Source organism: Macaca nemestrina, chromosome 3 (genome assembly GCF_043159975.1).
Source record: "Macaca nemestrina isolate mMacNem1 chromosome 3, mMacNem.hap1, whole genome shotgun sequence".
Classification (NCBI taxonomy): Eukaryota; Metazoa; Chordata; class Mammalia; order Primates; family Cercopithecidae; genus Macaca; species Macaca nemestrina.
In genome coordinates, this window is record NC_092127.1 from 82,040,531 (window position 1) to 82,184,709 (window position 144,179).

Sequence of the window (144,179 nt, forward strand, 5' to 3'; positions counted from 1 at the left end):
AATCTTGACAATCACAGACTCGGTTGATTTCTAATTTAGCCATAAGTCACACAAAAAGAGAAGGTAAAAAAAAATGAGTGTCATTAACACAGATCCAGAAATAAAATGGTAATAAAAATATTTAAATAATGTTTTCAAAATAAACATGTAACAGTTCTCTTTTGAGTTTAGGAACTCTGAGAAACTGCTATATGTGTTTTGTACAGAAATGTTACTGTTTTCCCAAGTGTTTCAATATGCAACTACATCTATAAATCTATCTATCTGTTATGAGCTGAATTTTGCCCCATGCCCTGCTGCCAAGTTCATATGTTGAAGCCCTAAGTCCTACTACCTCAAAATGTAACCACATTTGGAGATGAGTTATTTAAAAAGGCAATTAAATTAAAACAAAATTAAAGTAGATCCTAATCCAATATGACTGGTTTCTTTATAAGAAGAGGAAATTTGAACACAGACCTAGAGATGACCACAGGAGGACACAGTGAGAAAGTGGTGACATATAAGACAAGGAGAGTCACCTCAGAGGAGCCCAAACCTACCAACACCTCGATCTTAGACTTGTAGCCTCCTAAATGGTAAGGAAATGCATTTCTGTTGTTTCAGCCACCAAATCTGTAGTATTTTGTTATGGAAGCCCTAGAAAGCTAATATGCCATCTGTAGCAGAGGGCCTTTTTAAGTTCTCTGCTTTATAATTATTAAGGCCCAAGAGTTTTACTATATTAGGCGAAGCTGCAATACATGTAGTCATGTACTTATATTTTTGGTGTCCTTTGCAACCCTTTGCCAAGTGATTTATTTTAGCTGCTTCAGAGGAATCTGTGTTGGGGTATGCTACAAGGGTGAAATGGCACCTCCAGTTTCTTCTGATGGATTCCCCTTTTCTTGTGTGTCCTCCACATTATTGCCATAACTGGGCATCCATTACTGCAAGTGGAGACACACTGTCCTGCAAGCTACTCTTTACTCAGTATTATTTTAATACTGGACTGTACATTCATTATCTTAAAGGGATGAATTATAGCATATAAATAAGAGACACTATATGTAAAGTGTTCAACAAACCTGGCACATGTAAGGCATTCAATAAATCTGGTTATTATTATTACTTTTATTATTGCTGTATATTCCAAGCCAGTTACCTGTAACATTCCTTAAGCTGACTGAAGCATAGTATCTTGACTTTCTTATATCCCAAACCATTTCTGATCCTGGGCATTATAATTTATACCTAGAATGTCAAAAAGTAGGATCTATTACAAACTAATCTTCCAAAGATAAACTAAACACATTTTTCATTTTCTGTTACCAAGCCCAGTGGTGTTTCAAAGACAGATTTTTGAGTTGCCTCTTGAGAATCTATTTCCTTATTATTTGCAAATAGTTGTTCCATTATTTTTAGTCTGCACCATAGTTTATTTTATGTGTGGTATGAGTATAGTTAAATTTTTGCCATATTCTTTAATCATAGGTTGAGATAATTGATCAGGAATAAACATATGGTACAATGAATGGATTAGCTACCCTGCCTTTTCATTTTTAATGTTCCCTACTTCAAATGACCAAATCATTTCTGACTAAATAAATTGCCATATATTTAATAGTTTCCCCATTTGAGTAATGTTCATTTTGGAAATTGTCTGTAATACTAACAGGGTAGAAATAAATCTATCATGTATTTGGCAGGTTGACGGCTCACAGAGTATTTTGCCCAGTTCACTGTGGCTGCTAAATTGGATCAGCTAACAGTTGATTAAAACCAACCAAACAACAAACACAATCGTTTCCCAAATAAAAACAATAACAAAAACAGGCACTTAAAAGTTAACTTTGATCCAAGAGCTGGATCTCTCTCCTCTGAAATCTTGTAAAAAAATAGCACAGTTCTCAACTTACTTTGAGACCTCAGCAGAACCCTAGTGAGCCGAAAGGAACAGAATCTGAAAATCCCTGGTCCAGATTATGTAAATGTTGTTTGTTTTGTTGCTCATCAGGATGAGATTCTTTGGAATTGAACCTCACTCAAGAATTAAACATATGATTCGTTCACTGCCAAGTGTTACTTGGTACTTTAGTACTGTTTCAAAAGATGAATCTTGAAAAAACCTGCCAGAACTCAGCAGTGAGAACATACCAAAAAGGATATGCAGTGTATAGAACTAACAAAAATTTTGTATCATAAAGGAAAATGTTTCTTATTAAACATTTGATGATTTTTTCTAATTCCACCTCCATCTATGGTCACATACATGCACAAGGCTCAGTAGAAGTCTTTATCTGCCTGAGTTTCAGATTATGTTATTTGCATTTTTTTATTGTTTGGGTTCAGGCTCAAGGGGAAATATCTGTTCAGTAATCCTCTTTCATTTAAGTGGCAGCTAAAGTATGGATAAGATGACTAACTTGTTAAGGTTCAAAAAAGAAGCTGTTGGCTGAGCAATTGTTTCAGATTGATTTATTGTGAAATCTTCAGACCCATTTCACTTGCGCATGTTTGTGTCAAGCATAGCTAGTGATTCAAATGTAGGTGATGAGATCTTTTTTATTAGCTGGTCCTGCTGTCCATGAGACCTTGTCAAGATTGCATCAACAACTGAAATTAATGCAGGAATCAAATAGGAGATGCAGTTTTTTCGTATCTGGTATGAAAATTATTCCCATCAAGAAACACAAAAAGTTTTCACAATATCAATGCAAGCTTACGTTTGTTACCAGGTATGTAAAATTAATTTGCAGCAACACATGAGACTGTTGTTCTTAGGCAGAGGAGAAACATAAAACTCTCAAAGTATGAGTATTACTAGGCTACAGAGCCAGGTAGCTTGGTTTACTATGGAGAGGGAAAACCCACATAATCTTATTTTTCAGATCCTTAACATCTATCAAGGTCCAACCACACATTAAAGATTTTCATGTCTATTCTGTGTGTGCAAGATAATTTGAGGTCCTGTGGAACCTACCAAAGAGAATCTTACTTCCCAGGTTTGCTATTCTGTTCTTACTGACCTAACATTACCATCACGAGGGTCATTTCTTTGGGTTCAACAACAAATGTAGGAGTATTGTCTCTCTGAACACCATTAAAATGTGCATATAAATTCTGAAGGAAAAAAAAGAACTCTGGGGGACATATTTGATCATTTGTATTCCCAAAGTCACATGAATTCAAGCCAGCTTGGCTTGAATTCGAGTTGCAGATATCTTGTGACAGATTGAACTCGGAGGCTGGCATAATTCAGCAGCAGATGAGAATAGAGAAAGACAGCAGCAACTTCTGAGAGGGGCTAGAAGCAGATTTTAGTAAATCAAGGTGTCTACAGAGCTCCAAGCCCCTTTAGATGGAAGGCCCCCACTCATTCACCACTGTGTCCGCAGGGCCCCATACCTGCTTCATGTATGGGGAATGCATGAACAACTGATAAAAAGGCTATTGTAGGAAGTATTCTCTAATGCAGGGAGAGAGCTAATGGGATGAAAATTAGTAAGCTACAGTAAACAAGACTAAGGTGACAAGTTATATACTTAACTTACCTTTGGGACTAAGTATTCAGAAGGAATCCGGGATCCAGAAACAACTGCTGAGAAAGTAGTGGCTTTTCTGTGCAACCAAAATGGCCCCACAGCTAGAGGAGCAAAGATAAGAGGGAATGTATGGCCAAAGGAAAAAATGTCCATTAAGGCACTTTCTTCTGGACAGGAGGGTTGTACGTCCTGCTTTTGTACAGTCTTCTTTTTAAATATCTACTCTCTAGTTATGTTATTGCAAATGGCATAAAAATCTACTTTCCCAAGTAAGATATGAAGCTTTTGTCTTTATACTTAGGAAAACACACAAGGGAAAAACATGTGGTGCTATGACAGTAATCCAAAGGATTATGTTTATTTACAGTTAGTTGATTTTGTGTATGCATATCTACTTGTCAACATATGGGTCATGTATGTTTGTTTCTGTCTGTCAAAAAAATTTACAGAAAGCATTTGTGTCATGAATTAATTAGTTTTTGACTCATTTTTAGCCTAAGGCATAATTGTGTATATTTTAGCTTTTGATTCTATATGTCTGATTTTGTTCTATATGGAAGAATGTTTGTGTAAGTAGATTTTATGCCGACTTTCAATTTAACTGTATTTGTAAAAAATTGCTGTTGGAACTTGTGGGGTGTTGAATGAGCCTCTGAGATAATGTCTTTAGGTTGGTACTCAGAACTGAGAGTAAATGTGTTGTACTTGATATTTCTTTTCTGTTTAGCAGTACATATGAGTAAAGTTAGGCCTGTGTATGTGGGATATTTTTTTTTAGAAGTAAAGAAAGAAGGAAGTGACAGAAACAGGCAAAGCATCTTCACAATTTTCTCATGGTTCATTTGTGTTTGTTCTTCAACGTATGGTCAAAGTCTACACCCTTCCAAGTGAATGTAGAGTGATCTGTTGCCTACATGTTTAGCTTTTATCTTTTCCTTTTGCTCTAAGCTACTTTTCAGAAATATTTAAACCAGTAGATTCCTAAGTTAATTTTCTCAATTTCTGTCATGCTTTCTGATTGGCAAACCCCAAATGAAGGCAAAAGATATACTCTTCTGTAAAATCTAAGCTCGAAATCCTAAGTACTTTATTTATAGAGTAAGGACCCCTCTCCTTGCTTTTTATTAGTGCCTAAAATGCCTCACTTAACTTTATAAACTTACAAATTTATTACTGGGCATATATAGATGTTAAATGTTCTTACTACAATAATATTACATGCGTGTGTATATATATAAATACATATATACATTGTACATGTATATAATGTCACACACACATAAAGTTTATATCTATATAGCATGAGATCTACCTTCTCAATAAGTTTTTAAAAGTACAATGCATTATTGTTGGCTATAGGTACAATACCATATGGCAAATCTCAAGAGTTTGTTCATCTTGGTTAACTGAAATTTTGTGATCATTGATATAGTAACTCCCCATTCTCCTCTCCTTCCAATCCCTGGTATCCACCATTCCAACCTTTGATTCTATGCATTTAACTATTTTAGGTACCTCCTATAAGTGGATTTGTCTTTCTGTGATTGATCATATGATGTCCTTCAAGGGTCATCCATATTGTTATTCCCGGCATATTTTTAAAGCGGGGGCGGGGGGGGAACACACACACACACTAAAATGTGAAAAAATCTCTATCTTAAAGAAAGGAAATTCAAAAGATAAGAACACATGCCAGAGGGTGCAAATTTTAATCCCCATTTGCTTGTGTATTAAAAAAATTCTGAAAATGAAGAATTTCAGGGCAGACAGATTCATAGGTCAAGACTGAGAAATTTGCAAAACTGGAGCTGTCTGGGAGAAAATAGCTCTAAATCCATACTTTAGAACTCTGCGTTGTTTGGGGGAAAATAAGAGTCACTAACATTCTCACTTAGCGACAAGTTTAATTCCTACTCATGGACATGCGCCAGGATCAGGTGTGAAAGCTGTGAAATCTAGGTCCAAAAATTCTGAAGAGGATGCTGCTAGTATCCTCCCCTCGCGGCTAGCAGCCTTCTAACTTCAAGTTGTGGCTCAATGCTTGGATTTCTCTGCTCCTGGATGTTAGTGTCTGCGAAGGAGAAATGCAACAACTTTCGAACAATCCCTTGCTGTGCTTGGGAAGTCTCGCACTTGGCCACCAGACATCACCGAACTCCGCGCTTGTCTCCTGCAGCACTTCCGTGGCTCGCTGAACGGCTGCCACTGGCGCCCCCAAGCGCCAGCGCGTCCCAGTAGTTCCCGGAGCCGCCTTCGACCTTCAACCGAAGGGAATTGGACCTGGAGAGCCACGGGGGCTGACAGGAATGACTTCTCTTGTAATTTCCAGGGGTTAGAAGGCAGGAAGCCAAGGGAGACAGGATCTCAAAGGCTCCCTGCCCCCATTCGTTCCTATCTGGGATTTTCTTTTCGCAAAAAGAGCAGTTAGCTGTCATGGTAAAGATGCTCAATCGAGCTGTGAGGTCCAAACTCTTGGAGCGTACCCAGAGCACCCCCTTCTTCCCAGTCCCTCAGGGACATAGACATATGCTACGTGTGCGACGGGGCCCGGGTTCAGAAGGAGACTAAAAAGACCCAAATCGAACAGGCTCATCTTTTCCTGTCTTTGGTTTGCCCCTTTCCTTCCAGATCCTCTATCCGGATCATTGGCCACCCCCTGGCGCACCTATACGACTCCAGCTTCACACACTCCCTGGGAGGCACAGGCTAAAACCAAACGTGAGCGCACAAAGAATACAATTCTAATGAGCAGATGTGCAGATGCTCACTTTTCTAAAGCTTCCATAGGGTTTTTCCAGCTCTCCCCGCATTGTCAGGGGCTGAAGAAGGGTGGGAAGATCTAAGGAAGGGTGGCGGCGATCACGTGGTGGCAGCTTGCCCCTCTCCGTTTCCACCTTTGCCCTCCGCCTGTTTCCAAAGACCCCTCCAACCGCTGGAGTTGTTGGCAGGAATTAGGAGCCCCTATGTTCCATTCACCCCATGGAAAAGCTATATCCCCCTTTTCCAGCAGTTGTGGGGTGTAGACAGAGCGGGAGGATGAGGAGGAAAAGCTGGAGTGGAAGCCGCAGAAGGAGAAGCAGCACGCGGAGAGGAGGGGGGGCGGAAACGGTAGGGGGTGAGAGAAAAGTTTTCACTCTTCGTCACTCTTGAATTGGGGGCGGAGGTAAAAAAAGAAAGAAAGAAAGAAAAAAACTCACTGTGGGAAGCTATAAAAAGCAAAGAGGGAGGGGGAGAGAGCAGAGAGAGAGAGCGGGAGCCCGCGGCGAGCGTAGCGCAAGTCCGCTCGCCTGGCGTCGCTGCGCTGGCAGCGGTTTTCTGTCTCTTGTGAGTCAAGGGACTACGCTTCGGGGCAACTGTGAGTGCGCGTGTGGGGGACCTCGGTTCTCTTCAGATCTCGAGGATTCGATCCGGGGACATCTCCTGATCCCCTACTAAAGCGCCTGCTAACTTTGAAAAGGAGCATTGTGTCCTGCAAAGTTTGACACATAAAGGATAGGAAAAGAGAGGAGAGAAAAGCAACTGAGTCCAAAGGAGAAGGAACTGGTGCGGGCCTCCTGATCAATTAAGAGGAGAATTAAACCGCCGAGATCCCGGCGGGACCAAGGAGGTGCGGGGCAAGAAGCAACCGAAGCGGTGCGATCCACAGGGCTGGGTTTTCTTGCACCTTGGGTCACGCCTCCTTGGCGACAAAGCGCCTAGCCTTTGATTGCTTCCAGTTATTGCAGAACTTCCTGCCCTGGTGGAGAAGCTGGTCTCGCTTGGGTTCCGCTAATTTCTGTCCTGAGGCGTGAGACTGAGTTCACAGGGTCCTGGGTCCCCGAACCAGGAAGGGTTGAGGGAACACAATCTGCAAGCCCCAGCGCCCCGAGTGAGGGGCCCCGTGTTGGGGTCCTGCCTCCCCTTGCATTCCCACTCCTTCGGGCTTTGAGTCTTCCTGGGGAACCCTTCGCCGGGAGATGGCCGCGTTGATGCGGTGCAAGGATTCGTCCCGCTGCCTGCTCCTACTGGCCGCGGTGCTGATGGTGGAGAGCTCACAGATCGGCAGTTCGCGGGCCAAACTCAACTCCATCAAGTCCTCTCTGGGCGGGGAGACGCCTGCTCAGGCCGCCAATCGATCTGCGGGCATATACCAAGGACTGGCATTCGGCGGCAGTAAGAAGGGCAAAAACCTGGGGCAGGTAGGAAAACCCTCAAACACACTCTTCAGACAGGAGAGGCTGGGGCCAGCTCTCTTGGGCTAGCAGTTTGCCATTGCATCCCCAAAAATTCGGAGCATGGCCCCAGGTATAGAGAACAGACTGCTGGGGAGGGATTCCCCGAACAGGGTCTGCGTGGGTGGGGGGTGTCTGGGTGGCTGCTGGTCCTGCACTGCACGGAGTGAACGGGTTAGGATTCGGTCTCACCTTTGCATTGGGGCGTGGGCACGTATCAAGATCTAGTTAGTGCTTTCCTGTGGAGAAAGTGGTCAGGATGGTCCTTCCATTTAACACTGTGATCAACTGATGAAGATGTTGATAGCATTTAACCTATAGCACCTGTTAACGTGCCAGGCACAGTTCTAAGCGTTTTACATATTCACTCATTTAATCTTCACAACTTTGTGAGCTAAATGCCGTTGCTTTCCTATTCTGCTAATGAAGTAATTGAGGCACGGATTGATTAACGATTTGCCCAAGGCACACACACAGCTAGTATAAGTGGCAGAGCGGGATTTCAGTCTAGACATTGAGATATTGGGCGTTTAACCATTATATTTTACACTCCGGAGGGGGAATTAGTCCTTTTCAGGTTCTCCTTCCCTCCCAATCACTTTCTCTCTTCAAAGAAGTAAGGTCACAGACAAAACAACCCCAGTAGACACGCATTTCTCACTCACGCATAATTGTACATAAATGACCCGGAAGGAAGCAAAAATGATGAGATGGCAATGACAGCGTCGTAGGCGCTAGCGATAGAGCAGAACATTGAAGGCGTTTTTGAGAGAGGCAACTTTCCGCAGGCGCCTCTGTCTCTGTCACACAGACAGATAGATTGAAAGCCACTTGCAAATAGTTATACAAGTCTGTCACACAGACAGATAGATTGAAAGCCACTTGCAAATAGTTATACAAATAGACACGCACAGAGACTAGCGAGCACACTCGGTACCAGCTGTGGCTGGCGCGCAGTGGCCAGGAGAGGGGGCTCTGTGGGCACTGGGAATCACGACAGCTCCCCCTTCCGCTCCTTTTGTGGGAAGCCAAAACTGAGAAAGCCAGTTTGCCAATGGCACACGCACCTCGCACAGCATAAGTGTCAACCCCTGGCGGCGGCCCACGCCGCAAAGATCTGAGTTTCCTTGGAGCCGACTGATGCTGCGGTTCTGCGCGCTATCGGTGTGCTCCGCCGCCCCTGTCCACAGCGCAGCCAGCAGGGTGAAGGTTGACAGAGAGGGCCAAGCCAGTCTGGGATGGACAGAGAGACAAAACTCAGGCCCGGGCTTGGCCCCCTACTGCCCTCTCACGGGGACAATTTTGCAGTTTTGCTAGTTTTGCAGTTCCAGAACTCTTCCCAGAGCTTTTAAATGTCTACCTTTTCACCTATCCTTTCAAGGAATTACAAAATCAGCAATCAGATTTCTTTTTTAAGGTCTCAGGAAAAATAAGAAAGTACATATACGTATACACAAACATAACCGTTGCACATGCTCACACACGTGCACATGCCTACACGCTTATGTGACCACTTTCATTCGTTTTTCCTCTCCTGGGAGACACCCTAGGATTGTCAATAGCAATGGACCTAACCGTTTCTTAGAAGTGTGTCGTAAGATGAAACAGGGATTAGAAAGAATGGGTGCTCCCAATCCAAATTATGACTTCTCTAATGCTACTGACTTCAAATTTCATGTTCCCAGTTGAAGAAAGCTTAATGTGTAGTTCTCCCAAGGACGCAGGGAAGGACTCAATAGTATTGAGGTTCCTTTCCATTCTAATCTATGTATTTTCTGGGAATTTTTGTAAAGTGCTTTTTGTTTCTGTCCCACAATTGGGCCCACACACCTGATGTTCCTCTGTCAGAAGATCAGTTACACTCGTCTTTTCATTAGCCATAGCGTTACACAGGGGAGACTGAGGGATGCATCCCACAACCTAGCTTCTTCTTTATGTTTTGATACTGTATCTGTATATAAATCGGTATAAAATATGTTTTTATGTGGTTCCCTCTCCAAATAGCTACTTAATTATGCTTCTTAAAGAGTTTGGAAGTCTACTTACATCGCCTTACATTGAGAATTTATTTATTTATTTATTTATTTATTTATTTATTTATTTATTTCACAAATGGGTTGAATTTCTGATATGCCTTTCATAACATACCAGTTCTATGGAATATCTTTTATTATATTTACTGAACTGGAATCCTAGATTGTTAAAATTTGACATTAAGCTTGTGAAAAAAGTGTTACCATATTCAAGATAAAGGTAAAACAAAATAAAATATTGGGTTGAATAGCAGGAGGATAGCTGGCAAATGGGAAAATTTTATTTTGTATATTCCTGTTTAGTGAATGATCTAAAGTATGTACTGTTATGAAGAAACAAATAGTAAAACATTTTCTCTTTGAAGTAAAAAGAATAATTCTTTGGATACTTACGAGTCTCTTTATCTTTTTTATTCTATAGTTATGTGGTTACCAACATTCTTAGTATTATTATTTTCATAAATGAAATGGAAATTAGAAAAGCTGTTACAGGGAAGATGTCATTTCCTTTTGTAGAGAAAAACTCTAGAATAGAAATGTAGCTGAGCTAAAGTTTTAGGCATCACAATAGTAAAATATGATTGAAAATATTGGAATTAAAGTGTCAACTAATCTAATTAGCTAACCATATAGTATCATCCTAAAACCTAATAAGTTTGATTTCCCCCAACTCCCTTTATACTTGACAAATGATGTTGTAATATATTTCCTTCAGGGATACAGGAGGAAGAAGCTCTAGGATGCAGCTTCAAGTAGGCAGATTGGAAACTTAGTCCTCGGTGTTCTTTCTCTTAAATGGAAATTGAAAATAGCCTATTTTAATTTTTCAGGATAGAGAATTAAATTTGGCCACTGCAGAAGAAATTCTGGAATAAATTTAGAAAATTAATTAATGCACAAAAGTGAAAAAGAGACTTATATGAGCTCTAAAGTTTTATTGAAAGTTGCCTGATTTCATGTAAAGATAAATATTCTTATTTACAGGAATTCTACTTGTTCCAAAGGCAAGATGGATTATTTGTAATATCACTTCTGGAAAATGTGCCTTTGAATTTTAGAAAAGATTTAGAGAGAGAAAATCCACTGTCCTCCAGAGGTGTTACATTTCTCAGTTTAGGTTTGCTTTCAAAGACACCGTATCAGTTGTAAAGGAAACTGACATAGGAAATTGAGAGTGACAGTATTCAGAAGATTGATACAGAATTGGCAAAAAATGAACTGCTGAATTATTTGCATCAATGTTTTAATTTGCCTTTTCAATTGCAGCTATTACTAATAAGTACTGCATGTATGTACTATATTTGTATACAGGCTAAATTAAGTTTCAGGACTGTTACTAATATATTTACATAATATACAAATATTTATGCATTTTAATATATATGCCAATTTCTAAGGAGACTGTTTCAGATGTTCTAAATTAAAAGGAATTTCAAACAAAATCTTCAACATCATGTGAATAAATATATTTTGATGAAGTATGCCATTTCTCGATACTATCTCTGAAGTTTGAGGTGTTGACTTGTATGGGCCACCTTCAAAACAAATTTTAAAAACCCAAACTACTAAAAAAATCAAGCTTTGCAATTCACATATTTTTCTGTGTGAATGAAAAACCTTTGGATTTGTGTTTGCAATTGCTTCTTTTATTCTTCTTTTTTTGTCTGTTTGAGATGGGCAGATGAATTTAATTTGAATGCAATGCAGTAGCATTTTGCAATTCTTTTAAAAGTGACTAGAATAGTGATAATTATAGTTATATTTTAAATGTAGATGAGCTTTCTGGTATGTGTTTCTAAAAAGAAGCTATGGTTTAACATAAATTCAGATTCTATGCTTTTCTGACTTGGACACTTCAAGGACAGTGGTTTGGATGAAGTTATGTGTGAGAAAAGAATTGAAATTCATTGAAAGAGAAGCTTGAACGAGTTGACTGAAGAGCACTAATATTTGTAGATTGCATTTTCTTTAATGAAAGTATGCTGTATCTGTATGTACAAACATTCATGAAAGTGCTCACTGAAATAAACTACACACTCTATTTTCGGTAAGCGATCTCTTCGCTTTCTGAAATTATCCATGACTTTTTTTCTAACCTCAGCCCAACTTTCTCCTGCTTAAGAGTAAATAATCTGATAGCCTCTCTGGACATTGACTAACACTAAACATAATCAGGAAAGCAAATCATTTTTATGATTAAATTTTTTTAAATAAAGGAATTTGAAATAATCCATATTAACGTTCCTTTCTTCTCACCACGAATTATAGAAAATTGATAGTTGATACAAGTGGAAAGTTAGCTCGTGAATAGCAAGAAAAGTATTTTAATGATAATCTAATATGAACATCCATCATTTTATTTTTGTGTTAGACTAGAGAGCACAAGAGGACAAAGTTGCTCAAACTTACTCCAGCTGTGACTCTGACCCTGTCATAATCTTCTTGAATATTCTTATCCAATACAAATGTTTGCACCCTCTTCTCCTTTCCAAGATATTTTGAAACTTATAATTTTAAGATTAGGTAAGGCAATGTCATAGAACTCTAGCTAGTATATTCTGATCTACGAAAATATTGACTCTTCTTCATTTCCTTACAAAATTGCTTTAAATGTACGTTAAAATAGTCGGTTACATTTTAGAAGAAATTTATAATAGTTAACATATTTGCCATTTTAGACTAGTCACTAATGACTGTTTATTCTTTAGTATTGAGTTAACAGCAAAATCAATTACAATCTTATTTCTGCCTGTGACTTTCTGATGGCCTGCTGGAGTTGCTTTACTTCCTTACGCCTCTAGTCACTTGTGCTCATTTATAACAAGGAGATAAACCTGTTTTTAGCAATTTATCTGATTGTTCAAATGGTTTATGTGATATTTGTGTCTGCCTGAGCCTGTTACTGAGTACTTTTTTAACAATCCAGAAGCATAAATCAAAAGGAAGTAAGGCTAATCATAATTGATAGACATTTTGCATTATGTAGCATCGCTTTAAGAATGCACAGAAAGATTTAATACAGAATGCATAAGAAAAATTTAGTATTACTATTTGAGGTAAGCAAAAGTCAATTTTCTCTTCCTTCTCTATCCACTCTTGACAGGAACTAGAGCAGAATATCATATTTTTCTCTAATTGTTATGTTAGGACAAACATAAAGCATTCTTTTAAAGAAGTCAATCAATGTAACATTTGGTAGGTTCTTTTCTTTGTAATGGCAAATTGAATCAAAGAAAACTTTAAGGCAGAAAGATTTCAATATCCTGTTTAATTTTTTTAACAGAAGTAATTAGTTTATGTATCACTAACAACAAAATTGCTACTCTAACATGTATTCCACAACCCCTGAATCTGTACAACAGATTATATTTTGGGAATCTCAATAATAGTTTAGATTTCTCTATGTGCTTTAAGTAATAAATTCAGAAATAAAATTAGCAAAAATACAAAAGTAGTAAATTTTTAAAAAATGTTACTTATCTTTTTCCACAGAGTCAAAAGGGACAAATGGACATCAGATATCCTTTTAAATACTTTGCAGTATCTAATTTAAAACAAAACAATCTAAAGCAAAAAAGAACAAATCTACAATTTTAACAAATCAATGAGTGAATAAGTACATTAAATGACAAAACAAATAAAAATACCACAATTAGGGAAAATGACTTATCAAAGTGGTAGATCTGACCAAACCTCTCCCAGGAGATATTAGATCTTCATGTTATACTTTATCATCTGGAATAAGATTGTTCTTTCTTCAGGGAAATAGAAGAAGTGAGTGATCTTCAGGTATATTATTTCCTTAAACTAGCTTGCAAGAACTTATGGCACACAATAAATTATAATAAAGGGTACCATTAATTGATTATTCACTCTGTGCCAGGCATGAAACTAAATCCTCAATTGCATTAACTCTTTTGATCCTCTAGCCAACCCTTTGAAGGAAATCGTAGTATCATTCTTATTTTTATAAATGACGAAACATTTAATAAATAATAAAGACATTCCTGAGACACAGAGAGGTTATACAACGTGTACAAATCACACCTCTGTAAATGGAGAAAGCTAAAGTTCAAACCTAAGCAATCTAATATTAGAACCCATATATTAAACCACCTACTTATGCTGCTACAATATGCTGTTTATTCTGAATTTAGGAGAGAACATGAACACTTACTCTTCCCTCTCTATACTTGAGTGACATGGGTATAACTCCAATTTAATTAAAAGTCACAACAAAATCCAAATTCCCTGTTGCTCCCAGCTGCTACTCTGAGAAGTCTAAAGTGTGTTAGTACTTCGTGGATGCTAAGGCAGGCACCATAGCAATACATTATTTTCATCTCTGCCTCTACTTCCCTCCCTGCCTTCCCACATAAACCTACCTTTCTTCTACTCTTTCCCATTAAAGTATAAAATGATAGTGTCACCCCAAGTAGAAAGTAGATTCTGTTGCATAAAGCTTATTCTCTCTTCTTTCTTCACACCCAGCAACAAACTCCCCTGTCCTCATCTTCCTGAATCTGAATGTCACTATGTGATAGAGAAGCACAGGCTTTGCCAATGGCTTCTCTGCAATGGCTTTGTTTGTTTGGCTGACATGTCCTACATCCTGATCAGAAGGGGGAAATTCTCTAAATTTAGAGTCTTGTATTGCTTTTGCTTTTTCCTTACCTTTGACCCCTTCTAGCTGCAGTTCTGATAATCAGATGATCTGTGTCAGCATCACAGCACTACAATTTCAAACAGGTTTTAAATTCCACTCATCACTGATTAGTTTAATGTGTTTGGAAAAGCCAGTTAATCTCTCTAGTCTTTCCTTTTTTCGGTATACCCACAAAATAGGGATAACAATAACAACAACAACCATAAGAGTAATAATGCTTAACTTACTGGGCAATGGTGAGGATCACATGAGATGATATATATAAAGAACACGTTGAAGAATAAGAAAGTGCACTTAGTTATTGTGCTGATGTCATTATTACCACTGCCATTACAGAAATAAGTAAAGTCAAATGCTCGTGCACCAAATAAGAAGTGGCCTCTTAATCTTCCCCACCAAGTTGGGCAGAGGTACAAGAAAGAAAAAAATGAACTCAATTACTCTGAGGCTAAGAATTATAAAGCAAAACAAGACAAAATAAACATACACATACACATGATGTGACATTTCTACTATTTAATGTTTACATTAAGAGAGATGATTAGTCAATATTGTCTTGTAGAACATAAGCACACTGGCAAATAATTAAGTAATTAGTGGAATTGTGGAAAGAGCATGGAAACAAGGGTATCCCAGATGTTAAAAATACAATCATAGTAGGTGGAGGTCATAAACAAGACAATATTAGTTGTTCAACCACAAGAACCAAAATAATTGAACATCATGTTAGTCTGCTTCTAACAGTATTCATTTGATATTTTCCAAAGTGAGATAACCCCTGCACTGGCAAGATTCTTGACACTTTCTACATAGTGTATTGGCCAAGACAGCTTGCTAGGATTTTGGAAGGCTGACAGCCTTTGTTGAGTGTCAGCTGTCTCTTCCAAGAGGACTCGGAAACTGGGAATTCATTGTTTCCATATCATTTTTTTTTTATTTTGAGATTTTTTTGTGTGATTTAGGTAAATTGAAATATTTTAGTAATGTTAAATCAAGAGTGAAATACATTTCATGGAAGCATGTGATAAATTTCATTTAACATATTGGAAACAAACTGCCAGTAAATGTTTCTATCTGATAATGGACTAAAAAATCTTCATCCAAATGAGAGGCAGAGGGAATAATTATCATTTAAAATCACCTGAAATTACAACCACATTCAAATAATGGTTTTCACATTCTATTTCCTCTCAACCCTTTGAAATTTGGAGCAACAGGTATTGTGTTAGTCTTCTGAAATCCAGAGTCTTTTATCCCCACTAACCATGCTCCGTACTCTCGGCAGTCTATGGTCTAGTCCTTATGCCAAATTTATTTTTTGCATGTTTACTATTATGCTATTTCTGTTTTCTTCTCTGGTTCATTCTTCTTTATTTTCTTCACTTATTTCTCTATAATCATCTACCTAGAAATGTGAGCATTTCCTCCAGCTCGCTCAACAGTTCTCTTTTCTTTCTGTTCCACTTTCTCTTCTTTACTGACATTATTTTCCTTTTTGGAATCACCTGCCACATATGCAGCTGTCTACTTTTAGCTTTATAAAATTTTAGGCCCCATTTCTTGCTCAACTGTTTTGGAAATCCTGCCAGAAATAACAGTAACCACAACATAAAAACCCTTGATAACAAAAATTACGCCTTTTTTTGTTAACCTCATATTGTCTGCAGTCGGGCAACAAAGTCTTCATGATTTCTGACATGATTAAATGACAAAACAAAGTTATCAAAAAAGCCTGTACATTAATTAAAGCTATAATACTCAAGTCTGATTGCTGAAAATTCGTTCTGTGCTCTGGTCTATTTCATCACTCACGGGTGACGAAAGAATGCTATGTAGGTTCTTACCAAAAAAAGTGCTTTTTGTTTCTTTAACCCTACTTGAGTATTTGGAGTTTAAGTTATTGAGTATTTGGAGTTTAAGTAGACTTCCATTTTTTTTCTCTGTGATGGACTTGTTAAAGAAACTCATGTCTGATTAAAATGTGCAAGTAACTATGACTTAAGCTCATAAAATGTTAATATAATATGCACAAATATTTTAAACAGCATATATTTATCTTCATATATTGAACTATGTACTAGAGTTTTTTTGCTATTTACTTTTCATAAATAATATTTTATTAATTTTCAGTGTGAACAACCTTCTTAACATTTACTTTCAACCTGATAAGAATCTTTTTAAATGTTTGAATATTTTAATAACCACATAAGAGGATTCTCCGAATGTGCTTAAGTATTATCATTAAAGATAGAGAGTTTTATAGAAAGGACCAAAAGAAACTTTTATTATCTAAAAGTTTCAAGAACTTATACAACAGACTAAAGCAGGACACAGAACTGGGTAACACATTGGGAACTGCTTAATTTGACTTGCTTGTTTACACACGAGGAAATCTGATTAAGAGATGTTTCATGATCTGCCCAATGTACTATAATCAATGCCTGTGACAAAGAAATTCTCACTGGACTTGCATCCTCTGACTTCTAATATAAACATTTCAAATAATCAGAAGAAATACTTTCTGTTAAATATTGAATAAGAAATCTCTGTGAAAGAATTACATTCAGTTGCCTTGAGTTGATTAACTACCTAGTGGGAGATAAATTATACGCAGACTCTTTTTCAGCTCTAAATTTGTGTAGGTCAAAATGTATTATCAAAGTTTACAGTGTCACGATGACAGCTGTGTCAATCAGTTTTAAACAAAGGTCATGAAAGGAAGTGGCATTGACTGTATTGTTGCTCACTTTTTCAGTCCTGATACTTTAAAGACATGGTTAGCAAGAAGCCTGGCTGGAAAGTCTGCACAGCAATGGCAGGAGCACACAACAGAAGGGACAAAAGTGGTGGTGGGGCTGCTAAGAATGCAGGGTGCTTGTCCTTTGTCAAAGTGCCAACTAGGATAGAGGCCAATGGCTTTTAAACTTTTCTGACTGAGAAAGAAATATATTTTACACTGTGATTCTGTATCCTCCCTTCTCCACTCACACTCCTAAAAAAGTTTCAAAAATAAACTCTCTTATAGTAGGTAATGCAGTATGACTTTTCAATTTTAGTCCTTCTCTTCTGCTGTGTGCTATTCTATTATTCTATCTTAAAACAATTTTTTTAACATAAATCATTATTCATTGAATTGATTTGAATACCACCGACCCATTAGATTACTGCGCTTCCTGGGCAGAGAACTTGGGGCATTGTGCTTGGAGATCAGCAGTGTTTTAGGAAGACACTGCCTCTGAATCAGCTCCAGTGAGGGATGCTGGAAGCAGCCTGAGCTTCATGTAGAGAAGTATCCACCTTCCCAGTCCTCTCCCAGTTTCCCTTCTTCAACTTCATGCGGACCTCTGACTTAGAGGGATGGGCCTCTTTGCCTGGGCATATGCTTAATCTCTTCCTCTCTCTCCACTTCAGGGGTAAGTGAGCCATAACTATGAAACATTTGATACTCTGATGTTTCAAACATGATTAATCTGTGTCTGTTACCCATGTTCCCTCTGGGTATATGCCTTGTGCACTATCACACTTTAATTTCGAAGAACATACTGTTGAAAGTGGTTATGATTTCTGCATGGGACAGCAGGTGAGCCTGAAAGCATGCTGGATATCAATTTAGAAGAAAACCTCATTAGCCTATTTTTAAAAAATATGCAGGACCTCAAAGAAGTTACCTAACACCTTTAAGCCTTAGTTTTTTTTATTAGTAAAATGGTTATCATAATAGTAAGTCCTTTCTCCATCTCTTTGCAAAGCATAAAACACTACTTATTTGCCTCAACATCATTAGAGGTTATGTTACAAAAAAGAAATTTAAAACCATTCCACCCTGAATTTATGAAGGATAAATCTGAATTAAGCAGTTAGATTCGACCAGAGAATAATTTATAATTTTGGAATCATGAATTTAGTTTCTGTTTTGATTGATTACTTTCTAAAAATATGGGTGGACAGATTGAAAGTAGAAGTTTTATTGTTTGCTCTTTTCCTTTTGTCTATTTGTTTTGATTTTCTTGGATTTGTTTTAACAACTAGTATCAGTAGTCAAACTTTGATACTTCTAGTAAGAACTTAGTTTTTTGTTCTTGCAGGCAGGCTGCAAACAGCTTTCTTGCTTGCTGTTAGAATATCCTGTCTATTCAAGAAGAGACGTATGCATTTATTTTTTTCTGTCATGCCTGGGATGTGCTACTATTTACATATTTTCAAAATACCTTGAAAGGCTTGATAAGAGTCTCAATAATAGATATCAGTATATTTTTAAGGTTCTGAAACTAAGTTTTAGGGTCGTATTTTGGACACATTATAGGTTACAGGCTTCAGAATAGACAAAGTTCAGAGAAATAAGCAATTGTAAAGCCAGGTTGTATTGGTGCAAAATCACATAGATTAGGACAAAGGAAATATATTTTGTCAAAAACTTTTTAAAGAAGAAAGTGAGTGTTTTTCAAAGCTGTTGAAAATACATTATTATATTGTTACACAAGCGTCAAACAATGTAATAGGTCCATTTATTCATATCATATGTGCAGGAATCTCAGAGTGGTAACATAATAAATATACATATAATAATATAAGGGTAAAATTTGTGTTCAGAGAACTAGTGTGATTGTTTTTAAATTATTGTTAATAGGTTTCATTGGTTTTTTAGAGTAGTTTTAGTTTCGAAAAATAGTTTGACCAAAAGTGTAGTAAGTTTCCATCAAGTCCCTTACCTCCTCCTTTCCCTAGCTTCCACTATGATTTGTAGTTTGCATTAGTGTGGTAAATTTGTTACAACTGATGAGTCAATGTCGATACACTATTATTAATAGAACCCATACTCTTTGCATTGCGCATTCTATAGGTTTTGACAAATGTATAATGACATTTATTCATCACTACAGTATCATAAAGAATAGTTTCACTGTCCTAAAAATCCTCTGTGTTCCACCTATTTACCCATTCCTCCTCTCTAATGCCTGATATTCATTGATCTTTGTACTGTATCTAGTTTTGTCTCATTCAGGATGTCATGCAGTTGTAATAATATCATATGTAGCCATTTCTGATTGGCTTCTTTCACTTCATAGTATATATTTAAGATTCTTCCATGTCTTTTCACCGTGATGATTTTGTTTTTATAAGCTAAAATTGTTTTCCAAAATAAATGAATATTCTTAATTTTATCGAGCTCTGAGTATAATCTTTGACTTCCAGTTTACTCAATATGTGAGCAAAAGTAATGAATTATATAAACATGATTATTACTCTTTAATAACATGAAGAAAAGTTGAAGATTATACTCTATGGAAAAATTGCAAAGAGGGAGACTATTGTGGCAAAAATAAGGCCAAGGATTATAAGCTATCAATTATATGATTAGATTCTCAGGAAAAGTTCTATATATCCACCTTCCCAGGAGTTACATCTACTTGGACATCTGACAGGCAACTCAAATTGAACATGTTCCAAAACTAAAAGCAATATTTATTTCTCTTAAACTTGCTTCCCCTCTTGTATTCCATATAAAGGTAATTAGCATCACTACCCAACCATTTGACCAAGTTAGAAACAATCTAGGCTTCCTGCTTTCTATCCCTCCTCCGAAGCAATTATACTGTAATTTATAGGATTCTACTTCTTCCCTAATAGTAATCCTTTTTTACTGATTTATTGCTATCCCAATTTTTCATTGCCTTGATTCAGACCATTGTTTTTTTCTCAATAGATTACTACAATATTATAAATGTTTCCTACTCTCTGAAACACTATCTACACTACTTCTAAAGTGAGCTTTCTAATGTAAAAATCTGATCAGTCTATTCTCCATCTATGTCCATTTCTAGAACATGAACATGTCCATCTATGTCCATTTCTAGAACATGAACTCCTCAACATGGCACACAATATCATCAATTATCTTATTTCTCTCTACTGTGTTCCTCAAGCTACACAGCTCGTGAGTAGCAGAGCTGGGATTTAAGGCCAAGCAGTCTTTCTAAAGTCTGTACACTTAACCTACTTAATCACCGTGCTAGGCTGTCTCATATAAGTTAGAGGCCATAGAAACCAGCTACAGACCTTCTGTTGGTATATTTCAAAATTCAGATGTGATTCAAATTCTTCAGGTAAGTCAGTCAACTTGCTAATTGCTTACTTAAGTGTATTAGATGCTATGATCACAGTCAACAAACATTTAGGACAAGGTATATGTAGCAATAAAAACAAATGTAATGCATTTGAAGCATCTAGTTGAAATTTTAAGGTTGAAAGAGGCTCCCAGAAATTGTCTAGTTCATGATTCTATTTCTAATACAGTTTTGTAATTGGACACCTTGATGAGTTTTTCTTTTTTATAAAGATTTCTAAGGGTGAACATGTGTATTGTATCTCTTAGTTATCTAGTTAACTTCAGTTAAGGATGGAAACATTCTGCTTTTTGCTAGAAGTGAAGCAAATGAATAAAATAAACTGGCTATCAATGTCCACTCAAAAACTTTTCCTCATTAACAGAAAATGTAATCAAGGGATTTTAGTAATTCTTCACAGACTATACACTGGCTCTTTGGGCAGACAGTCAGACTGACTTGTAGGTACAAGCAAGCTACCTCCATAAAGAGTCAGGAAAAGGTCTGATTGTACTGGGCATTATGCTGAAATTATAAAGAATTGATGTCTGTTTTTTCCCCCACAAATATTGTAGGAGAAATTAAAGTTTGATTTTTTTGCCTTCGTAAATGCCTCACTGTTCCCTGAGAAGGTCTGATTCTAACTTTGTAATTTTCAAAGCACATAAGAAATATTAGTGAGAAGAGGCAGGCTCACAGGAAAGTAGAATTGTGGGGAGAAATAACTAAGTTGGAGTGTAGGAATTGGCGGTGAACTCAGCATTGATTGGTGGAGAGATGTCAGTAAAGTGAACAAGAACTTACTGCAGGAAGGGCAGAGCAACAGAAAATGTGCTGAAATATATCAAATTAAGACATTTGATAAATAAAGACACAAGTTCAAAATACTGTCATAGATTTTGTAGTCAAGCTTGCTCAAACATTATCTTCCATATTAGTCACCACAGAGAACTCATTCCTTTGATATTGTTCTGTAGACCTTTGTTTTGAAATTAATTTTAGAAGTAGTTTACATGTTTGTTTATTTTAGGCCATGACTTTAGGGCCATAAAAACATTATACATATTGATTCACACACCACATTCAAAATACTTGGCTCTGAGTGGCTTTTTGTTGTTTCCATGAACAAAGTACCCCATAGAAGGTGAGAATGTCAAATAAGTGTGTTGTTTCTCCAAGTAATTTTTTCAAGCTCTAACAAGCATTCTGAGTCAAGGATTCAGCATTGTGATTATAACCGTAAACCTTTCAATGTCAATTGCTTTAAGGTGGAAAACCCTCAGTTGGGTTTAGAAAGTCTTAAAATTTAAAATATAATGGAATATTATTTTATAATCTGGTCTTCTCCATTAGAAGAACATGGTCAAAATTCATGTAATATGCTTATTATTTCCAAAAGAATCATGGTGTTCCAGAAGCAGTTAACGAATGTAGGTCAGTGGTATGTTCTCCACCCCAAACCCATCCATTTTCTGAAAGAGGAGGCAGGCACAAATCATACTCAATGCAATTCCCCAGGGTCCAGTCTGGTGGCACACGTTACTTCATGTGCAACTTAGTTAAAATGTGTGCACAGAGACACACACACACACAAAGCCTGTCAAAAATTATTTTTAAAATGAAATCAATTGTTTTAGATTCCACATATAAGTGAAAACATGCATTATTTGTCTTTCTGTTCATGGCTTGATTTAATTATTCTACATTGTATTTAATAATTGTAATATTACTTGTACCCATAGATTTACAGAATTCTAAATTGTCAATTTGCAATAAATTTGTTTTTAATTTTAAAAAGTTATTTTTAAAAAAATGCAAACCCATCCCATTAAAATTAAGAGGAAAGACTAAACTTCTTAACCCATAAAAATGTTCTTACAGTTGTTCAAATTAATACAATGCTTCCACAATACTCTTTGGAAATCCTTGTAAATTTTCTTGTTTGCCTATTTGCCCTGCTGCTATCTTCCCAACACTTTTCAGGAGGAAATGGCTTTTTAACAAGAAAAATCCTCTTGAAATTACATTTCCAAGTGGGTCCTGGCCACAGCATCTGCAATGCATTGTAACATTTTTGGTCTTTTTAAAAATTCTCATTGTTAAAATCGTAAGTGGCCAATACTCAGGTCTTCTGCCACAGCCATCCCAGTGATTGACTACAAATTGAATTGAAGTGTGTACTATGAATTTTCTCATTAGAAAATAAAAGCTTTCAACACAAAAAGGAAACTATATTTGATGGCCTGAACCTTATAAAATTAAGACCTAAAAATATAACTCTGGTTTTTAGCAGAAATCAATAAAGAAAAGTGTAGCTCAACCTCACCACTATTTTTTTTTAAATGTCCACTCTGGGAGAGTCAGACACTAACAAAGAAGATGCTCTAATGGTGGAACCAAGATGTTCTGGATATTCAAGGACTATTTCAAATATCTTTGGAAAACAAAGCCAAGGCAGTGAACACATAATTCATGACAAATCCATGCTATTGGAATTAAGAATTGTACACTCAGTGAAGTTTCAATAGTAATCATCATAGTGAGACTTAATGTAAGATATTGAGGAAGTGATATTCTGTAGTTTTGGTGCATGGAAAGGAAAGGAAGAACATAACTGACTGCTGCTTTTAACACAATGATGAACAAAATCAATTAGGATAAATACACCAACTTCCAAATCGTAGTCATTGCTTATCCATGTATAATGCAGTCTGACGTTAAATGATGCAGTCTGGCATCAGTATACTACTCTAGTATATTCCTAGCAATATGCTACACACAGCATTAGTGTGACTAGATATTTGAGAAATACATCCTTTTTTTCTGGAAGATAGTGACAGCTAACATTTGTGGAGCACTTACTTTATACCAGGAATTTTGTGTTGCCTCACTTAACCTTCCCTAAAGCCTGTAAGCTTCTGTTATGTGCAGAGTAATCAGTAAATCTTTGAAGGACGTAATCAAGCAGGAAGGATGATGCCAAAAAAGCGACCATTTAGATTTTGGGCAAGCTCAGTATTTGGTATCTGTGCTCCCATGTGACTTAGTTTCAAACTCAGAATTATTTGATTAAAATTTTAATATAAGACAGTGTTGTCTCGTTAAGTGAGAAGACCACTTGAATTTTGTTTTTTTGGTTTTGTTTTTTTAAAAGTGAATGAGATTGCTTTTTTCCCAAGTTGGAGTTCTATTTTGTTTTGTTTTAGGAGGTTAACATCTCTATACAGCTGTGCCCATAAACTCTGGAAACATTGTTGAAGTTCTTATCTTCTCATCTCTGAGGACAAAATCCAAAATGACCATAATATTCAAGCGGACGAGGTTGTAAATCTCTCTTCAAAGCAAAAAACAAATAAACAAAAACAACTAAAAACCACCGCCAACAAAAAATAACATTTTAAATACCCGATAACTACTAGTAGTTATTGAAAGGTGGCAGTTCGCAAAACAAGGACTTAAAGATAGTTTGCAGGAAATTGAGGTCCCCAAATTGCAAGAGTGTTAGTTTATACTTTTTTAGATGTCAGTTTTAGTAGGAAAAAAGATAGGCAGTTAATACTAATTATTCAATAGAGTTCGTATTGTTCACTGTGTTTCCTTTGACCAGATTTTCAATGATCAGGACAGGGAATGGGTCAAATATCGCATCATGTTTTAGAAGGGCTAGGAAAGAGAGATATTCCCTTGTTGATCTGATTGTCATAAACTGAGCAACCCATAGAACATTTTTGGAATGTGCACATGTTTAACACCTGGAATTATAGTCATACTTCATTCGTCACCAGAATGAAAAGCCAAGGGCCGACTAAAGAAGAATTTCTGAGGCAATTCTTCTGGAGCTAGCAATATACCCTACTTGTCATCTCTCAGATATGAGCCTTTAATCCCCTTTTCCTAAAATTGTTTATTTTAAAATACGAGAAAGGCTAGGGATGTTACAACCGAGTTCTGAGCTTTCTGTTTCAAGAATCTAATCCTTCAAACCCATCTTAAGCAAAGAGACTGGCATTTCATGTGCTGAGCAGATGATGTTCTGCAGCTCTGGCCAGCCCACATGTACAGCTGGGCCGGTCTGGCGCACAGGTGTTCTGATTTGGACCTTCTTGAAATTCTGACACCACACTCTCCTCCATTGGGAAGGATGACTTGGCTATGCTATTTTCTAGTGACAACAGATATACTGACCTAACAAAAACAGCTCCAGCTAAGGTGATAACATAACCCTCTGACTCAGATTGAGCTCAGATTGAGGGTGTATGGTGTGTTCTAAGAGTCTGAGCCAACTTTTTGGTTTTGATTTCCTCTTTTATATTGCGTATTGTCATTCATGTTTCCTCCCTTCACCTCTCAGAATTTTGGGTACTTCTAAGAAGGGTGGGAACATCCCTCGGTGGGAAAAATGCTGGAGTAATCAAACAAACAAAGCTAAAAATTTGTACTGAAATGGGTGTTTTTTCAATCGTTGGTAAATATTGAGCAACCACATTCCAAAGTTAAGTAGTCTGCCAGCATTTAAAAATGAGAAAAACTGGCAAATTTATTAAACTTTTCATAGCATTTGACAAAACTACTGTAAAAGTAAAAGGAGATTTCAAAAATATAGGCAATAAAGAAGAAATATCATTGCTGTTCCTTCTGCATAATCTTTTATATAATCATTTCAGTCTCACCAAAAATATTTCTCAGTGCAAAGCCCAGATGTTTTGAAGCTTTTTTTTTAAGAAAGCAATATTTAAGAACTTTTCCATTCCTTTCCATCTTAGTAACAGCTGCTTCTAACAACTGCTTATAATAAGCATGGCTAAATAGGAAAAATAATAGTGGAAATGAATGAGGAAAGTAGATTGTATCACAGTTTAGAGCTTTATATTGTGTCATTACTTTGTCTCTGATTCTCTCTCCCTCTCTCTCTAACAAAAACACAATTTTTAGAATTGTCTCAATTAGTAAAACCCACTCATCTTCACTCAAGTGTGCCCTAAAAAATCAATGGGCTCTGCCTTTAAACAGCTATAATTGCTAAGCTCAAGAGGAAACGAAAAAGTTATTATCCAGATGGGATTTTATCCCACTGCATTAAGATAACTTCAACCTTTGCCATTAATCTAAACTGAATCATATATTGAAGAGATATTCTGATTTTCAAAGAGGGAAGGTTTGTTCTAGTAGAATGGTGAGCTTGTTATTGATTCTGGACTACATTATAGAATGGATTATAAAGTTAAATACTTAGGGAAATAGAGACACCTAAGAAACAACATAGGTTTATTCAGAATGAATTATGACAAACTAATTTCATTTCTTTAACATGGGGACTGGTATGAGTATGAAATTTCATCCTCACCATCTCCAGTCACTCCTTTTGTGACTTAATGGTATTCTGGCTTTAAATACCACTGTATGTCAATGACTCTTATATTTATATCTCTAGACAAAATGACTCTCTTGAACTACGTATTAATATATTTAAGTGCCTACTTAACATTTCCACTACTAGATATTTCATATTCAGCATGTCCAAATCCCATCTTTTCCCTTTCCCAAACCTGCTGCACCCATGGTTTTCTCCATCTCAATTGATGGTTAGTTTTCCAGTTGCTCAACCAAAAGCCTTGGATTCATCCATAACTTTTCTCTTTCCCTTATACTCATATTCAGATCATTAAGAAAGCCCCTTAGCTTTGTCTTCAAAACACATCCTTAGATCCAAAAAAGCATCTCTATAGAAGTATGATAGTACCTTACAGAATAATAGCTAAAAACTGGAAAAACAAATTAAAAACTAGAATAAAAGTTGCTCACCAAAAAATAATTTAGGAATTTAAATTAGGCTGAATAGGATATACACAGGACAGAGGAGACCTTTCTAAGAAAATAGCTCTTATACAAATGTGAGAAACATCTTTATTTTGTAGTTTAGGGTTTGCTTTTATCTGTCTACATTTAGAACATTAAAAAGAATTGGTATTCTAGGAACCAATTAAATAATCAAGTCTGTCAGTGTCAGGGCAGGGAAAATTACCAAGTAGCATTTGTTAAACATTCTCTATAAAAGTAGAAAACTTTTATTTTCCACAAATTAACTGTGTTTTCTTCAGGTCTTTAATTTTTTAAAAGATTTTTTTCTATGTTATGGTACCCATATAGCAAACAGTGAATGCTAAGCAAACAAGGAGAATGGCTTTTTAGATTTTCCACGATGATCTCTAATGCTGTTCAGGTAAGATGGTGACTTAGCTCCCCTCAGACTCAGACTTTCAAATAACTTTGCTCTAATTTGACTCTTTGGAAGAGCAGGCCTTCTTTGTTGCTTAAGGTTAAGAAAAATTATATCACACAAGAGGTGTTTTGACAATGTTACCACCCCATTTATCATATGTTCCAATTTTTATCGTAAGTATTAAAATTTTCTCTTTTAATTTTCACTCCTATTACCAATATTCTTTATCTATCAGGGTGGTACATAGACACGTGAGGGAAATTATATTCTGTTTTAGCAAATAAAGCCATCTGCTTTTGCCTAAATTTCAGGTCATTCTGTGACCCAATAACAGAAATGAGTATTCATGTATTAAGAGAGATGAAAAGTACAATTATTTAACTAACACTGTAATATTCACAAATTAACCAACAAAACAGATTAGAGAACCTATATATAGATTGAGACATAGACCATTGAGGGAAGAAAGAACTATTTAAAAAGTGATGCTGGAAAACATTGGGTAACAATGTGGGAAAAAGTGGTATTTGAACACTATGTTACTACATACAAAAATTAATTTCCAATGGATTACTGTTTTAAAAGTAAGAATACTAGTTTATCCAATGTACCATGAAGAAAATAGAAAACAGGGCACTAATTGGGAGATGTATGTAGTACCTGTAGTCAACCTAAATCTCGTATGTCTAAAGATTCCTGTTTAGAATATATACAAAATCCTATATATCAATAAGGAGTTACCAGAGAGATAAATAATCCAATAAAAATGGGTAAAATACATGAAGAGGCACTTGACAGAAAAGCAGATTAATGGCTAATAAGTATTTGAATAGGGCCTCGATCTTATTAGTAGCAAAGAGAATGCAAATTAAGATACTGATCTTCCCTTTTATGACATTAGATTATCAAAACTTAAGAATATTAACAATACCAAGTGTATAGGTACCTATGTGAAACTTTAACATATGGTTCATGGGGGTGTAATTATGGCAATCACTTGGCAATATCTTATAATTCTGGATATTCATATATATCATGATCTTGAAATTCTACTTTTAAGAATATAACCCACAGAAATATTTGAGCATGTGCACAAGAAGATATGTGTAAAATGGACCACAGAACCACTGCTTGTCATATCAAAAGACAAGAAACAATCCAAATGCTCATCATCAAGATAATGTATATATAAATTAGGGTAGATTAACACCAGGGAGTAAACACTGGTGAATAAATAAATAATGTACAGTTAGAAATAAACATGAATGAAGATTTGAAATACAATGGCTATTGATAGAAAGAAGACTCTGTGTGTGTGTGTTTGTGTGTGTGTGTATGTGTAGAACCTATTTTTAATTTCATTTATAATTGACTAATTGAGACATAATTGTACATGTTTATGAGGTACAATGTGATGTTTCAATACATGTGAACATTGTAAAATGATCAAATCAGGGCATTTAGCATATCCATCACCTCAAACTTTTATCATTTATTTCTGGTGATAACTTTCAAATCTTCTTTTCTAGCTATCCTGAAATATACTGTACATTGTTATTAGCTATAGTTTATTTTCTATGTAATAGAACACCATAACATGTTCTTTCTATCTAACTGTAACTTTGTACCCCATGGCCAGCCCCTCCCCATCTCTCCCTGCTCCCCTCCTCTCTCCCTGCTCCCCTCCCTCCCTAGTCTCCGGTAAACACTATTGTAGTCTATAATTCTATGAGATCAACTTTTTTATATCCTATATATGACTGAAATAATGCAGTATTTGTCTTTCTTTGCATGGCTTATTTTACTTAACATAATGTCCTTCAGGTTTATCTATGTTGCTGCAAATGACAGGATTTCATCCTTTATATAGCTCAATAGTATTCTATTGTGTATATATGCCACATTTTCTTTATTCATTCATCTGTTGGTGGACTTTTAGGTTGATTCCATCTCTTGACTGCTGCAAATCATGCTACAATAAACATGTGAGTGCAGATATCTCTTTGACATGTGGATTTCAATTCTTTTGGATATGTACTCAGAAACAGAATTGCTGTATCATGCCATAGTTCTATTGCTAATTTTGAGGGAACTCCATACTGTTTGTTACAATTGCTGCATTAATTTTCATTCCCACCAACAGCGTATGAGTTCTGCTTTCTTCACATCCTTGCCGGTATTTGTTATTTTGTCTTTTTGATAGTAGCCATTCTCTGCATTTATCTGATGATTAGTGATGTTTAGCATTTTGTCATATAATATCTCTTCTTTTCAAAAATGTCTATTAAGGTCTTTTCCCCATTTTTAAATGAGATTATTTGTTTTTTGCTAGTGAGTGGTTTGAGTTCCTTACATATTCTAAATACCAACCCCTTGTCAGATGCATAGTTTGAACATATTTTATCCCATTTTGTAGATTTCCTTTCTGCTCTCCCCATTGTTTCCTTTTCTGAGTGGAAGCTTTTCAGTTCGAAGCAATCCCATTTTTGCTTTTGTTGCCTGTGCTTTTGAGGACCTATCTAAAAATTTATTGCCCAGACCAATGTCATAAAACATTTCTCCTTCATTTTTTCCTGGTAGTTTTATAGTTTCAGGTGTAACTGAATTAAGTAGCTAATCCATTTTAAGTTGATTTTTATATATGTGATAGATAGTCTAATTTCATTATTTTACATGTGTATATCCAGTTCTCCCAGCACCATTTATTAAAGAGACTGTCCTTTCCCTAATGTGTGTTCTTGGTACATTTACTGAAAATTAAGTGGTTGTAAATGTGTAGATTTATTTCTGCGTTGTCTGTTTTGTTCCATTGGTTTATAAGTCTGTTTTTATGCCAGTACTATGCTGTTTTGTTTACTATAACTTTGTAATGTATTTTGAAGTCAAGCATTAAAATTATAATGGCTACAGCTTTGTTCTTTTTGCTCAAGAGTGCTTTGTCTACTCAGGATCCTTTGTGGTTCTATACAAGTTTTAGGATCGTCTCCTCTATTTCTACTTTTCTAAACAAGTTACCCAAACAAGCAAAGAAAAGATAAATAATATGAAGGATAGTGGTAATTTTGGAGGGAGTCAAGGAGTTGGGGTAGGGGAGGTACACTAAATAGATGCAAAGTATTGATAGTGTTATAGTTCTTGGGTTGAATGGTGGGTTCACTCTTGTGTTTGATAATCTAAAGATGTTTAAATATATTTTGCATTTACAAAATATACTTAAAATATTGAAAAAGATATAAAATATATTAAGAGATAATATAAAAGAAAGATCTGAGAATCTTTGTCTAACTTGGGGATCTTCCATTCAGGTAAGATACCTGCAGATGACTCAAGGGAGAGGCAGATATCTCTGAGTACATCTTCTGAAAAGTGTTATTTTATAAGTATTTTACAGAAGGCATAAGTTGCAATATCATGATAAATAGTATTAGAGAAAGTTTTATAAAAGGAGAACTTGGACCTTAGAGAATGCAGTTAAAGCTTTTACAAGTTTCCTCCAAGAACAATGACAAAACCCTTTCTCACTCTCGCACTTCCCCACCTTCTGGAATATTAACTTCATATGTGAACTAGTATATTCTTCTGTTACTCACCGTCTTTGACAATATCCTATTTTGAGTGCTTTCTACATAACTTAGACACACTTTTCTTTTAGAAAAGCATTCATGGCTCCCAGAAACCATCCCTTCTGCAAAACATATCTCCATCCTATTGCTGTGACTTCCTAGGAAATTGGAGAAAGATGAAATTGTTTTTAATGAATGAGAAGAATAAAGAATCATAAAGCCTCAACACAAATAAATACTGATGAAATTTATTTTAGTCATATTTACAAAAAACTGTTGCTGAATTGTTCTACTGTGAATATTCTTTAATCTATTTGCTTCTTAGCCTTCTTACTTATAAAGTAAGTGATGGGTCTTAAGCTGTAATAAAACAGGTTTAAATTTCTTAAAAATCTGTGTTTAAACTTTTTCTTCAGCAATATTACGTACATGGGATATGAGATCTCTCAGGACTTTAGCTTTGGATAAATTTTGCTTGTAATACACGGAGAGTGTGATTAAAATGATTTTTGTTATTTAAATGACAAGTTATATCTAGTTAGTGACTTCCAGTTATAAAGATAATGGAGGAGGTGTTTTTACTCTTTAGGAGCAAAATAGAAATTTACTTTTACTAATATATTGAAATAAAAAATTGCCTTATGCCAGTGATTCTTCAAGTTTGGTCAGGACTCTTTTGAGAAGTCTAAAAGGTCAAAACTCTTTTCATTAATAATACTAAGGTACTGTTTGCTTTTTCTCACTGTATTAACATTTGTGTTGATGGTGCAAAACATGGTGGGTAAAATTGTTGATGCCTTAGTAGAAATCAAACTGGTAGCAACAAACTGCATGTTGTGTTCTTTATCAACACACTCAAAATAAAATTATACACACACACACAAACGCACACACACACTCAGACAAAGATATATGCCAATTTCCCTTAAGAATGTCCATGATGAAGCAGCAAATGTTATTTTATTACATGTTGACTCTCGAATACACGTATTTCAGATATTTTGTATGATGAATGTGGAGTATGTATAAAACACTTTTGCTTTTGCTGCATACCAAAATATGATTGTGAAATACTTGAGCTGTGAGCTGGACTGACAGCAATTTTTCACTATGTTTTACCTAAAAAGAATGACTGACAGACAAGCTATGGTTAATTATACCGAAGTATTTAGCAAGTATTTTTTCAGAAATGAACAAAGTGAATCTGCCACTTCAGGAAAATCAACTCATAATATTTGCTGCCATGATAAGCTTTGAGCTTTCTAGGTCTGCAGAATTCTATGAACCCACATTTTCTAAATGAACAATGAACGATATTACAAAATCACAGTGCAAAGTAGACCTAAAGAGTTTGATTGTCACAGAGTATATGATGTTCATTAATATGGTTTCAGATTCCATATTGCAACTAAGCTTTAAGAAACTACCATCTGTCAAATTTTGTTGTAGTTATCAAAGAAGACTATTCACAGTTATAAGAAAAAGCTATTAAAATACTCCTCCCCTTTCAAACTACATATCTGTGTGAAGTCAGGTCAAAACATCCACCAAAAAAATTCACATTGCAAGAGACTGAATGCAGAAGCAGATAACAGTATCCAGCTATCTTCTATTAAGTGAGACATTAAAGAGATTTTTAAAAATGTAAAACAATGCCATCATGCTTCATTTTACTTTCATTCTTGAAAAATATTTTTAATTAAAATATATTATTTATATTAATATCTATGAGTTTTTAATGAATTAATACTTTTTTATTTTTATTTTCTAATATGGTAACTATGGATAGTTACAACAAATATAAACAAAAGCACTTTGGGGACCTCGGTACATTTTAAGACTGACAGTGTCATTAGATCAATAGCTTGAGAAGAATTTCCTTAGGCAAATTATTATTCTTTCTTTTCCAGTGGTTAGTAGCAAAGTAAATAAAAATTTTCAGGAATTTCAGGACGTTACAGAAGTAAAAGGAAGGCAACTCGATCCCTTTTTTTCAGTTTGGTGTTCCAGTTTCTGAGACTTGACACTTCTTACTAAGGTTGGATCACATACTTATTCTCTTAATCTTTATTGTGAATCTTTTATGCAACAAGTATTGTCTAGAAGTAGGAATACAGAAAACAGAATATATGTCCCTCTCCTCTCCTAGAAGGATTATTTTAATATTGGATTTAGCTTAAACTAATAACAGTGAAAGATTACATGAAAACAGCAATCTATACTTAGTAGATTATTTCAACTTAGAAAATAGAAATAGAATTATTATCTATTTTATTATCTAATGACTTCATACTTAGCTGTCCTAATAAAGGGTTAAAGCCATACTTTAAAAGATAATCACTGGACACTTTATAGCTTTAAGTTGATGAGACTTCAACCAAGAATCATGCTTGCAATTTAAATAAAAGCACACACTATTAGTATAAATGTCATATTATTACTTGTTTCCTACTTTGGGGGAAGGCAGCCTACTGGTAGGTAAATCAAATCACTCATTTATGTGAAGGGAAAAATCCCACAATTTTTTTTAAGTGTAAAAAACAGCTAATATAAGGCTATGAAGTGATGGTAAACTTCACAGATGGAAAAATGCTTTGGAATCCCTAGAGGAAAATAAATTCTTTTGAAGTATAAATTTGAGGAATTGAGGGACAGTCACCTGGGGCCAAATTCTTATTCTCTGTAATTCGAGGAGAATTCCCACAGAATTACAGAGACTTAGAAACTGGTTAGCAAGTACTCATTTAAAGAAAAGTCTCTGTTAGCCAAAGAGCCTAAAATTACTTTTTGCGTAATAAAATGCCTGATTGCACTTTGATACTTATTCAAGAATGTCCCTTCCAATGCTGTGTCAAAGTGAGGGCTTGTATATTTTATTAAAGTGACTTACTTGAAAAATATTGCTGTCCCTTTGCCCTCCCCCAGCTGCAAGCTCCCGTGTGGAAGTATGATTTCATAAATTTATTCTGAAATAAAATTTCATTTTTCCTTTGCTCTACCCTTCCCAGCTGCAAACTCCTACCTGGCTTTGTGTTATAATTACCGCATATGTTAAAATAAAAACTCATCTTCTCTCCTTGCCCTCCCAGCTGCAGATATCTAGCTCTTTTGTGGTTTTATTCAGATTTTTGTTCGTAGTAATATTTCATAAATATAGAAAAAGTACAGATTCTCTCATACCTCTTTCCAAGCTCACTCTGTTGTGCCAACTTTCAGTGGTTCTGATTGCTGCCAGCCCAGATTAGCTAAGGTCCTTCTTCTGTTGCAACATTACCTTTACATTTCACTATTTTTATTTTATTTTTGAATTCTTCAGATTTCAGAATGTTACAAAATGAGCATTCGGCAAGAAAGAGCATGTTATAAGTTTTTAGTGTTAAAATTAATGGGGATTTTTTTTTTCTGTGATTGAAGACAGTAGACACCTACCTTTCAACTGATCCTTTAGTAGGTAATCTATAATGCCTGTATGTTGAAGATGTAAGTCTGTAAAATCATTTTGGTGGTTAAGTAGATATACCTGGTTCTATCATAGTAACCCTTGATGTTCATATTTGTTTCCATTTATCAGATTTGCAAACAGAAAATCTTAATTTGGCAGCTTATGAAAAGACATCAAATATAATCAAATATTCCTGATCACAGAGTAAGGAACTGATATTTCTGTTAGAGAACATAGTTTTGATTATGTTTATTTGTCATATTTCTGCCTGACCTTGAAAATTTCTGCTTAACATGTCTAGGAAACTCTTCTATATTACTAGTAGCACTAAAGGAATTTTATTTGACTTATAATTTTTTAGACTATTGAACACTAAAAACTTGGAAACAAATGTAAGCCTAATTAGACACTAAGTAAATAATTTGAAGTTCATGTGTGCATGTCTGTTTAGGTATCCCTGTGTGTACGAAACATTGAAAGAGCCTTGGCCCTCTCTCCTTGATCTTCTACATTGTGGCTCCAGGGCAAATCTGATTGTCTCTGCCATTTAAGATAAAGCCGAACTGCCTTAATATAAGTTACAAGTCTATGATTTATAAGATTGCTTATCTTTGTCTAACACAGGGTGCTTTTTCTTTCTCCTATTACAAATTCTACTTGGATATCTCTCACTCATTTTATCGTCTAAAATCCTATATCACTTTCCCCAAAAAGCCTTTCTTAATTTCTCAAAACAAGATTTTTTCTAGGTGTTCCAATAGCACGTTGTATTTATCCTCATTATAATTATTGCTATTCTAAATATTTTTGATCAGTATTACTGCTCACTTCCCATTTCCACTCAAACTGAAAGATCTTATCTTTTTCATCATCATATACCCAATGTCTAGCACAATAACAAACACAGAATAGATGTATAGTAAATATTACTTGAATGAATGAATAAGTGACTATTGAATTATAAAATTGTAAGGTCCCTCTCAACCATGAAATATGATTCTATGCTGATTTTTATCTATGTGGCCTTCATGGGTTTTAATGGTGGTGATCAGAAATTCTCTATTTTCTTTTGGCTCTGTTTTACCAGAGGCTGAAACATAAGCTGGGACATAACTAGTAAAAAGCAATGGCGTTGAATCAAACAAGTTTTTGCCAGGAAGAAAGGGTGAGGAGGTGATATAGGGGACTAGTTTGGGAAGCTTTCTCACTCTGGGGAATTGATGTTTCCAAAGAAATCAGCAAGCCTGTACAATAATAATCAATTGGAATCACCTCCTACTATTTACTGGAAGTTCTAGCAATGCCAAGTATGTCTTTATGTATATATACTCATGACATCAGCTCCTAAGCTTAGCTACACACTAGAATCACCTAATGCCCAGGCCACACTTCAGAGCAATTAAATCAAAAATCAGGATGTAAAATCCAAGCATTGTTAGTTTATAAAGGTCTTCAGATGATTTCAGTGTGAAGCCACACTGATACCCTCTGCACTTCAGGAGGACAACAGAACTTCTGATTTGGAATCACATTCAGATTCACAGACATGTTCAAGGACAGGCATTTTCGGGTTAAATAATCACCTTCAGTTGTGAACTGTAGCACCACCGCACCCAAAATATTTGCTTTCTTTTTAAATCATTTCTTATTTTGTAATGTTTTTATTCAAAATATATTTATTTTAAAACATGCATGACATTTCAAAACTATGGATAAACGGAGTCACTCTGATTATTTTCAGGAGTGCTGAAATAAATGCGCTATTTTGGCAAGGAAATATAATACATATGAAGAAATAATCTGTTTTCCTTAGTGCTACTTTGCTTAAACCATAATGACAAAGAATTAAAAATGTTTATGATCATATGAAGAGAGAAGGGAGACTTTATTATTCCTGAGTCTATTAACTCAGAGAGGATATTAAAATTCCATAGAAGCCTCGATTTACAAGTTTAAAAATCATCACAAACAAATCACCTATGCTTATAAATTCAAGATATCCCGCTGGAGGAAAAAAAATCACTAAACTAAAAAAGTAAACTTTCTATAATTGTTGCTTTCCCAAGATATATCCACCCATTTGTTTTATTCATTATCTCTGAAAACGTTCAGTCCTATTTGAAAGAATGCCTTCTATTTACAACATCTTAAAAGAAAAACAGTACTATTCTTTTGTAAAGTATTCTGAGTCCATCAATGTTCGACGTTTGTTGTGTTAACAATACTTATTTTCTTTCACCATCCTCCTCCAAAACAGATACATTTGATAATCAAAGTAGGTTAAGATTTCCTTTTACTTAGCTCTCAAAATGATGTACTTCCCTTTCAACAATTGAGAATAATGTTTTAGCAAAAGGTTTTTATTTAACAGCTATACATTTCTTTAATTTTCATCTGATTTGCTTTCTATAAATGCAGGACGCAAGCCAGAGATTCTCAGCTGCCTTTTCACTTGTCTTTCACTTGAGTTAGATTGAGAGGTATGCAGTGTGGGTGTGGGGAAGGGGTGAGCAGAGTAAAAAGTGGAAACTACCTGCATTCAATTCAGCCATCAAATTAATCATATAGAATTTAACACTTGACAAATATGTGCAGCTAGCATGATCTTGTAGTCATTAAAGATTTCAAGCAGATCCTAGAAATTCAACCCAGAAAAACAAACCTTGGTTACTAAAAGATTGTTTTCTGAAGGTATTCTTTTTTCCCACAACCAGGTGCTGCTAAGTGTGGAAAGAGGATCTGAGACCAGAGAGGACTTCCTCCCTGGGGTTTAGTTAGGTTTATAGAAAAATGAACTGCTTTGAAATTATCATTGAGATGCTGAAATTCTTCCTTCTGAATCATTCTATAATACCCTGCCCACATTACCAAAATTATATATTAAAAGATAATTGTCATTAATAACAGAGGAAAATGGTTTGCTTTTTTAAAAGTTATTTTAATGTGAACCCCCAAACCATTACCTTCTAGCTCTTTAATTTTTGTTTCCAACATTTACCTCCCAGCTCATTTGGTAAGTTCTAGCTTTTTGACTGCTTTCTAGACCTTTGGTTTTTATTTTTAATATAATCTTAAACGTTGAAATTGGTCTCTGGAGTCATGACTAGTTTTTACCCCAAATGGTGCTATTTATTTTAAATCTCCTTGCCTTTAATGATACTCATTTTTGTAGAGATAAGCTGTTTTAAAACAAGGGACTATAGTGGTCCCTGAGAAGCTTCCACAATGATTCTGATATACTGTCAGATCTGGAAACCCACTGTTCTAGAAATAAAAGTTTATTAGATGAGGCTGAATAACTTCTTGTAAGTAGGGTAGCTTATTCAGTGGGAAGAAGATACTTCCACTGATAACTGTATGGTCGTAATATAGTTTATCTAATGGTGAATATATGAATCTATCAGAAACTAAAAATGAAATGCTAATAAAATTAAAATCTCCTCATTTTAACTCCCCACTGAAAAACATTTTTGAGACTATCCCTACCTCTTTAATTGCAGGTTCAGAACAATAATGTAAATGGGACTCGTGGGGAGCTTGACTGCATTCATAGCATACACCAAATATCACCCAAGGAAGAAAGAATATAATGATGTCAGAGCACCATCAGAATATCCTCATTTATTTGAGGAGGACTGTGTCAAAGGCATTAAGAAGGAAGAAGCAGATCTTCTAGGACTTTTTGTTGTTTCAACTTAAAAAAAATACATATATATATATATATATATATATATATATATATATATATATATATATATATATTTGTTTTCTATGGTTGCTGTAATTACCAGAAAATTAATGGCTTAAATCCAAACAAATAATCATTTTATTTTTATTTTTATTTTTATTTTTTTTGAGACCTAGTGTTGCTCTGTTTTCCAGGCTGGAGAGCAGTGGCGTGATCTCGGCTCACTGCAAGCTCTGCCGACCAGGTCACGCCATTCTCCTGTTGCAGCCTCCCAAGTAGCTGGAACTACAGGGGCTCGCCACCATGCCCGGCTAATTTTTTGTATTTTTAGTAGAGGTGGGGTTTCACCGTGTTAGCCAGGATGGTCTCAATCTCCTGACCTTGTGATCCACTCGCCTCGGCCTCCCAATGTGCTGAGATTACAGGCGTGAGCCACTGCACCCTTATAGTTACATATGTCAGAAGTCCAAAACTGGTCTCACTGGGCTAAAATCAAGGTGTCAGTAGAGCTTAGTTCCTTGCTCCAAGTTCTCAGAGAGAATTCATTTCCTTATGTTTTCCAGGTTCTAGAAGCTTCCCACATCCTCAGCTCCTGGTTTCTCCTTCTTTCATGTTCAAAGTCAATGGTAGCAGGTTGAGTCCTTTTCACGTTACATATTTCAAACCTTCCTCTCTTAGCAACATCTCTTTCACTATAGCCTGGAAAGCTTCTCCAGTTTTAAAGACCCTTGTGATTAGATTCTATAATCTTATATTAATTCCTAGATATCCCAGAATAACCTTCCCACACAAAAGTCTTAACTTAATTACATCTGAAAGTTCTTTTTGCCATGTAAGGTAATATAGTCCCAGGTTCCAAGGATAGATATCTTCGGGGGACTATTATTCTGCCTACCATAACATGTGTGACCTTTAGGCAATTATTTTGCTTGCCATGTCTTCTATAATTTGTAGAATTATAGGATTGCATAGTGAGGCAAATTTTGAAATTTTATTAGTGGTATTTTGTAGCAAATGCATCTGCAGTTAATTAAGGTAACTTATGGATAATGGTAGGATAGATGTTACAGATTCTTAATTGGAGCTTTGGTCTAAGTCATCCTTGAACATTTCTTAGGAAGACATTATTGTGAATCCTAACATAGGTCTGTCAATAATAACCAACAAAATTCGTTTTTCTTCTGTACTGGAATAGATCACTAGAATTGTGATCTGGATTGAGCACCAGATACAGTAGTTAGTAGATGAAATATTCATATCTCTAAACACTTGAATCACAGTGAAGCGAGATGCCCACAGCGTAAGAAGCACTGTGGAACTGAGACTGAGTAATGCTAGCATATTCATATAGCCAGTTCCTCACTGACTCTGATTATGTGTTCTCGAATGGTGAGCTTATTTTAAACTGTTCCCTTTATTGTATTCTATTTTATTGATTCTTGTTCTCTGTTTTTCAATCTACATAGTATTACGAATATGAGTGATGTTGAACCATACTGTTTCATCAATTCTAATTTTGGCCATCTCTCAAAAACAACAGTAAATGAAACGAACAGGGAATATAAATTCCATCCAGATGAATTTTTGCCCACCGGTGTGAAACGCAAGATTTACATAATTTCTAGAGCTCTGCTTCTCAAAAGTGCATATAAATTACCTGAGGATCTTATTACAATGCAAATTCTGATTTTTTAGGTCTGAGGTCTGATATTTTAAATTTTAATAAGGTCCCATGTGATGTGATGATGCTGGACCCAGTCCTGAGACAGGTTAGTTTCATACTACTGATGATATGTTGCTGCTGTGGGAATCTTGCTCAGTACGAAAAGAACCTGCAAGTTCAGACATTTGCTGTATATGCTTGACTGAGGAGCCAATGGGGCACAACTACCATCTGTGGAATTATGACCACAAATCTCTAAGTCAGAATCTCTCCAAAGGAAAATGTTAGGGCAGTGCCACTGATCTTTGGTTGGCTCTCGGTGCAATGAAGGTATACGCTGGTAAGGTTGCCCACCAAGGTGAGCTCTCCAGACCGCTTCAATCTTCTGGGGTGCACTTTAGAGACCAATCTTGTCCAGAGCATCCAGGAAGCAGAGTATGAGCACAGTGCTAGGGCCTAAAAGATGGTGAACTATGCCTGAGCAGAGGAATGCCACAGGAAACTTGGTGGAGGTTTGTAGTGGTTCTGATGTGCAGATTGGTCATCTGTCCTGAGTATAAGAGTGAAAGACGGAATCTAGTAGCTGATTTCCTGCAAGTGTTCCTCAATATAGCTGGCACACACAGGGAGAATGCTGTGAAATTAAGGCAGAGATCTCTGAGCCAAGACCACCGAAAATTGCCAGTAAACCACCAAAAACTAAGAGAGAGGCAGGGAACAGATTTTCCCTGAGCTTGTTCAGAAGAAGCCAATCCTGCCACCACGTTTTGAGGAACAAGGTTCTAGTAGACTTGAACTAAGAAGAGTCTCACTTTCAATCTACTCATAATCCTGTAGTAGGTGTCATGAATTATGTATTATTCCTCATGTATAAGAGTGTTGACTTACCTAATGCTACATTAAGGATTTTATATGTTATCTAATTTAATCACCACAACAATGCTAAGAGATGGGCATTCTCCCCCTTTTATAGGAAAGAAAGAGAGATTAGAAAAGTCAAGTGATTTGTCCAAGGTCACACAGTTTGTAAGTGTCACGGTTGAATTCAAAAGTATCTACATTATTCCAGGATGTGAACTTTTAATTACTGTAATGCTAACTATTTCAACAAGGAGTAGACCGTGAAATCCAGGTCTGGTAGATAGAATATTATAATAAGATTTTTTTTCAGTTTCTCATTCTTAGGCCATACCAAATTTACTTTCGACTCAACATTTGTTCAGTGACTAGTGGTTTTCTCTTCCCTTTTTTTTTTTTTTTTTTTACTGTCTTTTTGGCAGTAAAAGTCATTGAGACAGCAAAGCAGAAGCATGTGAAGCCCTCTAGCAGATAAACATTTTCCATTCACGTTTCGAAGAAAACAAAAAAGCCAAATAAAAGAACCCAAATGACAAACACTGTAAAGCCATATCTTTGTAAAAATAAATTTTCGGTGAAGAAGTCTTTCATTTGGAAATGAGATCCAGCTTCTGCTTATGGAAAAAGCAAGTAAAAGGCAGAAAGAACCAATAGGTTTGTTAACTATATAGCTACACATCGATACTTAGAGTTCAATAATACAAAAATGTAGACTTAAATGATTTTAATAATTTGTTTGCATATCATGCACTATGAAATTAGACATTGTAAGGAAGCAGTCTTGCAGCTAGTTCAGAACAATATAATTTAGGACAGATTTTTTTTTTCCCTAACAGATGGTTTTGAAATTAAAGATTTCTTTTCTTTGAAGGAAGATGGAAAAGTCATTATATACCAAGTGCAAAAAATTAAGTTTGAGTAAGACTTTCATAAAATGGAACATTTAACTTCCTGCTTAACTTTGATTGGGTGGATGTATTTGTTGTCAGCAAAGACCAGTAAGTTTTCCAGGTCTACCTAGGTTGAGGTCTGTAGTGGTGTAATCAAAGTAATGTAATGATAAGTCTTACATGATCCAAAGGACACTAATTTATTCATATTGTGAATTCAACATGTTTATTGTTCTTAATTATTCCAGAAATCATCTTTAATGCAAGATGCACACCTTTCGTTATGGAAAATAAGTAGTCTTTCATTCTTTTAAGTTAAAATACAATTTTTCATTCTTTTATACATACAACATATTGTCTTCTGAGTGAGAACACACTGAATGGTGTGAGACATGGTAACCCATGGTCTGTGCCCTCTACACTTTTAAAACCTGTGAATAACCTGAGAGAAGAGGATAGAAAAAGAAAGAGAATGCACTGTTCTTTACTGAGCACCAGGCATCTTCCAGGTTTGGGGCTAAGAACTTTAAATATATTTAAACAGTACTAGTTTATTTAAATTCTGGTTTTAAATTCTGGTTCTGTTGCCTCTAAAAGCTATTTCCTTAATGCAATCCTGAATGTAGGAATATCATCATGTGAGAGTTAAATTGCTTATTTAGAAAATTCTTAGAAGAGAAAAGTCTTTAGGATTGCCCAAATCTCTGTTATAATTTCCTCGAGTTGCTGTAACAAACTGACACAAATTAGATGGCTTAAAATAACAGAAATTTATTTTCTCACAGCTCTGGATGGGAGAAGTCTAAAATCAAGGTATTGGCAGAACCATGTTCTCTCTGAGGGCTCTTGGGAAGGGACCTTCCTAGCCTCTTCCTAGCTTCTGATGGTTGTGAGCAATTCTTGAGATTCCTTGGCTTTGTGTGTTGTACAGATTGGTGATGCTGGAGAGTGTAAAGTTATAACACTTGGTCTCATTGGGAAATAATGTTTCTAAGCTGGGAGTAGGGTAGGTTTTTTTTCCCCCTTTTGGTTTTGTTTTGTTTTTTTCTGGTCAAAAAAGAGAAGAGCCCTGTCAACATGATATGGTGATAAATAAAAAGAAATCAATCCATAGAGCAGTCATCCTTAGTTTTTCCCTCCCAGGAAGCCTCAAGTCTATGAACTTAGAACCTGTTACAGTTAGTACAGTTTGAGTGATTTTGAAGTTGAGGATATTTGTCTCAACTCTCATAAACTCTGAGGGTAGGGAGATCTAAACTTCCTAGTTGTATGACCACGGACATCATACTTGATTCAAATTCTTCTTTTTATTCTATAAAATGGAAATAATAAACAATGTATGAATACTTTATGAGATGGTATATAAAGAGTCTGGCATCATGCCTGGCATGTAAAGGACCATAGGTATTTGTTCTTTTTTGTCTTATGGCTTATATGGGCATGCTGTATTACAAAAGTGCCATAACTTTGGAAATCTGGAACAGGGTCCCTTCAATTAGCACATAGAATAGGAAACAGTAAAATGGAAAATGATTAGCGTATAACAGAGCAGAAAAACACTTAATAGTTACTAAATGCTTATAAACATTGAAATATGTAGGTTTAAATTCCCTTTTTGCCTTTTGAGTAGAACCCTCGGCTATGAGTAATGTTGCAGGTGCTAAAAGCAGTTTAGTGACTAGAGTTACAAAACTGATGATGTAAATTTTGCTTAGATCAAAAAACCCATAATCATTTTGTCCAAATGTTGTAAACAACATTCTTCATTCTAATGGAAATAAGTGCTATATTGTTGATGAATTAATCTCTAGTCATTAATATCATTCCAAAATCATCGATCTGTGTTTTTAGTGTAAAAGACTAAGAAAGAAAAATCCATAGCAAAAAAAACCCCAAAATTACCATTTACCAAGGACTAAGACTTTTTTAAAAAATAAGAATTCATTGGACACAGAGCCAATCCAAAGAATAGTTCCAGTGGGCTTTTATCTTTGACTATTCATAAAATGACACATTCTTTTAAATAGTCTGGCTTCTTAATGTTTATATTCCTTTTTTATCACCCTATTACACACTTTCCTCTTCTCTGATTAAATTTGCTCTTATCACATCTTTCTATATTTCTTTTTGTAGTACATATTTCATTATCACATTTATGTATTTTTATAGCGAGATTTCAAAACGATCCCCTTCCTTTCACAAGCATTTATTTCTACCATAGTTATGTGAAGAATTGAAACCTTGACAAATTTAAAATTCTCCATTTATACCTAACATTTCTATTATTTGTCTATAGAATATCAAAATTCAAATTTAACACCAGAAAAAATACAAAAATTTGACATATTTTTAAATTAAATCTATTTTTTTGTTATGTAGTCATATCCCTTCTAACCCAAAAAACTAAAAAATAAAAATTGAGCCTGGGGGCACGGTGACTGAATTTGAAAAAAGTTTACTTAGAAAAAGATATAGGGTCAGGCATGGTGACTCACGCCTGTAATCCCAGCATTTTGGGAGGCCAAGGTGGGTGAATAACACAGTCAAGAGACTGAGATCATCCTGGCCAACATGGTGAAACCCCGTCTCTACTAAAAATACAAAAATTAGCCGTGTGTGGTGGTGGGCACCTGTAGTCCTAGCTACTTGGGAGGCTGAGGCAGGAGAATCACTTGAACCCAGGAGGCAGAGGTTTCAGTGAGCCAAGATTGTGCCACTGCACTCCTGTCTAGGACAGAGAGAGACTCCGTCTCAAAAAAAGAAAAAAGATATGTACACATGTGTATGTGTATGCACATAATGTACATATATGTATATGTCATACAGATTTTATTTATGAAGTAGGGTTACTAGTAATGCATTCTTAAAACTCTGCAACCTACAATTGCCCAGACTGTCTGCTGGGTGATTTCCATACTTCAATTGTGAGTCTCACAGCAATCCTAAAAGTTAGGCATAGCATCAGGAAAGTAAAGTAACTTGCGTAAGAACACAAAAACTTAGCTGTGGGGTCAGGATACTAAGTCAGGTTTTTTTTAATCCCCCAAAGTTTATATGCTTTCTCGGAAGCCAATCCCCCTTTTATTTTTCTAAAGAAAGTTCTAACAGGGATAATTCTAAAGAGTTATATTATGGGCATATTGGTGAACTCAGTGACTCCCATTTTTAATGCCTCTGTTGTTCCTCTGAAAAAATTATCACATAATATTCAGCAAACTATTTGTATCAGTTGTAAAATCATATACTTACAACGTAATCAATTCATGAGATATAAAATGACTTGAAATTTTACTGCTTTAGATGTACTCTTTCTAATACATTCCCCAGTAGGAGGTACTCTTTTATTTTTTCTATGATTAACACAAACTGCTTTCTTTTTCTGAAAAGAACATAGGGCAGTTTTTCTGAATAACCATAGCTATTCATATAAGACTTATTTTGAGAAAGTCTGACAACAAATTTATTACGAATTTACTTTTGGAAGGTATTATTCATACTTTATAAAATTATTCCATTTACACAAGAAAGCAGTGAAGAGTTTCATTTAAAATTGTTATACTTTCTAAAAATAAAATTGTTATAATTTCTAAAAATCACTATTCTTTATTGACTACAGCTATTGAATTAAATAAGATTATTATAACTACTTGTTGGCATTCATTTCAGAGATTGTTCTGGAAGGAACATTGACTGCATGTCCCCATGGGAGTAAAGGAAGGTAGAAATATACCTTTATAACTGTGAGTAACCAAGGTGATTGCAATAATTTGACAGATAAATGCAGAAACATTTTATGTATACTTCTTCTAGAAGAAAATTAGCAAAAAACTTTTTTGGGGCCAGATTGAGAGCTACCACATTTTGAGATTGAAACAGAATGGACTAGAAAAACCCAACACATTCAAAATACATTAGAAAAATGTGATTCATTTATTTTGTAGAAAAACAAGATATCTTGGTAACTGAGAAGAAAAAATTCCTTTGCTTGGATATTTCAAGCTCTCCATGTTAGTTGTTTAGCATTCTCCTGCCTCACCTACTTACATGTTCACAAAAAGGGTGTTTCATATGCCCATTGAGCTCTGGGTCATCCTTGTTCTTGAACAGTTCTGACAGCTTTAAGACTGTAATTCTAGAAACAGGAGCTTGATGTTAAGCATCTGCACATGTTCTCCATTATTTCCTCTAGAAGAGAACAATAGTTAGGTAACATTGCACTCTAATGGAATCCATTTTCACAAAATAGGTGCATTTAGTCGGTTGTAATTTGGTGGGCAATAAAAGAGAAAAAGAAGAAGCTATTTAAAATGAGAAGGTCAAGTGTAAACCTATTAAAGAACTTTCTGAGTAACTGATTACACATGCATGCATAGTTGAAGACCTGAATATGCATTTCAACAACCCTGAAGTCCTGGAAATTATTGAAAAGAAAATTCAGCATTTAAGTCATCATGACCTTTGTCATGGATGTTTTGGTCTATAGAATAAATATGTTCCTGTCTCCCCATTAACTTTTTTTGGATGAAATTGCAAGGAAGTTTTTCAGTTAACATGGGAAAATAAGAGTTGAACTCTAAGGGAATTGAGAAATAAATCTCTCTGGTGACTGGATAGAGTTTTGTTGATGCTCTTGGTGGTCTCCTATATTTTGAGAGGAGTTGAATCTGTTTGCATATTGCATAACATTGCATAACATGCATGCACAAACACACATAAAACTTGGCTGATAAAAAGTCTGAAATCCATTTCACAGGATAAACAGAAAATAATGGAAGCATTTTAACTGGGAAAGGATGTCTAGTAACATATTGACATGGAGTAATATTTTATTCATTCACATACTCATTTCATAAATATTCTTTGAAAGCCTTCTACGTGTCAGGTTCTGTGTTAGATGCTAAAAGTGTAGAAAGAAAGAACTCTTACGTTACTTCACTAGTATAATGGGAATAGTTATTCTCTGTATTATAACCTGAAAAAGAACTGGGACTACAGCGTGGTCCACTACAGAGAGTGGGCACTACAGAGATTCAAACTTGAGTTTTGCATGAGGTAAAAATTTCTAAACATCATCGATTTCTTTTAAAAAATGGCTAGTTTAAGTTATAGAACTCTCCAGGAGTGTTCTAAAGGTAATTCTGTGCCAATTTGGAGGTAATCCTTATTATTTGAGAGTTGCTTTTTTTCTTTCTACTTTTATTTTAGGTTCGGGGGGTACACGAGCAGGTTTATTACATGGATAAATCACATGTCACTGAGGCTTGTTGATGAAATTTTCTAAGTTTCTCCTCATCTCAATGATTTATTTTTAGTATAGTATGTAATTTTTTTTTAGTCAAATTAAAATTAGGTTTTCAGAGTTATCCTTGGCCTATCAAGAAAGGCTAAACTAGGTGTCAGGCAGACATTTTTCAGAGATACAGGAAACAAATCTACTGGTTGTATTGCTATCACAACTGCCTTAGGAAAGAGGAAGCCAATTTTGTGCAGCTGTTTTTCCTCATCCTGCTAGTTGGTAGACTAGCAAAACAGATCACCAAGGCAACTACGGAAATCTGTCTCCATCCCATGACCCAGTAATTTTGTGTGTGAGGTTAATCACCAGACAGCACCCTTTCTTTGATGTCTTGGGGAAAGAAAGTTGTTGTGGCCTTCAAGACTTGTCAATTTCAAAACACATGTGACTTCCTATAGTTTATGTCAGAACTCGAGTCTCAAAAGAACTTCATTCAAAAACCTTTCTTGGTAACATACTAACCTTATAATCTGCTGTCTAGGAGAGGTGTTCAGTTACCTTTCCCAGAAAGAGAATGGAATCCTGGTCCAAACACTTGAAACAAGAAATGTCTCAGTTTGTCCATTTTCCCTTTATGTTGCATATTCTATGTCTTTCTTAAGTTGAATTGTATGCTATTTTAAAAATCTAATCTACAAATCATTGGTGGTGTGGACAGCTTTGTATCTGAACAGTGTTATTCTTTAAGCAATTCTGTAACTGAAGATCCAGAATGACAAATATACATTGTCGATACACTTTCTCTTTGACTTTCATTACAAATGAAAGACTAGCAATGTTTTTTTGTTGTTGCTTTTAATTCTTCAGAACTATTTTTCCTCCTTTATGATCTCTCAGTTTCACAGAATTAAGAGTCTGAGACAGATATTTAAATAGCTGGTTGAGTAAAAATATGGAAGTCAAATTTCTTTTGGAGTGCCCATGGAGAAAGAGTATGTTAAAGATACATGGAGTCCTGACCAGGCACAGTGGCTCATGCCTGTAATCCCAGCACTTTCGGAGGCAGAGACGGGTAGATCACGAGGTCAGGAGATTGAAACCATCCTGGCTAACATGGTGAAACCCCATGTCTACTAAAAATACAAAATTAACCTGGCATGGAGTGACACGCCTGTAGTCCCAGCTACTTGGGAGGCTGAAGCAGAAGAATCGCTTAAACCCAGGAGGCGCAGGTTGCAGTGAGCCAAGATTGCACCACTGCACTCCAGCCCGGGTGACAGAGTGAGAGTCCATCTCTAAATACATAAATAAATACACATAATATCCTGTTCTTCAGTGACCTCATTCTGCACATGAAAATTATTTGCTTTTCCTCCTACATTATGTAAGATTATATAAATCATATTTGTGAGTTTAGTTTTTAAAATTTCCTTTAGCAAAAAGTGAATAAGCAAGAGCAAAATGAATTTGTTCTGTGTCTTATTTCATGAGAAACAACAGAACATTGAGACTTTTATCACATGTAAAATGAAAATAAAACTAAGACAATAAATGAGAAACTGGTGACATTTCTGAGATACGGTTTTAATTTTAACTTATAAATTTTATAGAAAGTAGTGTAGGAAAAAGAATTTCATTGTCCTAATCAACATATTGCCAATAATGTCTATAGCTGAAGGAAATAAAATAAAAGGAATAACAAAAATTCTATGGATTCAAATTCTGCAGGCATTAATTCTCAAAGAAGTTGCCTTAGAAAATAATGTTAGAAATATTACTAATCTTAATATAATATTTAATATTACTAAATTTCAGAAACACAAAAAGGAAACAAATTAGATTACAGTAAATTAATATTTTAGGTAATAGTTCAAGTTTTATATGTAGTTAATACTGTTAATGTTATCTGTAACTCATGAAACCATGGTTTTAATAAAATAATATGCCAGCCTTGAGAAATTTTTGTTACAGAATAACAGCTTATTTTAATAGAAAAATGAATTAGCAAATGAGTACTCCCAACTCCCTAGAACTGTTTGAGCTGAGTTAACTGCATGTGCCCCATGTGTTGGCCAAACAGGAGCCCTTGCAGGGTTTCCTCCAGTGTCAGGTGCTGAGGGCATTCCATGGAGGAGCACCAGGACTTCAAAGGAGAGCAGCAGGGGGCCAGATGAGCCAGTGGTAACCATTAAAGCATTAATTGGGAGTTCCTTGCAAGCTCTAATTCTTCCCTGGCTTCTCTTCTGTTATTTACACAGTTATGTTATTGAATTGTAAAACAGAAAAAGAGAATTGGTCTCTACTCCCCCAATTATTATTTCCTTCTACAGCAGATTCACTCAGCATAACACATCCTTTGGATTATTTAATTTAAGATTATTATAAACTTTAATTGTGAATTTGTCCTGTGTATGTGTGTGTGTGTGGTGTGTATGTATGTGTGTGTGAGAGAGAGAAAGAGATAGAGAGAGAGAGAGAGAGATTGTTCTGAAAGATTTCTTTCTACAAGAAAGGGTGATGACTATGTCTAGATCCCAGACCAAAATTGTGTAAATGGACTCTGAAAATTAAGTCAACTGAATGTAAGCAAACCTTTAGATGTGTTTGTCTTCAGTAATAGCCAGCAATACACAAGCATTGCAGGCAAGTTCTGAAGGCTTGGCTTTTGTCTTCAAGAGGTCTTGGACAGGTTGGTAACAACCCAGAGATAAAGCTAAATCGCCTTACTTGGTGAAAGTAAAGGATGGTATGTGAATTTAATAGCGGAGAGGCTGCTAAATACAGTGTCTGCTGGCAGTTTACAAAAACCACAAAATGCTCTTTAAGTTCTTCAAACCAAATTACTTCAACCACTAGATAAGGTTACAATGCATGATATTATTATGCCGCAGGCTTTTTCCCTCTTCCAAGTTAATATCTTTGTTTTGATTTTGGCTAGGGAAGTTCCTTTGTTGGTTAGCCACAACATTTCCATTAACTCACATAAATTCTCCATCTCATGACTCCTGCCAATTTTCTCCCTGCCCAAACAGGATAGATAACATTAGCAATGTTGCATGAAACATTTAAAATTAAAATTATTTTCCCCGCAGCTTCCGACCACTGGATGGTGAATAACTTCAGTATTATTCACAACATTCATAATCAAAGCAATGAAATTGGGAAGACTTTTAACTAAGAATTAAAACTTTATACATTATATTGAACATTATGTAAAGGTTTAAAAAAACAAAGGAGTGCCAAAGTTGCTTCAGAGATTGCTTTTTGATCTTGTGAAATCTAGTTTGCCTATTTTGGCAGCTCAGAGCAGTGATCCCTGAGAGCTTATATATCTTCACCCTTTAATCCCTAATAGCATGGAAGAATCCAGCAATTCAATCTGTCAGCAATCCAAGTAGCCAACATATTTACTAAATACCTGTTAGTTGTAATGGAAATTGGTCTTCGTGGATACTATGGCAATGACTACATGGATAAAGTTAGCTGATATTTTGCTGTTCAAATAAACTAGGGAAATAAGTTTAGTAGTGGATTAATTGGGAAACCTCCATTTATTGAACATTTAGTATGTACTGGCCATGAGGCTATGTGCTTCACACATATTATCTCTTGAATTCCTGACAACAATGCAGAAAGATAAATATTATTCACATTTTACAGATTTACAGGCATAGCTCCTTTCAATATTTGTACATGGCAATATAGTCACCAGTGGAAACTGGGAATTAAGCAAGACTCCAGAGGTTATGCTCTGAACAGTTATTTTATGCTGTTTAATTGAACTCCGGCTAAAGCCAGGTTAGCCAGGTTTTGAGAAGAGTAGAAATGAATAAACTTGTCTGCAGTTGAATTGGTTTCTGATTCAAATGAACTCATAAAGAGGTCCATATTGGTTCTTTGCAATATCCATATGGAATTCTCATATCACTTGAAAAGGGTCCCTGTTCAATCCACATGCAACTCTGTTTCTTCCACAGAAAACACATAGACACTGTTGAGGTCCTAGTTAGACATTTATGCAACAACAATAGCAACAAGCCCAAAGTGCTTTTGTCTTCACCCAGGCCCTGTTTTAAGTGCTTTCCATGTAATAGTAGGTAGGATTTCAAGCACATATTTAAGTAGAGAAATCTCCCTCTGCTGTACTCTGCCCCCAGAACATTAAAATTTACCCTAGAGTGTTGCTGTGAAGACTGAATGAGATTTCTCTATTTAAATATATGCTTGAAATACTACCTATTATATTATTGTTTTAACAATTCACATTTCATATTGGCTTAGTAAAAGCTCTGAGAAGTTTTGCAGCAAAGAAATTTGTCTTTGTTCTAGCCAGTACAACCCATATCTATTTTCATATACATCCCCTATCTTCATTCACAACTGTCAACATCTCACAGAGCAAAAATTGAGGATGGCTGCTCCAGACCTTCAATAACAGGCTGAATCCAGAAGCAAACTTTGAATGGCCAAGAGATGGGAACAGGGGCAGCCAGGCATGAAGGAGTGTTCCTATTCCAGAGACCACAGTGGAGAAGATGGACTCGGGTGAGAAAAGCTGCATTCCACATGTTAATCAGAAAGTTGTTGGCCAGTGCAGAAACAGATGTAGAAAAATTTGGTACTTAATCACAGTCCAGCACTTAAACCCAAACCTTTAGCATTTCCGCTCCATCCTAATGAACATCTTTCATCTAATAATATGGTGACTCTAGGGCTTAGGGCAGTCTAGCATCATGCATGTTATTGCTAACGATAGGATAAAGCTGTTCACCAGATATAATCTTATTACATTTACTTGTAAAAATTGTTGGTCTTTTCTAGCCTACTGCTTATCTCAGAACTCTGAGGAAAGTTTCAGCAACTGACTGTCATTTAAAATCTAATCACCTTTCTGGATTCATGGGATTATTTTTAGAATTTAATGTTAAAATGGAAGCAAAAAGGAGTGATGCAAAAGAAGGGATGGGAACAACTGCAGTGAGGATCCAGGTACAAAATGAGTCAGGGGATCAATTGCCACTGGAGTTCAGAGTATGGAGCTGATGGTGTAGGCCAGATACAAAGCCTTCAAAAAGCTTCTACTTGAACCTCAATGATGGATGAGGTTTGGAAAAATATGGATAATAAAAAGTGATATTTTGGTGTGTATACATGCATGCCTGTTTTTGTGCATGTGCATGTATGTGTGTGTGTGTATGTGTTGGGGCTGGGCAAAAATGAGTTAGGATAAAATGAAAACACTGTGGTAAATCGGGCCTGTGTTCTGGAGGTAGCAATAACTTGATCTGGCTGCATGGATGTGCTCATAGAGGACTTTAGAAATGTAGGTTAAATTCAAGTTACGAAGTTCTTAGAGGCCCAGGTGAAGAATTTGGATTTGTTTTGATAGTCAAAAGAGTCTCTGAAGGTTCTTGACTAATGGGATGACAAAAAATGTGGTATCTTAGGAAGAATCACCTCGTGATGCTATGTAGAGTAATCTGGGAAGAAAGAGAGAAGGCAGAGGGCCACGGCAGGCAAAGGCATGAATTGCAGTATGATGAAGACCTGGATTTCTACTGCAGTGGGATGGAACTAAAAGGAAGAATCTGAAGGATTACTGGTTATGAGAAAAGACAGCTGTAGTAGATTGTTAGGTGTACAAACCTGGGCAATTCCAAAAATGGAGGATGAAATAATTAACTGAAACAACATTTTATCTTTGCAGCACTTCAATTTTTTCAATATACTGAATAATTACATTATTAATATAAAAATTTATTGTTTCATGGAAAATGTAACATTTCAATAATTGTCTGCTAAAACTCTTTTTTCAAAAGTTTTATAGCGGAAGGACATTTTTCCTTTGCACAAGCTCTATACTCATAGAACAAAAATTTTTCATCTAACAAATAAAAAATCTGATGCCTGCCCTACTTAACATTCTGCCTTCAAAATCTTCGAGCTATTGATTTCAGCTTCTTTATGACTGTCATTTTCTTCTACATGTATGGAAGTCAAAGATAAAAAAAATAGGTCTTTTTAATTTTGAGCATCTAGTATACTTTCCACTTGCCCTTTCTGACCCTTCTCCATTCTATTCAGTGCCACAGGAGGCTGACATGTATTCAGTGTCATGGGAGGAAATGTATCAGCCACTTTCTTGCCTCTGTTTGCCAGTTGAGTTTGGCCAATAAAAGACACTAGCTGGAGACTGGACTGTAAGAGGTGCTTGGAGAGAGCAAATTCTGCACACCTTTCCACAAGTCTGTATTCAGTGATATCATATTGTCAGCTTATAATCAGTCATGGTGAAAGAATTTACACTATGGAAATGAGCAAATGCTGCAAATCAGAGTTTTCATTTTTGGTAAGTCAAGTTACCAGTATGGAGCTATAGGAGTGTGGTTGTAGGTATTAATTCCTTTGTTTCCCTCTGTACTTGGTCTTCTAGGTTGGTTGCGTATCTGAATCCAAGGAATTTAAAGGGGGGCTCTCTCCATACAGCTAACCCCTGAGGTTTCTGAAACCACTGTTTCCCCTTATTCTTTCAAGCTTAAAGCTTCCCTGCTCAAGTCACCTCAGACTACTACACTACGTCTTTTGTTTCTCTAAACCTGCATCATCCAATCTGAAGCCACTAGCTACATGTGGCTATTGACCTCTTGATAGAGGGACTGTCATAATGGTGTGACTGAGGAAATAAATTTTGTATTTTAAGAAAAATTCATTTATTAATTAATGTTAAAATTTAAAAACAAATTGTATAGAGCAAAATATGTTTTTCTTAAACACGACTTTATTATTTTTATCAGACTGCATTTTATTTGAGGATTTATTATTTGAACAGAAATGGGCTGTAAATGTGAAATGCACACAAATTTCAAAGATTTAATATAAAAAAAGAAAACTTACTAATAACTTTTATATTCATTTCTGTTAAAATGATATTTTGATATGTTGGGTTAAACTCAAGATATTTTTGAGATTAATTTCACCTGCTTCGTTTAACTTTTTAAATGTGTTTACTAGAAAATTTTAAAATACTATGTGGCTTTGACTATTGCATAGTCCCACTCTAAGCCTTCCCCATTATTACACTCTCCTCAAACACATAGCTTGAATATGCCATCAGTTTCCTTCTGTGACCCTAACTAATATCACCAACAACCAAAACAGAACAAGCTACTAAGATTAATTCATTTTATTCCTTGTGAACTAAATTACAACTGTATTTTTAAAGAGAAAAGAAACACACTTCCTTTGGAATGTAGTCAGTGGGCAATATTAATTAGGTGATACTTTGTTTCTAATGATGTTTGCTAAGAAATTGATAGAATTTTTATAGTGTGCTCTACTGGAATAATTCTGAAAAATGTTCCCTGAATGGGAGGAAATATTAATACAGTGAAGTAGCTGTCATATTCCAGGCAATTTTTGGATAGATTAACCAATTCAACCCTCCCAATAACCCCAAATGATAGAAATGTTTTGAGATACCCTAATTTTACAGAGCAGGAAACTGAGGCATGAAGAAATTACTTGTCCAATTCACACAGCTGGAAAACATAAAGGCTAAAATAATAATCAGATTTGCTTGGCTTTATGGTCCAGGATCCTTCTGGTACACTATACAATAAATATTCCTTACTCCAAGGCATTTTAAACACAATTTATGGGAGAAAGTTGTTGATTTTACTAGATACTGATTTTAAAACTTTCCTCAAAATGTAGGTGGTCTTTAGCATGCCTTCTTCCTCAGACCACATTCCATTTCTTCCTTGACCCCAGGAGTAACCACTTTGACATAGACATAGAAAAGATCAGAAATCACCATACTTCTATGAAAAGTTGCTTCCAAGTGCTTGTCAGGTCACTTGCTGGAAGAGGCGAGTCAGAGGATTGGTGGCGTTAGGCCAGTTTGGGCATTCTGCATTCAGGTGAGCCCAGCTTCAACCCCAACCTTGTCTATCCCACTCTGACTTTGATCCTTAATCCCAGTGCTACTTGGCCCATGAGACAGTGCTGTTTTGCCTTTAGGATGCTGAAAAAGGATGAAAAGAGAGGCTCAAGATGTAAACTGTACACAAGTCACAAAAGGGACAAAAGCCCTTGACCGTTGGATTGGAGACTTAACAGTGCTTTCTCCTGTTCTTACTTTCAATCTAGAAATAATTTGATCCTCCTGCATCTGACTCTGACTTAAAGTGTAGTTCTTCATGGGAGTTTTAAAACGATGTTTACACACATGTTAGCACTCATTGCACTGGACTTCACTTCTCCCTTCTTGCTAAATGGGTGTGAAATAAAAATATTTCTTTAAATACAGGTAGGCCCTGTACTTGAACTCACGTTAATTCGGAATTGTGCACAGCTGCATGACATTAAACACTAAAAGGAGAGTAACAGGAACTTGCAGGATCACTGCAAAATTGGTCATGGTTTTGTACTCCTTATTTAATGCAAGGAATCTTTTGGGTACATAATAAATACTGTCTGATTGAAAGCAACAAAGCAATAGATGATTCCTCTTATATCCATTTTATATTTTTAGTCTAATCTAATATTACTGTGGGACCACCTAGATGTTCTCACACCTGAATGACTTTGAAACTGAAATCAAGGAGTCAATGTTACTTTGAGTTTGAAAACAGAGCTTGGAATCAGGCTTCCTGAGTTCAGCTGTTTTAACTAAGCACCACGTGATTGTGGACCACTGCCCCTTCACCTCTTTACACCTCAGTTTCCTCATTTGCAAGAAGAGGGTAACATTGGGCCGGGGGCGATGGCTCATGCATGCAATCCCAGCACTTTGGGAGGCTGAGGCGGGTGGATCATGAGGTCAGGAGATCGAGACCATCCTGGCTAACACGGTGAAACCCTGTCTCTACTAAATATACAAAACATTAGCCGGGCATGGTGGTGGGCGCCTGTAGTCCCAGCTACTAGGGAGGCCGAGGCAGGAGAATTGCTTGAACCCGGGAGGCAGAAGTTGCAGGGAGCCAAGATTGCGCCACTGCACTCCAGCCTGGCAACAGAGTGACAGAGTGAGACTCGGTCTCAAAAAAAAAAAAAAAAAAAAAGAAGAAGAGAGCAACATCATGTCAGGGTTTTCAGGTGCAAGAAACGGAAATGAACTTTTAACTATTTTAAAGAAATGTATTGTGAAGATATGAGGTAGCTAAAGGAAACAAATGAAGAACTGAACTGGGCCTCAGAAAGGTATGAAGCCATTCAGCTCGAGGGTTTGAGAGAACAAGAACTTATGCTCATTATTAGGGAGCCAAAACTAGAATCAAAGAATGAATTGAATTGCGTCCTTATGCCTATCTACTTAAGTTGCAAATACTCCAGAAACAGTCTGAGTGGCTAGTTGTGATCCTGCGTCCCTTTCCTCAGTCGGGGGAGAGGAGAAAGCAGGATGTCCTGATTGACAGTTCCATCAAACTGCAGGCCATGCCTGAGGCCCGGTTCTCAAATAAAACATCACGGTGGTGTTACACAAGAAAGGGACATGAGTTTTAGACAAGCAAGAGACACTGAAGTGTTTAATAGACTCCTGACTTACATAATTATTATGTTTTTCAAATGAGATAATTGACCAAGGCACATACAGTGACACTATATATAAGTTAGTAATAAAGATAATTCTTGAAAAATATAATTAGAAAGAGCTCACAATCTGGTTTATTCTTCTCTACTAAGAATAATCATGTTCTCAAAGAGCATATTTTATACACACCCACATGCATGCACACATATATGTATATGAATATATGTGGCTTATTTAAAACAGAACATTTATAACAGAAGATTTTAATATTGTGCTAACTAGGTGGAGACGTATGAAAAACAAAGTAAGTACAATTATGCCTCAAATAGTTAGCATGCAATTATTTAATTCAAAAATCTGTCTTTGCTATTTCAAACATAAGCCAACAATAAATCCCACGCCATCTATTTTAGTTATGGTAAATCATAGTCGTATGTGGTCATGATTATGGCTAATTGTGGGATAAAGTATTTAATTTTAGAGTATGAATGAAATATACTCTTGTTGACATCTTATGCATGACAGTCTGGGAACAATAGGGGGAGAGCTAGCAGCTCTGTGATATAAATCCCCCTACAGAGAGAATAGTAAAGAAAGAATAATAAATCAAGGATTCTGATTGTTAATGATGGTTTTAGAAACCCAGGCTCTCCATATTTAGAATGTACCAGCTGCTTCAAATTAGGAAGACTGTAGGCTCTTCAGACATGAGTTCATTGATGATGGTGTGTGTGTATGATGTGAATGAGTCACTCCAGTTACATGTAACAGAAAATCTAGAACACTTCCCCGAGCTACTAGTTTATGAGGAATATATTCTGTGGTAAACTGTTATTTCATACTATGATTGCCAATCTGCATTAAAACTTGTAGATTTTTAAGAACATTAAGAGATAATACATTTAGCACTTTGTCCAAAATTGCTTGTAGACTGCATGATAACACCAGAAACTTAAAAGGGAGGAACTCTGTTTATTTTTTTTAACTTCTGCTTTCACTTCACAACAGACAATGTCTTCCATTCAACTAAACAATTAGCCCCGTCAAAGCAAGTCCTCAGACGATTAAGAACTCAAAGTTATTCTCTCAGAAATCTTTAATAAAAAGCAAAATATTTATAAAACATGAAAAAGGAAGAAACTAGAGTATGCCCTTTGCTTCTTAACATGTCTCCAGGAAGAGAAACTCCTAGTGCACTGACAATGGCCATTTAGCATGAAAATATAGTGGCTGTCAAAACTTCAAGGAATTCTGGAAATAAATAGAAGTTGAAGGAAATTTAAAATTGTGCCATTTTATTATTACGCTGTGTGCAGCACACTGCGGGCATTAAACTGAATGTGAATAATCACCTTTCCAAGAGGTAGCACATCTGAGTCAACATTAAGGGATGATGCCAAGGAGATTGGGCTGGCTGAGATCTAAAAGGTTTCCTGGTGAGATTTCTTCCCTTCCTCCCTTTCTTTCTTCTTTCTTCTCACCTTCCCTCCCTTTTTGTCCCTCCTTTTTTCCTCCCTCCTTTCTTCTCTCCCTCCTTTTTGTCTTTTTTTTTCTTTTCTTTTCTTTTCTTTTTTTTGACACGGAGTCTCGCTCTGTCATCCAGGCTGGAGTACAGTGGTGCAATCTGTGATCTGGGCTGACTACAACCACTGCCTCCCGGATTCAAGCGATTCTCCTGCCTCAGTCTCCTGTGTAGCTGGGATTACAGGTGCCCACCACCATGCCGGGCTAATTTTTGTGTTTTTAGTAGAGACGAGGTTTCGCCATGTTGGCCAGGATGGTCTCAAACTCCTGACCTCAGGTGATCTGCCTGCTTTGACCTCCCAAAGTGCTGGGATTACAGGCATAAGCCACCGTGCCTGGCCCCCCGTTTTAATTTTAGTTAAGCTTTTCTTTTTTTTTTTTTCTCAGATAATTATACATTCATATGCAGTTGTAATAAATAATGTAGAGACATCCGATGTACCCTTCATCAGTTTCCTTCAGGGGTAACATCTTGCCAAACTGTAGGTCAACATCAAAACCAGGATACTGACACTGATATAGTCCAGAGACAAAACATCATCACACCATCACCACAAGGATTTCTCATGCTGCCTTTTATAGTTACATTCTCTTCTCTCCCACCTTAATCCTGTCATTTCAAGAATGTGATCGAAATGAAACCTTACAGCCCATAATCTTTTTTTTTTTTTTTTTTTTGAGAGGGAGTCTCACTCTGTCGCCCAGCCTGGAGTGCAGTGGCGTAATCTCGGCTCACTGCAAGCTCCGCCTCCCGGGTTCACGCCATTCTCCTGCCTCAGCCTCCCGAGTAGCTGGGACTACAGGCGCCCGCCACCACGCCCGGCTAATTTTTTGTATTTTCAGTAGAGACGGGGTTTCACCGTGTTAGCCAGGATGGTCTCTATCTCCTGACCTCGTGATCCGCCCGCCTGGGCCTCCCAAAGTGCTGGAATTAGAGGCGTGAGCCACCGCGCCCGGCCCAGCCCACATTCTTTTGTGTTTAGCTTTTATCAGTCAGAATTTCTCTGGGGATTACAGGCTGTTGTGTGTATCAATAGTTCATTCCTTTTTATTGCTAAGTAGGATTCCATGGTATGCCTATTCTAGACTGCTTAACCATTCACCTGTTGAAGGATATCTGTATTTGTTTTTAAGTTTTTGGCTAGTAAGAATGAAGCTGCTACAGACCCTTGAACACCAATGTTCTTAGTGGCATTAGTCACATTAGCCACAAGGTGGAAACAAGCAAAGTGTGCCATGACAGATGAATGAATAAACAAAATGTTGTATATACACATAATATGAGATTATTTGGCCTTAAAAATGAAATTCTGAGAAACAAAATGTGGTGTATACATACAAGATTATTCAGCCTTAAAAAATGAAATTCTGATACATGCTACATCATGTACTAACCTTGACAACATTATGCTAAGCGAAATAAATCAGACACAGGTCACATGTTGCATGATTTCACTCATAAGCAGTAACTAGAATAGGCACATTTATAGAGACAGAAAATAGAAGTCACCAGAGGCTGAGGGAGAGGAAAATGGGAAGTTACTATTTAACGGGTATAGAGTTTCCATTTGAGGTGATGAAAAAGTTCTAGAAATGGAGAGTGGTGATGGTTGCACAACACTGTGAATGTACTTAGTGTAACAAAACTGCACACTTAAAAATGATTAACATGGTACATTTATTAATACTACAGTAATTTAAAAAATTAATAAACCTGCTACAAACATTTGTACACAGGTTTTTGTGTGAACAAAGTCTTCATTTCTCTGGGATAAAAGCCCAGGAGTATAAATACTGCATTGTAGGATAGTTGCATCTTTAGTTCTTTAAGACATTGACAAACTGCCAGAGTGGCTGTGCCCTTTTCCATTCCCCTCAGCAGTGTGTGAGGGATCCAGCTGTTCTGCATCCTCACCAGCCCTAGGGCTCTCTCATTTATTTGTTAATACAGCCATTCTGATAGGACTGTACTGATATCCTATTGTGGTTTTAATTTGCATTTCCCTAATAACTAATGAGATCAATCATCTTTTCAGGTGCATTTTGTCATCTGTATATCTTCTTAGATGAAATGTCTCTTCATGTCTTTTGCCTACTTTCTAATGGGATTATTTGCCTTTTTACTGTTGAATTTTGAAGGTTCTTTATATATTTGAAATATAAGACCTTTGACAGATATGTGGTTTGGAAACATTTCCTCCCACTCTGCCACTTGTCCTTTAATCTTTTTAATGTAGTCTTTCACATAGCAAAAGTTTTTACTTTTGGTAAAGTATGATTTGTGATTTTTTTTTTTGGTGGGGGTGGTGGTGACTGTGCTTTCGGTATCAAGTCTCTAAGAATTTCTGCTTGGTCTTTGTTTCCAAAGTCTTTTCATACTTTTTTTTTAAAACTTTTGTTGTTTCATGTTACATTTAAGTCTGCGATTCATTCAATACTTTTGAGTTAATTCGCGTAAGATGTGAGGCTTGGCTTAGGGGAAGTTTTCCTTTCTTTCTCTTTCTCTTTCTTTCCTTCCTTCCTCTTTCTTCCTTCCTTCCTTCCTTCCTTCCTTCCTTCCTTCCTTCCTTCCTTCCTTCCTTCCTTCCTTCCTTCCTTCTTTCCTTCCTTCCTTTCTTTCTCCTTCTTTCTTTCTTTCTTTCTTTCTTTCTTTCTTTCTTTCTTTCTTTCTTTCTTTCTTTCTTTCTTTCTTTCCTCTTTCTTCTCTCTATAATATTAGAATCATAAAATATGTTATTAGAGTGGTGTTAGTGTTGAATTTGCTGACAGTATTTTATTGATTCACCCAATATTTACTGAGCACATAAATATTTAAGGCATCATCCTAGATGCTACTATGACCTCAAGGAAAAAATATTGCATAATTTCTGATTTCTAAAATTTAGAAATTTTCTTTCTTTATCTCTCTTTCTTTTCCTTCCTTCCTTCCCTTTCTTTCTTTCTCTTTCTTTCCTTTCTTTCCTCCCTCCCTCTTTCTTTCTTTCTTTCTTTCTTTCTTTCTTTCTTTCTTTCTTTCTTTCTTTCTTTGTTTCTTTGTTTCTCTTTCTTTCTTTCTTTTTCTCTTTCTTTCTTTCTTTTCTTTCCTTTCTTCCTTTCTTCCTTCCTTTCTTCCTTCCTTCTCTCTCTTTCTTTCTTCTTTCTTTCTTTTTTTTCTTCTCTCTCTGTCTTTCTTTTCCTCCCCAATGTATAGAAGGTGACTATGCTTTCTCTATTGGTTTTTCTTTTTTTTTGGAGATGGAGTCTTGCTTGTTGCCCAGGCTAGTTGTGAACTCTGGGCTCAAACAATCCTCCCACCTTAGCCTCTCAGTAGCTGGGATTACAGGTGCATTCCACTATGCCTGTTTTGAAATTTTGTACATTTCTCTCTCTCTCTCTTCACTGCTTTACGTAACCTACAGTATTTTCACTGTGGCTGCTTTTTATTTCTATAAACATAGGTTGGGCACCTTTGTGCTATGAGATTTGATGCTTAGTATGTATATGAAATACATGAATTTATATTTTTTTATATATTTACCAAACACCTACATTGGAATTTCACTGGTCCAGTTAGGCACTTTCATTATTGTCACATTAGTTAATGAGCAAAAAAATGATTAAAATACATAAAATAATTTCAGCCCTCTCTGTTTTACGAGGTACCCAGCACTAACAGCCCTGATTCACCAGAATTTCTTTCTGTTCGAGTATATTAGAAGCAATGGAAACTAGGGAATGAGTCAGAGGTGACTTTCTAGTTAGTGGAAGGGGTGATGAGAACACTAACTTATGCAAACAAATTCTGTGCACTTCTTTCTTCCCCCTCTCTCTTTTCTCTCCTTATCTCTTTCGTTCCCTCTTACACATATTCAATATACACTTGAGAATAAAATGTTAAACAAAGTGTGTATTATTAGCTTTTATGGAGATTCCAGTCTAGTGAAAGACAAATAAAATAACCAACCAAATAAATGAAATAATCACAGAGTGGAATTAAATATCATTTCATAAGTTTTTATCCTTGCCATACATTGAAATACTCCACTTCTTAAAATATTTGTTCTGTGAACTATAATATTAGAATCATAAAATATGTTATTAGAGTGGTGTTAGTGTTGAATTTGCTGACAATATTTTATTGATTCTCCCAATATTTATTGAGTACATAAATATTTAAGGCATCATCCTAGTTGCTACTATGACCTCAAGGAAAAAATATTGCATATTTTCTGATTTCTAAAAATTTGTAATTTAGCTGGAGAGATATTATACACAAACACATAAATATATTATATAAGTATGACATAAATAGGGTGAATGATAAATAAAAGTAAAGCAAAAATGGTTGGCAAAAAAAAAAAAAAAGAAAAATTCCTTTTCTCTGGAAGGATCATGGAAAGCATCCTTGAGTAGCATCAAAAAAGATGGGCTTTGCAGTAAACCTGAAAAGATAGGTAGGATTTCAAATAGGCAAAGTCCACAGAGGAGACAATGGGAAGTAAACGAGAAGATTCTTGCCCTACAAAAGGCTCAGCATGGAGAGAGAAGAAAGCTCTCTGGTTCAGAGAATGACAAAAGGACTAACTTGGCATTATAGTTAAAAAGGGGAAAATTCAAATATGAAGGGAACAAGCACATGGTAACGCATTTTGAATGCTGTTGGAAAGCTACCTATTTGTACTTAGATGCTATACTCAACCATAGTTTCCAAAGCCATTCAAAGATACAGGCTTTAAATAAGAGGGGAAAATGTTTTCATTTGGGCAGTTTATTTTCAATATGTTAGACTGAAGAATGAAGAAAAATGTAATGCTTTCTAAGAAAAATCTTTATTTTCCCAATTAAATGCTAGAAATATTTTTTGCATATGGTGTCAGTTATGAAATTATAATAATTTTATCATTAATTTCTTTTTTTCCCCTTCAATTTAGACCACCCTTTCAAGTATCTTTAGGGCACAATTTTGCTTTACTCTGAGTCCCTTCCCCCCCAACCCCATATAGGTTGACCTCTAATGATTTAATAGCAAAGTCAATCAACACTTTAAACAGGCTTTAAATGACTATTGTATTACACGTGGGCAAAATTATCAGCAAATTCCTATTACTTTTTCATTTGGGCAGCAGTAGTGAATTCTTGCTCATGAAACTTGCCTTATTTGAGTGGAGGATAATAATAATGCTTATTTCATATTGTTGTTGTAAAGACAAAGTGAGACCATGTTTGTGAGCTTTTAAAAAATTTGGTAGAGTTCAAATCTAATATTATTATAAAATAAACTTTTGGTGGATTGGACTACCCTTTATAGAGTGTTCATTCTCCAAGTGCCTCTATAGCTGGCATGTAGCACTTAGTTATTATTGGTAACATTATTGAAAATAGCAACAATATGACAGTGCATTTATTTTCCTTTACACATGAAACCTGCTTAATAAGCATGTTGATAAATAAACAGATAATGCTCTATGAACTTTAGCTTGCAGCGAATTCAGCATGTATTATCTTATTTAACCATAATAAATCATCCAGAATAGAAAAGTTGTATTATGTCCAAAACAAACAAACAAACAAAGAAAATTCTCATAGAACTATTACTTGTTATACTTTTGGGGTGAGTTCTCTAACATAATGCTGAATAAGAGTTAAGTTACATATCTTCCATTGGCTTTACTTTGTCTAAGCAAACATAATACACTTGATATAATAGTTAATATAGAACATGCAGAAATGTTATGAAGTATAATGAAGTTTAGAAGATTTGAGCCTAAACATTTACATGTGACTTTTGATAACATATTGATAGACATATGAATGTACCTGTGTATATATGTACATACACATATATATCTATAGATATATATTAATATGTGTGAATATATAGATGTGTAGATAGTAAAGATATATAACCATATAGTCTAAGTTGAAATCAATAATACAAGTGCCTCAGATGTACTGAGTTTCAAAGCACATTGATGGTGAAACGAAACATAATAAAACAAAATAAACATGTCTAGCTATGCAGCAATTGTCTTGTTTAAATTAAAACTTTATTTCGGAGCTCTTCTAGATTACCATTTGAGAGAAGTTTTATGTCATATAAGTTGGTATAGCAGAAACCGTGATATGGTCACCAAAATGACATTTTAGAAGTTTTATATGTATGTTTGTGAATGAGTAATTTAGACTTATGGTAGTAAACTATTTAAAGTGACTAGTATTATGAATTGCCCCCTTATGAATATATTTGACCACTTATAAAAGTCTTGTGTGGTTCAATGTCATGGCTGAGCAAACAAACAAACACCTGGATACTGTGATATATGAGAAAAGACAGAAACTGCATCTGTGTCTGAGTGCAGCGAGTTTGAGTAAGTCGGTAGTAAGGCTGGGAATAGCACAGCATCTGCATGTGTGTTACACACTTAGCAGAGCTGATCCTGAACACGTGCAAGCCCTCATGGTTTTGGCCATGGTCAGCAACACTGTCCCAGAGTGATGTGAGGCTCCTTCTAGGATAACTCATGAGTATGTAATTTACCATGGAGTAGCCTATTTATGGTACACAGGAGGATACCTTGCTGTTTTTCCCTCCAAAGTTATTAAATCTTAGCGGCAGTTAAAATCCAAGATACAGTATGATTTTGCACAAGATGACAGGATGCTTCCTACACTCTTCCTGTATTTGGAAAGAAAAAGAAGGATACTAAGTAGTCTGGTTAGAACTCAGGGAATGGAAACAATGTGAAGAAAGAATCTGATTTTTTGAGTTAGATGAGCTTGCCTTGAAATCCTGGATTTTTATTTAACCTTTGTTAGCACAGAGTTAGTTTTTTGCCCAACAGACAAAGCAGTATGTACCTTGTGTGGTCATTGTGAGTATTTAATGAGGTAATGTGTGCAAATATATAAATATAATATCCTACAACTGGAGGCCACAATTCCTTTATAAAGGATGGCCACATTCCTTTATTCTTCAACACCATATCTCCTCTCAATTTCCTGTCATCTATGGAGAAGTTAGCAATAGAACTTCACAGTCTTATAAATTCTGGAAAAAAACAAAACAAAACAAAACAAACCTTTGAATGTTTCCTTATTTAAGATTAATACATGTCGGGGAACTCCCTCCCCTACCCAAGGGAAGCTGTGAGGGACTGTGCTGTGAGGAGCAGTGCATTCTGGCCCAGATACTACGCTTTTCCCACAGTCTTTGCAACCCACAGACCAGGAGATTCCTTTGGGTGCCTACACCACCAGGTCCCTGGGTTTCTAGCACAAAACTGGGAGGCTGTTTGGGCAGACACTGAGCTAGCTACAGGAGTCTTTTTTTTTTTTTTTTTTTTTTTATCATACCCCAGTGCCACCTGGAACACCAGCGACACAAAACCGTTCACTCCCCTGCAAAGGGGGTTGAAGCCAGGGAGCCAAATTGTCTAGCTCGGATCCAATCCCCACAGAGCCCAGCAAGCTAAGATCCATTGTTTGAAATTTTCGCTGTGAGCACAGCAGTCTGAAGTTGATCTAGGATGCTTGAGCTTGGTGGGGGGAGGGACATCTGCCAGTACTGAGGCTTGAGTAGGTGGTTTTCCCTTCCCTGTGTAAAAAACCTGCGCCAGGAAGTTTGAACTGAGCGGAGCCCACTGTAGCTCCACAAAGCTGCTATAGCCAGACTGCTTCTCTAGATTCCTTCTCTCCAGGCAGGACATCTCTGAAAGAAAGGCAGCAGCCACAGTCGGGGGCTTATAGATCAAACTCCCATCTCCCTGGGACAGAGCACCTGGGGGAAGGGGTGGCTGTGGGCGCAGCTTCAACAGACCTAAACCTTCCTGCCTTCTGGCTCTGAAGAGAGCAGAAGATCTCCCAGCACAGCGCTCAAGCTCTGCTAAGGGACAGACTGCCTTCTCAAGTGGGTCCCTGACCCCTGTGCCTCCTGAGGGAGAGACACTTCCAAGCAGGGGTCGACACAGACACCTCATACAGAGAGCTCTGGTTGTCATCTGGAGAGTGCCCCTCTAGAAAGAAGCTTCCAAAGGAAGGAACAGGCAGCAATCTTTGCTGTTCTGCAGCCTCTGCTGGTGATATCCAGGCAAACAGGGTCTGGAATGGACCTCCAACAAACTCCAGCAGACCTGCAGCAGAGAGGCCTGACTGTTAGAAGGAAAACTGACAAACAGAAAGGAATAGCATCAACATCAACAAAAAGGACAGCCACACAAAAACCCCATCTGAAGGTCACCAACATCAAAGACTAAAGGTAGATAAATCCACAAAGATGAGGAAAACCCAGCGCAAAAGGGCAGAAAATTCCAGAAACCAGAAGGCCTCTTCTCCTCCAAAGGATCACAACTCCTCACCAGCAAGGGAACAAAACTGGATGGAGAAGGAGTTTGATGAACTGACAGAAGTAGGCTTCAAAAGGTAGGTAATAACAAACTACTCTGAGCTAAAGGAACATGTTATAACCCAGTGCAAGGAAGCTAAGAACCTTGAAAAACGGTTACAGAAATTGCTAACTAGAATAATCAGTTTAGAGGACATAAATGACCTGATAGAGCTGAAAAACACAGCAAGAGAACTTTGTGAAGCATGCACAAGTATCAACAGCTGAATCAATCAAGTGGAAGAAAGGATATCAGAGATTGAACATCAACTTAATGAAATAAAGTGTGAAGACAATAATAGAGAAAAAAGAATGGAAAGGAAAGAACAAAGCCTCCAAGAAATATGAGACTATGTGAAAAGACCAAACCTGTGTTTGACTGGTGTACCTGAAAGTGACAGGGAGAATGGAACCAAGTTGGAAACCATTCTTCAGGACATTATCCAAGAGAACTACCCCAACCTAGCAAGACAGGCCAACATTCAAATTCAAGAAATACAGTGAATATCACAAAGATACTCCTCGAGAAGAGCAACCCCAGACACATAATTGTCAGATTCACCAGGGTTGAAATGAAGGAAAGAATGTTAAGGGTAACCAGAGAGAAAGGTTGGGTTACCCACAAAGGGAAGCCCAACAGACTAACAGCAGATCTCTCTGCAGAAACCCTACAAGCCAGAAGACAGTGGAGGCCAATATTCAACACTCTTAAAGAAAAGAGTTTTTAACCCAGAATTTCATATCCAGCCAAACTAAGCTTCATAAGTGAAGGAGAAATAAAATCCTTACAGAGAAGCAAATGTTGAGAGATTTTGTCACTACTAGGCTTGCCTTACAAGAGATCCTGAAAAAAGCACTCAATATGGAGTCGAAAAAGCAGTATGAGTCACGGCAAAAACATATCAAATTGTAAAGACCATCGACCCTTTGAAGAAACTGCATCAACTAACGAGCAAAATCACCAGCTAGCGTCATAATGACAGAATCAAACACATGACAATATTAACCTTAAATGTAAATGGGCTAAATGCCCCAATTAAAAAACACAGATTGGCAAATTGGATAAATAGTCAAGACCCATTGGTGTGCTATATTCAGGGGACCCATCTCATGTGCAAAGATACATATATGGTTAAAATAAAGGGATGGAGGAAGATCTACCAAGGAAATGGAAAGCAAAAAAAAAACAGGGGTTGCAATCCTAGTCTCTGATAAAACAGACTTAAACCAACCAAGATTAAAAAAGACAAAGAAGGGCATTACATAATGGTTAAGGGATCAGTACAACAAGAAGAGCCAACTATCCTAAATATATATGCATCTAATACAGGAGCACCCAGATTCATAAAGCAAGTTCTTAGAGATCTACAAAGAGACGTAGGCTCCCACACAATAATAGTGGGAGATTTAACATGCCACTGTCAATATTAGACAGATCAATGAGTCAAAAAATTAACAAGGATATTCAGGACTTGAACTCAGCTTTGGACCAAGTGGACCTAATAGACATCTATAGAACTCTCCACCCCAAATCAACAGAATATACATTCTTCTCAGCACCACATCGCACTTATTCTAAATTTAACACATAATTGGAAGTAAAACACTCCTCAGCAAATGGAAAATAATGGAAATTATAACAAACAGTCCCTGAGACCACAGTGCAATCAAATCCTTATTAGAACTCAGGATTAAGAAACTCACTCAAAACCACGCAACTACATGGAAACTGAACAACCTGATCCTGAATGACTACTGGACAAATAACAAAATTAAGGCAGAAATAAATAAGTTCTTTGAAACCAATGAGAACAAAGACGCATTGTACCAGAATCTCTGGAACACAGCTAAAGCGATGTTTAGAAGGAAATTTATAGCACTAAATGCCCACAGGAGAAACCAGAAAAGATCTAAAATCGACACACTAACATCACAATTAAAAGAATTAGAGAAGCAAGAGCAAATAAAGTCAAAAGCTAGCAGAAGGCAAGAAATAACTAAGATTCGAGGGGAACTGAAGGAGATAGAGACCCGAAAAACCCTTCAAAAAAGTAATGAATCTAGGAGCTGGTTTTTTTTCTTTCTTTTTTTTTTTTTTAAGATTAACAAAATAGACTGCTAGCCAAACTAATAAAGAAGAAAATAGAGAAGAATCAAATGGACACAATTTAAAACGATAAAGGGGAGATTACCACTGATCCCACACAAATACAAACTACCATCAGAGAATACTTTAACACCTCTAGGCAAATAAACTAGAAAATTTAGAAGAAATTGATAAATTCCTAGACATATACTCCCTCCCAAACTAAACCAGGAAGAAGTCAAATCCCTGAATAGATCAATAAGAAGTTCTGAAATTAAGGCAATATTTAATAGCCTACCAACCAAAAAAAGTCCAGGACCAGACGGATTCACAGCTGAATTCTACCAGAGATACAAAGAGGAGCTGGTACAATTCCTTCTGAAACTATTCCAAATAATAGAAAAAGAGGAAATCCTCACTAACTCATTTTATGAGGCCAGAATCATCCTGATACCAAAACCTGCCAGAGACACAACCAAAAAAGAAAATTTCAGGCCAATGTTCCTCATGAACATCGATGCAAAAATCTTAAATAAAATACTGGCAAACCGGATCCAGCAGCACATCAGAAAGCTTATCCACCATGATCAAGTTGGCTTCATCACTGGAAGCCTGGTTCAACATACTCAAATCAACAAATGCAACCCATCACATAAACAGAACCAATGACAAAAATCAGGTGATTATCTCAATAAGTGCAGAAAAAGCCTTCAATAAAATTCAACACTGCTTCATACTAAAAGCTTTCAATAAACTAGTTATTGATGGAATGTATCTCAAAATAATAAGAGCTATTTATGAGAGATCCACAGCCAATAACACACTGAATGGGCAAGAGCTGGAAGCATTCCCTTTGAAAACTGGCACAAGAAAAGGATGCCCTCTCTCACCACTACAAGTCAACATACTATTGAAAGTTTGGGCCAGGGCAATCAGGTAAGAGAAAGAAATAAAGCATATTCAAATAGAAAGAGAGGAAGTCAAATTGTCTCTGTTTGCATATGACATGATTGTATATTTACAACACCCCATTGTCTCAGCCCAAAATCTCCTTAAGCTGATAAGCAACTGCAGCAAAGTCTCAGAATACAAAATTGATGTGCAAAAATCATTCCTGTACACCAATAACAAACAGAGAGCCAAATCATGAGTGAACTCCCATTCACAATTGCCACAAAGAGAATAAAATACCTAAGAATACAACTTACAAGAACTGCAAACCACTGCTGAAGGAAATAAGAGAGGCTATAAATAAATGGAAAAACATTCCATGCTCATGGATATAAATAAATGGAAATGCATTCCATGCTCAGGAAGAATCAATATCGTGAAAATGGCCATACTGCCCAAAGTAATTTATAGATTCAATGCTATCCCCATCAAGCTACCACTGACTTTCTTCACAGAATTAGAAAAAAACTACTTTAATTTAATATGGACCCAAAAAAGAGCCCATATAGCCAGGACAATCCTAAGCAAAAAGAACAAAACTGCAGGCATCATGCTACTTGACCTCAGACTATACTACAAGGCTACAGTAACCAAAACAGCATGGTACTGGTACCAAAACAGATATATAGACCAATGGAACAGAACAGAGGCCTCAGAAATAACACTACACATCTACGACTCTGACCATCTGATCTTTGACAAACCTGACAAAAACAAGCAATGGGAAAAGGATTCCCTATTTAATAAATGGTGTTGGAAAACTGGCTAGCCATATGCAGAAAACTGAAACTGGATCACTTCCTTACACCTTATACAAAAATTAACTCACGATGGATTAAAGAGTTAAATGTAAGACCTAAAACAATAAAAACCTTAGAAGAAAACCTAGGCAATACCATTCAGGACATAGGCATGGGCAAAGACTTCACGACTGAAACACCAAAAGCAATGGCAATGAAAGCCAAAATAGACAAATGGGACAAAATAGACAAATTAAACTAAAGAGCTTCTGCACAGCAAAAGAAACTTCATCAGAGGCAACCTACAGAATGGGAGAAAATTTTTGCAACCTCTCTGTCTGACAGAGAGAATCTACAGAATTCTCCAGAATCTACAAGGAACTTAAACAAATTTACAAGAAAAAAACAAAAACCCCATCAAAAAGTGGGTGAAGGATATGAACAGACACTTCTCAAAAGAAGACATTTATGTGGCCAACAAACACAGCAGAAAAAAACTCATCATCACTGATCATTAAAGAAATGAAAATCTAAGCCAAAATTAGATGCTGTCTCACTCCAGTTAGAATGGCGATCATTAAAATGTCAGAAAACAACAGATGCTGGAGAGAATGTGGAGAAATAGGAGCCTTTTACACTGTTGGTGGGAGTGTTAATTAGTTCAACCATTGTGGAAGACAGTGTGGCAATTCCTCAAGGATCTAGAACCAGAAATACCATTTGACCCAGCGGTCCCATTACTGGGTATATTCCCAAAGGATTATAAATCATTCTGCTATAAAGACACATGTATGTATGTTTATTGCAGCAGTATTCACAATGGCAAAGACTTGGAACCAACCCAAATGCCCATTAATGATAGAGTGGATAAAGAAAATGTGGCACATATACACCATGGAATACTATGCAGTCATAAAAACGGATGAATTCATGTCCTTTGCAGGGACATGGATGAAGCTAGAAACCATCATTCTCAGCAAAGTAACACAGGAATAGAAAACCAAGCACTGCATGTTCTCACTCATAAGTGGGAGTGGAACAATGAGAACACAGGGACACAGAGAGGGAAACATCACACACCAGGGCCTGTACTAGGGTGGGAGGGTAAGGGAGGAATAGCATTAGGAGAAATACCTAATGTAGATGACGGGTTGGTGGGTGCAGGAAACCATCATGACACATGCATACCTATGTAACAAACCTGCATGTTCTGCATATGTATCTGAGAACTTAAAGTATAAAACAAAAAGATTAATATGAATTCATATGACAAGAATATAATAGCTTCTCATACATTGGTACTCCTGGCCTAAAGCTAGACACTGTTCTAAGAACTTTATATATGTTGTAAATTTTATTGCAAGCCCATTTTGCAGATTATTGTCATAATCTTGAGGGAAAAAGTGACAACTTACTTTTATTGGCTTTATAACAATAAAACAAGCTCTGAAAGAATAAGGTATATCTTACCCTCCTTGTCTTTTAACAGTAGTTTGTACTTAGGAAGTCAAGAAACAAAGTTTTTTTTTTGTTTTGTTTTGAGATTTTCATTGTTAAACCTGGAAACTCTGGAGACTCTCTGCTTCTTTGATTCAAGTAATAATCAAGAAGCTATGTAGTAAAGTCTATCTAGGTAATAAATGAAGAAGCAAGATACTTGCTTTGTAATTAGTGAATAACCTGGATAAATTTGCTTCTGTAAATTGACTTGTTTGTTAGTATAAAAATGTGGGTGGGGAGGAGAAGTAGTGAGGTGGGGGTAGATGGCACATAATTCTCTAGGTTTCAGGCACAAGAAATTACAGCAAATTATCCTTGAAGCCATTGAACTGCATTCAATAGGTTGCTCTGAGAAAAGTATATTAGTGAAAGATTTATTACAGCATTACCGGCCTGAGGCCTTTATTTATCTGGACTTACTAGCTAGCATCACAAATTAATGGACCCTTCATTACAATGGATTTAGAGTACCAAACAAAGTAGTGTCAGGTTGCTACATCTGGATTATTTTCAGGGGTGGAAAAAGAAAATAAGGAGGATGCCAACTGGGCCACCCACTGCAAAATGTGGGTGACTAAATGAGCCAACAGAACCTCTAATGAGTATTTACTCCAAGGACTCTGCATGTAAACTACTTCCAGACTGATGTGGTGCCAAGCTTAGAGGATTAAGTCTTTCAATAGCTTTTGTTGATTAGCCGTCAAGGAATCTAGGAACAAAGGAGGGGTCTCATTATTAAACTATCAAGAATATTACTTTCAAAAAAGAAAAATGCAGAGAATGGATCAAAGAACACTATAAAATAGATGGAAGACAGTAGAAATAAGTAATAGCAGCATCATTCATACTCTGGATGTAGGGAGACTTTGTTTAGTTAAGGAATTATTTTTCAGAAGACTTTAAAGCATCACTTAGCATTTCTGTGGTCTGGCCTACATTATAGGTAGTTGTGTACATGTCTTTGGTTTAGATGATCTTAGAGGCAGAGAATTGTCTGTTCTGTCCCATTAGAGTGTCATTAATCTTACAGTTATTTCCTTCTCCAGCACTAAGCAGAGCGTAGATATAAGCTGTTTAATAATTAGTTTTGAAATACATTAAAGTGAATTATGGGGCTACTATTGTTAATAATATAGAAAGCAACATAACATGATTTCCTTTTAAGACAGAAAAATCCGTTAACACAAAGAAATTGCATGTCAACAGGGAATGGCCCAGTATCACTTAGAAAGTTAATTTCTGGGTTTATCCTGACTCCTGGATCCTGTATATCTCCAAAGTAACCCAAATGACAGAGTACATATGGAAAATTACATTGTCTATATGTTTACTCAGAGGGAAAACAAAGCTAGAAAACATTTGCACACTGTGACAAAAGTCAGTGCTAGAATAGATTCAAAGATGGCCACCCAAACAAATGTTTACTTCAGTAAAGCAAAGCAAAGCAAAACCTAATTTGGTATTTTAAAAGTTTAAAACATAACAATAGCAGTTATTGTATTCCTTTTTTCTGTTTCCAAATGTTGACGTTTTGGAAACCTCACCTCTCTAGTTCTCAAAGTGCTTGATTGCATTTAATAGCAAGATTTCTTAAGAAACACTTTCAAATGTGAATTGAAACTGGCCACCAGTTTTCCCCTCTTTAGGTTCAAGGTAACCATATGGGTTTTAAATGTTGACCTGCACCATCTGGATTAAAGATTTTCCAATGATCAGCAGTGCCAGTTTTGCTACAATGCTAACATTCTGTGGGCTCAGTAGGCCTTGTACAATATAGCCGTCCACAAACAAGACCACAGTGGTAATGAGATGGAATTTTGACCAAAACTGGAAACACCTATTGAGTCAATCATTTGAGAGGTTCTGTAATAGCAACAGGGATTGCCAATCAAGAGATTCTTGATGATGAGCATGCCATGGGAAGGGTTATATAATATGATAACATTGATAACAGTAGTAATAATAGCTATTGTAGAGTACTTGCTCTATGCTAAGCACATTTCTGGGAATTTCACATACTGAATGTGCCATTATCACTCTAAGGATGCAGTGACATTTCATCTCACCATATTTCTAGAGTGATATTGGCAAAAATAGGTAACCACTATTCTCTTTCAGATCCACTAGTGCAGGCTTAATGTTATGTATGCATTCAAAAGGTTTCTGCAGTGTTTATCTATCTCTTTAATTAAACAATCCCACACAGTGTCAGAAAATGTTCTCAGTTCTTTACATTAATTAATTTAGTTAATCTTTATAATACCCGTGTGAAGTAGATAACAATATTGTCCCTATTTTATAAATGTAAAAACTCAGGCTAAATAATTGTCAAAGGCATCTCATAAGTGGTAGAACCGGAATTCGAATACAAGCTACCTGGCTTATGTGCACTCAAGTTTGCTCCAAGCTTGAAATACATGTTCTGTTAAAAATAATGACAGTGGTTGAGTTTTCATAAAGTTGTATCCAACTCATAATATCCCTGAAACTGTGTATTAAGAGTTCCTCTCTTTTACTTCCCACCCAGGTCTATAGTTCTCTAGGTCTTATGCCCCTGGAGTAGGAACGCCTCACAGATTTGAGCTGAGAGGAAGGTTAGAATTATGAGGGTGATAGGTAGATATCTGACTTATTTAAACTATTGGAGATATTTCTGTTCTATTCAGGGCTCTGTTTCTTCCTTTCATCAGCCTTTTCCTTTTGCTGCTACCAGTTAATTCCAAAGAGTTTTTTAGTCCCTGCTCTCTTTAATTTAGAAAGTGGTAGAATATTTCTCACACATGATGCAAACACCCAAAATAAATATCAAAAGCTTCCAAAAAAAATATTGGAGAGGAGTGAAAACATGTCAGGGGGAAAGAATACCACTCCTGTCATTTTTTAAACACTGTCTTCTTCTCCTTTTAAATACAACACTTGGTGCAAGTTACTTACTAATCTTCAGAGTAAATTTTTTTTCTGTTTAATTGTGAAGTCAGCATGGTGCTTTTCTTAACAGAGGGCTGGGAAGCATGGGAAGTGATAGATCAACAGAGAGAACCATTAGTACTACAGAGAGAGTCCCAGGAAAATAGTCATGAATACAGAGAGGTGGGATCATCTGAGATGAGCCCTGAGTATGTGAGATGAGAGATGAGAGAGGAGAGATAAGAGAGGAGAGAGGAGAGGGGAGAGAGGAGGGGGAGATGGGAGACAGGCAGAGAAAAGAGGGGCCCCAAACTGGAGGCGAGAAGTTTGAGCAAAAGCAGAGCAAAGGAAGCCCAGCATCAATTCTGAGCAAAGATTAAGAAATGGCTTCTTTGAGGTCATTGATTCCTAAATTAGAGAAAGAAAAAAAAAAGCATAAATCAACTCAATCCTTCAGGAACTTAGTACTTAATTCCAGAAAGAACTGGGATGTACTTTTGTTCAATGTTAAAATTTCTTTTTCGGTACTTTCGTTTTAGTTTCCACATGCCCGTAAATTGACCAGGTGTGCCTTAGTTATGCTTCTGTGAAATCCACACTGGCAACACAGGAAAGGGATATATATTGAAACTGTTTATCTGGAGGGAATGTCTTTTTGTCTTCTCTGGGGTTGAGGAGTCAATAATATTAGCTGCTTTCCTCTTGACCTGAAGGAACTACAAGCAGAGTCAGCCCTTTAATTTTCTATCAGCCTCATGTATGACAACCACTTGGGAAACTTACCAACACATTCAAAGCCAAACTGTCCAGAAAGCCATATGGAAAATGAAGACTCAATTACTTCATTATGCAGTGCATTTTATGCATAAATAAAATTCCCACTATCTGGTAGGCGCACTCTTTCACAGCAACTTTACTTAAAAGTAAATATAATGTTTGCAATAATTTTAAGAATATATAAGGCATGGTCTCATTATTTTGACTTTTACTTGGAATCTAATAAAAATTAAGACATTCCCAGTGGAGAGAGAGAAAAAGGACATGTGTGCACATACATGATATAGGTCTACACACACTCATTACATGAATGTGTTAATATTCTGGAGAGAAGGCTTGTTTGAGAACTGGTTACATCACCTTAAGCAAGTTGATTATCCCGGGTTTATTATCCTCATCTATAAAAATGGGAATAACCACCAAAATGAGATTACCTGGGATGTTATGGAGAAAGTTCAAGGAGCCACAGTAGTAGATGGGGAATCGATTTGACTTGTGTCTAAATCCTAGGCCTCTGCTGTGTCTCACTCTTTGATGTTTCCTTCCTTCTCCCCTTTTTCCCTTTCTACCTACCTTCCTTCTTGCATTCATTCCTTCCATCCTTTTTTGTCTCTTCCTTCCTTGCCCCCTCTCTTCTCTCCCCCTTTCATCCTTCCTCCCTTTTTTTCTCCCTTCCTTCCTTTTTTCCTTCCTTCCTGCCTTCCTCTCTCCATCTCCTCTTACTCCCTTTCTACTTTTTTCCTTCATTCCTTTCTTTCTTTGTTTTCCCTCTTTCTTCCTTTCTTCCACCCCCTCCCCACCCCTTAACCTGTCTCTCCCTCCCTTCTTTCTTCTCCTTTTGCTTCCCTCCTTCCTCCCTTGCCCTCTTCTTTCTTTGCCTTTCTTACTTTTTTTCTTTCTTCTCTTCTACTCCCCTCCTTTCTCTTTTACTTTCTTCCTTTCCTAATTCCCTCCTTTCTTTCCTCCCTCCCTCCCTCTGTTCCTTCCTCCTTTTTTCCTTCTTTTTCCTAACAAATATTTATCAGCTATATGAAATGTCAGGCATTGTCTGCTAGGTATCATATTTCACAAAAGCCCTGGCAATGAAGATAGATCTGTGGCATAGAATGTCATCACCCTCCTAAAAATCCTGTAACTTCCTGTTTCTTCCAGGGAAAAGGTCAATCTCTGGAACATGGATGAGCAGCCTCATCTCACACCATCCCTACCTTGCTCTCTTTCCTCTGGGGTTTCACCTTATTTATCCCCAGGCTTTCTCCAGCCACAGGGACTTGACATAGGCCTTTTCAGTTTCTGGTACTTTTCCTCAGCTTGGCTCTCGTTTCAACTAGGTAACTCCTAGGTATTCTTCAGTTTTAGCTGGAGTACCACATTTTTGCGATACTTCTGACTTTTAGTCTAGGCCAGGTTCTTCCACTATGCAGTGTGCCATATTTACTCAGACTACTAAGTTTGGTGGCTTTATTTTATTAATTGCTAATCTACTCCACAAAATAGTAAGCTCCCTAAGAGCAAGGGTTGTGTTTGTCTTCTCCTACCACTTTGTGTAGCCAGTGCCTGAAACGGTGCCTGGCCTATGATAAGTGCTCAATATTCATTAGTTAAATTAATGAATTGATCTATTGAAGAACTTTATTGATATCCTATTAGTACCTGTAAAACTTTAAATACAGTTGTTCCTCCTTTAAACTTAAAACATAAAATTCATGACTCCTGTAATATACAAATGAACTAGAGTAATGAAGGAAATTGATATGGTTTGGCTGTGTCCCCACCCAAGTCTCATCTTGAACTGTAACTCCCAAAATTCCCACATGTTGTGGGAGGAACCCAGTGGGAGGTGATTGAATTATGGGGGTGGGTCTTTCCTGCACTGTTTTCGTGATAGTGAATGAGTCTCATGAGATCTGTTGGTTTCAAATATGGGAGTTTCCCTGCACAAGCTCTCTCTCTTTGCCTGCTGCCATCCATGTAATTCTTTGGAGAGAGTTCTTCATTGTGACCTTTCTTTTACTTTATTATTAACCAGAAACTTATGGCTGAAATGGCTGTTAGTTCAGAGGCAGCCTCCAGGGAATTATGACTTCCAGGCTCTTCATTAAGATGCCTATTGTTTAAAGAAATGAGAACCCAGGGGCTTATAATATGCTGTTTCAAATACGACTATTTGTGAATAATGATCAAGACATTTAGTTTAGTTTCTAACACATGAGATTTAAATAAAAAACATAAATACATTCTTGGAAAAATTTGAATGGCTGAAAATTTAGAAGAGATGGAGAGTGGATGCATATAATTATATATATTTCATTGTGTAAAATGTATATAAGAATCAAGGAATTACACACTTGTCTGTAAACTTGAAGTCTGATTCCAAAGTGAAAAACATTTATTATTCTTCAGTGAAAGAGTAGTACATCACAAAAGCCAACTTTTTAGCAGAGTCAGAATTATTGCATCAAATTACTAGGTGGTTATTCTGTGATTTCAGTCACCTCATGAGCACAAATTAATTATCCCTGAATTATTACAAGCATCTAAGCCTAAGTTAATTTGCAACCACTTATCTAAAATCCTTTACATTTTCCCAAGTTATTTTTAAATCTCAAATTACTATAAGTACCACTGGATTTTCACTGAGTTTCAAGTATAACCAAGAATTTCTTAGTAAAATTAATATTCTTTGGAATTAAATGGTAAGAATTATATAAATATAAAAACAAGTGAGTTACATATATTAAATTTTATTTTTGGTGATATGTTCCAGTTTTTATTGCTTTTTAAGCGAGAAGACCTGTATAACTCTTGGCTTTGACATTCTTGAGAAGCTTATTCCTGCCAAACCTTTAGAAATAACTCACCAGACTCACAAAAGTTTATGTTGTCATAGTTCAAACACAATGGCTAATATTAGTTGTCCCTCAAAATATAAAACATTAATTATCTGGATATTAACAAAATAGAGCAAAGACATATTTCGATTTTGTATCTTTGACACTTCTATCCTAGGTGGTGTTTAAATATCAAGAAACAAAATTTATAAGACATAGATAAAGTAAGAAGAATGTAGGAGTACAAGAAAAATATGGAAAGACAAAGATAAATATATTTCTTATTTTACCTTTATCCTATTTGAAATCATGTAGACTGAGTGATAATGAACACTGCACTGTATCAGGCAAAGTTTCCAGAGAATCAGAATCTCTATCTATCTATCTATCTATCTATCTATCTATCTATCTATCTATCTATCTATCTATCTATCTATCTTCATCTATCTAATCTATCCTCTCTCTCTCTCTCTCTCTCTCTCTCTCTCTCTCTCTCTCTCTCTCTCTCCCCCCATCTATCATCTATCATATTGTTTAAGAAACAGGCTGACACGATTGTGGGACTGACAAGTCCAAAAATCCTTAGGCTGGAAATTCAGAAACAGTTGTTCCAGGCTTGAGGCAGAATTTCTACTTCTCTGGGAAATCCCACTGTATGTCCTTATGGATTTTTGACTGATTAGATGAGGCCCACCAACATTGTCCAGGGCAATATCCTTTACTTAAAGAAAACGATTATAGATGTTAGCCACATGTTAACCACATCTAAAAATTACCTTCACAGCAACATGTATATTAGTATTTGATTGTTGGGCACATGTGGCATTTTGATACAAGCATATAGTGTGTAATGCTCAAGTCAGAATAACTGGGATATCCATCACCTGAAGAAATCAACATTTTTTTACGATAAGAATATTCTAATTCCACTCTTAGTTATTTTGAAAAATACAATAAATTGTTAACTATACCCACTTTATTGTGCTACCAAACATTAGATCTTATTTCTTCTATCTAAACATCATTTTTGTACCCATTAACCATCTCTTCTTTATCCTGCTCTCCCCACTGCCCTTCCCAGCCTCTGGTAAACACCATGCTACTCTCTACCTCCAGGAGTTCAATATTTTTTAATCCCCCACATATGAGTAAGAAGATGTAATATTTGTCTTTCTGTGCCTGGCTTATTTCACTTAATAGAGTGCCCTCTAGGTCCATCCATGTTGTTTTCAATAGCAGTATTTAATTACTTTTATGGCTGAATAATATTCTATTGTATTAATTTCATTAATAATATTCCAGTGAGCAAAAATAACAAAGCTGGAAGCATCACATTACCTGACTTCAAATTATATCTTAAAGCTATAGTAACCAAAAAGCACGGTGCTGGCATAAAAACAGATACAGACAAATGCAGCATAACAGAGAATACAGGAATAAATCCAGGCGTTTACAATAAAGATGTCAAGAACATATGCTGGGAAAGGACAGTCTCTTCAATAAATGGTACTGGGAAAAGTGGATATACATATGCAGAAGAATGAAAAATATACTTAGAAGAAATAAAATCTAATGTTTGGTAACACAATAAGGTGGCTACAGAAATGTACCCCATTTTCTTTATCAGTTCACCCATTGTTGAACATGTTGAATCCCTATCTTGGCTATTATGAATAGTGCTGTAATAAACATGGGAGTTCAAATATCTGTTCTATAGACTGATTTCCTTTCTGCTGGGATATATACCTAGCAGTGGGATTACTGGAACATATAGTTTTATTTTTAGGTTTTGAGCCACCTCCCAATTGTTCTCCATAGTGGCTACAATAATTCACATTCCCACCAACAGTGTATGAGGGTTCCTCTCTCTTCACATCCTCACCAGCATATATTATTGCCTTTCTTTTGGATAAAAGTCACTTTAATTGGGATGAGATGATATCAGATAATAGTTTTGATTTGCATTTCTTTGATGATTAGTAATGTTGAGCTTTTTTCATATACCTGTTGGCCATTTGTCTGTCTTCTTTTGAGAAATGTGTATTAAGATTTGTTGCCTTTCTTTTTCTTTTCTTTTTTTTTTTTTTTTTTTTTTTTTTTTTGAGACAGAGTCTAGCTGTGTAGCCCAGGATGGAGTGCAATGGCGGGATCTTGGCTCACTGCAACCTCCGCCTCCCGGGTTCAAGCGATTCTCTTGCCTCAGACTCCCAAGTAGCTGAGATTACAGGTGCCTGACACCACATCCAGCTAATTTGTGTATTTTTAGTAGAGACGGGGTTTCACTGTGTTGGCCAGGCTGGTCTCGAACTCCTGACCTAGTGATCCGCCTACCTCGGCCTCCCAAAGTGCTGGGTTTACAAGCATAAGACACCATGCCCGGTCTTTTTTTTTTTTTTTTTTTTTGAAATGCAGTTTAGTTCCTGTTGCCCAGTCTGGAGTGAAATGGCTCAATCTCAGCTCACTGTACCCTCTGCTTCTCGGTTTCAAGCGATTCCCCTGCCTCAGCCTCCTGAGTAACCTCTTTAGAAGTAATTATTTTACTTTATTTTATTTTTTTCTGTTCAGTTGTTTGAGTTCCTTATATATCCTGGTTTTAATCCTTTATCCGAGGTGCAGTTTGCTAATATTTTATCCTTTTCTATGAGTTGTCTCTTTGCTGATTGTTTCCTTTGCTGTGCAGAAGCTTTTTAGTTTGATGTGATCTCATTTATCTGTTTTGCTTTGGTTACCTGTGCTTTTGAGGTCTTACTCAAGGAATCTGTGACCAAACAAATGTCTTGGAGTGTTTCCCCAATGTTTTCTTCCAGTAGTTTTAAAGTTTCAGGTCTTAGATTGAAATCTTTAATCCCTTTTATTTTGATTTTTGTATATGGCGAGAGACGGGCATCTAGTTTCATTCTTCTGCATACACACAAACACACACACACACACACACACACACACACACACAGTTTTTCTGGCCCCATTTATTGAAGAGACTGTTCTTTCCTTAATGTATGTTATTGGCACATTTATTAAAAATCAGTTGGCTGTAAATGCCTGGATTTATTTCTGTATTCTCTATTGTGTGCATTTGTCTATGTGCTCAGGATTGCTTTGACTATCTGGGTCTTTTGTGGTCCATATAAATTTTGGATTTATATTTTCTATTTCTGGAAGAATGTCATTAATAACTACCAAATTTTAAAATGGTGATGAGTGAGAACAATATTTTGAAATCTGTAAATAACTATAATGTAATATGGACATATCTATAATTTCTATTGTTGACAACATTACAGATACTGCTAATAGCACTGTAATAGATTTTGTACATTCACAATTGAAGGACATATAGTTAGAAGTTAGTGATAATAAAGATGTCCTGTTTTCCCAGTCCAGTTCAGAACCCTCTGGTTAAGACCAGTGCATTGCTTGGTGAGAAAATTAATGATAATTTAACAAGCGAAGACTTGAGGATTATCGATGGATTTATGTTCTCAAGCTTTGCCCTGATGACAAGCATAATAATAGTAGTGGCTAACACTGACAGCACTTATGAAGTGTCAGACATTGTTTTAAGTGCTTTGCAAATGTCATAATACATCATTCTCAGAAAAAGAGTGGTAAGATTTTACAGATGCACAGAGAGGTGCGGTAACTTGCCCAAAGTCAACAGTTTTTCAGTGGTGGAGGAAGGAATCGAATAGTACAAGATCTTTTAACTGTATAATTGACTGCCGGGTTTTTTTTTTTGTATTTGCCTGAGTTGTGCATCAAATAATGAAAGTGCAAGACTATGTGAGAAAACCTTTTCAGTAGAAAAAGCTATGAAGCATATTGTGAATATCTGTAAATTTACATACAGCATTTGTTATTGCCTGTCTGAATTTCAAATGATTGTAACTAAATTGTTAATGTCAGCAGCATAAGAAAGAGAAAGACCATAAAACCATGTTTACAAAGAAAGTCTGTGACTTTTAACTTTTACCAGACTCTGTGTGTGTGTGTGTGTGGCAGGCTGTTGGTGGCTGCAAATTTAAGAGTTTGAAATATTTTATAATGACAAAATTTTAAAATTTATTGTTACATGGTTGTTTGTTGAAATTCTGTAACCACTTATGAAAATGTCAAGGTTTTAAAAGTTGTAACAAGATTAAAAATTTAGGAAAATTAATGTGGTGTTACAACATGGCAAATATAATTAAATATTAAAGTTTTTCAACTGTAAAAATTTTGTAAAAGAGACAACTCACAACATGTACCAACTTCTTAACAGGGTCAAAATAAATTTTTTCTAAAAGATTTAGTGAATTTAGGATTACAATTTTAGAACGCATGGACATTTTGTTAACTTTTGATTCTCCAAAGAAAGAGGAGGTGAGATGGCAAGAATCTTCACAAATATTGTCCAGCCAAAATTAGTATTTAACGTTAATATAAGCATTCTCTTTTATCAAAATAGTAAACTTCTAACAAATAGATGCACATTTAAATGCAATTAGCCTCTTCATGTATTAACTTGTAAAAAGAGAAAACTTCAGATAAAAAGAGAGAATAGAAAGATCGAATTCTTGGACCCTTCTAAATATGTATAATTGTCATGAATACTAAATATACAGTGACAATATAATTTTACTATTTCCCTCAAGTAGAGCAGACCTATGATATTAGAATAAAATAATCAGTAGAAAGGAAGAAAATTGGAAAAATATAAACCAGCTCACTTCATTGTTTTTTGTACTTTAATTTCTCATTATTGTAAAGACTGGCTTGGTAGAAAAAGAGAATTTAGTTAATCAATTATAAACATTCTCTCTAGTTATAAATTATAATGAATGCAAGGGAAAATTTGTATATTTTATAAAATATAAATATAATATGAAATATCCTGAAATTTCAGGCAGTGTGTCTTAGAGTTAGTTGACCATGTGTTTAGTGAGACATAAATCATTGTTGACAAAATGGATATCTATTTTTTACTTTAACTTTTAATTTCAGTAGCTTTTGGAGTACAGTGGTTTTTGGTTATACGGATAAATTATACAGTGGTAAAGTCTGGGATTTTAGTGCACCTGTCACCTGGGTAGTGTTCCCAAAAAGTACCTACATTGTTCCCAAAAAGTAGGTTTTCATCTTTTAGTCACTTTCCAGCTCTCCTCTTCTGAGTTGCCAGTATCCATTCTACCACTCTGTATGCCTTTGTGTACTCATGGCTTAGCTTCCACTTAGAAGTGAGAACATGTGGTATTTGGTTTTAGATTCCCAAGTTACTTCATTAGAATTGTAGCCTCCAGTTCCATTAAGTTGCTGCAAAATACATTATTTCATTCTTTTTATGGCTGAGTAGTATTTTTATATATATATAAAACATTATATATATATATATATAAAAAACATTTTTTCTCTGCTCATCAGCTGATGGATACTTAGGTTGATTCCTTATCTTTGCAATTGTGAATCATGCTTCAATAAAAAATAAAATAAAAAGGATATCTAGATATCTAATATAAAAGGGATACTAAACATCAAAGTTTTTCTTTCTTCGCATAACTAGTTTTATACAGTTAGCAACTCTCATTTCAGCTTTTATGCCACTGAGCAAATTGTTTTAAAATTTGTTGAACAAACTCTGAAAGGATATTTTAAAAATTACTTGAACTTCATTGTGTATAAGCTTAATTGAGTATTTATACACCCCAAGGGAGGAAAGGCAACTAGGTTTCACAAGGGGCAAAAAGTATTTGGTGAATGAATGCATGAATGAATGAGTAAATGAACGAGGAGTGAACTTTTGCTAACTATAATTTTTTTCAATATCTTTTATTTTTCCAAGCATACTGTTATGAATTTGTTTATATTGCATATTTTTAAAAAAGCTTTGAAATTTCCATTAAAATCACACCATTCTGTTCCAGAATTGAAGTTACTTATGGGAAGTTTACAAATTGTAGTCTAGATCACACTTAAGCTATATATCCTCTTAGGAAATATTTGAAAATATAGGCATGAAGAATCAAGTGTACTTCCCAGATAAATGAAAAAATTTACATGAAAGGGAAAAGAGTAATTTCCTTGGGTTGAGTACAGCAAGCCAACTATTTCTTAATGGCATGGAAGACCAATTTCTTAAGAACGAGATCAATCAAGAACATAAACTTATATAAGGCAATCAGGTGTTCATAAAAACAGCTTAATGAAATGATTTTTTTGTGATGTGGAGATGCGGGATATTTCATTCCTAATCTACCAGAAAAAAACCCTTTTATATATTTGGAATATTTTCTCATACAGGCAAATAAAATCTTTTTTTAGACATCTTGTGATTTCAGAAAGTAAAATACAATAATTGAGCATGTATTTTTGGTTTTCCAAAATATTGTCTGCTTCATATAATCAATTTTTAAGAAAAGAAATTTAAACATATGTGAGTATTTAATATCTTTCATCTTTTATATTCATATATTAACCTTTCTTATCATTTTGTTTTATTTAAGGAATGGAGATAACACTAGGAAAACTGAATCTATTAGGAATGAAGGCAGTTTGTTGAACTGGACATCAAAAATTAGAAGCAGCTGTGTTTAGTTAATATTTTCTTATTCTTTCTTTTTTTTTTTTTTTTTTTTTTTTTTTTTTTTTTTTTTTTGAGATGGAGTTTCACTCTTTTTGCCCAGGCCAGAGTGCAATCTCGGCTCACTGCAACCACTGCCTTCCGGGTTCAGGCAATTCTTCTGCCTCAGCCTCCTGAGTAGCTGAGATTACAGGCACCTGCCACCACACCCGGCTAATTTTTTGCATTTTTAGTAGAGATGAGGTTTCACCATGTTGGCCAGACTGGTCTTGAACTCCTGACCTCAGGTGATCCACCCGCCTCAGCCTCCCAAAGTGCTGGGATTACAGGCATGAACCACTGTAATCCCAACAATTTGGATATAGATTTTACCAACTATATCTTTCAAAAATATTGCTTGGCATGCCCCGATAAATTTAGACTTATTTCACAGTGCCTACCATATATTCAGTACAGTAGGACTCCAGTTTAATTTATAAATAAAGGAGTGGAGGAGGTATAACATGAATGGACAGTAATCATGACAATATCACGCTTGTTTCTTGAATATAGGTGCAAATCTTGTAAATTATGGGTAATGTATAATCCAGGCATATTCTCATAGATCTCAGGTTTGCATCTAGTTTTGACTAACCCTTTTAGAAAAGATTGACTAACATTTATATTTGAGTTTGGGAAAACTTTTTAATTATTAATAATGCTCCCAACAAAGATAAACAGAGTAAAGCAGTCCATTCCAAGACCCTGTAATATAATCTATATATAAAATATACTTTTAAAATATATTATCATGCCATCAATCATTTCTTTTGTAGGTCATAGAAACTGCAAAAAAAGTTTTGAAATGCAGACAATTCTAAATAAATTCTCAATTTACTTTAATAGACTTGGTTAGCTAAATTTTCTAAAGAATTATTTCTCTTTGAAAAAAGGCTAGTAAAGAACCATCTTAACACATATGCAGTATATTTATTAATTCTTAGATTGTGTTGTCATTATCATTTGGAATTACTCTATGTATTCAATAATTATCCACTGACCTTCTGTGTACCAGAAACTGTTTCAGGTGGACTTACAAATAGGGATGAGTTAACACCTAGTTGCCCTTGGGGAAATTCTAAACAGTCATAATAAAATGAGATCAATGTAGCTACAGTAAAAGGAAATCAGTGTATAAGTAAAGGTAAAAGAGTTCAGGGAGTAGGGCTGAGGGGTTTGATTCTGAGCTGGAATGCAGGAGGAGGTCATGAAAGAGAGGACTTGACAGAAGGGTAATATATATTTCAAATCTTTACTGGACTATGTCATAAGTTAAATGCTGGATTTCTTTTTTTATCAGTATTCTGGTAAAATAGCTTAATACCAAGATATGTTTTTTATTTGTTCTCTTTATGTTTCTTATTGTGTTAAATAAAACCAGTTGATATATCTAGATTTAGCTGCAGTTTTGACAAAGGTTTCCATGACCCATCACATATTTGTTGATTCTTATAGAAAACAATTTAATTCTTCTTTTGTATTGTTAGGTGTGAAAAGGGAGATTGTGGTGAATTCATGGGTGAAGTGTTGATGGGTGTTGGGTGTAATTCCATAGGGGGAAAGCAATTAGCCAACAGCACACTGTGGTGTGGCTGTTCCTCTGCCAATCCTACAATGCCCTAAATGCCTGGCCTAGCAATTGGAGCCAGCAAAGGAGTCTGTTTACAAAATGTCTTTACCTTACATTATTTTCAGAAATCTTTAGCTATGAAGATGCTTTACCTTTCCAACTTCTAAAGGAGAGATAGAAAAATATGGATAAGGAAGAGAGGCAAAAGGGCCATTTAGCCTTCAGCTTTTGGGAGGGCATTAAACATTAGACATTATAAGAAATAACATTATAACATTAAAAGAAAAAATAAAAGCCCATTCAATTTCCAGCAACTTATTATTTTTAAGATAATTAACATTAAAATTATAGTACATTATATCTTGTTCATTATTACTTGATTTATGAATAAAACAAATTTCCATTGAGAAGACATGTGAAATTCCCCTGTTATACAATACTCAAGGCTCTTCAATTGAAGCAAAGTAATGTTACTAATTATGAATGTGTGAGGTCATTGTCTACAATGGGGCAACCCCTGTATATTATTCAGAAATGTTTCCATTCCAGTTCCTCCAGATAAAGCCTTCTGTTTAACATTGATGGTATTTTCTGTACAGCATTAACTGCTGAAGACCACATAAAAATGAACATTTCTAGCCGGGTGCGGTGACTCACACCTGTAATCCCAGCACTTTGGGAGGCCAAGGCGGGCAGATCACGAGGTCAGGAGATCAAGACCGTCCTGGCTAACACGGTGAAACCTCATCTCTACTAAAAATACAAAAAAAGTAGCCAGGCGTGGTGGCCACACCTGTAGTCCCAGCTACTCGGGAGGCTGAGGCAAGAGAATCTCATGAACTCTGGTGGTAGAAGTTGCAGTGAGCCAAGGTCATGCCACTGCACTCCAGCCTGGGCGACAGAGTGAGACTCCATCTCAAAAAAAAAAAAAAAAAAAAAAAAAAAAAGAAAGAAAGAAAGAAAAGAATCTTTCTAAAATCTACTTTAGGGTGTCATTTAAAATAATGGAGTTGTACATTAAAGAATATATTGTATCTTGATTAAAGTGTGACATAATAGTCATCTCTTTTTCCTCTCTTATTTCCTAGGCTAAAATAAAATTTTAGATAGTATAAATAAAAAAATAAGGAAGTGATAATAATATTGTATCAGGTAAAATGAACCAATAAACAAAACAAAGAAAGAACTCAAAACTTTGAAGTCATATGCACAGTACTAGAACTTTTAGATAATAGCTTGCCTTTTAAATATATTTTCCAAAAGTGTAGTGAGTACACTGGTGACATTGGCTACATCTGGGAGAGGAGACAACTTTCCATCCTGCACGTTATTTTCTACTCTAGAGCTTATATATAAATCAATGAGAATAATAACTTTTAAAAACATTTTATACTTTAAACAACATATTATTTCATTTGACTACTCAGTGACATACTAAATAGTAATATTATTATACTCATTGTGTATTTGTGGGAAACTGAGGGTTGGCCAGTAATTCGCAAGAGATGGTCCCCATACTCAGTCTAAGACCTGGATTTGCCTCACCACATTGCACAGCAGGACTTTTAGCCATAAGAAAACTAGAAGTCAAGAGCTTAAGATAAGTTGACTAGAATTACAAAGTAAATGAATAGAAATTTGAATGCTTAAATATTACATTTTGTTTCCTGAAAATTATTGGATTGTGCTGCAAGATCTATAAGATCTACGTCCTATGATTCTGTGATACTGAAATGTCAGAAGGAGGCTAAAGTGTTCCATTTCTGAAGGGGAACATCCTGAATCCCATAGTTTGTCTCAAATGGACACAGAACAAAAGTAATCTCTCAGTAGCCTCTGAGCTTCTGAGGGATGGGTGGAAAGAGTAGGAAATCTCAAAGTTTTCCGTTTTCATCTACAGAGTGAAACATCTGATCTGTAACCTTGAAAACTGTCAAAATGGAGTTGATCCTGCAAGTGGTAATGGTTAAAGCCTTCTCTGTTCCCCTCTCCACCCCATATCTTTGTGATTTTTTAAAACACTTTGTTCTTTTTATGTAGAGCAGAACTGCTGGGAAGGTATGAACAGAGTTTACATCAGAAGGGTGTTCAAGCCGCCTTTTTAAGTTGTGCTCTAAGTGAATTTTTGTCTGTTTTATTTCCATAAAGAAAGGTGAAGTCCAATTACCCACTCTGGAGTAGTGAATGCATAGTGATGGGGAGAGCCAGCACTCAATGCTGGTTGCCCTGGTAACAACATCTCAAATCTTAAACTAACATCTGGTGTTCTTAAGTTTAACAGCTGGTGTCTACAGAAAAATTTGAACAAGGAGTTGAAACACAAATGGGAATACCACAAAATAAACGTGGTTACCTAGGAGGAACACCAAGAAATAACCTAAGATAAGGAAAGAAAGTAGATACAACTCGCAAAAGACAGAACTATATCAGATATTCAAAAATATGGATAAAAGAGAATGTTGTCCCTAAAAAATACAAAGCAAGTATTTTTGTTTAAGCTTTGAATTAGTTTTTATAAGCAAATTGACAAACATATGAGGGGAAGATGAAAGATTAAATTTTGAAGAATTTATACTAACAAAACCTGAGTGTTGAAATGCTAACAGAAGTGGCAAACATGGTTACCAGTTCAGACTCTTGACCATTCATGATAAGGTGTCTGACGATCAGAAAATGCCCAGATCTTTCCCTAGAAGTGGTTGATCAATGATTTTTAGTTTTTTATTTCTACACATTAAATTAAACATATTATCATTATATTTTAAGACTTGGAGGCTATTTTTATTTTTGAGAAGGCTGCTTACTTTATGGACTCACTGAATAGGTATTGACATTGAGGTAGCCCTCATTTTAAATCATGACCTTAATATAAATAAAGAATTTTGTCATCAATATAACTTATTTTGAAGGAGATAGGATTTGATTAATTATGAAAAGTTTTAAATAGAAAGGCACAGTGAAGGTTCTTAACCTTCATCTCATTTAAGTTGGAAAATTCAAGTTGCCAGTTTCTATGGTTTAAGAAAGTTCTGCTATACCTACTATCATGCTAGGTGATATCAGTATAGCTGAAATAAAAATAGGTTTTTTTCTATAAGGAAATTAACTAAAGCCAAGAGGGTACTTTTTTAGAGTTTTAAATATAATCATAGCATTAAATAAAACCTCTGAACTTGCAAGAGCCTAAGACATACTCTGAGTTGATCTACTAGGAAGAACTAAAAAAAACTGAATAGGCTAGAAAGGGAAATAGATTTTTACTTTTTATGGGAAAGAACAGCTTAGCAATTCATTTTAAAAATGGAATGGACAGCCCCTTGAGGTCATGCTTTCCCCTCTCACTGGAGCCAAGTTAGATGGCCACATGTCAAAATGCAGAGTAAAAATTCATATGGAGTTAAATAACTGCTAAGCTCACATCCAAATCTAAGATTCTTTAGTTTTGCTGTTGTTTAGTCAATACCACACCAAACAGGCAGTTGTTTCCAAATATGTGTTTGTGTTTTATGGCATTTAACAAAATAAGCAAATTGACTACATTACTTTCCATTTAATACCAATGTTTTCCCAAATGGTAGACATATCTATTATTTTTTTTCTCAGGAGCCATATTTTGCAGAAAACTTTAAAACATTAAATATTTAAAAAGAACAATTAGCCCCTGATTCCCACCAGTTAGAACTAAGAACTATTAATGTTTTTGCATACTTGCTTTAAAAAAATAAAATGTTAGAGTTTAACATGTTTACCTTTATTATCAAGAGTGCTCTGCCACCTACATATAGTTCCAAGCCTGTGGTGTCTGTCATTCTACTCCCCACCTTCATGAGGTCAACTCTTTTAGTTCTCAGGTAGGAGTGCTAAAATATGCAAATTTTGTCTTTATGTGTCTGGCTTATTTCACTTAACATAAAGACCTCCAGTTCCACTGCAAATGTCATGGTTTCATTCTTTTTTATGGCTGAATAGTATTCCATTGTGTCTATATGCCACATATTCTTTATCCATTCATCCACTGATGGATGCTTAGGTTGATTGTATATGTTTGCGATTGTGAATAGGACTGCAGTAAACATGTGAATGCAGGTAACCTTTTGATATATCGATTTCTTTTCCTTTAAATAAGTACCCAATAGTGGGATGCCTGGATTGTATGGTAGTTCCTTTTCTTGTTGTTGTTTTTTTGAGAAATCTTCATACGGTTTTCCATAGAGGTTGTATGAATTTGCCTTCCCACTCTCTTTCTCTCTTTACATATAAAGAGAGAGTATACATATATTTTATATATATATGTATATCTTTTGATTAAACATGGGTGTGCATTTCTTTTTGGTGTCATAAGAGAGGTAAATTTGATATGTTTGTACACTGAAAAAAGTGTGTCAGCAAAAATAAATAATCTGTATTTACAGGCAACAACATGGGTGAATCAAAAACATGATACTGGGTAAAAAAAAATCCACATACATTTCAAAACCACCCAACTAATAGAATGATAATAAAAGTCAGAATATGGTAGACTTGTGGGGCTGGTAATATATGGGAGGAAGCACAAAGGAGGTTTCTAGGGGGACTACCAGTATTTTATATCTTTGCTCAAGTTATGGTTTCATGGGTGTGTTAACTTTGTGGAAAATTTAACAATGTGTACACTTATGGATTATGTACTTTTATATGCATATTATAATTTAAATAAAGTGTGAAATAATTTAAATAAATAATTTAGGTAGTGAGGTAAACTTTTACAAGAAATAATAATTGGAGTAAGAATCTTTGGGGACTAAAAGACGGAGAACTAGTGCTCAGCCCCCAGCCCAAGGATGCTGGCATGTGGGAATAACAGTGGGAAGATGAACATGGCTGGAGCAGGGTGAGCCAAGAGACAAGTTGTAAGAAAGAACCTGGAAGCACTAGCAGACAGAAGGGGCTTGGGTGTTCGTGCTGAGTGAGATGTAAAGCCAGTGGGTGGCTTTTAGCAAGTGAACTGACATGATGAGATTTCCCTTTCCACAGGCGCAATAGGGCTGCTGTGTTGATAACAAAATGGTGTGGGAGAAAGCTGGGATAGAGGGGCAGGGTGGATGACTTGGAATAGAGTGGCAGTAATGCACACATTGAGAAGAGGCCGGATTCTAAAAACACTTTGAAGATACAGCTGACCAAATTTGCTAATGGACTTAAAGTTGGGAGTGAGAAGGGGAATTAGAATTGCTCCAAGGTTTTTGGTCTGAGCAACTGCTTTTGTACACTTTCCATTTACTGGGATGGAAAAGACTGCTGTGAAAAGGAAATAGAGTAGCATTTAGAATATTTCTTGAAGACCTCTAAAGAAATCCTTCCTTACCTAAAACATTTTTGCAAAACACATGTATCTACTGAGACCTTCTTGACATTCCAGTTTGTAACTGAATTGTGAAAGTTGTACAATTCAAGACATGTTTTACACTCTCCAGAAGCCTTCACACAGCAGTCATTGCTTGTAAAGCTCTTAACATAGAGCATGGCACAGAGGAAACAGTCAATATTCGTTATTATTAGAATTGTTTGTATAATGCTGGGCTGTGTTAATAATGTTGATGCTGTTTCATATTTAACAAACGTTCTGTCTAGGTGTTTGGTTTTGTCCTAATAGATGGACACAACAAAAAGAGGTCATGTCATATTATTTCTGTAATGCAAAAGAAAAACAGATTAATGAAAAACAGAATAGCTCCAGGACCATGGTAAATTTTTCGCTAATTGCAAGAGATAACTTGTTAAACAAAAACCCAAAACTGACTATTTAAAGCTGATTTCCTTCATTCCACATAAAAGAAAACAGAAGCCACAAATGTTAAGTGACATGTGTAAAGCCTATATCTGAATTGATGGTAGAGTCAGGACTTGAACTTAAAATTCTGCCTCTCAGTCAGTGACTTTGACTACAAAATATCCTCTCTTTTGCTTAAAGCCGGACATCATTCTTTGTGCTTTTATTTGATGTATGGGCAGAAGATAAGTAAAAATCATACCAGTGTAACCAGAACTGTTCTCTTTTTACCCGAGGTAAAACAGAGTCAAAATAGCCACCCACCCACAGAGAAGAGATCTAGAAATGTGTGAGTAATTCAAGTCACCTGGTAATATGGGCTCTGCAGGTGTTTGTAACACACACCCTTCACTGGAAAATAGTTTCCTGGTGTTGCATTTAGTCCCAGTGTCATTGCATAAAGAAGGAAATCTCAGACATCAAAGGAAGAAAGAAGATTAAAGGATCCCAGCACTTTAGAAACAAGACATTGTCAGCTCTACTGTTGACTCTCCTGAAATGCTCCACCTTACCCAACCTCACACCAAATGACCAGGAGGGTACACACAGATCTGGTAGGCAGATGTTGAAATATGTGTTCGCTATTTTACAGATTATCATTATACACCCGTATACATAAAGGGAAAGGGCAAAGAAAATGATTTTTGGTTGATGCTAAATCATTGGCATCAACTTTAACAGAGATCTGAAAGAGAAGCGGAAGTCTCGGGCACTGCAATACATTAAGGTGGCTTTTTAATGCATTTTGACTAGGACACTGGCATGAAACCTGACTTGGCTAGTGATTAACTTATATACAATATTATGTACAGTGATAACTTATGTATAACTTATGTATTGTCCATGAAGTAGATCATATAGGTTCTGAACATTTGGAAGTGCTTCAAATAATACCAAAAGAAGCCCTCTTACCTTTGATGTTCAGTAAACTAATTTATTAGACAAACATTTAATAACTACTATATGCCAGGCACTGTGTCAGACCCATGATAGGAGATAATTCTGGTTCTGGCCTACAAACTTACACAGTTCATCAGTTTCCTCAGATGTACTGTGAGAGATACTAAATTCAGGTGGTTAAGTAAAAGGGTCTTTAGAAAGACATTTAATTCTAATCTACATGGCAACTTTTAAGCTGGCAAAATGCTTTCACCTACATGTTTTCATTCCGATGGTGAGTTAACCAAAAAACTGGTGAGGTACAGAAAGCAAGCACCTCCTACAAGCTGACTTTGTTTCAATATATAACCATCCCTGAGTGAGTTAACAAAACCTGTAATTAAAGAATAGGAGAATGGGAAATTCAATGTGGTGCAATGGTTCCCAAAATGTGGTCTCTGGATCAGAAATATTAGCATCACTTGGAAACGTAGACTTTCAGGCCCCACACAGACCTACTGAATCAGAGGCTTTGAAGCTGGAACCCTGCAATCTATGGTTTAACATGCCCTCCAGGTGATTCTGATGCACACTAAATTTTGAGAACCTCTGGTCTGGTAGAGAGTTTACAATTAGCAAAACTGGGTTCTGTTTCTAGCCGTAACACTTACTACCTGCATATCATTTGACAGTCTCTGAGTAGGCTCCCTCACCCATAAAACTGAAGTTAATAATGCCCACTCAAACTGCTTAATGGATGCAGAGTTTTATTTAGGAGTGACGGAAATGTTTTGGAACTAAATAGAGCTAGTGGTTGCATGACATTGTGAATGTACAAAATGCCACTGAACAGTTTACTTCAAAATGGTTAATTTGCTGAGTGTGTTGACTCAGGCCTGTAATCCTAGCAACTCGAGAGGCTGAGACAGAAGGATAGCTTGAGGCCAGGAGTTTGAAGCCAGCCTGGGCAACATTTCAAGACCACAGATAGGCATGGTGTGCACCTTGCAGCCCCAGCTACTTGGGAGACTGAGAGGGGAGGATTGCTTGAGCCCAGTAGTTCGAGGTCACAATGAGCTATGATCATTCCACTGCACTCCAGCCTGGGTGACAGAGCATGTACCCATCTCTTAAAAAAAAAAAAAAAAAAAGATAATTAATCAATTTTTTAAATGCCTACCCAACTCACCTTCCTTATCAGATAAGAAAATATGTACAAAGGCTCTTTGCCAAAGAGAAGGTACTGTACAGATATGAGTTTATGGGAAGGCCGCTCCAAGAGTAACTATTCTTACCTATTTTCATTTTTCCTGAAAAGCAGAGAGCTCTGTAATTTCTATTACCCAGACATTTAGGAAGTGTTGCCAAACAATGTGGTATTTTAATAAAAATGCTATCATTGCAGTATCTTTCAAGCTGTTGTCACAGGGTACAGTACCTTTCAAGCAGCTGTCACAGGGCACCAACACTGGGCTGAGCAGAGAGGAACACAGGCTGCCGATGTGGTTAGTAACAAAGAGTGATGCCACCTTCAGATGCCACACCTCCAGGATGTATATAGATCCAATTCATTCCAAGACCAATAAATAAGTCAGTCAAGGTACTCCATATAATGGAAACTTTTTACTCTGGTCATATTGATTCATTCCCCCCTGTTTGCCCACTCCCACTCCAATATAATGGAGTTCCTGTGTGGTCCCCGAAAAGATGGATTGAAAGTAAACACTTTGTCAGCCCTTGATGAGCTGTGACTACCCACAAAAGCAATGGCTTGGTTCTGCCCCCTATAATATGGGTTTCTTGAGGGCAGTGACCATGTTTTAAACATCTTTACCTCTGTTAAAATACCTACATTAGTAGGCCTTTGGTAAATCATCAATGGATCGCAATGGTTTGGAATGCATGTGTTTTCCTGTTGGCTCTTGGGATAATCTGTGCTCTAGGGATTTGAGGAGCAGAAGGTAGAGCAGAAGGTAACTGGACTATTTATAAGCCCAGTTAACTCATGGCTACCTCTGTACAGTGGATTGTGACCATCCAGCTTGTGGAAGCTCAGAGGTTTCTTTACGCTACCAGAGGTCTGTTCAGCCTTGTCACAACCTTATCAGAGGTTGATTTTTCAACCTCTCCAAGGAGAGGATGGAATGAGGAGAGCATTTTGATTCACAGTATCAGGGTGCTGCCTATTATCTATGTGTAGGAACCAAGAGATGTGAGATTATGTCTTCAACTGGCTGCTTCTTGAAGATTAGTTTGGGAGTTCTGTCTATGTTGCAGAGACTCTAGTTTTGTTTTGTTTGTTTGTTTTTTAAGTGGAAGCGTCAGATATATGCAAAAGTATAGAGAATAGTATGAGTGAACCCCTATGTGTCAGTTCTATAACCTCAACAATTTTTAACTCATGACTAATCTTGTTTCATCTACACTTTCAACTCATCTTACTTCCCAGGGATCATTTTTAAGGAATTCTGGACATCATATTATTTCACCCATAAATAATTATTTCTTTAAGAGAAAGGAGATTTTTAAAAATAGCTGCAATACTATTATCAAAACTAAAAATTAATCATAATTCCTTAATATTAATATTATTAAATATCCAATAGATAGAATTCTTGAATTCTTACAAATCTGGAAATTACCAAAGACAAGTGATTACAATTAAAATTTGTAATAAAGACCAGCAGTTGGTCTTTATTCATTTGTAAAATGACACATAGATAAAGTGCCTAGGCAAATGGTGAAATCATTTTGTAAAAAGTACATCTGCAAAATATCTGTAGTTTCCAGGAGCCTGTTATTTTCAGGGTCTCCTGAAAATATGTGCAGTTTGTAAAGAAGCTCTAGCAATCATGGCATCTATTAGCAGGAGGAGTCTTTTTGGCTGGTGAGATGGTGAATTTAAGGATCCATGGCTGGCTGTGGTTATGTGTAGAGTTACTGAACTCTAGTGAGAAATGTGAAATGCTCATCTTCACCACACCCAGGTTATGCACCCAAATTCCCAGACAATTTTTGTGTTATTTTCAGCAAAGTTTGTCCTCAATAGAAAACATATTGCTCTATCACTGGAAACACATTTTTGTCTTTGACTGGATATGGTTGAGGACTCAGCAGTGAACCAGCCAGACATCAGGATATGGGTATATATTATTACTCCATCTCTGTACATCCAAACATGTTTTTCTAACCATGAAAGGATCCCACTGCAGACGTGAACAGAACACATGGATGTTAAATAAATTTCTTCCCAGAGCTCTCCAAACATGTGTTGGAAATTTGCAACAGAGAGAGGTAGTTTGTTAATACTTAGGAACCTCATCACTTCAAAGACAAAAAGCTGTATGTACAGATGCTGTTTAATATTACTATTAATTATTATTATATAATCAGTAACTGACTGATTAGTCCTCTAACTGGTTCATTTTGTTAAACTGTGTTCGGAAGGTTCCCAGAAAGCAGGACTGAACTTTTTAGCAAATTTTATGACACTTATTAACATTTCTATATAAGAAAGGCATTCTAATGTTTCTTGGAAGCATCACTTGCAAGTTGTAAATGGTTTTCAATGTGCCATTAATAAAAGTGAGGTTCCAATTCTCTTTACTGTAGGATGAACTGTTTTATTTGAAGAGCCCATTCTTTGCTTTTTCAAAACATCCTACTTAAAATCCTGGGCAAAATTTGATCAGTGTGTATCAGACAGTGCTGTGCTCTAGAAGGGAAGATGAAGAATGGTGCATGACCATATCCTTATGCTTTTGATCTGTCTGTCCTCAGACAGGAGCCTGACTAGTGCTAGGTTTTATAATAAAAATCGCTTCATCCGGTTTTAATGTGGAAACGACCTGAGTTGTTTGTGTGAGTAAAGTTCTGGTGATCTCATTTAAACCTAGAAAATGTTATAGTCAGATGGTAATCCATCCTGTTTGATACCTGCTGTGCCCAGGTGTTGTGGTGTCTTTCTTTTTATAGAACAAGGGAATCCAATTACTCTGGTCTCTAGAGTATACAGCTAGATGTATAAGTCTTAAAAGGACTTAACATTTTCAAATACACAGTGGCATCCCTGTCTGGACTCAAAACAAGTAGCAAAAATGTAACTTAGGAAATTTAACCTAGAAAGTAGAGTTCTTATTTCTTGCCTCTTTGTCCAGGTAACAGGATTATATCATCTTTCTACAAATATCGCATGTGAACCAAGCTTATGCTGGAGAAAGTATGTACATTTCTGTAAATTATGTAAATTTCTGTAAGGTATTAAACCTAGGATTAGGATACGAAAAAAATATATGGGTGTTTCTAAAACTTTAATAAGCATGGGCATAATGAGAGGAGTTATATGGATGTGTACAAAGGATCGCAGACATTATTTGAAATGAATTTGGTTCAATACCAAGAAGCATTGTCTACATTTCTGATAAAAACGAACATGCCATGAGGTTTCACTAATATAACATAGCTGGTGAGAACCCTGTTTAACTCAATTTGTTTAGGATCATAAACAAGTTAGACATCATATAAATGTTTGGGTGGTGACATTTCATGAGGAAAGCATTTGGCATTTGGAACATGTACTTTACTTGTTAGGTACTGGTTGCTATATTGCTGTGACTAAAGTGTATCAAGAAATTGATCTCCTTAGTACCAACAAGATGTTGAAGTCTGTGCATCCCCAAGATGTTTAAAGGAAGCTATCATGAATTATATTCTTGCTCCTTTTCAATAACACCTCATAGTGATGGTGCTTAACTAGGAACACTATCAGATATGATCCACCAACAGGAAATATATTTACAGACAAGGGCAAAGACAACTTAGAAATAATTATTTAGGATGGAAGTGTCACCAGTGCCATCTGATCCTCAGAAATACCCATTGTCATAGCTCCCACATGCCAATAGACTTGAAGAATTTTCAGATGATTAGAAAAGGGGTAAAATAGTTACTGCTCTGAATGGCTATTGGGGAATCATTATTGCTGGGGCAGAAACAATGTATGCCACTTAGAAATAAAGAGCCTAATTTTTATCATATATAATTTGTAGATGAAAAATATGATCACTTGTAGAAATGTAATGCAGAACTGATGGTAGTACTTGAAAATGTGGGCTGATGCTTCAACATAAAATACTTGCAGCCAAGTTGCTGACTGCAAAAGTACTCACTAACCAATGTTCTTTCTTCTCAAATACATATAATACCCTTCCCTCTATACTGTATAGGTTATAAATGGCTTTTGTAGGACTTAAATTTTAAAAATCAATTAAAAAATATCCACAAAGTCAACTCTTTCATTTCAATATTTTCCTTTTTATCATTTCCTGATGGGTTCTTATGTGACTATTTTTGTCAATTTAATGCTATATACTTCCAACCACTGTTGCAAAAAATATCATGCATTAATTCATTAGTGGACACATTGTGGAATGGTAAATTATTCCAGGTATAACGTGGCCACTGAAGATACAGAAACGAAAGATGATTTCCTTACTCAAAGAGTATAGATGGGGCAGATGAAGAATTCAACAGAGCGTAATCTACATCATGGTGCAAATAAGCATGTGGTGTCAGCAACGTGCAGGTTAAATGGGACATCAAGCTTATCTGGGGTGGTCAGCCAGCTTGGAAGACTGCTTAAAAGTGAAGTCAGTTGATATAATCTCCAAATGATGAGTTGGAGTTATTCTCACGATGAAGTGAATGGAGGAAGGTGTTCTTGGCAGAGGGAAACTTTGCAAATGCAATGAGTCCTGAAGGAGTGTGGCTGACTAGGGGATGTGCAAGTAGCCCCGTACAGCTGGAGTGTATAATACAAGGCTTGGAGAGGTAGACAGGGAACACAGGGTTTATATAGCATATTAAGAACAAACATGTTTCTGATTAGTCTTATTTGTAATGTAGATTCTTTCTTTGTTTAAAACAAACAAACAAACACCAGGCCAGATTTCATATAGCATACTGTAAATGTAGTTCCAGATACACTTGACTGTTCAATGTGAGGGAAAAAAAAATGGAAACAAGAATAAGATTACAGATTGACCCTAGCAAAGTTATATAAAAGCTCTATTAGCCAGTTGGTTAATAAATTTTATTTGTTTTGTTTGCCTAGACTTATTACCCCAAACAGCACTCAAATGATGTGTTATGTATCTCAATCCCTGGGGGGAATTTCTTATCTGAGCTTTCCTTTCTTTTTCACTCTCCCTCCCCAGCTCACTTTTTGAAGCCCCATATCTGCTGCAAAGGCTACTGGAATGGGAGGCCAGATGTAGAGACTCTTAAAAAGAGTCTAGTATATCTGGGGATCCTGAGTAATGAACAAGGGCCAACAAAAGAAGTAGCAGTAATACAGAGGAGTATACTCTTTAAACAGACTAGGAGAACCAGTGGGATGGAGGGAAAGTCACTTAAACCTGGAGACAGGATTTCAGTTTTTATCTGGTAACAAATCTTTCCTCTCTTGCACCATTGAGAATGTACTGGTCACCACACCAAAGCAGATGTACTGGGATGTGGGTGGTGTGGGGGACCAACATTTTCAGTATGCTCTTTTGGGGATTGCTAACACATTGCGTATGTCATCACAAGATGTACCACATTTCTGAGGCTGAGATTTGAACACTAGGGTCACGCAAACCAAAGCATCTATCATCTGGCTTATAATTTCCTCCCTTTCAAATCCTCTAGCAAAGCATTCAAACAGAATATTTTGTTAGAGCCTTTCTCTATACCATGTTGTTCACTAGACATGAATCTCTTTGGCCCTTGTGAGCTGACTTTTCCTTCTTCCACACAATAAAAATTTACATTAGTTTATGGGGGTAGGAGGCTGAGAGGCAAGCCCATGTATGTATTGAGATATTGATTACTTTTTAGAAAAGTATTTTATTTTAATAAATAACATGTGGTCATATTGTTGCTATTATCAGAAATTTAAAATAAAAATTCCCTCCATGCTGGGGCTTTTTAACTAAATAGTCTGGAAAATTTCTGAAATAAATGAATGGCTTTGGCTGTTGTAAAATTCTATCTGTCAAAAAAATAAGCAACTCTTCTAGCAGGATGCTTAACCCTATGATTATGCTAAAACTCTGACACTGCCCAAACTCTCTCAAACATAGTTTGTCCTGAGTTTTGTAACCCAGTACCGATTAGATGGACAATATAGTGTACTTGGGGTGCTTCATTGCATTAACTGCTATGTGAGATCTGCCTTGAAAACTGAATGTTCCAAAGAAATGAGAATGTAGCATAGGCATGGAACACATATCCTTACCTATTTCACAGGTTGTGTAAATACAGGCCTGAGATACCTAGAGAAGGAATCAAGCTGGAAAATGAGAAGGCATACAGATAGTAAAAGAACTGATTATGAGATAACTTCCATTTCTTTCTCTTACTAACAGACAAGCTATCTTGTTCAAGGCTCAGGAGTTAAAGTCCCTTATCCTGTTGCAAATATAACTTGCATTTAAGTCCTTCTATGTCTCGGGGAGACATGATGATCTTAACCCAGAACTTATTCCAGAAAAATAAACAGACTTACTGTTTATTTTCTTCCAATGGCAAAGGGAGAAAAAGATCAGTTAGGTAGAGTTCTGTGGTGGAGCTGTGAATCACCTCCCTGTCATGCTTTTTTTAACCAAAAGGTTTATCAGTCTATTTAAACTTTATAGTGATCACTATTGAGTAAACCTCTTGCTCAAACTCTCTAGTTAATCATTTGGGGCCAACTTTTTCTCAAGTCATTGCCTCTGCACCAGCACACCAGAGGGATAAAATGCTTCCTGCCTTCTTGTTTATAGGTTCTATATTAAAATGGGAACATTTTATAATTTTTAAGCAAAATTTTTGTAGCACTTAAAGTATCTCTTTTTAAACAGAAATTAGAAGTCATTTCACCATAGAATGAATATCAAGGATTATATTTTGCTGTGCTTTTTTCTATCTTCCCAACCACAAAAGAACAGTCTTTTAAATTTTATCTGCTTCCCTCAGCTGTTTCTTCAAAAGCAGAATAGAATTTGACTATTGGTCTGGCCTAATTCCTAGAGGAAATGAAAGAGAATTCGACAAGATTAGAAAAGTGTTACTGTTGGAAATTTCTATATTAAATGAAATTAGCCAAGGCAATAAACATTAGCTCAATTAAATAATTGTTGGAACAATGCATTGTGTATGTGTATGTATATTATATGTGTGTGTGTGTATGTATTTGAATGTTACATCGATAGTCTAATTCTGCTATTAAGGTGACATTTCTGAAACAAAACAGACAATTTTTAATAAAGAAACTTCAGTCGGGGTGCTTGATACCTCTTCTAAGAAGCCCTGCCTCTAGGAAAATAACATCTTTCAAGCTCTCTTAGCATGAAACCATAAAGCATAAACTAGCAAGAAGTAAGACATTTCACTTTAATATTGTACTATTAGTTCCTTTTTAAATTGCATTAATTTTAACAGGTAATACATGCATCTAGTGCAGATTACAAAGTGTTTAAAAGAGTTTACATGTAAAGTAAGTTGTCTCCTTTCCTCTGTTCTAAATCCTGTCTGTTCTCAATAAGCCTGTCTACCTTCCCATGGGTAAACTCTGTTACACACTTTCTGGGCGTATTTCCTGAGATAACTTGAGCTAACTTTATACATACGTGTGTGTGTGTGTGTATCTGTGTGTATGCATATATATATATTTACGTATGTATATATGTATACATATATATGTGTATATATATATTTATATATGTGTATGTGTGTGTGTGTATATATTTCTGAACCCATAAGTTAAAAATTACTTAAACTTGTATAACATTTAAAACTCACAAGTGTTTACATTTTGGGTGCAGAAATATTCACCAACCTTAACCTGTTCTATAATCATAAAAAAGTATTTTCTAAAAAGCAATTTGAAAGTATGTTTTCTTATCTACCTGAATATAAACTTTTGAATTTTAAATGTCATTTTCATTGGAAAAGAGAAAGGTGATGCTATACAAAGAAAAGCATATAATAAAAGCACACATCATCTATTTATCACGCTTGATATGGGGAAGAAGAGTGTTTTGTAAAGGCCCACAGGATACAAAATATAAAGAAAATGCAAAGTTTGAGCATTGCCAGCAAGACATAGGTGTACATCACATGAGGATATGAAACAATCCAGCCATAATGGGTGTGTTGACAGCTCTGAGTCCACACAGCGTTCCTCCCAAAGTGCACTGGTGTGTTTGTTATGTGTTATTTTACTTTTTCATACAGTTTTAGAAACTCTCAAGCCCACCCCCAAGCACAGTGGCTAAGCACTAGGAGTGAAGATGAACTTTCCTGGAAATTGTTGTTGTCAGTGAGCCTCTCATTTAGACTCATGTTGTTTTCAGGGAACCAATCCTTCACTTAGACCCATGTCTATTTGGAGATAATACTGAGTTGCATTTTATATAGACCAGGCATTGTCAGTATGATATATATGCAGGAGGCATCAGTAATCTTGCAACAGTTCTATATAGCCGTGTTTCCCTATCTTACCATATTGTATCATCACCAGGACGGTATTAGTTAAAAGTATAGATTCGTGGACCCCATCCAGTCTTCTAGAAATAGAATCTCTAGTAGAAGAGTCTGTGAAGCAGTAATTTGTAAAACAAACAAACAAACAAACAAAAACCCAAAAAAAACCCCATGGAATTTTTATGATTAAGTAAGTATGGAAACACTGCTGAATTCAGAAATTGTAACCATTTTATCATAGAAGAAACTAAGACCCAGTAATTTAGCTAATGGTCCCTCAACCAATCAATTTTGTTTGATTTAAGAAAGCATAAATTGAATTGCAATATAACTTCATATTTTGCCCTACCAGGTTACAAAGTAAAATTAGGTCATGAGATCAGGAAAATTTACAAGGCAACAATGAAAATGTTATACTATAGATGATCAGTTCCAGATTTGGAAGAGATGTTAAGATTTTGCACTTTCTTCCTCTCTTTTGGTTAGGACAATTATACTTACCCAATTACAATTCATAGAGGACTTTATGATTATATATTACTCCCAACCACTGCTATAAAACCTGAGATGCTGCTTTTTCAGCATAGAGTAGAAGTGTTTTGTCCTGTACATTTTAAATGAGTGGGGATGGGTCAAAAACAAACAAAAACAATCAAGAGCCAGGTAAACCTCATAGTTAAGATTTCTCTAGGCGCTGAGACCACATGGAAAAGTTTAACTCTCTCCATTCACCCCATGATCAGTATCAGTATTGTACATGCTACAGTTGAGAATGTGGTCTGTGTTCAAAGTAGAGCAATCCCTAGAATTTCTTTTCTGCTTAATGACATACAGAGAACAGGGAGGAGCAACCAAAGTTAAAGAGGACCCTGCCTTCCTTTGATAGAGTTACTGTTTCTTTGGATTTAAATGAGGCTTTCTGAATACATTGGAGAGGCTAATGGCCCACTAGAAGAAATCCATCATTTCTAATTTAGAATTCAGATAGGTTTAGGAGATACTCTTTTATCTCTGAACTTTTGTATCAAAAACCAACTTGCTAACCACCCTAGCCTTAAAATGAATATGTGTAAAAGGTATTGAAATATTTTCCATGGGGTGCAGAGCATGAGTTGTTCTAATAAAATCAATGTCCAGATCCTCAGCTTCCAAATTTTTTCTTAAAATTCTCAAGGAATATGCCTGGGTTTACATTAACTTTTTTGCCATTTTATATGGTGAAAAAAGGCAAAACCTTCATGCATTCCAAATCTCAATAGACTGCATTAGTCAAAGGTACAAAAACATTTTTAGGTGACAAATAAGTAAAATTTGGAATTTTGATTGGAACAAAGATATGTTTAATGACTGATCAGGGCATCTTAAACTCACAAAGGTACTTTCTTTCTTTGTCTTATATTTATTTTTTTAAAAGTGAAACTTGGCCCCAGTTGGAAATTCTGTATGCAGAACATTCCAAATAGTTGCGATGACTTGTATATTTTACAATCTAACTGAAGGTTTTTCAGATTATGTAATTTTTCAAGAGAAAATGCCCATGAGTAAATACGTTGTGATTAATTTCAGGATCAGTATGCTTTGATTAATACAATAGTCAGAAGTTATTTTATTAATCATGTCAAATTACTGCAAATTTTATCTTAGAAAATGTTTAATGATTAATAAAGTAGCCAAAAGTTATTTTATTAAATCATATCAAATTACTGCAAATTTTATCTTAGAAAATGTTTAACATTATATTTCATATTAATAAAATAAACACACTCCAAAAAATTTTACGTGTCAAATGTATTGAAGGATATATGTTTTTTTCAAAATTATTTTAGGGGTAACAGACAAAACATTTGCACATCACAGAACTAGTAGTTTCTGGATCATAGTTGGTGTTCAATAAATAAACGCTGAATAAATATTGATTGAATACTGAATAAATACCCAAGCAGCTGCCTTAACGAACCTGTAACTACACATGCAGGACATCATGTAACATCTGAACTTTTCCCCTTAAATTTAATATAGCTCAATCCCCCTGGCCTGATGTTCATGAATCTTCAAAGACGCATCTAGTACACCCTTATCCCCTAGAGGTAATAGGAGACAAAGTGAAAGATGAGATTGCACAGCCTTTGGCAGATAGTGTACAACACCACACAGCCAGATTGACATATAAGTCCCTACACCTCCTGCAGTTGCACTTTAGTGTTTGATTTTGAAATGACCACCTGAAGGGTAGTGTACCTTGCCTGTTTGTGGAAATACAGCTCTATCATGTAGAATATCATGATGAGGAAAATTAATCTTTTCTCTAAGGACTCACGGCAAGCCAGTCCGATCAGGTTTCCCAAATGTAATTGCCAGTCTTCTGCTGTGCTCTCAGAGACCCCAGATATATTCTCATCCCCAGTTCTTTGCTGCTACCTCCATCTATCCACTAGTCTCAAATATTTTTCATTCCCACAGCTGGGTCGTCCCCTGCAGGCTTTCTTCTGCCTGCCTAGCTGATGATGTTTTTCTGGCTCCAGAAAACTTCTGAGATGGTTACAAACAGTGCTTGTGGGGACAAAGGATTGTCCTTATTAAAATAACAAAAAAACTAGGACGGTCTTGCAAGAATCCGGATGGGTGGCCGTCCCGCATGAACACTGTGATGTTTCTCCCTTCTTTTCTTCCTCTCATCATTAAATAAGGCCAATATTATTATTTTGAAAACTTAGGAGTTAAACTAAGGTATTAGTTGTAGTCAAAGGTTTATTCAATGATTGGTACTACTGAGATACCTATAACACTTTTTCTCCTTTCATTGTTCTTAGGGATCTGATTACTTCATTGTTGTATTTTCATGTTCAAAGGGATAGGCAAGTGAAAATTAATTCAACCCTAAATGTAAGTATCGAGTTAATGGGCCTTTTCTTCCTGCAGTTTTGAGAAGACTTTGGGGGAAGAGAGACTCAATTATTTCAAATAAGATTGAGTGACTACATTTTATTTTACTTGTGTTCATTAGAATATTATGTAATTATCATTACTTTCATGATGGACTTTTGCTCATAACTCTGATTTACATTGAGTTTAAATGAACATAAAACTGTGCTCAAGAAATAGAATGAGAAAATACTGTTTACAGCTTTGTCAGTGTTTTCTGCCAGTATTCTGTTTTTCCAACAGCTGCAGTAGGACATGCTGTTGGTATTCAGAGGCTTCTAGAAAGAGATGTGGCCAAGTATATTTTTCTAATCTCTAACTTCAGCACAAAGGTCACCACTCAGTCACCTTGTTGATGTGTCCATTACACGCTCACTATTAATCGCTCTTAGTGATGATACCTGAGGCCTGAACGCCAGGGAAGAACTCAAGATCCCTAAGTTCTCTGCCACTGAGCACACGTTACTGATTTCTAGCAGTTACTTAAACTCTCTTCACTTTACTGCTAAAGTTTTAGGTAATGATTCTAAATTTGTACAGAGGAAATAGACTTTAAAAAATATTTTATGCTAAAACGAAATACCAATTTTCGATAGATTTTATTTTCAAAATGTGTCCAATATGTGTATTCTTCTTCTAGTTCTTGTCATGGTTGTAATAATAAGTAACACTGCTATCTGTGGAAATCACTCTATTTTTAGCCTAGAAAGGGGGTTGCAGAAAATGTCTTTGTTTTTTGGCCTAATCACTGACAGTTCCCATGTATTCTGAATTTATGGCCAATCATCTGCTATTATTAGGTGTCCTGAATTAATTCATCTCCTAATTGTAACTGATGCAATAATGAATGATTCTGCATGAAACTAAATATTCCTGGATGCTCATAAGCTGAATTTATGATTCAATTGTGGAGCATTTTAGCACGTGATAGGTGTAGTAGAGTCCTTCCCTAATTCTTTCACTTGATTTCCAGTCTTCCACAAAATCATTGCTCCTCAGACAAAAAGGAAAAGTTATCTATTCTGTTCACCTAAAGTCCAAGTAAACAAAGAGCCATGAGAATGCACTATTAACAATTGGCATAGCAAGTAAAACAAAAATCAGCCCTTTAATTCACCTTTAAAATAAGCACCAGGTAAGCATATTATTGATTTCGTTAAATGGAAGCTTAGACTAAGGTATTCAAGCTCATTTTTTGCTTGTCACCAAACCATCATCAAATGAGACTAGGCAACAGCCTTTGGAGGCCAAAGTAAATGGAAAATAAAGATTATCCATGTGAAAGTTTCTGAATGGCACTTTAATTAATGTATATAATTCCCTCCAGCCGTCCTTTCATTGCCACAGTCACTTCTTCAGGGTCCTCCACAACTACTGTTAACCCTCTATCCCTCTCTCTCTCTCTCTTTCACCAATGATATCATTTCCAGAAACTTTAGAGGAGCTAATGTAGGGAAAAAACCAATGGCATCTGGCAACTGCAGAACCCTCATACTTCAGTAGAAAATGCCTTCTTTAAAACTCTTTACTAAAATGTAATGCATTATGCTTAGTAAGACATGAGAATTGTTATTAATGGGTTAGAACCATATTATTTCATGTTTTATGTTTTCTTGCTAGAAGTTATCACAAGGGAAGCTTTATGGTTGAAAAAATCTGGGCTAAGGGAAATTGATTTCAGAAGGCAAGGCATGCCCCCAAATATCACTTGCTTTCCCTATACTCTTCTTCAATCTATTTCATCCCCTCTTGATTGTATTCATATATAAAAACTGTGTATTGGATCCAGGAGTTACATAAGCATATTAGAAGCTGTGTAACATAACTTTACTTTTCAATTATTAAAAAATTTATTTTTAAAATTTCCAAATAATGCCTCCTAGTATTTATGTTCTGAGATTCACTTCCAAGTATAAGTTCCCAATATATATAACCTTGTATAGTTAAGCATTTTTTGGCATAATTTCTCTGTCTGTGTCATTTTTACTTCAAGTTAATTAAAAGACATATTGGAGCATAATAAAACTATGTATCTTCTAATTACTTTCTATTTTTGACAAAATGAGGTTCCCTCTTTAAAAATTAAATTATGATAATTTTACTGTAATCCCATTCAAATAAAAGGCTACTGTGCATCTCATTTTTTCTAATGTCATCTGCATCAGATATTTGTCATTTTAATATTTTCCAGTTCCTGTCAACTGAGAATGGAAAGATGGTGATGCGCCATTCACAATTTTTTTGCATACACTGCGACTTTTACCAAATGACCAGAAAATAAACAACTATCAATAACAGCTAATAAATAAAATAGTGTATCCTGTGGACTATTTTGGGGGGATGAAATCCAGGATTATCCTATACTCAGAATTGCTTGAGGATTTGTTATTTGAGTTGTAAACAGCACATGATGTTTTATGTGGCACATGTTTATTTCCGTTGAAAGAGCATGTCCTCTTTTTGAGGAAGGAAAGAAACTTGTAACATCAAATGTTTCTTGCAAAACAATTTGATGAAATAAATGTAAATGAATCAGAAGCATGTGAATTGTATTTCATTAAAATTAATGGGTTTAAATGTGAAGGGGGTAAAATGCTTGGGGGAAAGAGTGTGGTAAGGCGGGAAGGGACATTTGTTTTGTTTTCATCAGTCTTGGATTCTTTAAAAATGGCTTAATAGTCTGAATTTCATCTCATTAAGATTCTCTTAAGCCTAATGGTGGAGTTACAGAGTGGGACAATAAAATGCAAATTTATTTTATAGCTTTATGTAGTTCCAGTTATAAAGTACGCATCAAACATTGCCACTATGCAGTCCTTCAAAATCACTTTCAATTTGAAGTTGGTGGTTTTTCTATATAATTCTTTTAATGGTAAACAAGAAACTGTAATGATGCTAAAATACATGTTTTATCTCTCAGACTCACACATAAACTTCACATTTCCTTTTTCTAACTGAAGATGATCTGATCTAAATGGAAAACATGTGAGAGCTGAATGTGTATGTGTAGACATATATGCAGGAGATGGGCAGGAGGAGAAGACACTGGAAGAAAGGGAAAGAGTAAAAGAAAGAAAAGGAAAAAAAGACATGATCAATGCAGGCCAAGCTATGCCATCAAACCTAATTCATAAGTAAAGCAGTGAAATCTCACTAAGTATTTGCGAGCCATAAACATTTTGTCCCATAGTTTATGTTCAAATTATTTATGCTTGCTTAAAAACAAATACATAGCTTATTTTATATTTTGTATTTTCATTTAAAAAATCATCTATTACTCTGAAAACAAGAAAAAAATCAACTTCAAAAAAGAAAAAAGGTTTACAAATGAGTCTCCCTGCCTCAAAATCTGAGTAATTTGATGTGGGTTATGACATTTTAGTTTCTCAACTCCCAGTCTCTGAACACAGGGACATTTTTAATGTTCCAAATACTTCCGAGAGGCAGGGGGTACACAAATGGGTATATATGTATGTATAACCCCCAAAATCTTCGTTTTCCTAAACTCTGACCACCTTCTGTATTTTACATGTATTTTTTATTTTTTTTATTTTATTTTTTTATTATACTTTAAGTGCTAGGGTACATGTGCATAACGTGCAGGTTTGTTACATATGTATACTTGTGCCATGTTGGTGTGCTGCACGCATCAACTCGTCATTTACATCAGGTATAACTCCCAGTGCAATCCCTCCCCGCTCCCCCCTCCCCATGATAGGCCCCGGTGTGTGATGTTCCCCTTCCCGAGTCCATGTGATCTCATTGCTCAGTTCCCACCTATGAGCGAGAACATGCGGTGTTTGGTTTTCTGTTCTTGCGATAGTTTGCTGAGAATGATGGTTTCCAGCTGCATCCATGTCCCTACAAAGGACACAAACTCATCCTTTTTTATGGCCGCATAGTATTCCATGGTGTATATGTGCCACATTTTCTTAATCCAGTCTGTCACTGGTGGAGGTTTGGGTTGATTCCAAGTCTTTGCTATTGTGAATAGTGCCGCAATAAACATACGTGTGCATGTGTCTTTATAGCAGCATGATTTATAATCCTTTGGGTATATACCCAGTAATGGGATGGCTGGGAAACCCTAGAAGAAAACCTAGGTAATACCATTCAGGACATAGGCATGGGCAAGGACTTCATGTCTAAAACACCAAAAGCAACAGCAACAAAAGCCAAAATTGACAAATGGGATCTAATTAAACTAAAGAGCTTCTGCACAGCAAAAGAAACTACCATCAGAGTGAACAGGCAACCTACAGAATGGGAGAAAATTTTTGCAATCTACTCATCTGACAAAGGGCTAATATCCAGAACCTACAAAGAACTCAAACAAATTTACAAGAAAAAAACAAACAACCCCATCAAAAAGTGGGCAAAGGATATGAATAGACATTTCTCAAAAGAGGACATTCATACAGCCAACAGACACATGAAAAAATGCTCATCATCACTGGCAATCAGAGAAATGCAAATCAAAACCACAATGAGATACCATCTCACACCAGTTAGAATGGCAATCATTAAAAAGCCAGGAAACAACAGGTGCTGGAGAGGATGTGGAGAAATAGGAACACTTTTACACTGTTGGTGGGATTGTAAACTAGTTCAACCATTATGGAAAACAGTATGGCAATTCCTCAAGGATCTAGAACTAGAAGTACATGTATTTTTTTAAGACAATATATGACACTGCTGAAGTAGCCTTCTGGACATACAACTAGGTAGAGAAATGTGTGAACAGAGGTTCTTTCTTTACACTGAAGGCGTAGCAGACTGTGGTGCTATTTCAGGTCTGTAAGGAGTCTGCTTTTGTGCTTCCTGGGAATATAATGATATAACTGGATCTTAGCATCTCTCTGGCTGCTGGGAGCTCTACTGCTGCTTATCAACATGTTTGGAATGAGGATCCTGTTCCTTAGTGTCTTTGTGTCAAATAATTCACTGTCTCAAACTGTTCTGGAAATGTTTCTCCTCCTTGCTTTTATAGGTAGGAACTGAAAGGATTCACTTTTAAAGTCTTTGTTTCATAATTGGGCAGGAGATACGTTTTGGCTTCTAGCATAGCCCTCTGTTGTTTTATTTAACATTTCTCTCATCGTTCTTTAACAGCTGAAAAAAATCGAGTGGCGAAGATGACTGTGTCATTTGTACCTTACAATAGCATTAATGCAATAATTACAACTGCTCTGGAGACCCCAAAGTCACTCATAAGGGTTCTATGCATCAATAAAAGTCTAAATTCTAACTCTAGAGTTGTGTCAATGAAAATAGACGAACAGCTTCAGCTTTATCTTTGTCATCAACAATAGATATTTATAAGGTCCTCAGTTAAGTGTCACTACTTAGGATCTAGCTTCAGAACATTATGATGATGGTATAGTTCCTTCCAGGTGAGATAGATCGTGATTTATTTTCTATCATGATTTGCTATAGTAATGTTTCATAAGAGAAACAGGATCTAATCCTTTACTTTTGGTGTTGTTCCACTTGATGACAGGCCTATCCTTGTAGCAGTGATAAGGAGTGTGAAGTTGGGAGGTATTGCCACAGTCCCCACCAAGGATCATCAGCCTGCATGGTGTGTCGGAGAAAAAAGAAGCGCTGCCACCGAGATGGCATGTGCTGCCCCGGTACCCGCTGCAATAACGGTAAAAGATCTCACTAAGTGTTCATGGGCCTCTTTCTTCTCATCATAGTAAGCCTGTCTCTCGAGTCAGGCTATCTTCTCCTTACTCGGACTCCTGAAATATAAGGAGCCTGGTAGAATTGGTTTAGGTAGTGCAAGATTACCTGAATTTCCTCCCCAAATCTTATTTTTCCTAGACTCTGGTTACTTTCTATATTGTATGACCTGTGCTGATCTAGAATATTGCCATGTTGAAGTGTTACATATAAACAGCAAGGCATTCTATTCCAGTAAACACATAAGTGAACGCATGTAAAAGAACCAAAGACAGAAACTTGATATGATTTAGCAACGCAGTTGTAAATATCTATTCCAGTTTTGTACTTTGGGTTTAGTCAAGATGTTCTGTAGCTCAGTCTTATGGTAGTAGAGTGATTGGTTCCTCCAAAGAGAGACACAAGATTTTACTCCCCAACCTGGCTTCATCCAATATCAATGAATTCATAGGCAGACAATTCAGCAATAATGATGAAATGGATCACAGACAAGATGTGGCAAAAACATTAAATAATTGCAGAAGGTAATTAGAAATATATACTTAATCATATAAAACAACATAATCAGGCTCATATTCTCATGCCTATTCCTGACCTCTGGGTGTAGACGTATTGTGAATCTCTTGCACAGGAGGTGAAGGGAAGAAGAAGACCTTATACCATTAGAGAAGTTTACAGTGTAAACTAAGATTATGTTGTTAATTAATAAAGGAATCTGGATCCAGAGGGTGAATGTCTGATCAGATTATTTAAAAATACTAATAGCTAACATTGATTCTTCACATATATTCACAATAACTTTGTGAATATATAAAATTATGCTTTTATTCCCAGTTTTGTCCAAGGTCACTTAGTCTTGAGAGAGACAAAATTCATACCAAGGAAGTCTCACTTTAGGGCCAAAGTATGCTCAGTCTCAATAAATAAGTAAATGAATGAATGGGTGGTTAGATAGATAGAGAAATGGCTTCATATTTCACATCAAGAGAGTAAGTGGATAAGTCTCACATTTCGTAGAATTGAATTAGTCTAACTGATTATGTGATCACCTCCAGGTATCTGTATCCCAGTTACTGAAAGCATCTTAACCCCTCACATCCCAGCTCTGGATGGCACTCGGCACAGAGATCGAAACCACGGTCATTACTCAAACCATGACTTGGGATGGCAGAATTTAGGAAGACCACACACTAAGATGTCACATATAAAAGGTAGGGATATCTGTAGTTGTGGGTTTTTTAAAAATAAATAAATAGAAGAAAAATATAGATAATTAATTCCATTGGTTTTAGAAAAAAAATACAAGGAAGGTTCTTTAATCCTAGCTAGTCATTAAACTTGTTATTCAGGTGGCAAAAAATGGAAACAGATCATAATGGATTTATGTGATTAGAGGCATAGCCAATCGGTATCAACCAATACTTTTCATTATAAATGGTAACAGCATAGAAGATAGTATAAGTGAAAATATTTTATGTGCTTCTGATTGCAAAATAGAATTTTTTTTTTCTGAAGTGTCAGGGTAACATCTATTATTGGTCATCATTTCTGCAGGGCATGAAGGAGACCCCTGCCTACGATCATCAGACTGCATCGAAGGGTTTTGCTGTGCTCGTCATTTCTGGACCAAAATCTGCAAACCGGTACTCCATCAGGGGGAAGTCTGTACCAAACAACGCAAGAAGGGCTCTCATGGGCTGGAAATTTTCCAGCGGTGCGACTGTGCGAAGGGCCTGTCTTGCAAAGTATGGAAAGATGCCACCTACTCCTCCAAAGCCAGACTCCATGTGTGTCAGAAAATTTGATCACCATTGAGGAACATCATCAATTGCAGACTGTGAATTTGTGTATTTAATGCATTATAGCATGGTGGAAAATAAGGTTCAGATGCAGAAGAATGGCTAAAATAAGAAATGTGATAAGAATGCAGATCACAAAAAGAGAGAAAGAAAACATGAACTGAATAGATTAGAATAGGTGACAAATGCAGTGCAGCCAGTGTTTCCATTATGCAACTTGTCTATGTAAATAATGTACACATTTGTGGAAAATGCTATTATTAGAGAAAAAGCACACAGTGGAAATTACTGACGAGTAGCATGTGACTTTCCAAGGTTTAGGTTGTGCTGGAGGAGAGGTTTCCTTCAGATTGCTGATTGCTTATACAAATAACCTACATGCCAGATTTCTATTCAAAGTTAGAGTTTAACAAAATACTCCTAGAATAACTTGTTATACAATAGGTTCTAAAAATAAAATTGCTAAACAAGAAATGAAAACATGGAGCATAGTTAATTTACAACAGAATATTACCTTTTAATTTGTAACACTACTTCTGCTGTTCAATCAAGAGTCTTGGTAGACAAGAAAAAAATCAGTCAATATTTCCAAATAATTGCAAAATAATTGCCAGTTGTTTATGAAGGCCTTTAGGAAGACAAATAAATAACAAACAGCCACAAAAACATTTTTTCAAAATTTTAGTTTTACCTGTAATTAATAAGAACTGATATAAGACAAAAACATTTCCTTCGGATTCTGTGGAATGACAGTATATCTCTCTATCCTATGTGATTCCTATTCTGAATGCATTTTAGTTTCCAAACTATACCCACAAATTGTGACTAGTAAAATACTTGCACAGAGCAGAATTTTCACAGATGACAAAAAAAATTAAAGATGTCCAATATATGTGGGAAACCAGCTAACAGAGAGATCATTATTTCTTAAAGATTTGCCATAACCTATGTTTTGATAGAACTAGATTGTTAAATACAGGTATTCATACATACTCTGTGGCAATAGAGAGTTGAGCTGGATCTGTACTGCACTGGCGCAAGCAAGAAAATTGGGAAAACATTTTCGTTTGTTCAGGTTTTGGCAACACATAATTCATATGTCTGAGGCACAAGTTGACTATTCATCTTTGAAACCAGGGGATGCACAGTCTCAGTGAAGAGCTACATGGGATTTGCTATCACAATATTTACTACACAAATGAATTCAGTGTGAGGTCATGTGTCCATACTACCCTCAAATTATTTATTTTACAGTGCTGAGATCCTCAAATAATCTCAATTTCAGGAGGTTTCACAAATGGACTCCTGAAGTAGACAGAGTAGTGAGGTTCCATTGCCCTCTATAAGCTTCTGACTAGCCAATGGCATCATCCAATTTTCTTCCCAAACCTCTGCAGCATCTGCTTTATTGCCAAAGGGCTAGTTTCTGTTTTCTGCAGCCATTGCAGTTAAAAAATATAAGTAAGATAACTTGTAAAATCTGCATATTGCTAATCTCTAGACACCACAGTTTCTAAATTCTTTGAAACCACTTTACTACTTTTTTTACTTAACTCAGTTCTAAATATTTTGTCTAGAGCACAATAGAATAAAAGGTTATCTTATAGTCGTGACTTTAAACTTTTGTAGACCACAATTCACTTTTTAGTTTTCTTTTACTTAAATCCCATCTGCAGTCTCAAATTTAAGTCCTCCCAGTAGAAACTGAGTTTGAGCCTGTATATCTATTAAAAATTTCAGCTTCCCACATATATTTACTAAGATGATTAAGATTTACATTTTCTGCACAGGTCTGCAAAAACAAAAATTATAAACTAGTCTATCCAAGAACCAAAGTTTGTATAAACAGGTTGCTATAAGCTTGGTGAAATGAAAATGGAACATTTCAGTCAAGCATTTCCTATATAACAATTATTATATTTACAATTTGGTTTCTGCAATATTTTTCTTATGTTCACCCTTTTTAAAATTATTATTTGAAGTAATTTATTTACAGGAAATGTTAATGAGATGTATTTTCTTATAGAGATATTTCTTACAGAAAGCTTTGTAGCAGAATATATTTGCAGCTGTTGACTTTGTAATTTAGGAAAAATGTATAATAAGATAAAATATATTAAATTTTTCTCCTCTAAAAACTGAATTCAAAGTTCCTTGTGTTTTGCCTACGGGAAGAATTTTCATAGACTCATACTTTCTGAGAGTTCAACTGAACTTGGTCTGATTTTGAGGACTGGGTGTGAATCATTTGGAGGACATCAGCATGAGATAACTCAGATCAGTTTACTATTACAAAAGGTAGTTTATTTCATGGCAGTTGAGCTGTAATTGTTAGAGAGTTGTTTCCTTTTTTGTTTGTTTGTTTGTTTGTTTGTTTTTGTCAAACCAAAATATTCCACCTTATGATTTACACCATTTAGTCATACTTTGCCTTCTGAAAAAACCTGGAACAAGAAAGTGCTCTTCACAATTTCTTCAGAATACTATAAGACAGGTAACATATGCCCCATAATCTACTCCCTAAGCTAAAGTTTTCCAAAATGGAAATACTATTATGCTTAGAGTATTGGTTCATTTCTACATGAACCAATGAACGTGAGCTACACGATGCCTTTTTCTGTGTTTGGAGAGAAACTGAGTGAAATCAAATCCACTTCCTGGGAAGCGAGTGTTTCCTCTGCTTCCTGAACTGGAGATATCAGGAGTGTTTTGAGGAATAGTGTTCACTAAGTATGAGACCAGGGATGGCTACAAAAGCCCATGTTGTATTAGACATCAGAATGGGCTGCAAATGTGGATAATAAACATTCTGTCACATAGTGAATGAATTAAATGTAGCTATGGTTCCTTCATGAAGCTAAAACAGTCCCACAGCTAGAAGTTAGAGTTAAAAATACTTTAAGCATTGCTGAAATATTTGCCACAATATGTTAATTAGTCATTTAAAGATATTCTTAAATCATTGGCCATTTCTTCCAATGAGAATATTTATATTTTCTAGTTAAAGTGTGTTTTTGGCTATAATAATCATATGGGAGACCTTTTCCTTTTCTATTTTGCTCAGTGAGATGCTCTGAGAACTGACAAATTTTCCTGACTTTTTTACTTTATTTTATTTTATTTTATTTTATTTATTTTTTTTTTAGTTAAGAAACAAAATACCCTTAAGTAGCCTTAGTATTTTAGGGGAAAACATTCGGTTACACTTTTGTAAATGTAATTGTAGCCTTAGGATTTTAGGGGAAAGCAATCAATTATAATTGTCTTCACTCAAAATCAGGCCAGTTGAAAACCAGATTTTTTTAAAAAACAAGCAGATGAAAGATTACTCATTGCTGGTGAAGTTAATATTGGAAAATGTAGCTTGTACCTATGAGCAAGAAGACTTTCTAACACTAAACACCAGAAATAGATTCTGTGCCCATTCACATTCAATACCAGGCTATATCAGTTCCATCTTATGGGAGCAGCCCTATAAAATTTATAATATGGATGGGCGGAACAGAATGACATGCCTCCTTCTCGGGTTAACACCAAAGATGAAGGGGATGGAAAAAGGGCTGAACTATGCATTTCTCATTCAAAAATCTCATCCAAAATTTTCCAAAACTGGACAATTTGTACTACATGAAAGGAGTGAGTGAGGGGTGGAGTGAGACAAAGATGATCATTCCATGCCACATCAAATTCACTTTAAAGATTGGGAAAGAAGAATCCCTCCTCATATCCTTCCCCAGATCTTTATATTTTTAACCCATTGTGCATACCATTTGTCTATGGTGAAGATATGAGTTTTAGCCAAAATCTGACTTGCTACCTCCTAGGGGAAGTCCCTGATGAAGTCATTTTCCTAATGACAATCATTCCTTCTTTATGGATCCTTTCAGGATATGGTGTGGTGGTAAATTTAGCTTTTGTCCCCAAGAGCTTGCAAAATGTTTGAAAATAATACATTAACTAAATAAACTTCAAGATCACTCTATATCCAGGACTAGAAAATAATTATTTATTCTTTTTACTGTCCCAAATTATATCCATCATGTCATCTAACACAGTCTATTAGAGATTGTGCAGTGAGACTAAATGATACATTGAGTATATGATAATAAATATGTAAAAGCATTTCAATAATAAAATTCTAACAATGCAGAGATGTCTCACCTTTGAATATAAGTCTTCTTTCATTGAAAATTTCTTAGGGAGAAAGTAAAGGACAAAAATTAAATCCTCTTGCATGTTAAAGTCAAAATAACTTGAAGTTCAAAAGAATTAAAGTCTGCAATTATTATCTTTCTCTTTAGGATAAGGAGTCCAAAGAAATCAAAGTTTAAAATCTTCAGGTTAATAGTTAAATTTTTCTTCCTTATTTTATGTTTTGCTCTGTCTCAGCCATAGGGTTTCCAGATGCCTGGGTGAACTAAAACTTCTTCAGCAGCTATGGCCTGACTAGTTTCTCACTAGAATGACTGCTGGTTCAGAAGATTTATTAGTTTGACAACAATCTCTGATGCAGCTCACCTTTACTAAAGTACAGTAAATTATTATACCACACTCAATTAAGCCAAAGGTGCCACCACATTTAGAAAACAAGCTAATCTAGTTCTTAGAGCAGACAACTTAGGCAAAGTGCTGTTAACATATGCATGGCTTACAATGCCAAAAATCATAGCAGAGATGCATGGAATCTGAATGCAGAAAGGTGGAGAAAAATCTGGTTTTGGTTTGCTAAAAACGTCAGTCAATCCAAACCAGGTGTCTGTACCCCATGATCTATGAAACTTAAACTTACATGGGAAAAATGTCCCATCAAGAAGTTAGGTATGGCACCACATTTTTCCTTACGGTATGGTGGGAGGAGAATCCACTTGAATTCTATCTCCTTATAGGGCATGAGTGGTAATTGAGGTATTGCTGCCTTCAGTAAACGTGGTCAACTTTAAAAATTTTGCCATGACATTAGCCTCATTAGGGCTTCTTTCTTTTGCAGTTAGCCTATTCAAAGCCTCACCAGTGCTTAATTGAGAATAGGCTCTGTCTGGTGATGTGCGCTCCGATTATCTTGAGAGCTGACCTTTTTCAGTGCTGTGCACAGTGGCAGCTTCCACTGCTTCATGCTGTAGAATTATTTACTTCCTCAGCCCTGCGTTTGTTCTACTTGTACCATAACATCAACAGATTCCTGAATTAAAATTGCTATTGATACCTCTGAAAGTTATTTTAGCAAAGGGTACACTTCTAGGAGCCAAGAAGACGCTCCTAACTGATATTCCCTCACTCAACATCTTCACCAAGCATCTGTGATAATGTGCTAGGCCACTTTGTAAGCACAGTGAGTAAAAGTAGAGTACCCAACTAATAAAGTGCATGCTCTCATTTTTACATTCCAGTTAATTTTTAGGGCAATGGCTACAAGGCAGAAAACTAAATAACAAAAAATATCAATACTATAGGGGCAAAGATGAGCACTGTGAAGAAAATTGAGGGAGAGAGGGTGATGAGTAGTGTTATTTTAGATTTTCCAGTGAGGGAATATCTCTCAAAGAAGGCAGATTATGAGCAGAAACCTGATTGAAGTGAGGGAGTGGTAATGAAAATGTCTGGAGAAACTGACACGGGCAGTGGAAGAGCAAGGTAAACATTTGACAGTGGGAAGAGGTTGAAAATGGAGACTAGGATGAATAAAGGGAGGAGATAAGAGATGAGACTAGAAAAGCAGCTGGGTCAGGTCATGTAGAACCTTATTAACCATGATTAGTTTTGTTATGAAAGAGATATGGAACTGGTAGAAGTTTTTGAGCAAGGGAGTAGCTTGAGCTGACATGTTTCCCAAGGATCGCCCAGTCTGCTGCGTGGAGAATAGACCACAGGGCAGTAGGGCATTCAGGCAAGAACCGCTGGCTCGGATTAGTGAGGCAAAGTGAAAGCCATGAGAGTTGTTGGATTTAGGGTATGCTGGAGGTGGATTTGCTGTTGGATTGTTTATCTTTCCTTCCAGCTGTAGTGAAAGAATGAAGGTGGTGAAAGGAAGAAGGCAGTCTCTCTAGACTAGCCTGAGGAACACAGAAAAAGAAAATGTTGATAACAAAAGTTAAAAAAATATGCCTGTGCATAGCCCTTGTATTTAACCTGTAAAGAATTGCCTCTCAGTAGAACATCAGAAATTCCTTAGAAAGTGGATCTTTGTAAATCTCTCATCAGCCATCCTGAGATCTTAAGAAAAACTCTATAAAAGAAGAATTACATCCACAAAATACAGCTTATTGGATGTGCTAAGGGAAGAGGTTGCAAACAAATGAAAGGGTGAGGGAGTGGCAGGATGACACAGAAAGGAGAACAAAGACTGAGCAGAATTTCAAGTGAGAGTATAAAAAAAGAGACGCATCAAGTGGACTGCTGGGAATCCTAAAATGTGCTAATAAGAAGCTTCAATTTGACATAGATGCCAAAAGGCGTCAAGAAAAACTTACGGGAACAGAATAGTTAACTCACAGCAGTAGGCTTAGAAAATGATTTTAGCAAAGTGTGCATCTCAGGCAACCCTCCCATTGACATTGCGCCAATGAATTGCATTAAAGGGAAATTTCTCAACGTAAGTAATAGTTCTCTTTGAGTATTAAGTAATTGTATAGTTCAGGACCTGGGAATTCTAAAGAAATAACAGCATGCAAGTAATTGAAGTACTTTCATGAGAAATACACTTGCCATCATACCTCTCACACATACGTCATGAATACCACAGTGCACATAACCTTTTAAAATTTCCTGGGGGTCAGCATTTCTTATAGATGCCATGGACTTTTTTATTTGCTCCACACCTTCCCACTTCACTGCACCTGCTACACCAGTCATCATTTTGTGTTTAATGGCCAGTCAGTCTCCAGGGCCAATAACAGATGGAGAATATCAGATCAGCTAGCACCTGTAAAATATTCTAAGTCCTACTTAAGCTTTTCAGGCAGACGTTGAAATTAAGACTATTTTAGCCTCCATTTATTTTCCTCTCTTCTTATCTTTCCTTCCAGTGGGATCTTATTCCTCCCAACGGTCACCAATTCTGTGTCCAAGTGTATGCCATACATAAAGCTGATTTTGATAACCATAAGATGCAGCAATTTCTGTGGGAATTTCACAGTAACTTTCAAGCTGTTTAACACAGGTCCATGTCTTAGAACTTTTCAAGATTCAAATATAGTGATGCTTCCTTTTATAATGCCTGAAAGGAATATACAACATGACTCTGATTTACATGTTTCAAGGGACCTTGCATTCTGTACAGGGAGTAAACACTGCAAGACACTATGGGCTTCACTTTGAGACTGTTAAAAATCAATATTAGCTCTGGAGAAACGTGGGGATGCTGTGCAAAACTTTTCCTAATATAAGAGAGGACAAGACAACTTGAAAGCATTTAGGATTCACTTCTTCAATGAATATAAAGTTGCTCAAAATGCTGTTTTAAGGTTACAGAAGAAAATGGGTATCTGTTGTTTAATAGAAAAAACAAACCTAAGAGAGATCTACTCAGTGGTTAAGAGTAAGATAGGCAGAAGAGTTTGATCATCTGGGAGAAAGGGGTAGGAAAAGGTAATTCAAGAAAATGTTCAGGGAGCAGGAACTAGGTGGACTTCCCTTTCATAAAAACATGTTATGGTAATCTTGAAATAGGACACATAAAAAGAACATTTAGAAAGATTGATTGGGTGAAAATTCGCTGTTAGGAATGGGGACTTTACAGAAAAACTAGTGACTTAAGGACTATCCAAACAGTATTGTGTTAGTCCAACATTCTCCTCTTACTAATTAGGTCATCTTATCTCATTGTCATTTGGCAAAAAGCATAGTTCATAAGGTCTCTCCCATAGGATTCAAAAATAATAGTAGTGATAATAATCTTACATCTATTCAGCACTTTTTACTTTGTCTCAGAATACCATCAAGGGTGTTACTACACTTTATTCTTTACAATAAGCTGTAATTCTTTCTATTGATTGTTTGCTGTAGACTAGGTGCTGGCTTAGTGCTGTCTCTACATCATCTCATGTCATCTATCACAGCAACCTCTGCACAGTTAAGAGGGGTTGAGCCAGGATTTGAGACCTTGACTGTCTGAAGGCAGAGCTTTCACTTTTAATCATTAATTTATACTGCTTTCATTAGAAATCAGCCTGTTTACGATTTGGGAAGATTCTGTGGCTTGCCTGCTGTCAAAGAGTTCATGAGTATCAGAGCGGAGGTTAAAGGCTATCCTTGGCAATCATTTCTTTACTTTAAGCTTTGTTGATTACATCCCAGAACAGTTTCCTAACTTCCTCCAAAACCGTAGAAGTTAGTGCTGGTATTAGGGCTAACAATCAATATGTCACTCTCTCCTCCAGCCAATATTGCTCCCTCTTCGTTTCTTTTCAGAGGACAAACTCAACCATCAGCCAGTATTTGGACATTAACGAGAACAACTTAAGGGTTGTTCACATTCTTCAGGTTATAAGACATATAAATAAAATCTATATCATTTGATATGTAGAGAATTGAAAGGTAATTCTGAAAGTCCAAAATTCCACAAACAGAGTGAAGAGCAGGAAGGTGATTTTTATAAACAGAATTTAGGGTGTATGTGGCTGGAATTATTAGACTTAGTATGACCAACACATTAAAATAACAATTGGCTCTCCATCCTATCCCCACCTTGCATTCTGCTGTGAGAACATGTTTCAGAGTAAAAAATCACCGTTTCTTCAAAAATATTGCTATATTTTAGAAGTCCATTTAAGTTTCCACTGAACTTATGCTCTGTTTTGTCTCTTACTAGAGCACTATCTCTATGTAGATAATACACCTAGTTACTAAACATAATGAAAATGTATACACCATTCTTTGACTGCATACACTTTTTAAATGTTAATCATCCTGTCAGGGAAACTGAAATGCAGACAGAACCAAATGACTTGCCAAGATCACTGGGTTGAAGGCCAGACGAAGTAGAGGTGGAGATTTGCCCGAACTATGACCAATATGCTTTGATTTCACAACTGTGCTTTATTTGTGGGCCAAGTTCTCTTATGTGTTCTTTAAAAATACTATTTCTTTTTCCTTTCTATAGTATGGCCTAGAGAATGTATCAGCTTCTGGAGGGACTGTGATTTCTTATACTAAACAGTGCTTTGCTGATATCATCCATTTATCCATTCATTATGGTTGGCTCCTTAAAGAGAAAATTGATTCTAAGTTCATGTATGTTTTTCTTGAAACCCTGAGGGCCTTTTGTTTGTTTGTTTGTTTGTTTGTTTGTTTGTTTCTTGGGGGTCTTACTCTTTCGCCCGTGCTGGAGTGCAGTGGTGCTATCATGGCTCACTGCAGCCTCGACCTCCTGGCCTCAAGCAACCCTCCCACCTCAGGATTTCTTTCCTTTCTCATTGTTCTCTTTCACAATTATGAGAGTAAAGATGTAATGTCATAAGATGGTAAATTATCAAGACCAGGCCTTAATCTGGCTTCCAAACATGTTTAGTTTTGTACACAGAGAGCTGGCTTGTACAGTCGTCCTTTGGTATCTGTGTGGGATTGGTTCGAGGACAGCTAGCAGATACCAAAATCTCAAAACACTTGAACCCCACAATGGCCCTGGGAAATCAGCCAGTAAGAGTCAGCCCTCAGTATGGTGGGGTTTTGCATCCTGTGAAAACTGCATTTTCCATCCACGTTTGGTTCTGGATGTGGAACTCACTGATAAGGAAAGCCAACTGTATTTATTGGAAAAAATCTGCATATACATGGACCAGTGCAGCTCAAACCTGTGTTATTCAAGGGTCAACAGTCTACTGAATGTAGAAAAATTTGTATTGTTTACCAATATTTTGAAAAAGGAAAGTTTATCACATACAAATATGGATTTCTAGATTCTCCTGAAAAAGAAACACTCTCCCTATAGGCAAATTCTGGGCCTGAACCTCTGCCTATCAGTCATTAACTAGTCCTAAGGGACAGCTGGAGTTTTCTGGGTGTTTTCAGTTCCCACTACTTCCTGATTTTTCTGAATATCAGTTGTCTTTTAAAAAAAAAAAAAACAGTGTGGGCTTCCCCCCTCCTTATGAAACATTAAGGAAAAAATAATTCTTACACCATTCCTTGGTTACAAATACTCTCAAGTCTCCCATTACCTTCATAATAGCATCTAAATCCCTTGTGATATGGTCTATCTTCTGGGCCTCATCTCCTATCTCCCTTTCTCTTGCTGCATTCCAGACGAACTGATTTTCTTTCTGTTCCATGAACAGACCAAGCGTGTTCCATTGAACTCATCCATCCTTGAGTCCTTTTGTCTAGTATAGCTTTCACAAATACATCTTCACTTGAACTTCACTGGACTTTCTTCATTACTTTCCTGAGGTCTGTCAAGTGCTACCTTTTCAAAAGCTCTTCCCTCTAAAACCTGAAGGGCTCCATTTAGAGAAGAGAATCTAGCATGTATGTATACAACTCCAGTGGCATTCTTTTTTTTTCTTTCTGGCTTCTCTACCTGTTATTTATTTATTTACTTTAATTCCAGCTCCACTACCTCTCAGCCTCATCCACCAGTGAGTCTATAAATTGTGGCAACGAGTGAACAAATACCGCATGACCTCTGTAAGGTCCAGGTTGTGAATGTTGCTTCAGTCCTGGGATTAAGGGGTAAAAAAGTTATTATGCAATATTAAAACCAGATGGTGTTATTTTAATTAGGTAATGGGGGCTCTTAATCAGGAAAGGTGCATTAAAAAAGCCAGGATATATCATCTCATCATGACCATTAAAAAGAATCAGCAAAGAATTGCAAAGCTATTACATTAGAATACGCTTGAAATTTTCTAGAAATAGCCATTTCCATTAACATGTGTACTTGTAATCCTTTTTTCAAAATTTCTTCCACAATCTTTTATTCTTTGAGTTCTTTCAATGAAAAGACATAAACATAAATGTCTTAAAAGCACATAAACTTTGAGTTTTGGTGCTTCATTTTTTGAAGGGGGAATGTGTATTTTCTATATGCGTAAGGTGTGTTTTCCTCAGAAATAAATAAAATAAAAGACAAATCCTCCCTTCGGAACCATTACCCACAAAAGATCCCTATGAGAAAAGTGAAATTTAATTTGGGAGGGATGAATGGAACAGTCTGGTCCCACAAGTAGTGCAATATACTTTGCTCCACTCCAATCATTTTAATAACTCACACCCACTCTTTATCCTTTTCACTTGCCTGTGTTTTAGCACTTCTATGTATATCTCCAGAGACCTGAGCATTCTTTCCATCTTTCTGACACTTGTGCTTATACATATTGGGGCTGATCCTATTTCTTCCATTAGGTTTTAAATTTATGGTGCACCCAGAACTTTGTAACTCCCCACACTACTTAGTAGCCCCACAGCTGAAGACTTACCTTCTCCATGAACTCTCCTACAGATTCTTCTGACCCCTGGTGATCCTTTTTTTCTCCAAATTCATATTGCATTTTTCACTGCATCACACTCTGCAGCACTGTGCTGTAATAACCTTTACTGAGCACTTGCTAAATGATACACACTTTTTTCTGCACTTTATATACGTTACTTAATTCAACTCTCACAATAACTCTATGCATCAGGTACTATCATTATGCCAGTTCAATAAACCAGATTGAAATATTTGCTGAAGCCATACAGCCAGTAAATGCTAGCACCCACCCAGGCTTCTGAATTTAGAGACCTTCTTTTTCACCATTCTACTTAATCATGTTACACATTCTCCCATATAAATAATGTCTATCTTCAGTCTCAGGCAAATGTTGTACTTTACTCAAATATCACCTACAGTGCTCAGGTCTATTCTATGGGAGGCCCTCAATAAATATATCTTAGTGAATTCAGAAGCTATAGTTGGAACTCAACGGTCCTCATGAGCATCTCTGCAGTCCTACACTAGCTCACCTACCTGAATGAGGCCAAGTTTTTAAAATCTATGAGACTTTTGTATGTCCATTTTGAAATTCATTAGAGTACTTAAAAAAATGAATTATGTTATGCAATTGAGATTATCATTTTCAGGCTCCAAGAAAGAAAAACTGAACCAGCAAAACCTTCTACACAACAACATGATGAGAAAAAGTAATTCCTTTCTGGTGTAGAATGAGTTACCGTGTTAACTAGAAATACTTCACCTTCATTTATGATGTGTGGATAAACAGAGATGCCAGGAGAGAGAAGAAAAAAAAAAGAGGCACCATTTATTAAACTTCTCTCTATCTTATTGCACAAATTTAACTGGTGTTTTAAACTATTAAAGCTGTGTCTTAAAGCAATTTAAACAAATCAGTCACAAGAAACTAAGATATCTATGTTCTTTTCTTTGTCCTTGTGTAGGAGTTCTTAGAACTTGACGGTGTCAACAAACAGACTCCAGGGTGTTCAAAAACATTATGAAATTATTTGCAAGATTTTGTGTCCATTGTTATACTGAATTGAGAGTTTTCATAGCTTCCTTCATTTCCTCAAAGGGCTTTGATCCATAGTCTCAAAATTAGAGACCAATAAGATCCATCAGTATCCTTATGATTATAATTCATCATAAGTGACTGAAAAATTATTTACTTTGCTCATGATCAAATAGAATAATATTAAACTTATATGAAAATGTTCAGGTTTTTATGTCAGGAAAATGAAAACAAAATTGTTTGTACTTTAGAAAACACTTCTCAGGATCCTTTTACACTCTCAAAAGTGATTCAGGATCCCTAAAGTGCTTCGATATTTGTGAACTGGATCTATTAATATTTGTGTTAGGAATTGGAACAGAAAATTTTTAAATGTCAGCATACATAAGTTCACATTCCGTTAGTCGTCAGAGTGACAGCAGCATCACATACCACGTAGCCCCTGGAAGACTCCATGGTGCCTTCCTGTGAGAATGGGAAAGAAATGGCAAAGAAGCCATCATTTATAGGCCCTTGAAGAGTGTAAGAGATCCCCAGGCATTCTCAGACCACATTTTGAGAAACCACTGTTTTAGAGAAACTAGTTTTTACATTGATACTATTTTCCCATTTCTTGTTTGTTTTTGAAATGATAAAATCTAAATGTGAGACTATCTCTAGAAAATGGAATTAATGTTATGAAAGTGTTAACCACATTATTCTCTGATTTCAGTCTTTTCTCTTTGCCTTACTTTTGTTATATATTTATTTAACTTGCTATATTGTGCACATATTTATAAATATCCTTAAATCCTTTTTGGGATAAGACAGTATTTAGTATTTGAAGAGAAAAAACAGCACTACATCACAAGACGCTGAGATGGAAACAATTTCTTAAAGCAATTTATTCTGAAATTACTAAGTGTAGTGTCAAGATACTATTAGAAAATCTGCAACTTTTAGCAAGTGAAAAACTTATATAATGTGATAAATTTAAAGCTAGAAGAAATTTTGGTGCTTTAGTCAAATATTGTCTTTCTACAGAGAAAGAAAATAAAGTAACAATGTTTTTCTTCAGTTTCCTCAACTATTAAATATTAAATATTAAATTCCTCAACTATTAAATATTAAATAAATTTTTAAAAATTATTGATATAAAAGTTACATTGGTAGAAATACTACGTATTTTCTCATAATTTTGCTGTTAATGGTGATGAGCATTTTGATAATTTTTTTACATGAATGAGCCGTGATGTCATTTACCTTATGTGACTTCAATATATAATGGCTATATTATATACTGATGTTAAATTTATTACAGAGTTGGTGATCTTGAATGGGAGTTGGTACAACAGAAGCAGCTAGTATCTGTTTCTATGCACTGTTCATCACTGACAACAAAATACCATATCTTTTATGTCCATATGGTCACTTTCCCTCTGTGCCAGTAGTCCATTGTTAAAGATACATGTTTGCAAAGAGGAGCTTTCTCCCAGGAAACCATAAATCTGTGTTTGTGGCATTGTCTAATTTCTGTTGTGGGAATGGATCTGACATCACCATCTGCCAATTATGACTTTTTTCAACTAAAAACTAGGATGCAAATGACCATGAAGAAAAATTTCCTCTTTATATTGTGTATAATTTTGTTATACACAATAACAGAATAGTGTATAATCCTGTTACCTATGTTGAGAGTTAAATGGACTTAGAGTTTACTATCCTTTAATTAGAATTATCTTTCATAGATGTTGTGGTTTATGTGTTCACTAAAAGCAATTGAACTGAGCCCTTCCTTCTCTTCTAGCTAATTCTGGGCTGGAGAATGCAGATGTCATCACTGTAATATTATAAGTCATGGAAACAACCCAGAAAAGAGGATTTCCATCCAAGGGCTCAAATCAAGTCCATATTTCCAAGTCCCCAACCACTTCCCCATGTTCTTTCATCAAACATTTCCAGTGTACATCACACCTTGCTGGAAGTATTTTTAAAATTCCACTTGTCAGATTGACATGATGCAAAAGTTTTGCTTTATCATAGGAAAACAACCTGCCACCTATTTATCCATTCACCCTTCCTTCAATTCCTGACAACACCCTCCAAGAAAATAGTATTGCTTTAGTTACTTCCCTTCTTCCTTTTTTTTTTTTTTTTGATATTTGAGCATATGTTAGAAGCAATGACATCATGTGCTAAACTTCCTGTCTCCAAGAGCATACAACACCTTTCAAGCAAGATGCTTGAAGCAAACATTAAACATGCATCTTACCTCTCCTCTGCATGTGGTTAACCATCTCCAAAAATGCCACAGAGAAGCTGACCTACAGGTCACTCCATGATCTGAGGGTGTAGCTGGGAATAGAACCAGAAGCCCCACCTGTTTCTGAGGTTTTTCAACTAGAGAATACTCGGCCTGCTTCTTCAGGGGTTTGGCCAAGTGGGACGCAGGTCAGGGCTTCTTAAGCTCTGAAATGAGCACCCTTTTAGATAACTTCACAGTGGTTCTTATGTGGGTGTGGCCTTTGATGAATAATTATTTCTATCTGTGCAAAGACAATTCAGACCCATGTTTGATAGTAATGTGGAGGCAGTTTTTCTTTTTTCAAAAGGAGTATCAAAGACTGGAGGAGGAGGGCTGCTCTGTCTGGAAAAACCCCAAACACACTCCTTGACCTATGAAAAAAATCAAAACAAGCAAACAAAGCAACAAAAAACCCATTGTGTACCTCTATGAAGCGCAGGCAAAAATAGGTTCGCCTTTTAATTTCAGGGATTAATTAATTTTTGTTGCTGTGAGTTGCATTAAGTATTTTGGGCAGCTACTTTATTTGGTATTATTAAAACTTAAATATGTTGAACTTATTCAGGCCTCAGAATCTGAAAGTTTTAGTACAGTCCAACTATGTCCTTCAATCCTTTACCAGTAGGGTTAAGTTCACCAGCAATGGGGGAAAACATTTTGTTAAAAGAAAAACATAGTTTGCTTTCTATCTGTATTTCCAGTTCAAAACAGGTTGCCAATAAATACTTTTTTACTATAATAATGAAAATTGCTGTCAAAACCCCTATGCCTGTGAAGGATGACCATTCCCTGTGTTTTTCTGTGGAGAAAAAAATGCACCATTATTGGGGGTGAGCAGCTCATGGGATCCTGAAGAATAATTTGATAACATCTCCTGGCCGGGCGAGGTGGTTCACGACTGTAATCCTAGCACTTTGGGAGGTCCCAGCAGGCGGATCATCTGAGGTCAGGAGTTTGAGACCAGCCTAGCCAATACGGTGAAACTCTGTCTCTATTAAAAATACAAAAATTAGCCGAGCGAAGTGACAGGCACCTATAATCCCAGCTACTTGGTGGGCTGAGGCAGGAGACTCGCTTGAACCTGAGGGGCAGAGGTTGCAGTGAGCCGAGATCAAGCCACTGCACTCCAGCCTGGGTGACAAGAGCGAGACTCCATCTCAAAAAAAAAAAAAAAAAAAAAAAAAAGAAAACTTGCAAAATATTTTGAGATCTATTACTCATGCAGTCGTGGGTGTTACTACTGAATCAAATGTGTCATTAGACTTGTTTTTCTTTTTCCACACTGTGTAATTATTGTCTTTGCATTACTCTAATTGGCCAAAGCAATGAAACCTCTATCTCTACTTAAGTCTCATTTTTCAGAAAGGCAAGACCTAAAGGAGGAGACTGAATTTTTTCCTTATGTACATTCAACATGACAGTCAGATTTTAAAGCAATTTTTAATTCTTATTTGTAAGTTTCCTATAAACTAGACCTTCTTAAATAGGGTTATAAAATCTTCAAGTTAAATACCATAACTGTATAGAGATAATCAGACATTTGCCAACTAGTAACTTGGACTACTGGTTGTTTATATATAGAGTGACATATAAACTTGTATTAAAAAGTGATAAACATGAGTTAATTAGCAGGACATTGGGAAGAGTTCAGATGGAGAGAAAAAAAAAATCAAAGTAATTTTTAAGTTAGTAACCTTTCACCTGACTCACATTGGTCAGAATCCAGTGTTGACCAGAGGGACTGAAACTCATTCTGATGATGTGATGGTAAAAAATTGTGAGTTCAATATGTCTGGTGGTCTTGGCATTATTCCCAGAGAATTTGAGTTCCCAGCACATAACTAAAGGACCTCCACTTTGGTCCAAATTGCAGTCTTTGTTCTGTCAAAAAAGACTCAGGATGGAAATGGGCTATGGGGACACATTTTTTTCTTCCTACTGACAGGCTTCATCTCTGAATGAGTGGAAGGGAGTTTGGTGGTCACCCTGGAGAAGTGGTGTCCAGGACCCTATTCTCACTCTGACCTATGGTTTCAGTGGACTTGGGTTTTGAAGGAGTCCTTCTCAAAGGCTAATGCTATCTTTGGGGAACATAACAGAATATAAAATTTATCATTTGGAAAGATAGAATGATTTCATGTGCAGCCTTCATATCAGAATCCTCAAGGAGAAGTGATGAATAAGCTGAGAAATTTTATTCAGCAGAACTGTTCCCTTGGGTATGGGGAAGAGTGAGCCATGGTCATCTTTATTAGAAATTATGCACATGAAGGCTCCCAGACAGAGTGAGAGAGCATGCATAACCCCACTCTAAAACACTTTACGAAAATCTTTAGAATGCATTAGTGCATTAATACACAGGGGTTTACCTCTGATTGCCTGATATGGAAATCCCAGCTGCTCATCTTTAAAAAGCTAACACTTTCCATTATAATGTGATTTCTCCCCTCACTGGTTTTCTTCTTTCTTTTAATTCACAGTATTCATCTACGGAATCCTTACATGGTCCCTATGGTTTCTAAAATTACTAAAGAAAGAAACTCTTCCCCAAAGTCATTGTAATTGGCTGTGGTGAATGATTTTTGTTCACGGATTAAGATCCAAAAATATATGAAAAAATGCAAGCAAGGTTATGGTGAAGTGATTCTAGTTTCCATAATGTACCATTCTACTGGTGTTCCAACCCAAATGGATTATTTGAAGCCCAGGAGTTTCCTGGTGGGGTTCAATCCCAGTGTGAGAAGGATACAATCAATCAGAAACAAACATTACAAAATTAATTCTATAAAAGAGAGGACAAGGAGCTGCTAGACAATTTCCACAAAAGAAAAAGTCACATGCTAAGCAAGAGGATGCAAGACGAAAATGTAGTCAGTACCTCCGACTTGTACATTATTTGGGCTTTTGGCAAAATCTGACACTTTACAATGCCCTCTGTCTTTGAATTTTCTCTTCTCTTGACCTGCATAATAGAAATTTCCTATCTGGGTTCCTACTCTGTTAGCTTTCTGCCTGAAAATGTGATTCTTTCAGGGACCTAGATCCTCTTTTCTTCCCATTCTGCAGACTCTCCCAGGAACATCTTCTCCTTTTCTTTGGCTTTAGATTCCATTTACTTGATGACAACCTCTGACTTGGTCACGGATCTGTCAGAGGCTAGTAGCAGAAAACAAAATTAAATCAGAGGAATTTTTAAAGGATATTTATTGGCTCACCTAACTGAAAACTCTAGGCATAATCATGCGAAGGTTCCTTCATTTAACAATATGTATTGAGGACCTACTATGAGCCATGCACTATTCTAAAGACTGGAGATAGAAAAGTGAACTAAATTGACAACAATTTCTGACATCATGTAATATACAATAAAAAATACACCACAAATATTTTAAAGTATACTAAAACATATTGTATGTTTGATGCTGGTAAGTGATAGAAAAATAAGGCAGGGAAAGCACATAGGGAGAACTGGGATAAATTGGTGCTACTATTTTAAGTAGTCAGGGAAAAATATCACTGAAAAAGTGATATTGAGTCAAGATAGAAAGGAGCTAAAAGAGTGAGCCACATGGATAATTGGAGAAAGTGCATCCTAGGCGGAGGAAACAGCAAGTGCAAATGCCTTGAGAGAGTGTAAGTCTAGAGAGTGTGAGATTTGCAAGGATGCAGGGTAACTGCAGAAAAGTGAGTAAAGGAACCAGAAAGAGATGGATGTAGAGAGGCATCCAGTGGCCAGACCATACATAGCCCTGTGAGACATCGTAAGCAGCTTGGTTCTTACTCTGAAAGAAATTAAACCATTGCTCTGTTTTAAGGAAATGAGAACCATAATCTAACTTATGATTTGATAAGATTATTCTGATGACCATATTAGGAAAATAAAAGTTAGAAATAGAAAGACCAGTTGATGGGTGTATCACCCTAAAACTCAGCAACTTAAAACTATAAACACAAATATTCACTCATATACCTTTAGTCATCTGGTTGTTTTCTTTCTCTGGTCTCAGTTGAGCCCACTCATACATCTGTAATTGGCTTCAAGTTGGCTCAGTTGATCTTAGCCCTCCTTCATTTTGGAAGATTGATTTACCATTAGTTAGACTCAGATAGACTTGTATGATCTGGGCTGGGATGACTGGGATCTCCTCTCTATGTGCCCTAATTTTCTCAGGCTGGTCCAAGGTTGTTCACATGGTGGTAGCAGGATTTCAAGAGACAAAGCATGAGCAATCGCAGCCTTTGTGGCTCAGCCACAGAACTTGCACAATCACCTCTTTCACATTTTGTTGGACAAAGCAAGTCACAAAAGCCAGTCAAGAGTCAAAGGGTAAAGAATTGTTCTATCACTTTATGGAAAATGCAGCAAAGTCACAATGCAAAACCTATGTAGGGAGGTCACTGATGCACAATAGTTTTTTTAATGAGATTAAATTATCTGTATTATAAAAGTAGAGCCAAGAAAACAGATGCAGCATGTGAGAGAAAAGAGGACTGAAATTTAATGTAAATTTTTATATCTCCAGCAATCAAAATGCTAGAATTACTATAAACCTGGAAAGAGAAGTTAGCAGGAGAAGAATTACTTTTCTCTCCATCAGGATTCTAATTCTAACATCTGATTTCCTCTAAAGGAAGTTTTCCCCAAATCTGACAAAAATGGTCACCGGTAGCTTCAGTAATATCTATTTTTCTGGATTAGCAACTGAGGGAAAAATGAGTTTTCTTTCCCATATTTTTATTGGAAGTTCTGACTCATTTTCATTAAATCAGTCAAGTCCTGTGCCCATTCCAGAACCAGTTATTGTGGTTCTGATTACAAGAGTTAGTAAATTAATATTAGGTATCTCTGTAGCAATGTTGAGGATAACTCAAGCATTGAATCCTCTGTGGCCACCTTCCTCTTTGAACCCTTCACTTGACTTTCAAGAGTCTTCAAAAAAAAAAAAAAAAAGAAGATCTCAGTTCCAGGGAGGTTCCAAGATGGCTGAATAGGAACAGCTCCAGTTTGCAGCTCCCAGCGTGAGTGACGCAGAAGAGAGGTGATTTCTGCATTTCCAACTGAGGTACTGGGTTGATCTCACTGGGGCTTCTCAGACAGTGGGTGCAGCCCATGGAGCAGGGAGGGGCATCGCCTCACCTGGGAAGCAAAAGGGGTCGGAGAATTCCCTTTCCTAGCAAAAAGAAGCTGTGACAGATAGTACCTGGAAAATCGGGACACTCCCACCCTAATACTACGCTTTTGCAACAGCCTTAGCAAAAGGCACACCAGGAGATTATATCCCGCACCTGGCTTGGAAGGTCCCATGCCCATGTAGCCTCCCTCACTGCTAGCACAGCAGTCTGAGATCGAACTGCAAGGCGGTAGCAAGGCTGGAGGAGGGGTGTCTGCCATTGCTGAGGCTTGAGTAGGTAAACAAAGTGGCCAGGAAGCTTGAACTGGGTGGAGCCCACCATAGCTCAAGGAGGCCTGCCTGCCTTTGTAGAGTCCACCTCCAGGGGCAGGGCATAGCTAAACAAAAGGCAGCAGAAACTTCTGCAGACTTAAATGTCCCTGTCTGACAGCTTTGAAGAGAGTAGTGGCTCTCCCAGCAGAGTTTGAGATCTGAGAATGGACAGACTGCCTCCTCAAGTGGGTTCCTGTCCCTCAAAGAGCCTAACTGGGAGACACCTCCCAGTAGGGGCCAACTGACACCTCATATGGCTGGATGTCCCCCTGAGACAAAGCTTCCAGAGGAAAGATCAGGCAGAAACATCTGCTGTTCTGCAATATTTGCTGTTCTGCAGCCTCTGCCGGTGACACCCAGGAAAACAGGGTCTGGAGTGGACCTCCAGTGAACTCCTACAGACCTGCAGCTGAGGGTCCTGACTGTAAGAAGGAAAACTAACGAAAAGAAAGGATATCCACACCAAAACCCCATCTGTACATCACCATTATCAAAGAACAAAGGTAGATAAAACCACAAAGATGGGGAAAAAACAGAGCAGAAAAGCTGAAAATTCTAAAAATCGGAGGACCTCTCACCCTCCAAAGGAACACAGCTCCTTGCCAGCAGTGGAACAAAGTGGGATGGAGAATGACTTTGACAAGTTGAGAGACGGCTTCAGACGATTGGCAATAACAATCCTCTCCAAGCTAAAGGAGGATGTTTGAACCCAAAAAAGATTAGACGAATGACTAACTAGAATAAACAGCGTAGAGAAGACCTTAAATGACATGATGGAGTTGAAAACCATGGCATGAGAACTGCATGACACATGCACAGGCTTCAGTAGCCAATTTGATCAAGTAGAAGAAATGGTATCAGTGATTGAAGATCAAATGAATGAAATGAAGTGAGAAAAGAAGTTTAGAAAAAAAAAGAGTAAAAAGAAACAAACAAAGCCTCCAAGAAATATGGGACTATGTGAAAAGACCAAATCTACATCTGATTGGTGTACCTGAAAGTGATGGGGAAAATGGAACCAAGTTGGAAAACACTCTTCAGTATATTATCCAGGAGAACTTCCCCAACTTAGCGAGGCAGGCCAACATTCAAATTCAGGAAATACAGAGAACACCACAAAGATATTCCTCAAGAAGAGCAACTCCAAGACATGTAATTGTGATTCACCAAAGTTGAAATGAAGGAAAAAAATGTTAAGGGCAGCTGGAGAGAATGGTTGGGTAACCCACAAAGGAAAGCCCATCAGACTAACAGCAGATCTCTCAGCAGAAACTCTACAAGTCAGAAGAGAGTGGGGCCAATATTCAACATTCTTAAAGAAAAGAAATTTCAACCCAGAATTTCATATCCAGTCAAACTAAGCTTCATAAGTGAAGGAGAAATAAAATCCTTTACAGACAAGCAAATGCTGAGAGATTTTTGTCACCACCAGGCCTGCCCTACAAGAGCTCCTGAAGGAAGCACTAAACATGGAAAGGAACAATCGGTACCAGTCACTTGAAAAACATGCCAAAATGTAAAGACCATCAATGCTAGGAAGAAACTGCATCAACTAACGAGCAAAATAACCAGCTAACATCATAATGACAGGATCAAATTTACACATAAAAATATTAACCTTAAATGTAAATGGGCTAAATACTCCAATTAAAAGACACAGACTGGCAAATCAGATAAAGAGTCAAGAACCATTAGTGTGCTGTTTTCAGGAGACCCATCTTACGTGCAGAGACACACATAAGCTCAAAATAAAGGGATGGAGGAAGATCTACCAAGCAAATGGAAAACAACAACAACAAAAAAGCAGGGGTTGCAATCCTAGTCTCTGATAAAACAGACTTTAAACCAAAAAAGATCAAAAGAGACAAAGAAGGCCATTACATGATGGTAAAGGGATCAATTCAGCAAGAAGAGCTAACTATCCTAAATACATATGCACCCAACACAGGAGCACCCAGATTCATAAAGCAAGTCCTTAGAGGCCTACAAAGAGACTTAGACTCCCACACAATAATAATGGGAGACTTTAACATCCCACTGTCAACATTAGACAGCTCAATGAGGCAGATAGTTAACAAGGATATCCAGGACTTGAACTCAGCTCTGCACCAAGCAGACCTAACAGACATCTACAGAACTCTCCAACCCAAATCAACAGAGTATACATTCTTCACAGCACTACATCACACTTATTCTAAAACTGACCACATAGTTGGAAGTAAAGCACTCCTCAGCAAATGTAAAATAACAGAAACTATAACAAACTGTCTCTCAGACCACAGTGCAATCAAACTAGAACTCAGGATTCAGAAACTCACTCAAAACTGCTCAACTAGATGGAAACTGAACAACCTGCTCCTTAATGACTACTGGGGACATAATGAAATGAAGGCAGAAATAAAGATGTTCTTTGAAATCAACGAGAACAAAGACACAACATACCAGAATCTCTGGGACACATTTAAAGCGGTGTGTAGAGGGAAATTTATAGCACTAAATGCCCACAGGAGAAAGCAGGAAAGATCTGAAGTTGACACCCTAACATCACAATTAAAAGAACCAGAGAAGCAAGAGCAAACACATTCAAAAGCTAGCAGAAGGCAAGAAATAACTAAGATCAGAGCAGAACTGAAGGAGACAGAGACATAAAAGCCCCTTCAAAAAATCAATGAATCGAGCAGCTGGTTTTTTGAAAAGATCAACAAAATTGATAGACTGCTAGCAGGACTAATGAAGAAGAAAAGAGAGAAGAATCAAATAGATGCAATAAAAAATGATAAAGGGGATATCACCACTGATCCCACAGAAATACAAACTACCATCAGAGAATACTATAAACACCTCTATGCAAATAAACTAGAAGATCTAGAAGAAATGGATAAATTCCTGAACACATACACCCTCCCAAAACTAAACCAGGAAGAAGTTGAATCCCTGAATAGACTAATAACAGGCTCTGAAATTGAGGCAATAGTTAATAGCCTATGAACCAAACAAACTCCAGGACTAGATGGATTCACAGCCAAGTTCTACCAGAGGTACAAGGAGAAGCTGGTACCATTCCTTCCGAAACTATTCCAATAAATAGAAAAAGAGGAAATCCTCTGTAACTTATTTTATGAGGCCAGCATCATCCTGATACCAAAGCCTGACAGAGACACAACAAAAAAAGAGAATTTTAGATCAATATCCCTGATGAACATTGATGCAAAAATCCTCAATAAAATGCTGGAAAACCAAATCCAGCATCACATCAAAAAGTTTATCCACTATGATCAAGTAGGCTTCATCTCTGGGATGCAACATATGCAAATCAATAAACATAATCCAGCATATAAGCAGAACTAAAGACAAAAACCACAGGATTGTCTCAATAGATGCAGAAAAGGCCTTTGACAAAATTCAGCAGTCCTTCATGCTAAAAACTCAATAAATTAGGTATTGCTGGGACGTATCTCAGAATAATACGAGCTATTTATGACAAACCCACAGCCAATATCATACTGAATGGGCAAAAACTGAAAGCATTCCCTTTGAAAATTGGCACAATACAGGGATGCCCTCTCTCACCACTCCTATTCAACATAGTGTTGGAAGTTCTGGTCAGGGCAATCAGGCAAGAGAAAGAAATAAAGGGTATTCAATTAGGAAAAGAGGAAGTCAAACTGTCCCTCTTTGCAGGTAACATGATTGTATATTTAGAAAACCCCATTGTCTCAGCCTAAAATCTCCTTAAGCTGATAAGCAACTTCAGCAAAGTCTCAGGATACAAAATCAAAATGCAAAAATCACAAGCATTCCTATACATCAATAACAGACAGAGAGCCAAATCATGAGTTAACTCCCATTCACAATTGCTTCAAAAAGAATAAAATACCTAGGAATTCAACTTTCAAGGGACGTGAAGGACCTCTTCAACGAGAACTACAAACCACTGCTCAGTGAAATAAAAGAGGACACAAACAAATGGAAGAACATTCCATGCTCATGGATAGGAAGAATCAATATCGTGAAAATGGCCATACTGCCCAAGGTAATTTATAGATCCAATGCCATCCCCATCAAACTACCAATGACTTTCTTCACAGAATTGGAAAAAAAACTACTTTAAAGTTCATATGGAATCAAAAAAGAGACCGCATTGCCAAGATAATCTTAAGTCAAAAGAACAAAGCTGGAAGCATCACACAACCTGACTTCAAAGTATACTACAAGGCTACAGTAACCAAAACAGCATGTTATTGGTACCAAAACAGATATATAGACCAATGGAACAGAACAGAGTCCTCAGAAATAATACCACACATCTACAGCCATCTGATCTTTGACAAATCTGAGAAAAACAAGAAATGGGGAAAGGATTCCCTATTTAATAAATGGTGCTGGGAAAACTGGCTAGCCATATGTAGAAAGCTGAAACTGGATCCCTTCCTTACACCTTATACAACAATTAATTCAAGATGGATTAAAGACTTAAATGTTAGACTTAAAACCATAAAAACCATAGAAGAAAACCTAGGCAATACCATTTAGGATACAGGCATGGGCAAGGACTTCATGTCTAAAACACCAAAAGTAATGGCAATAAAAGCCAAAATTGACAAATGGGATCTAATTAAACTAAAGAGCTTCTGCACAGCAAAAGAAACTACCATCAGAGTGAACAGGCAACCTCCAGAATGGGAGAAAATTTTTGCAATCTACTAATCTGACTAAGGGGTAATATCCAGAATCTACAAAGAACTCAAACAAATTTACAAGAAAAAAAAATCCCATCAAAAAGTGGGTGAAGGATATGAACAGACACTTCTCAAAAGAACACATTTATGCAGCCAACAGACACATGAAAAAATGCTCATCATCATTAGCCATTAGAGAAAGGTAAATGAAAACCACAATGAAATACCATCCCACACCAGTTAAAATGGCGATCATTAAAAGTCAGGAAACACAAGGTGCTGTAGAGGATGTGGAGAAATAGGAATGCTTTTACCCTGTTGGTGGGACTGTAAACTAGTTCAACCATTGTGGAAGACAGTGTGGCGATCCCCAAGGATCTAGAACTAGAAATACCATTTGACCCAGTCATCCCATTACTGGGTATATACCCAAAGGATTATAAATCATGCTTCTATAAAGACACATGCACATGTATGTCTATTGTGGCACTATTCACAATAGCAAACTCTTGGAACCAACCCACATGTTTATCAATGATAGACTGGATTAAGAAAATGTGGCACATACACACCATGGAATACTATGCAGCCATTAAAAAGGATGAGTTCATGTCCTTTGTAGGGACATGGATGAAACTGGAAACCATCATTCTCAGCAAACTATCACAAGGACAAAAAACCAAACACCGCATGTTTTCAATCATAGGTGGGAACTGAACAATGAGAACACTTGTACACAGGGTGGGGAACATCACACACTGGGGCCTGTCATGGGGTGGAGGGAGGGGGGAGGGTTAGCATTATGAGATATACCTAATGTAAATGACAAGTTAACGGGTGCAGCACACCAACATGGCACATGTATACATATGTAACAAACCTGCACGTTGTGTACATGTACCCTAGAACTTAAAGTATAATAATAACAATAAATAAATAAAGTAAAAAATAAAAAGAAGCCATGGAGTTTGGACCAAAAAAGAAAAAAAAAAGAAGATCTCAGTTCCTACTCCCTCAAGTTCCCCATACGCACAAGCTTCAGGAGGCTTCTTGCGAGAGAATCCTGGGAAAATCCTTGACATTCAAGTATTTTTTTCCGCAAAGATGACACCTTCTTCAGTGATGCAGTCAAATCATTAAACAGAACACCTAAACTGACAGCCTGAAGGATTTGTGTTTGGATGCTGTTCCCAAAGTCCTGGCCTCTCAAAACACAAGCAGTATCCATCAAAACAGCTCATCGAAACAACAACAAAAAGAACATGTCAACCATAATATCTACTGCTCTCTCTGTAAAGTTATAGAAGGTCAATTTCTGGCAATTTTAGGACAGTGATCTTGTCCTGAAAATCAGTCAATAAAGCTTCAGATACATTGAGGCACAATCAGAAATCTGTAATAGGTAAATGCTACAATTTAAATGTTTTTCTCAATAGTGAAGCTAAATATGGATTTTCCTAAATCATCTACCTTTGCAAAATACAACTTCATGTAGACTATCCTAGAAAGGTGTCTATCAAGGAGATTCAAAGTCCAAATTAGTTACTTGTTTTCAAAACAAGTGTGGGAAATTTAATGTTTTACCCAATTTACTCCCACCACCATTTCCCTGGCATCTCACCCCAGAAGAGGCTCCCTCTTTGCCCATACAATATGCTTTCAAGTAAACTTGCTCTAATAGTATCATTTAATTCACTTTCAGAGCCTTTTTTGCCTTTTCTGTTTTTTTTCTTAGTTAAGGAGATTTTCTGCCTGGCACAAAGTCAGAGTCAGAGAAGAAGATTCTACAGAGGATGAGTATTTCCTCCTACAACAGATCTTTAATAATCAGGCTAATTAGCAAGACTAGAGGCTTAGAACTGTCTATTTAATTATAATTAATTTTTAGTAGAACTGACACAACTGTGTTGAGAAATGTCATTGATAGTGACAGTTCAGATTAAGTATGGGAAGGGGAGTGATGTTTGCCTTTTATACAAGGCAGAGTCTAGAGAAGCTTACCATACAGTTCTTAAAATTCTGATTAAAGGCACCACAAAATAAGCAACAAACTAGTAAGTAACTTTTATGAAAATTGTATGCTTGGCCGGGCGCGGTGGCTCAAGCCTGTAATCCCAGCACTTTGGGAGGCCGAGGCGGGTGGATCACGAGGTCAGGAGATCGAGACTATCCTGGCTAACATGGTGAAACCTCATCTCTACTAAAAATACAAAAAAAACTAGCCGGGCGTGGTGGCGGGTGCCTGTAGTCTCAGCTACTTGGGAGGCTGAGGCGGGAGAATGGCGTGAACCCGGGAGGCGGAGCTTGCAGTGAGCCGAGATCACGCCACTGCACTCCAGCCTGGGAGACACAGCGAGACTCCGTCTCAAAAAAAAAAAAAAAAAAGAAAATTGTATGCTTAATTCAAATTAACAATTTTTAAGAAGTTAAATTCTAAAAGTTATTTCCAGGCTTTTTATTTTCTTTCATGTTAGTAAAGAAAAAAATTCATTGTCAAGCAACATTTAAAAATTTAAACTTTAAAATAAACTTTTCCCAGGAAAACAATTTCCATATTTGAACGCTTCTCAATACCAGGAACTGATTTAAGAGGAAAAGGCCAGGTGCAGTGACTCATGCATGTAATCCCAGCACTTCGAGAAGGTGAAATAGAATGATCTTTTGAGTCCAGGAGTTCAAGACCAGCCTGGGCAACATAGTGAGACCCTGTCTCTACGCATTTTTTTTTAATAGCCAGGCTTGATGGTGCACGCTCGCTCATAGTCCTAGCGACTCAGGAGGCTGAGGTGGGAAAATCACTTCAGCCCGAGTTCAATGTTACAATGAGCTATGATTGCATTACCTGTACTCCAGCTTTGGTGACTGAAAATTTATCTCAAAAAAAGAAGAAAAAAGATAAAGAGCATAAAGCTTTAAACATATTGATGCATGTGAGTGAGATGAGAAGGATAAATTCAAATTACCAAGTTGGAATTAATGTAGGTATTATTATTAGTTTGGAAGGTGAAATTTCAAACCTTTATACTAACTCTAAGAAAAAACGTCAACACTTCAAGAAGTCACCAAAGAAAGTGAAACACTACCTATATGAATGGGTATCTGAAAGAGAGAGAAACTAGACTAACTCCCATGAAATTAAACTCCATTGAAATATCATTGACATCTCATGGAAATACTTTAACATTTTCTGACCTAAAATGAACAATGATTTTACTATAAAATCCATGTAGGCTAGAATGCAAATTGTACTTAAAGAGTTAGAATAAGTAATACTGATATTTTATGAGTTAATCATAACATAAAGTTTAACTTTAGAACTCAGGGAAATCAGACCTTACTCTTCATAGGATGCTAAATGTTCACCCAGCAGAGGGCGATGGTGTATGCTTACAGCTCAGCTCGGAACAGTGCAGAAGCAGTGAACTTGGTAAATAATCCGTTGGAAAGAAAGAAAGTGTAAAGAAGTAAACATGCAAAGCACAATATGTTAGAATTTATTGCAAACATTTTCAAGATTTGATAATAGTGGGAGATAAGTCATTTCAAATCTTCAAGATTTGTTGAAATATTGGTACAAACTGCCTAGAAAGGGAGAAAATCAGCTTTTGAGATACTCTAGCTTCAAATGGCAGATTCAGCTGAGTTAACAGTAGTGGGAATTATATGTCTTTTCACTTTTTAAAAATCTTTTAACTCCATTTCTAATTTTTTAACTTAACAGTATTAAAATTATGTTGTTTTACTGTTGTATGCAACAATAAAAATAGTGGTAACTAATATTTATTTTTTCTAATTTAGTTCATTTATCTCAACTGTATTGCATGTGTACTGTTACATTTCCTTCTTAAAAGTGAAGAAACTGAGGTTAAGTAACGTTTGTACATCTAGTTTACTGCTTTTCACAGGCTAACCATATTTGAAATTATTTCCTACACCATATTCTATTGTATGTTATCGTACTGCAGAAGCATGGATTGCCTCTAACCCGCCATTATGCAAACTGAATTGCAGTGAACACATTCAAATTTTCTCCTGTCCTTAACTCTGAAATACGTGTTCATCTGTGTAATCATTTGGTTGAAAGGTATATCAATACTTAGTTTCACTAAGAACTGCCAATTTGTTTCCAGAATGGCTATACCAGGTTGCACAGAGAATTCTTGTCTTCTCACATTCTCACTAATTAATATTTTCACTTGGATCTTTTAATTTTTCTCATTACTAATAAGCTGTACCATTTCTCCAAATAAATTTGTTACCCATTTGAGAATTTCCCAAGTGCTATTTCAAAATAATTAATTTTGATGTAGGAAAGTCTAGTTTTCACTTTAAGTTTTATTTTTGGGGGGTCTTATTCAAGACTTCTCTGACCTTGGATCACAAAGATGCTGCTTTTCTTCTATTATCTTTTCATTTTTCTTTTCATATTTAGGTTTTAAACCACATAAACCCACTTTCATATGCAGCATAAAGTCAAAATTGAGCTATGTTTTTCCGCATATGGTGAATGAAGAGTTTTCCCAGCACAATTTTTCCCAGTCATTTAGTAGTCACCATTCATCAAGTTCTTACATACTCTCAGTGGCATATTAACAGTATAGTTTTCTGTTTTTATGTCAGTTTCATGATATTTTTAATACTACAGCTTTATTATATTCTACTTTTTGTAAGGTGTACTACTAGCTTGTAATTTACAAACACTGAACTCACCATTTTAAGGTAGAGTTCTATGATTTTTGAGAAACACACAGAGTTAATGTAACCACCACTTGGCACTGTATCTGTAACCAAGATACAGAAAAAATTCCATCACCACTTAAAATTCCCTCATGGTCCTTTGTAGTCATCACTTGGCTCCAACCCAGATTCTGGCAGTCATCATTTGTTTGTTGTCCCTTTAGATCTGCCTTTTCCAGGATGTCATACAAATGGAATTACATAGCATGTGTAGCCTATATCATGACAAGAAAGAAGGGCTTCTTTCACTTAACATACTTCACTTGAGACAGTCCACATTGTTGCATGAAAGAGTAGTGTGTTCTTTATTACTGCCGAGTAGGAAGCCATCCTTTTCATACACCACAGTTTGTTTATATGCTCACGAGTTCAAGAATATTTGAGATGTTTTTCACTTTGGGTGATTATGAATAAAACTACTATAAATAATGACATACAAGGTTTTATAAGAATATAAGTTTTTATTTAATCTGGGTAAATAACAAGGAATGAGGTTGCTAAGTTACATATTTAAATATATAAAAGAAACCATCATACTGTTTTCCAAAGTGGTGAAAATATTGTGCATTCCGATTAGCAATATATGAGATTTTCAGGTGGTCTGCACCCTCTCTAATGACCATAATTTTTTTCTTTTTCTTTCTTTTATCGATCATTGAAACATATATGTACTGGCATCTGATTGTAATTTTGATCTGTTTTTTCAAACTGGCTAATGATATCAAGCATCTTTTCATGTTTTATTTAACTTTTAGTTTCAGAGGTTACATGTGCATGTTTGTAATATAGATAAATTGTGTGTTATGGAGATTTGGTGGGGTAAAGATTATTTCATCACCCAGGTAATAAGCATGGTACCTGACATGTAGTTTTCTGACCATCACCCTCCTTCCACCCTCCATCCTCAAGTAGGCTCTAGTATCTATTGTTCCCTTCTTTATGTCCATGTGTACACAATTTTTAGCTCCCATGTGTGAGTGAGAACATATATTTGGTTTTCTGTTCCTGTGTTAGTTTACTTAAGATAATGGCCTCCAGATTCATCCATGTTCCTGCAAAATACATGATCTCGTTATTTTTTTGTGGCTGAATAGTATTCCATGGCGAATTTGTAGCACATTTTCTTTATCTAGTCTACTGTTGATAGGCATTTAGGTTGATTCCATGTATTTGCTATTATTGTGAATAATGCTATGCATACATGTGCCATTATAGTAGAATGATTTACATTCATGTGGGATCCAATAATGGGATGGCTGAGCTAAATGGTAGTTCAGTTTTAAGTTCTTTGAGAAATTGGCAAACAGCTTTCCACAGTGGCTAAACTAATTTACATTCCCACCAGCAGTGTATAAGCATTCCCTTTTCTCTGCAACCTTGCCAGTCTGGTTTTTTTTTTTTTTTTTTTTTTTTTTTGACTTTTTATAATAGCCATTCTGACTGGAGTGAGAGAGTATTACATTGTGGTTTTGATTTGCATTTCTCCAATGGTTAGTGATGTTGAGCATTTTTTCATGTGTTTGTTGACCATGCATAGGTCTTCTTTCGAAAAGTACCTATTCATATCCCTTGCCTACTTTTTAATGGGGTTGTTTTTTGTCTGTTAATTTGTTTAAGTTTCTCAAAGATTCTGGATATTAGACCTTTGTCAGATGCACAGTTTGAATATCTTTCTCCCATTCGGTGGGTTGTCTACTTACTCTGTTGACACTTTCTTTTGCTGTGTAGAAACTCTTGTTTAATTAGTCCCCATTGGTCTATTCTTGTTTTTGTGGCAATTGCTTTTGGCATCTTCATCATGAAATCTTTGCTAGGGCTTATGTCCAGAATGGTATTTCCTAGAATTTCTTCAAGAGTTTTTATAATTTTAGGCTTTACATTTAAGTCTTTAATCCATCCTGAGTTGATTTTTGTATATGATGTGAGGATGGAGTCCAGTTTCTCAATCTTCTGCATATGGCTAGCCAGTTACCCAGCATCATTTATTGAATAGGGAGCCCTTTCCCCATTGCTTGTTATTGTTGACCTTGTCAAAAATCAGATTGTTGTAGGTGTGCAGCATTGTTTCTGGACTTTCTATTCTATTCCATTGGTCTATGTGTCTATTTTTGTACCACTTCCATGCTGTTTTGGATACTGTCATCTTGTAGTATAGTTTGAAGTTGGAATGTGGTACTTCCAGCTTTGTTCTTTTTGCTTAGAATTGCTTTGGCTATTTGGGCTCTTTTGTGGTTCCACATAAATTTTAGAATAGTTTTTCCTAATTTTGTGAAGAATATCATTGGTATTTTGGTAAAAATAGCATTGAATCGGTAGATTGTTTTGGGCAGTATGGCCATTTTGACAATATTAATTCTTCCCATCCATGAGCATGGCATGCTTTTCCATTTGTTTGTTTCATCTTTGATTTCTTTGAGCAGTGTTTTGTAATTCTCATTGCAGAGATATTTCACCTTCCTAATTAGCTGTATTTCTAAGGGTTTTATTTTTCTGTAGCTATTGTAAATGGGATTGCAGTCTTTGT

At 36.2% G+C, this 144,179-nt stretch overlaps 2 protein-coding genes across 2 annotated transcripts; one reads left to right on the forward strand and one right to left on the reverse strand.

The window, feature by feature from the left end:
* Window positions 1-5,221: 5,221 nt before the first annotated feature.
* Window positions 5,222-7,431, reverse strand: LOC139362248 (uncharacterized). Its single transcript, XM_071092686.1, has 4 exons — window positions 7,348-7,431; window positions 6,973-7,219; window positions 6,722-6,877; window positions 5,222-5,821 (listed from the first exon to the last, which is right to left on the reverse strand). The coding sequence occupies exons 1-4, from the start codon at window positions 7,429-7,431 to the stop codon at window positions 5,589-5,591; spliced, it is 720 nt and encodes a 239-aa protein (XP_070948787.1). The 3' UTR covers window positions 5,222-5,588.
* On the forward strand, window positions 6,759-114,214 carry LOC105486295 (dickkopf WNT signaling pathway inhibitor 2). The gene is made up of 4 exons (XM_011749115.2): window positions 6,759-7,702; window positions 110,088-110,238; window positions 111,328-111,483; window positions 111,827-114,214. The coding sequence occupies exons 1-4, from the start codon at window positions 7,481-7,483 to the stop codon at window positions 112,075-112,077; spliced, it is 780 nt and encodes a 259-aa protein (XP_011747417.1). The 5' UTR covers window positions 6,759-7,480; the 3' UTR covers window positions 112,078-114,214.
* Window positions 114,215-144,179: the final 29,965 nt, after the last annotated feature.

Excerpts from the sequence above, each read along its gene's own strand:
- LOC139362248 (XM_071092686.1), bottom strand. The coding sequence starts at position 7,431 with ATGCAAGGGGAGGCAGGACCCCAACACGGGGCCCCTCACTCGGGGCGC. Across the intron at positions 6,878-6,972 it reads ACACAATGCTCCTTTTCAAA|TTGCCCCGAAGCGTAGTCCC; the intron begins GTTAGCAGGCGC and ends GCGCACTCACAG. Across the intron at positions 5,822-6,721 it reads GCTTTTTATAGCTTCCCACA|CCCCCGTGGCTCTCCAGGTC; the intron begins GTGAGTTTTTTT and ends CATTCCTGTCAG.
- LOC105486295 (XM_011749115.2), top strand. The coding sequence starts at position 7,481 with ATGGCCGCGTTGATGCGGTGCAAGGATTCGTCCCGCTGCCTGCTCCTA. Across the intron at positions 7,703-110,087 it reads AGGGCAAAAACCTGGGGCAG|GCCTATCCTTGTAGCAGTGA; the intron begins GTAGGAAAACCC and ends ACTTGATGACAG. Across the intron at positions 111,484-111,826 it reads TAAGATGTCACATATAAAAG|GGCATGAAGGAGACCCCTGC; the intron begins GTAGGGATATCT and ends TCATTTCTGCAG.